The sequence below is a fragment of the Kogia breviceps genome, chromosome 11 (genome assembly GCF_026419965.1).
Source record: "Kogia breviceps isolate mKogBre1 chromosome 11, mKogBre1 haplotype 1, whole genome shotgun sequence".
In the NCBI taxonomy this organism is placed as follows: domain Eukaryota; kingdom Metazoa; phylum Chordata; class Mammalia; order Artiodactyla; family Physeteridae; genus Kogia; species Kogia breviceps.
In genome coordinates this window covers 13033317-13177495 of record NC_081320.1, presented here as the reverse complement: position 1 = coordinate 13177495, position 144179 = coordinate 13033317, and the positions used below count along the sequence as shown (strand labels likewise).

Here is a 144179-nt window from a genome sequence, read left to right as displayed (position 1 = left end):
TGTGTTTGGCAGTAGGGAGGAGAATGGATGGTTTGAGGAAAACCCTGAAGGTAGATTTCTAGGCAGAAGACTACGGCAATAGCACAGGTGAGAAATGAGCTGGGCCTGAACTAACACAGGAGCAACAAAACTTAGTGTGTGTTGATATTTGAGGGATGAGGAATTAGGAAGATCTAACTGCTGGGTAACTAGGGTGGCAGTAGATGCATTGACTAAGACAAGGAACGCAGATGGGGAGCAGGAGGAGATAGCACCATAGGAAAGATAATGAGTTTATTTTGTATTTGTTGAATTTGAGATATTTGTGGAATGTCCAGGTGGAGAGGACTATTTGTCAATTGGATGCGTAGGTCTAGAAGTCTGGAAGCGGTCCTGCTAGAGGCGGAGATTTGGGAGATCACCAGCACATAGGTAGAAGAAGAGATAAGGTAGATAAGGTTAGCTAGAATAGTCATTGAGGCGGAGGGCGTGGGCAATGAGAAGCCAAAGAAGAAGCCTGAAGAAGAGAGGACCAATATAAATGGGAAAGCTGTGGCTCTTACAGTCCAAGGGTTAAACATTTCAGAAAGAGAGTGTCTCAGAGAGTGTCTCATTTCTCTCCCCTTTTTCTTTGAGGTAACCACTGTCCTGAAGTGGCAATATGTCATTCCCAAACAGCTATTGTATTTTCATTAAGTATGTTGTATCCATAACTAAAATACAACATAGTTTGGTATGTTTTAAGGCTTTTAATAAATTGTTATCATACTGTACTTATCATTCTTCAACTTGCTTCTTTTACTCATTATTAGATTTTTCAAATTTATCCATATTGATCCATATGAATGAAATTAGATGATTATTTAGCTGCTGTATGATTTTTCTTTGTATAAAATGCTACTATTTATGAATTCTCTAGTTTTGTTTCAAGTGTTTCATTATTACAAAAAATGAACATGTGCAAGATTTTCTTGATGATTTCCACATGAAAAAAGTGTGTATCCTATGTTTTATTAGGTAATGTTTTACTAATGTCACTTAGATCAAGTCACTTAATAGTATTGTTGAACTCTTGCATCTTTACTGACTTTTTGCCTGCTTGTTCTATCAACTACTGAGAGAAAGATATTAAACTCTTCAAACATGATTGTGGATTTGTCTATGTCTTCATTTAGTTCTGCAGTTTTTGCTCAGTGTATTTTGAAACTTTTTTATTAGGTGCATACATATTATAATGTTCATGTCTTATTGATGAATTGACCCTTTTATCATGAAAATGTCCCTTTTAATTTCTATTCATACTCTTTGTTTTGTGTCTATTTTGTCTGATATTAACATTGCCAATTCAGATTTATTATGATTAATGTTTGCATGGTATATTTTATCCATCCTTTTACTTTCAACCTATGTGTGTATTTAAATGTGAAGTACATATGTTGTAAACAGCATTTAATTAGATCTTGACTTTTAAATCCAATCTGATAGCCTCTGCCTTTTAATTGGAATACTTAATCTATTTATATTTAAAATAATTTATATAAGTTTTAGAGACAGACTGTTGGGGTTCAAATCTCAGCTAGTCCACTTAATGTCAGTATGACCTTGATGATGTTACCTAACCATTTTTCCCTTTTTCTTTTTCCCTTCCTTCCCTCCCTCCTTTTTCTTTCTTGCTTTCTTCCTTCCTTCCTTCCTTTTTTCTTTCTTTCTTTCTTTTCTTTCTCTCTCTCTCTCTCTCTCTCTCTCTCTCTCTCTTTCTTTTTTCTTCATCTGTAAAATAGGATGATAGGATGAATAGTGGTATCTACCTGTTGGATTTTTATTGGAATACTATACATCATTAATACATATAAAGTGCTCAGAGCTGTGTCTGGTACACAGTAACAATAAATGTTAGCTAAAATCTGGATTTGACATTTTGTGTAGGGATTTAAAGTTTTGTTTTAATATCTAAAATAGCTGTAAAAGACACCTCACAAAAATAATCAATTCCAAGTGATTTATATTTCAATCTCATCCAACGATTATGCAAAAATCTATGTTGAAATTTGGCTAGTCAATTTTCATCTTCCCTAATGACAATCAATTGTTCCTGCAAGCTAATCAGAATATGCTATATTTACAGTTTAAATAAATGTGTTCAAAACCCACTAGAGTGCTTTAGAAACTTTTAAATAAGTTAGAAAATCCTGTTTAAAAGTTTTAACCTTTTTAAAATTAACTATGGAGATAGAGTTTTAAAAAAATAATTGATAGACTTTAGTTTTAGAACAGTTTTAGGTTTAGAGAAACATATATCTTCTTTATCCAACCCCCTCCTCCCCAGTTTCCTTTATTACTAACATCTTGCATTAGTGTGATGCATTTGTTAACAATTGATACATGAATATCGATACATTATTATTAAATAAGGCCATAGTTTACATTAGGGTTCATTCTTTGTGTTGTATCATTCTATGTGTTTTGAAAAATGTATAATGTAATGTATTCATTACAGTATCATACAGAGTAGTTTCACTGTCCTGACGATTCTCTGTGCTCCTCCTGTTCATCCTTCCCTCTTTTCCTGAGAATCCTGACTTTTTACTGTCTCTATTTTTCCTTTTCTAGAATGCTGTATAGTTGGGATCATACAGTATGCAGGCTTTTCAGACTGGCTTCTTCCACTTAGAAATATGCATTTAAGGTTACTCCATGTCTTTTCATGGCTTCATAGCTCATTACTTTTTATGATGAAAAATACTCTATTGTATAAATATACCACATTTTGTTTATATATATACCTATTGAAGGACATCTTGGTTGCTTCCAAGTGTTTGCAGGTATGAATAAGGTTGCTATAAACATGTGTACAAGTTTTTTTTTTTTTTTTTTTTTTTTTTTTTTGCGGTACACGGGCCTCTCACTGCTGTGGCCTCTCCCGTTGCGGAGCACAGGCTCCGGACACGCAGGCTCAGCGGCCATGGCTCACGGGCCCAGCCGCTCCGCGGCATGTGGGATCTTCCCGGACCGGGGCACGAACCCATGTCCCCTGCATCGGCAGGCGGACTCTCAAGGAGTGCGCCACCAGGGAAGCCCCATACATCTATTGTCAACTGATTTTCAACACAGGTGCCAAGACCATTCAGTGGGGAAGGAAGAGTCTCTTCAACAAATGATGCTGGGAAAACTGGACATCCACATGTAAAACAATGAAATTGAACCCGTAACTCACACAATATACAAAAATTAACTCAAAATACAGTGAAGATCTAAATATAAGAGATAAAGCTGTAAAGCTCTTAAGAGGAAAACATAGGGGTAAATTTTCATGACCTCAATTTGGCTGTGGAGTCTTAGATATGACACCAATATCACAAGCAACAAAAGAAAAAATACAGGGCTTCCCTGGTGGCGCAGTGGTTGAGAGTCCGCCTGCCGATGCAGGGGACGCGGGTTCGTGCCCCGGTCCGGGCAGATCCCACGTGCCGCGGAGCGGCTGGGCCCGTGAGCCATGGCCGCTGAGCCTGCGTGTCCGGAGCCTGCGCGCCGCAACGGGAGAGGCCTTGGCGGTGAGAGGCCCACGTACCGCAAAACAAACAAACAAACAAAAAAACATATATCAGCCTTCAAATTTAAAAACTTTTGTACACCAAAGAGCACTATAAGGAGAGTGAAAAAACCCGAAGAAAGGGAGAAAAATATTTGTAAATTATATTGAAACTGTGCAGGACCCTGCAGGGCCCTCCTGGGTACAAAAGTCCCTCTGTGTCCCCTGTTTCTTGTTTGTAGAAAAAGGCTTTATTCTCCTAGGCCTTCCCTAAGTTTCAAAGAGCAGATTCAACAGTTACTAGTTGGGGAAGTGAGGGAATGCAGAAAGAAAGGAAAATCACTCAAGCAAAAAAAGTAATGATAGCTTAAACAATAGTTCAGTGATAAAACAGAGTCCCTCCTCAAAGGGACATACATAACAATCTGATGCAGATCTTTGAGTTGTTCTGAAGAAGCCAAGAACCGCACCCCCCCCAGGTGGAAGATGGTGACTACATGTTGACCACAAGCACGTAGACCCCAGTCTGGCTGGAACCAGAAGGTTGATGATTAAGATTCCCGAAACATCACCATTACCTCACCACCAACCAATCAGAAGAAAGTCCACGAGCTGTAACCATCACCTCAAATATTGCCATTAAAACCCTTTCCTGGGGGCTTCCGGGGGCTTCCCTGGTGGCGCAGTGGTTGAGAGTCCACCCGCCGATGCAGGGGACACGGGTTCGTGGCCCGGTCCGGGAGGATCCCACGTGCCACGGAGCGGCTGGGCCCGTGAGCCATGGCTGCTGAGCCTGCGCGTCCGGAGCACAACGAGAGAGGCTACAACAGTGAGAGGCCCGCGTACTGCAAAAAAAAAAAAACCCTTTCCTGAAAGCCATGGGGGAGTTCGGGTCTTTTGAGCATTAGCTGACTATTCTCCTCACTTGGCACCCTGCAACAAGCACTGTACTTTCCTTCACTATAACCTGGTGTCAGTAGATTGGCTTTGCTGTGCAGCAGATGAGTAGACCCAAGTTCAGTTCAGTAACAATATTATCTGAGAAAGGCCTGGTATCTGGAATGTATAAAGTCTTGAAATTCAACAACAAAAAAACAAATGATCCAATTTTTTAAATGGATAAAGGACTTAAATAGGGGTGGTATAATGAGAAATATATTTGCTGATTGTCTCTGGGTTCCTGGCAAAAAGTGTCTAAAATCCTTGGAATTTCCTGAGTAACAGAAGTACCTTTTGTTATTCATTAAGAAGCCCCCTTTAGAGCACAGGGAGTTTATTATGCCGATTAGGTGACTTAGAGTGAGCCCCTAGATAGCCTCAGAATGGAGCTGGTCACCACAAATATCAAGGGATTAGAAGGTTGGAACTTTCAGTCCCATCTATCAACCTCTGGAATGTGGCAGAGGGAGAGGGAGAATCTACAAATTAAGCTCTATAAAAACTGTTGAACACGTGATTTGATGAACTTTTGGGCAGGTAAAATCATCCATATACTGGAGGATGGCATATACCACTTCCATAGGGACAGAAGCGTCTGTGCATGGGACCCTTTCAGACTTCATTCTGTGTACCTCTTCATCTTGCTGTTTATCTGGATCCTTTATAATATCTTTTATAATAAACTGGTAAACGTAAGTAAACATTTCCCTGAATTCTGTGAGCTATTCTAACCAAATGATCAAACTGGAGGTAGGGGCTGTGGAATGTCTAGCCTTTTGATTGGTGTCTGATGTGAGCGCAGTCTTATGGGACTGGGCCCTTAACCTGTGGGATCTGATGCTACCTCCAGGTAGATAGTGTCAGAACTGAGTTAAATGTGTAAGACACCCTGTGAGTGTCTGCTGAGAGTTGCTTGATGGTGATAGAAAAAAAACACTTCAGAATAGGCATTTGTCCGGAGAAGATACACACATCACCAACAAGCACATGAAAAGATGTTCAATGTCATTAGTCATTAGGGAAATGCAAATCAAACCACAATGTGATACCACTTCACCTCTGGTAGAATGGCTTTAATAATAATAAAAAACAAAACAGAAAATAACAAATGTTGGCCAAGGGTGTGGGTAAAGTAGAATTCTCACGCATTGCTGGTAGGGTGAAAAATGTTGCAGCTACTATGGAAAACGGTTTAGTAGTTCCTCAATAAGTTAAAAATAGAATTACTATATGACCCAGCAATTCCACTCCTGGCTATATACCCATTGAAAATAGATGTTCACTTGCACATAAATGTTCATGGCACCACTATTCCTGATAGTCAAAAGGCAGAAACAACCAAAGTATTCACTGACTAATGAATGAATAAGCAAAATGTGATATATCTATACAATGAAATATTCAGTCATCAAAAGGAATGAAGTACTAATACATGTTACAATATGGATGAACTTTGAAAACATGCTGAGTAAAAGAAGCCATTCACTAAAGGACATATGTCATATGATTACATTCATATGAAATAAAATTCATAAAGATAGAAAGCCTATTCATGGTTGCCAGGGTCTTGGGGAAGAGGAATAGGAGTGCTGAACTTCTCTTTTTGCTGAATGTTACTTCTCTCCCTCCTTACAGGTATTGCTCCCAAGCACACTCTCCCAAGCACAGATCTCTGTCTCAGAGCCTGTTTCCCAGAGAACCAAAGTGCAACATTATAAGTTTACACTATTGCTAGCAGAATATAAGAGCTCCTGTGTCTTACATCCTTGCCAGCACGTGGCATTATCAGACTTACTAACTTACGCAAACTCAAAGATGTGGAATGCTCTCACATTGTTTTATTTTGTGCTTCTCTGATTACTAGTAAGGGTGAACATCTCTTTAATCCTTTCTTGGCCACTCCAACTTTTCCTTCTGTGAATCAACTGGATAAATGTTTTTCTTTCTTTCCTTCTTACTTCCTTTAAGTTTTCTAAATCTTGTTGCATAAATTTTTTTTCCAAATACCTTTTTTATTACAAAGTATCATACATTCTTTGCAGAAAATGTAAAACACACACAGACACACTCACACACACAACTGAGAAAGAGATAAATATGTTATATGTAACCCCAGCTCCCAATGATAACTAGGAAGTAATACAGTAGTCCCCCCCTTATCCAATGGGGATACATTCCAAGAACCCCAGTGGATGCCTGAAATCTCGGTTAGTACCAAACCCTATCTATGTATACTACGTTCTTTCCTATCCATACATATGATAAAGTTTAACTTATAAATTGGGCAACCTCAGAGATTAACAACAATACTACTAATATAATAGAACAATTATAACAATATACTGTCATAAAAGTTATGTGAATATGGTCTCTCTCTCTCAAAATATCTTATTGTATTGTAGGTATTTTCAAACTGTGGTTGATTGCTGGTCACTGAAATCTGGGGAAAGCAAAACAGAAGATAAGGGGAGACTACTGCATTTTGGCTTACATCATTTCCCTATACGTGTATTTATTTGTTGCAATACCTTCTTTCTCATTTTGGGCATTCTTAATTTATGTACTTTCTGTGCTCTAAAAAAATTAGTTGGGTTGATAGTTTACCTGTATTTTATTCTTCAAAGAGCTAATTTTAAGTTTTATTTATCCTTCATACTAAGTTATCATTTTCCAATACTATATTTCTACTTTTAAATTTATTACTATACCTTTCCTAGTTTCCTTTTCTATTTTTCTAAAATATAATTTGACTAATTGGGTTTCTCTTTTCTCTCTTTTTGTCAGAGTAAGCATTTGAAGCAAACATTGTTTTTGGCTCTATTCCAGTGATTTTAAAATGTTTTATCTAGGATTTCCATTGTTTAAAAATATGCCATTATTATTTCTGGACTTTCTGAAGAGAATATTTACTTATAACATAATTTTTGTCATTTACTCATATAATTTGATATATGTATAAAATTATATATATATATATATATATATACACATACACACACACATAATTCTCTGTAGAATTTAAGCTTATTTAAGATTATTGTATAGTTCTTATAAAAGACTAATGGACTTGAGCTTTTGGCCAACATGGAGTAATGGGAAATGGATTTACCCTCCCATCTGAAGCAACAACTGCAGAACCAGACAAAATGTTTGAAACAATAATTTTCAATATTGCACACTGGCAATGAAAGAAGGTGATTCCTGAAACAAATGAGGTAGGCCCTATAATTGTCCTGGCTTTTTACCTTTAGAGAGCTTCCAGTCTAGAGCATAGAAAGGGGATTCACTGGACTCCCTGAATGGAGGAAATGCAACTGAGGGTCTGGAGAGACCAAGATGGCTATACATCACAGGACAGAGTACCAGAGAGATACAAAAAGAGAACCCTGAAGATCTTCAGAATGTCCCTCTTGAGTATTGAACAGAGTGCTAATCAGTGCATATGTATAAGGAAATTATTCAAGGCTTGGGAATTAACCATCCAAAAGGATTAGAGAAACTCACAGAGGGCCAGGAACAGGGCCTGTTCCCATTAGCCAAACTGAACAGTCTTATAATTTATGGCACGTTGGGTAGAGTACTCAAAAAGATCTTACATCAATAGTAAAAAATAACTAAACTTTGACTAAACATGGCCCTGGTCTCACCTATCAATTGTAAAAGAAAGACCTGAAAGGATCAAAGTGTTTCCAATTTTCTTAAATGCATTCCAGAACAAAGTTCAAGAATATTCATAGGAATAAAAATAGCCACCTCCCAACAAGGCAAAATTCACAATGTTTGGCATCCAGTCAAGGATTACTAGACATACAAAGAAGCAGGAAAATATGACCCTTGATGAGGATTGAATCAATAAAACAAAACTAAACTAGAACTTACACAGCTGTTAGATTAGCTGTCAATGACATGAGAAGAGTCATTATAGGAGATATGGGGATATATGTATATGTATAGCTGATTCACTTTGTTATAAAGCAGAAACGAACATACCATTGTAAAGCAATTATACTCCAATAAAGATGTTAAAAAAAGAGTTATAACTGTGTTCCATATGTTCAAAAACTTAAGTAGAAACATAAAATATATTTTAAAAATATATAATTGAATATGTAGAGATGAGTACTATAGTATCTAAGGTGAAAAATATACTGGATGTCATTAATAGCAGATTATAAATTGACATAAAGAAGATTAGTGAACATCAAGGCATAGCAATAGAAACTATCCAAACTGAAGCGTAGATTTAAAATATAATTCAAGAAAAAAGGAACAGAAAATCAGTGATCTTTGGGGCAACTTCAAGTAGCCTAATATAAATGTAATTGGAGTCCTCAATGGAGACAAGGTGGGGATCTGCAAAATATTTGAAGAAGCAATGGTCAAACTTTTTTTTTCATATTTGATGAAAATTATAAATTCAAAGATTCAAGTAGCTTGACAAATCTCAAACACAAGAAATATAACAAAAACTACACCAAGGTACATCATTATCAGTTTACAAAAAAAAGTAATAAAAGCAACCAAAGAAAAGATACAAGTTATGTAGAAAGACACAAAGAAGCATCAGATTTCTCTTTGGAAACAATGCAAGTTAGATGGCAGAGAGCAGCATGCTTAATATACTAAAAGAAAAAAAAAGTCCATCAGCCTAGGGACTTCCCTGGTGGTCCAGTGGTTAAGACTTCACCTTCCAGTGTAGGGGGTGACGGTTCGATCCCTGGTTAGGGAACTAAGATCCTACATGCCACACAGCCAAAAAAAAAAAAAAAACCCCAGAAAACAAAAAACCCAGGCAATATAAAGACTTTTTGAAATATATAGAAAATAGAAAATGAAAGGATTAATCAGCAGCAGACCTAGACTGAAATAAATGTTAAAGGAAGTCCTTCAGACAGAAGGAAAAATGTATCAGATGGAAATATAAATCTATGTAAAGGAATGAAAAACACTGGAAATGGTAACTATATGGGTAACTATTTGCCTTTTCTTATTTAAATGTCTTTAAAACATAACTGTTTAAGAAAACATAAGAACAATGTATTGTGGGGTTTCTAACACACGTATTAACTCTAATACATGACAACAATAGCATAAAAGCCAGGAGCTAAGAAGTATACTATTTTAAGGTTTGTATACTACATGAAGTGGCATAATATCACTTCAAGGTAGACTGTGATGCATCAAGGAAAATATACTATAAACATTAAATCAACCATTGAACAATAGAAAAAGTAATAGCCAAAACCCAACTCAAGATATAAAAAGGAATCAAAAAATCCTCAATCCAAAGAAAATGAAGAAAAGGAGAACAAGGTACATATGGGGCAGTTAGAAAAGACATATCAGAATGATAGACTTAAACTTAACTGTATCAATAATTACAAAAGCATGAGGGAATTTCCTCAACCTGATAAAGGGCATCTAAAAAAAATCTACAGCTGCTGTCATACTGAGTGGTGAAAGCCTGAATACTTTCTCCCTAAGATCAGGAACAGACAAGGATGTGCATTCTCACCATTGCTATTCAACTTGGTATTGGAAAGTACAGCCAATGAAATCAGGCAAGAAAAAGAAATAAAATGAATCCAGATTGAAAAGAAAAGAGTAAAACTATTGTTATTTGCAGACATGAGCATTTAGGAAATCCAATGGAGTTTGCAAAAGAGGTATTAGAAGTGATCATTGATTAGAAGTGAGTTTAGCAAGGTTGTAGGATATAAAGTCAATATACAAAGTTCAATTCTATTTCCAAACATGGTCAAAGAACAATTGGAAACTGAAAATACTTTTAAAAGACCACTAATATTTGCATAAACAATATGAAATACTTAGTGATTAACCTGAAAAAGAGATGTATTAACAGCTGTATTCTGAAAACTACAAAATATTGCTGAGAAAAATTTTAAAAGATCTAAATAAAGGAAGACACATCTTGTTCATCGGTTGGAAGACTCAATATTGTTAAAATGCCAACAGTCCCCAAATTGATTTATATATTAAATGCAATCTCAACCAAAATCCCAATAGGCTTTTTCTGTAAACATTGACAAGTTGATTATAAAATTCATACGGAAAAACAAAGTACCTAGAAAGCCAAACAACTCTGTAAAAGGAGAACGAAGTTGAAGAACTTCCACTACTTGAATTCAAGACATTGTAAAACTACAGTAATCTAGACAATATGGAATTGGTATCAAGATAGACAAATAGGGGCTTCCTTGGTGGCACAGTGGTGAAGAATCCGCCTGCCAATGCAGGGGACACGGGTTTGAGCCCTGGTCCAGGAAGATCCCACATGCCGCTGAGCAACTAAGCCCATGCACCACAACTACTGAGCCTGCACTCTAGAGCCCATGAGCCACAACTACTGAAGCCCGTGTACCACGCCTACTGAAGCTCATGCGCCTAGAGCCTGTGCTCTGCAACAAGAGAAGCCACTGCAATGAGAAGCCCATGCACCGCAAAGAAGAGTAGCCCCCACTCACTGCAACTAGAGAAAGCCCACGCGCAGCAACGAAGACCCAATGCAGCCAAAAATAAATAAATAAAATAAATTTTAAAAAATACTTAAAAAGAAAAGATAGACAAACAGATGAATGGAAAGAACATAGAGGCCAAAAGTAGACCCACACATATATAGACAACTGATTTTTCACAAACATCCAAAGAAATTACATTTCTTTTCAACAAATTCTGCTGGAACAATTGGATAACCATATGCCAAAAAAGAAAGAAAGAAAGAAAGAAAGGAAGGAAGGAAGGAAGGAAGGAAGGAAGAAAGAAAGAAAGAAAGAAAGAAAGAAAGAAAGAAAGAAAGAAAGAAAGAAAGAAAGAAAGAAAGAAAGAAAGAAAGAAAGAAAAGAACTTTGATCCATACCTCACACTACACAGAAAAATTAATTGATGCTAGTTCATAGAACTAAATGCAGAACCTAAAACTATAAATCTTCTAGAAGAATATATGGAAGAAAATCTTGTGATTTGGGGTTAGGCAAAGATTTCATAGAAACAACACCAAAAACACAATCCATAAAAGAAAAAAAATTGATTTTACCAAAATCAAGAACTTCTGCACTTTGAAAAACAGTGGTAAGAGAGTGAAAAGACAAGGCACAGTCTTGGAGAAGTATTTGTAAGTTACATATCTGATAAATAACTCGTGTTCAGGATATATAAATACTCTCAAGATTACTAAAATGTTTTTAAAAACCTGACAACTGATAAAAAAAGGCAAAAGAAGATACTTCACTAAAGAAGATACACAGATGGCAAATAAGCATATGAAAAGATGGTTAAAAATCATTAGCATTAGGGAAATGCAAATTTAAAATCACGAGATATTGCTATGCCTCAATTAGAATGTCTAATTTAAAAGACTGTCCATACCAAGTGTTGGCAAGGATGTGGAGGAGCTATAACTCCTAAATTCTGCTGGTAGGAATGAAAAATGGTACTAGCACTTTGAAAAACAGTTTGTCAGTTTCTTAAAACTTAAGCATACACTTACTATATAACCTAGTCATTCAATTCCTAGGCATTTACCTAAGAGAAATTCAAGTGGATGTCCATACAATGACTGGTGCACAAATATTCATACCAGCTTTATTTGTAATAGCCTCAAACTGGAAACAACCCAATGTCCATCAAAGGTGAATGGATAAACAAATCGTGGTATATCCATACAATAGAAAACTACTGAGCAATAAAAATGAATGAACTGATCATACAAGTTATAACATGGATGAATCTCAAAATAATTATGCTGAGTAAGAGGCCAGGCAAAAAGAGTACATACTCTACAATTCCATCTATATAAAACTCTAGAAAATTTGAAGTAATTTATAGTGACAGAAAGTAGATCATGTGGATGGGCAGGAGGCAGGGCAGTACAGGAGAGATTACGGAGGGGCACAAGGAATATTTTGGGGGTGATGGGTGTGCTCATTATGTGGATTGTGGTGATGTTTTCATGGGTGTATACATATGTCAAAACTTGTCAAATTGTACACTTTAAATACATGCAGTTTATTGTATGTTAACTATACCTCAATACAGCTAATTTAAAATTCCATTATTATAGTCTGTATTTCTTCTTTTTTATGAGTTAAAAAAAATTGTTTGTTTTATTTATTTATTTTTGGCTGCATTGGATCTTCGTTGCTACGTGCGGGCTTTCTCTAGTTGCGGCGAGCGGGGGCTACTCTGTTGCAGCGCACGGGTTTCTTGTTGCGGGGGCTTGTCTTGTTGCAGAGCACGGGTTCTAGGCATGCGGGCTCAGCAGCTGTGGCTTGCAAGCTCTAGAGCGCAGGCTTGGTAGTTGTGGCACATGGGCTTAGCTGCTCCACGGCAGGATTTTCCCGGACCAGGGATAGAACCCGTGTCCCCTACAGTGGCAGGCAGATTCTTAACCACTGCGCCACCAGGGAAGCCCCGGGAAGCCCCGGGAAGCTCCTGTATTTCTTCTTTGAAGGGAACTTTTGTAAAAATGTTTTACTATTTTCCCTTATGGTTAGGTAGAAACTGTATAAAGTCATTTATAGAATTGACATTCTTTATGCTTATCGTGTAGTTCTTATAAAAGATTCATTTGAATCTTTTCATCTGAAAGGAAGTACATTTATAGATTTTTTTCAATCAGTTACATTTTATTCATTGTATTGTTCAAATCTACTGTATCTGTTAAATTTCTTTATTATAATCTTTTGAAAATGCAGAGTTCATGTCTTTTATTATAATTAGACTTTCATTTATTGCTTCATTTATGATCGATTATTCTTTCAAATATGCTTGACTGGGGGTGGGAGAATGGTGGGAATGAGTTTTTCTTTGATCATTATTCTTTGGAGGCAGCTTGAACTTTCTTGACCTTTAAGTTGTTTGTTTGTTTGACTCAGAAATTTTTTCTTGTTATTTCCTTAAAGTGTGTATTTTGTTTGTCTTTTCTTTATTGTCTTGTATACTTTAATGCCTTGCCAATTAGAGCTTAGACACACAGAACTACGTAATTTTAAGAAGAGATTTCTGGTACCATGATCTTCTAATCTCCTCAATTTATATAGTTCAGGAAACAAAGTTACAGAGAAGTAAGTGTCCTACCTAAGGCCAAACAACTGGAAGAACTGGGCTGGAATGCCAAACTTTTGACTCCATGTTCCATGCCCTTTGTACTTCATCGATCTTCCTCTTTCTACTATGGACTGTCAATTTCACGTTAATGTCTCTCTGCTTAATCTGCCCCCATCATTTGACACTGATGCTTTCATTAGTCTTTTTTCCTGTTTATTAATTATTGCTATGTCGATGCATTTCTCTGGGAGGAGCAAACCTGTCTGAAAAAGTTTTTATAGCCTTTCTTCTCACCAAGAAACCAGCAGTTGAAAAGAAGCCTGCTAAAAAGAAGCCCACAGAAGAGAAACCCACCACAGAGGAAAAGAAGGTTGCTGTCTAAACTTAAATTCGTTTATTTGGTAAAGGTCAAATCATTTTGGACAGCTAATTTTGAATAAAGACCTGATCAAAGAGGCAAAAAAAAAAATCAGAAGTTAATTGAAATGATAATGAAACACATGATACATTCTGATGTATGTTCATCTGATGTATGTACATCTGATGTATGTTCATCTGATGTAATGTTCATGTAAAATAAAATGTGCTCACTTTTTTGCAATTTTATATATAAAATTATATAAATTTATAAAAATAGATGACTCATTTATATATAAATATACATATACATATATATACATATGTATATATAAATGAGTCATCTATTTTTAAGACCCTAAGCTAGAACCACCCAGCTAAGCCACTCCTGGATTCCTGAACCTCAAAAATTAAGTGAGGCAATTAATGTCTGTTGTTTTAAGCTCTTAAGTTTGGGGATAATTTGTTATGTAGCAAGAGATAACTAATAGAGCAACTCTATCATGACATTTCCCCTCAACTCCTTCTGGGTCCAGAGGCTGGGTAACAGGAGAAGAAGACCAGCCCAAGAAATTGTTCCAGAATTTTCATTCTTGGGAGTTGTTGGATCAAGGCTTTATCACTTCTTTTCCAACGGTATTGAATCTTGAATCTTAGATGCTCCCTTAATTCTAAAGAGAGAACCAGGACTCTGATTGCAGCAAGAACATGGAGTCTCTTATGGAGCGCACTTTTCACTTTTTTTGTGTGTATAAGGGCAACATGTTGAAAAATTAAGCAGCTTCACTGTCTTAAACTCTCATCAACAAATATTAAATGTAATTTGTTAAATTGCTAATTATTTATTAGTCTTAAAACTTAAAATTTCATTTCCAACAAATGAAATTTATAATATTGTGGTAATATTAATGGTAGGGGAGGAGGTCTAGAACTTTTTGTAGCAGTTAGTACGCTGACATATTTTAATTTTTGAATTTTAAACAGAATTTTAATTTAGGACTACGTACTATACTACTTAAACACTTGCACTAAGTTGGGAGAAGTGCAGGAAAGAGAAAATTTTTAAAAAACCTATAGGGACTTCCCTGGTGAAACAGTGGTTAAGAATCCGCCTGCCAATGCAGGGGAAACGGGTTCGAGCCCTGGTCCGGGAAGATCCCACATGCTGCGAAGCAACTAAGCCTGTGAGCCACAACTACTGAGCCTGTGCTCTAGAGCCCGTGTGCCACAACTACTGAGCCCATGTGCCACAACTACTGAAGCCCAAACACCTAGAGCCCGAGCTCCACAACAAGAGAAGCCACAGCAATGAGAAGCCCCTGCACTACAACAAAGAGTAGCCCCCGCTCACAACTAGAGGAAAGCCCGTGCACAGCAACAAAGACCCAATTCAGCCAAAAATATAGTAAATAAATAAATTTATTTTAAAAAACCCTATAATTTAGTTATGGAGTATGATGAAACCAGCTATTTTTCTGTCTCCCAAAAGGGATACTGTCACTTTAAATGTAATATGAAGAAACCACTGAAATCACACACACACACACACACACACACACACACACACACACTATAATTTGCCAAGGTAAAAAGTTGTTAAATTAGTAACTTAGGTTAGTAAATAAAAAATGCCTAAAGGACTCCCTGCCTGAGATGGCCATGAGAGATGGTAAAATTAAGATGAATTTTCCTAAGTGGCTGAGTATTATCTTCTGTTTGGTGGAAAATATATAAGAATTTTTGGCTGCTGACTATAAAACAGTGTCCTGTGTATTTTGTACTGAGAAATGACTGGAGAGCAAGTGAGAAACAGGTTGGAAAACTGACAAGCTACCCAAGAGAAGGATGAATAAAACCTGTCACCATTATTACAATTTAGTTCAGAAGTTTGTAGATGTTTTACTTTTGAGCCCAGCAGTAGTCACAATAAAACTCTTGCCAAAAAAGGTAGTAAACTTAATGAACTGCCCACAAAAGGACTTAGTTTAAGTAAAAATTCAGGAACATTTGAAAATTACACTTTCAGGATTAATTAAGAAACGAGGAAAGGAATCCACATGTATCATAGAATACAGACATACAAATGCGTGCACATGCAGATACACCATATAATATTTTTAGTAAGATACTCTAAAGAAATACCAGCTTTACGTGTTTAATTTGAAGTTGTTTTAGTTTATTTCTGCACTGTGCTTTGGAAGTCTAATTTTAATATTTCAGGCAGAAACCCACCATTTAATTCAGGAAAGACACATTCTTCTGTTTCTGCACCCTTCAATCTCAAGAATATGCAGCACTGTTCACCACCACCCGGTAGTGTTGTACAGCATCTGCAGGACAAACTCCCACTTTACAACCTATTAATCTCCACAGGTCTTTTTTTTTTTTTAGTATTTATTTATTTATTTAGGCTTTGCTGGGTCTTAGTTGTGGTATGCAGGATCTTTAGTTGTAGCAATGTGGGATCTTTAGTTGCAGCATGTGGACTCTTAGTTGCGGCATGCATGTGGGATCTAGTTCTCCGACCAGGGATCGAACCCCGGCCCGCTGCATTGGGAGTGTGGAGTCTTACCCACTGGACCACCAGGGAAGTCCCTCCACAGGTCTTTGAAAATTGAAAACAAATACCATGACATGACAGCTTTGTGATGGACACTCACTCATGAAAAGGTTATATGATAACTAAAAAAAGAATATTTGGTTAAGAGCCAAAATAAGCAGTGACAAATTTTATCTGCAAGAGTAATCCACAGGAGGCAGAGATCCAGGAGGGCTCCCATGGTGTGGGGAGGCTTCAAGGAAAAACTGTAATATAAGCTGGGCTCTGAGGCATAGGATCAGACTTCAGAAGCTTGAGAAAAGGGCATTAGATTAGCAGAGGGGTGTGGACAGAAGCAAGGACAGTGTGAGCAGAGAAAATGAGGAGACTGATTTAGATCAGAACTGAAGGTTCATGCCAGGAAGAAGTTGCGAAAACAAATGGGTCAGTAGCAAGCAGGACAGGAAGGTTACTGGATTTAGTAAGTAGGCATTGCTCAGAGATTCCTAGAAATGCTATTTCAGGAGACTGGCTGTCCACAGACAGAACTATTTACTATTTATAATACACCATTTGATTTTTTATGAATTATATCCTTCGTAGCTTCTCAGGAAAAATACAACTACTTATCCTGAAGATCCCTACAGGTTTTTAGCCCTGATAGATGAAGTAGCTTGAAAATCTCCCTTTATATTGATAATTTAAATCTAAAACCTTAAGTTTGTCTTAAAATCCCAAAGTTTTAAAACAGAAAAGAAAGTTTTCTGGACTGGGAACAAGAAAAATAGATTTTAATTATTGTGCCATCAATACATACCCCTTGAGGAGACCTGTCGTCTTCAAAGTTCCACTCCTCTGGTTTGTCTCACAGCACTGAACTCAGCTCTTCATAAGGAGAAATCCCTCCCCTCTGCCCTTTCTCCAAACACCCTCTCCAACAGCTACTATAATCCACCAGAGGCTCCATGGCATAGCAGATGGCTTTTGCTTATGCCTCGGGAAAATATGTCTCATGGACAGAAAGCAAGGTACGTCATATACCTACTCTGCGTTTCTTTCATATCACAGGTGAAATGAATGCACCTATAGCTAGAGATTGGAGAGATGCCCTGGAGATGGCTAGATGAGAAGAGTTCCATTTGAATACAATGCTGTGTTTTAGTTGGTTGTACCTTCTTGGACAACCATGATCAGGAGTTGTTTTGGAAAAAGGAGTTTAAATTATCCATATTCTTTGGCATTATGAATCCAACTATAAATAGACAAGATAAATATTACATGGATGAGCTTACTGAAATTTAAGAGGTAAAATTAAGTTTTACCTCCTGATCTCTTGGAATATCTTCACACGCAAAGCAAACATGGAAATGAAATCAAATGATGAATGTTTAAAATTTGTGTAGTTATTAAATTCTCCAAAAGATTTCAGGGCATTCAAAATAAGTGCTAAGAGTAAATCAAATATACTCAAATAAAAATTAAAAAAAAAACAGCTAAAAACAATCTTGTTCTTTAATACATGTTTATTTATAGAATTTTGTTCACATAGCTTAAGTTTTCGTGACAAGAGATTCTATATTTTTCCTTCAAAACAAAGAAGAATATTTCTGTTTGCCCGTTGTTCAAATCCATAAGAAAAGGTAGTTGGGGCTTCCCTGGTGGCGCAGTGGTTGAGAATCTGCCTGCTAATGCAGGGGACACGGTTTCGAGCCCTGGTCTGGGAGGACCCCACATGCCGCGGAGCAACTGGGCCCGTGAGCCACAACTACTGAGCCTGCGCGTCTGGAGCCTGTGCTCCGCAACGGGAGAGGCCGCGACAGCGAGACGCCCGCGCACCGTGATGAAGAGTGGGCCCCTCTTGCCACAACTAAGAGAAAGCCCTCGCACAGAAACGAAGACCCAACACAGCCATAAATAAATAAATAAATTTTTAAAAGAGTTATTTTAAAAAAAGGTAGCTTTAGTTATAGTCCCTGCCTATAATGAGATGAGACTTTGGGGGACTTCGGGAGGCAATGAGTGTAATTTCCCCGTGGGAGGAGGAAGGCAGCCCCTAAGATGGGTTCTGGGGAGCCCTGCCTCCTCTTATTCTTGCTCTTGTGTAATTCCCTCACCTTGAATGTGGGCTGGACCTGGTAACGTGCTTCTCACAAATAGAATGCAGTAAAGGTGAGGGATGTCACTTCTGAGATTAGGGTATAAAATTAGGGTGACATCTCTTGCTCACCCTCTCTTGTTTGTTCAATGGAAGCCAGCTGCCACATTGTGAGCTGCCCAGTTGAAAGGAACTGAGGGTGGCCAACAGGTAGTGAGGAACTGAGAACTCGTTCCAACAATCCATGAGGAATTTAATCCTGCCAAAAACCACATGATCCTCCCCTAGTTGAGCCTTCAGATAACTGCCAACTTAGCCAACACCTTGAATGCAGCCCTGTGAGAAACCCTGCACCAGAGGACCCACCTAAGTGTTCCCAGATTTCTGACCCACAAAACCATGAGATAATGTTTGTCGTTTTAATCGTTAAGTTTTAGTAATTTGAATATAGCGATAACTTACACTGCCCTCAAGTAGCTTATAGCCTGATTAAGTGAAATAAATATAAACATAAAGATAATAGCTAACACTTAATATAGTGCTTATTACATGCCAGGTACTTTTCTAAGGATTTTATATATATTGATTAATTTCATCTTATAATAACTCTATGAGGTAAATATTATTACTATCAGCATTTTATAGATGAGGAAATTGAGGCAACAAGAGGTTAAATAACTTGGTCATGATCATACAGATAGTGGAACTGAGATTCACACTCAGTTTGGTGCTGGAGTTCAAGTTCTTAATCACTGTATTGCACTGCTTGTTTCCATTTTATATGTCACAATATAAGTATGTATTCTTTGTAGGAGTAGTACAGCATATGGAATTATTATATCTGTAGGATAAAGAAAGGGGTCAGAAGGATTCAGACACTTAAGCAGGATTTGAAAGACGGAAGGAAGGCATTCCAGGCAGATGGAATAGCATATGCTGAGGTACAGGGGCACAAAATGATGCCGTACTTGCCCAGGACATGTTACTATTCCTTTCAAATGTTTTTAATCAGTTATGTGGTCTTCCTTATATCCTGACCTTTATTTCTACTGGTAAACATTACCCTCTTGGAATTCTAGTAAGCTGTTACTCTTTTCCAAAAAGAGTAATGCCTGATTCTCAACCAAGGGTAAAGGCAGGAGCTCAGAATGAGTTGAGCAGAAAAAAATCCCCTCACTTGTTTCAACACACAAGACGGTTTAGAGGATTAGTAATGGAGGCATTTCTTTGGAAGCCACAGAAGCTCACTGTTTACATACTTCTCACGTGCTGTCCACTAGAGAGCATAATGCTCTCCTTATTGCTCTTGGGACAGTAAGGAAAATCAGTCAAAAGTTGGAGAACTATGATCATAGTTTCTATATTTAAATATAACTTTAAATAATCTTGCATCAGGCCCAAAAAACCTATTGATTATTTGACAGGAAAAATGGAGAAGATAGAAGGGGGATTAAACATAACTCAGAATTAATCACTGGAAAAAAGGAACCAGGTAAACCTAAAAACAAAGAGAAGAGGATGTAGATATAATAAATAGGGACATAAAGAGTGGTTGCCTTTCCCCTTCATTAGCATAATTATTCTCAGAAGGCCAGGTAAAAAAAATTTTTTGAGTTAATTGTAGATTCCTACGCAGTTAGAATAATGCAGAGAGATCCTACATAGGCCTATATCACAACCAGGATACTAACACTGGTACAACCCATCAAATTTATTTATTTTACATGCACACGTGTGTGTGTGTGTGTGTGTGTGTGTGTGTGTGTGCTGAAGCTTACTTCTATGCAATTTTATCACATAGGTAGCGTGTGGACATCAGAATCAAGATGCAGAATAGCTCCATCACAAAGATCCCTCGTTACTCTTATGTAGCCACAGCCACCCCTGCCCCTCCTACTATCCCCAATCCCTGACAAACTCCAATATGTTCTCTGTTGCTATAATTTTGTCATTCAAGAATGCTATATAAAAATACCTTCTGAGATCGGCTTTTTTTCACTCAGCATAATTCCCTGAGACTTATCCACACTGTCATGTGTATCAACACTTCACTCCTCTTCAAAAAAAAAAAAAAAAAAAAAAAAAAAAAAAACCCAAAAAACAAAAAAACCCCGGGCTTCCCTGGTGGCGCAGTGGTTGAGAATCCGCCTGCCAATGCAGGAGACACGGGTTCGTGCCCGGGTCTGGGAAGATCCCACATGCCGCGGAGCGGCTGGGCCCATGAGCCATGGCCGCTGAGCCTGCGCGTTGGGAGCCTGTGCTGCACAACGGGAGAGGCCACAACAGTGAGAGGCCCGCGTACCACACACACACACACACACACACAAAAAAAAAAAAAACACTTCACTCCTCTTAACTGCTGAGTAATGGTCCACGGTATGGATGTACCACAGTTTGTTTAACCAGTCACTTGTTGAAGGGCATTTGGGTTGTTTCCTGCTTGGAGCTACCACAAATAACACTTTTGTAAACAACTGCTGGGTTACATGGTAAGTGCAAGTTTAGTTTTGTAAGCAACTGCCATACTCTTCTCCAGAATGGCTGTATCTTTTTACATTCCCATCTGCAATGTGTGAGTGATCTAGTTTCTCTGCATCCTCACCCTCATTTGGCATATTGCTACATTTTATTTTAGCCATCCTGATATGTATATAGTGATATCTCATTGTGGTTTAAATTTGTATTTTGCTAATTGCTAAGTTTTTTCCTTTTTCTTGTTTTTAAAAAAATTTTATTTTATGTTGGAGTATAGTTGATTACTAACCATGTTGTGTTAGTTCCAGGTGTACAGCAAAGTGCTCAATACTCTGTAATAACCTAATTGGGAAAATAATTTGAAAAAGAATAGATACATGTATATGTATAATTGTTATTTATTTTTGAACAGCCTTTTATGTGCTTATGTGCCATCTGTAAATCCTCTTCAGTGCTACGTATGTTCACGTCCCTCCCCATTTTCTTTCCTGTGTTTTTTAAAAATAATTTATTTATTTTTGGCTGCATTGGGTCTTTGTTGCTGTGCATGGGCTTTCTCTAGTTGAGGTGAGCGGGGGCTGCTCTTTGTTGCGGTGTGCGGGCTTCTTATTGAGATGGCTTCTCTTGTTGCGGAGCATGGGCTCTAGGTGGGCAGGCTTTGGTAGTTGTGGCATGTGGACTCAGTAGTTGTGGCGCACAGGCTTAGTTGCTCCTCGGCATGTGGGATCTTCCTGGACCAGGGCTCGAACCCATGTCCCCTCCACTGGCTGGGGGATTAACCACCGCACCACCAAGGAAGTCCCCTTTGCCCGTTTTCTAATTGGACTGTTTGGTTTTTTTTTAACTGTTCGGTTTTTAGAGTTCTTTATGTATTCTAGAAATAAGTTCTTTGTCAGATATGTGGTTTGCAATTATACTCTCTGTCTATAGTTTGTCTTTTTTCATCCTCTTCACAGGATCTTTCACAGAGCAAAAGGTTTTAATTCTGATGAGGTTCATGAACAATTTTTTCATTTTATAGATACTGTTTTTGGTGTCATATATAAAAATTCTTTGTTTATCCCTATGTACCAAAGATTTTTGGCCAATTTTTTTTTTAAGTTTTACATGACCTGTTTTACATTTAAGTCCATAATCCATTTTGAGATTTTTATAAAAAGTGTTTGACTTAGGTTGAGGTTCACTTCTGTTTGGCCTATGAATGCCCGATAACTCCAGCCCTATTTGCTGAAAAGGCTATCCTTCCTCTATTGAATTTCTCCTGAACCTTTGCTAAAAATCACGTGGCCATATTTGTGTGGGCCTATTTCTGTGTTCTCTATCCTATTCCACTGATCTATCAGTCTATCCCTGTGCCAATACCATACAGTATTGGTTACTGTAGCTATATTTTAAGACTTAACATTGGATATAGTGATTCCTCCTATTTCATTCTTTTTTTTTTCAAAATTATTATAACTATTCTAGGTCCTGCACCTTTACCTATAAATTTTACAGCAAGCTTGTCTATGTTATAAAATACCTTGCTGAGATTTTGACCAGAATTGCATTAAATCTATAGCAATCAATTTGGGGAGAATTCATATCTTTACTATACTGAGAAATGTATGAACACAGTGTGTTTATCCATTTGTTTAGGTCTTCTCTTATTTCTTTCATCAGCATTTTGTAATTTTTCAGAATACAGATGTTGTATATGTTTTATTAGATTTATATGTAAGTATTTTTCTTTGGAGCAATTGTAAATGGCATTGTGTTTTTAATTTCAGTTTCCACATGTTGTTAATGTCAATATATAGAAATGCAATTGGGTTTTGTGCATCGACCTTGTATCTTGAGATCTTGCTGAACTCACTAAATAGTTCTGGGATTGTGTGTGTGTGTGTGTGTGTGTGTGTGTGTGTAAATTCTTTGGAATTTTCTACGTAGACACTAATATCATTGGCAATAGGGACAGTATTATTTCCTCCTTTCTAATATGTATGTCATGTCTTTTATTTCTTTTTCTTGCTTTATTGAACTGGCTAGAACTTCTAGCCACTTCACTATAGTGGTGACAGTGGACATCCAAGGACATCTTAGGGGAAAAGCATTCAGCCTTACGCTAGTAACTGCGTTAGCTGTAGGTTTTTGTAGATGTTCTTTAACAAGTTGAGAAGGTTCCCCTTTATTCCTAGCTTACTGAGGCCTTTTCTTTTTTTTTTGGCCACACCACTTGGCTTGCAGGATCTAAGTTCCCTGATCAAGGATTGAACCCATCCTGGCAGTGAAAGCACCAAGTCCTAACCACTGGATTGCCAGGGAATTCCCATTACTGAGTCTTTTTATCACAAACAGATGTTGGATGTTGTCAAAGGCCTTTTCTGCATCAATTGATATGATTATATGCTTTTTCTTCTTCAGCCTGTTGATTTTGTGGATTTATGAGTTGATACTTTAACACTGAACCAGCCTTGTATTCCTTGTATTATGGTATATAAATCTTGTTACACATTGCTGGAATGAATTTACTATTTCATGGGTATTATCGCAACTAAGTTCATGAGATATATTGGTTTCCAGTTTTCTTTTGGCTTACTGTCTTTATCTGGTTTTGGTACCAGGGTAATACTAGCTTCATAGAATGAATTAGGTATTCTCTGTAGAGATTGTATAGAATTGGTGTTAATTCTTCTTTAAAGTTTTGGCAGAATTCTCCAGAGACACCATGTAACCCTAGAGATTTGTTTTTTGAGAGTTAAAAAATTATGCACTCAGTTTCCTTAATAGTTGTAGGGCTATTCAAATGATCTGTTTCAGGGGATTCTCTGGTGGTTCAGTGGTTAGGACTCCACATTTTCACTGCTGAGCCCAGGTTCAATTCCTGATTGGGGAACTAAGATCCCACAAGCTGCACGTGACCAAAAAAACCAAACCAAAACAAAAAACAAATAAAAAACCAACAAAAAGGGCTTCCCTGGTGGCGCAGTGGTTGGGAGTCCGCCTGCCGATGCGGGGGACACGGGTTCGTGCCCCGGTCCGGGAAGATCCCACATGCCGCGGAGCGGCTGGGCCCGTGAGCCATGGCCGCTGAGCCTGCGCGTCTGGAGCCTGTGCTTCGCAGCGGGAGAGGCCACAACAGTGAGAGGCCCGCATATCACAAAAAAAAAAAAAAAAAAAAAAAAAAAACCAACAAAAAAATACAAATGATCTGTTTCATATTGAGCAAGTTGTGAAAGTCTGTGTTTTTGAGTAACTGGCTCATTTCATCTAAGTTGTTAAATTTATATGTATAGAGTTGTAGTATTTCCTTATCTTTTTGATGTCTGTAGAGTCTGTAGTGACATCCAGTTTAATTCCTGATATTGATAATTAGTGTCTTCTTTTATTCACTGTCAGTCTTGCTGGAAGTTTGTTAATTTTCTTTCACTGATTTTCTCTATTGTTTTCCTATTTTTGATTTTATTCATATCTCTCTTTATATTTATTATTTTCTTCCTTCTCCTTGCTTTCAGTTTATCTTGCACTTCTTTTCCTAGTTTCTTGAGGTGAGACTTTTCTTTGACCCATGTATTATTCAGAAGTGTGTTGTTTAGTTTCCAAGTGTTTGGAGATTTTCCTGTTATCATTCTCTTATTCATTATTAGTTTGATTCCATTGTGTTTGGATAACATATGCAGTATGATTTCAAATTCTTTTAAATTTACTGAGAATTGTTTTATGGCCCAGGATATGATCTATCTTGATATATATTCCATGGACACCTCATAAGAATGCATATTTTGGAACTTCCCTGGTGGTCCAGTGGGTAAGACTCTGAGCTCACAATGCAGAGGGCTCAGGTTCAATCCCTGGTCAGGGAACTAGATCCTGCATGCATGCCACAACTAAGAGTTCACATGCTGGAACTAAGAAGCCCGCATGCCGCAACTAAGAAGTCTGCGTGCAGCAACTAAAAAAGATCCCGCATGCCGCAACAAAGACCCTGTGTGCTGCACCCCACTGCAGCCTAAATAAATAAATAAATAATAAATTAAAAAAAGGAAAGAATGCATATTTTGCTGTTATTGGGTTGGTATCTATAAATGTTGATCAGATCCTACTGGTTGTTGGTGGTGTTAAGTTTTTTTATATCTTTATTTACTGTCTAGCTGTTCTATCAACTATTGAAAGAAGGGTGTTGAAGTCTCCAAATATTATTGTGAATTTGCCTATTTCTTCTAGCTCTGTCAGTTTTTGTTCCACATAATTTGCAGCTCTGTTGTCTGGTGCATACATATTTTTAATTGGTATGTCTTCTTGGTGGATTGACCCTTTCATTATGATATAATGGCCACCTCTATCTCTGGTAGTTTTCTTTGCTCTGAAGTTGTCATTATGTGATATTAACATAGCTACTCCTACTTTCTTGATTAATTTTTGTATGATATCTTTTAAAATTCTTTTACATTCAGTGTACTTATATGATTATATTTGACATGAGCTTACTGTAGACATAATATAGTTAGGTCACTTTTTTAATCCACTCTGCCAATCTTTTCCTCTAATTGGTGTATTTAGATCATTTACATTTAATGTAATCAATGATATGTTAGAGCTTAAGTCTGCCATTCTATTTTTTGTTTTCTGTGTCTTCTCTGTTTTCTATTTCTCTGGTTTCTTTTTCCCAGACATATTGTGGATTACTTGAACTTAAAAAAAAATACATTTATTTATTTATTTATGGCTGCATTGGGTCTTCATTGCTGTGTGCGGGCTTTTCTCTAGTTGTGGTAAGCAAGGGCTACTCTTCGTTGCAGTGCACGGGCTTCTCATTGCAGTGGCTTCTCTTGTTGCGGAGCATGGGCTCTAGGTGGGTGGGCTTCAGCAGTTGTGGAATGTGGGCTCAGTAGCTGTGGCTCATGGGCTCTAGAGCACAGGCTCAGTAGTTGTGGCGCATGGGCTTAGTTGCTCTGCGGCATGTGGGATCTTCCCTGACCAGGGCTCAAACCTGTGTCCCCTGCACTGGCAGGCAGATTGTTAACCACTGTGCCACCAGGGAAGTTCCTACTTGAACATTATTGAAGAATTACATTTTGATTTATCTATAGTGTATTTCCCCAACTTTACAGAGATATAATTGATATATAACATTCTGTAAGTTTAAGATGTACAACATGTTGATTTGATATACTTATATATTGCAAAATGATTAGCACTGTTATGTTTTTTTAATTAACTATTTTAATTACCTATGCTTAAATTTTTGGCAAAATATACATAACATAAAATTTACCATATTTAATCATTTAAAATATGCAACTCAGTATATTCACCATGTTGTACAGCCATCACCACTATTCATTTTGGTACCTTTTTCATCATCCCAAACAGACTCTGTACCCCTTAAACAGTAACTCCCCATTTTCCCCTTATCTATAGTATTTTTGGGGTTTTTTTGTTTGTGTTTTGTTTTTTGCAGTACGCGGGCCTCTCACCACCATGGCCCCTCCTGCTGCAGAGCACAGGCTCCGGACGCACAGGCCCAGCGGCCATGGCCCACTGGCAGGTGGACTCCCAACCACTGTGCCACCAGGGAATACCATCTATAGTATTTTTAATTTTACTCTTTGTAAATTTTTTTCTTAGTGATTGCTCTAGGTATAACATTATACATACTTATCACAGTCTACTAGTGTCCTTTTACCAATTCAAGTTACGTATAGAAACCTTATCTCCCTTTATGTGTTGCCCTCCCTCTTAATACAATTGTCTTAAACACTTACTCTACATACATTTAGAACCACATCAAACAGTTATAATTTTTGCTTGCACTGTAAATTTAGAAATTTAGAAAACCCAAGAGGAGAAGGAAAGTCTATAGTACATACCAATATTTTTGCTTATTATGTTCTTTCTTTCTTTCTGATGTTTCAATTTTCTTTTTTGTTTTCTTTGTTTGGAAAATATTCTTTTTGGTATGTCTGCGGGTGACAAATTCTCGTTTTCCATCAACAAGAATGCCAAGATTTCCCTTTCATTACTGAAAAATATTTTCACTAGACATAGAATTCTGGGTTGACAATCCTTTCCTTTTAGTACTTGAAAAATGTTGTGCTGAGATTGGTTCAAGATGGCAGAATAGAAGGACGTGCGCTCAGTCCCTCTTGTGAGAGCACCAGAATCACAACTGACTGCTGAACAGTCATCGGCAGGAAGACACTGGAACTCACTAGAAAAGATACCCCACATCCAAAGACAAAGGAGAAGCCACAATGAGATGGCAGGAGGGGTGCAATCACAATAAAATCAAATCCCATAACTGCTGGGTGAGTGACTCACAAACTGGAGAACACTTATACCACAGAAGTCCACCCACTGGAGTGAGGGTTCTGAGCCCCATGTTGGGCTTCCCAACCTGGAGGTCAGGCAATGGGAGGTGGAATTCCTACAGAATATGACTTTGAAGGCTAGTGGGATTTGATTGCAGGACTCCAATAGGACTGGGGGAAACAGAGACTCCACTCTTGGGGGGCACACACAAAGTAGTGTGCGCATTGGGACGCAGGGAAAGGAGCAGTGACCCCATAGGAGACTGATCCAGACCTACCTGCTAGTGTTGGAGGGTCTTCTTCAGAGGCACGGTGAGGCAGTGGCTCAATGTGAGGACAAGGACACTGGCAGCAGAAGTTCTGGGAAATACTCCTTGGCGGGAGCTCTCCCAGAGTCCACCATTAGCTCTACCACAGAGCCGGGTAGGCTCCAGTGTTGGGTCACCTCAGGCCAAACAACCAACAGGGAGGGAACCCAGCGCCACTCATCAGCAAACAAGTGGATTAAAGTTTTACTGAGCTCTGCCCACCAGAGGAACACCCAACTCTACTCACCACCAGTCCCTCACATCTGAAAACTTGCACAAGTCTCTTAGATAGCCTCATCCACCAGAGGGCAGACAGCAAAAGCAAGCAGAACTACAATCCTGCCTGTGGAACAAAAAAATTCATCCACAGAAAAACAGACTAGATGAAAAGGCAGACGGCTATGTATGAAGGATGAAGGAACAAGATAAAACCCCAGAAAAACAACTAAATGAAGTAGAGATAGGAAATCTTCCAGAAAAAGAATTCAGAATAATTATAGTGAAGATGATCCAGGACCGCAGAAAAAGAAAAGAGGCAAAGATCGAGAAGATACAAGAAATGTTTAACAAAGTCCTAGAAGAATTAAAGAACAAGCACCTAGAAGAATTAAAGAACAAACAAACAGAGATGAACAATACAATAACTGAAATGAATAATACACTAGAAGGAATCAATAACAGAATAATTGAGGCAGAAGAATGGATAAGTGACCTGGAAGACAGAATGGTGGAATTCACTGCTGCAGAAAAGAATAAAGAAAAAAGAATGAAAAGAAATGAAGACAGCCTAAGAGACCTCTGGGACAACATTAAACACAACAACATTCACATTATAGGGGTCCCAGAAGGAGAAGAGAGAGAGAAAGGACCCAAGAAAATATTTGAAGAGATTATAGTTGAAAACTTCCCTAACACGGGAAAGGAAACAGCCACCCAAGTCCAGGAAGCACAGAGAGTCCCAGGCAGGATAAACCCAAGGAGAAACACACTGAGATACATAGTAATCAAACTGACAAAAATTAAAGACAAAGAAAAATTATTGAAAGCAACAAGGGAAAAATGACAAATAATATACAAGGGAACTCCCATAAAGTTAACAGCTGATTTTTAGCAGAAACTTTGCAAGCCAGAGGGGAGTGGCATGATATATTTAAAGTGATCAAAGGGAAGAACCGACAACCAAGATTACTCTACCTGGCAAAGCTATCATTCAGATTCAATGGAGAAATCAAAAACTTTGAAGACAAGCAAAAGCTAAGAGAATTCAGTGCCACCAAACCAGCTCTACAACAAATGCTAAAGGAACTTCATTAAGTGGGAAACACAAGAGAAGAAAAGGACCTACAAAAACAAACCCATAATAATTAAGAAAATGGTAATAGGAACATACATATTGATAAATATCTTAAACGTGAATGGATTAAATGCTCCAACCAAAAGACAAAGGCTTGCTGAATGGATACAAAAACAAGACCCATATATATGCTGTCTACAAGAGACCCACTTCAGACCTAGGGACACATACAGACTGAAAGTGAGGAGATGGAAAAAGATATTTCATGTAAATAGAAATCAAAAGAAAGCTGGAGTAGCAATACTCATCAGATAAAATAGACTTTAAAATAAAGAATTTTACAAGAGACAAGGAAGGACACTACATAATCATCAAGGCATCAATCCAAGAAGAAGATATAACAATTATAAATATATATGCAACCAACACTGGAGCACCTCAATACATAAGGCAACTGCTAACCGCTATAAAAGAGAAAATCAACAGAAACACAATAATAGTAGGGGACCTTAACACCTCACTTACACCAATGGACAGATCATCCAAACAGAAAATTAATAAGGAAACACAAGCTTTAAATGACACAATAGACCAGATAGATTTAATTGATATTTATACGACATTCCATTCAAAAAGAGCAGATTACACTTTCTTCTCAAATGCATACAGAACATATCCAGGATAGATCAATTCTTGGGTCACAAATCAAACCTCGGTAAATTTAAGAAAACTGAAATCATATCAAGCATCTTTTCTGACCACAACACTATGAGATTAGAAATCAATTACAGGGGAAAAATATTAAAAACACAAATCCATGAAGGCTAAACAATACATTACTAAATAACCAAGAGATCACTGAAAAAAATCAAAGAGGAAATCAAAAAATACCTTGAGACAAATGACAACGAAAACACGACGATCCAAAACCTATGGGATGCAGCAAAAGCAGTTCTAACAGGGAAGTTTATAGCTATACAAGCCTACCTCAAGAAACAAGAAAAATCTCAAGTAAACAGTGTAACATTACAACTAAAGCAACTAGAGAAAGAAGACCAAACAAAACCCAAAGTTAGCAGAAGGAAAGAATCATAAAGATCAGAGCAGAAATAAATGAAACAGAAACAAAGAAAACAATAGCAAAGATCCATAAAACTAAAAGCTGGTTCTTTCAGAAGATAAACAAAATGGATAAACCATTAGCCAGGTTCATCAAGAAAAAGAGGGAGAGGACTGAAATCAATAAAATTAGAAATGAAAACAGAGAAGTTAGAACAAACACCACAGATATACAAAGCACCCTAAGAGACTACTACAATCAACTCTATGACAATAAAATGGACTACCTGGAAGAAATGGACACATTCTTAGAAAGGTATAACCTTCTGAGACTGAACCAGGAAGAAATAGAAAATATGAACAGACCAATCACAAGTAATGAAATTGAAGCTGAGATTAAAAATCTTCCAACAAAAAAAGTCCAGCAGCAGATGGCTTCACAGGTGAATTCTATCAAACATTTAGAGAAGAGCTAACACCCATCCTTCTCAAACTCTTCCAAACAATTGCAGATGAAGGAACACTCCCAAACTCATTCTATGAGGCCACCATCACCCTGATGCCAAAACCAGACAGACACTACAAAAAAAGAAAATGACAGAACAGTATCACTGATGAATATAGGTGCAAAAATCCTCAACAAAATACTAGCAAACAGAATCCAACACACATTAAAAGGATCATACACCATGATCAAGTGGGATTTATCCCAGGGATGCAAGACTTCTTCAATATATGCAAATCAATCAATGTGATACACCATATTAACAAAGTAAAGAATAAAACCCATATGATCATCTCAACAGATGCAGAAAAAGCTTTTGACAAAATTCAACACCCATTTATGATAAAAACTCTCCAGAAAGTGGGCATAGAGGGAACCTACCTCAACATAATAAAGGCCATATATGACAAAACCACAGCAAACATTATCCTTAATGGTGAAAAACTGAAAGCATTTCCTCTAAGATCAGGAACAAGATAAGGGTGTCCACTCTTGCCAGTATTATTCAACATTGTTTTTGAAGTCCTAGCCATGGCAACCAGAGAAGACAAAGAAATAAAAGGAATCCAATTTGGAAAAGAAGAAGTAAAACTGTCACTGTTTGCAGATGACATGATACTATACATAGAGAATCCTAAAGATGCCACTAGAGAACTACTAGAGCTAATCAATGAATTTGGTAAAGTTGCAGGATACAAAATTAATGCACAGAAATCTCTTGCATTCCTGTACACTAATGATGAAAAATAGGAAAGAGAAATTAAGGAAACACTCCCATTTACCACTGCAACAAACAGAATAAAAGACCTAGGAATAAACCTACCTAGGGAGACAAAAGACCTGTATGCAGAAAACTATAAGACACTGATGAAAGAAATCAAAGATGACACAAACAGATGGAGAGATATACCATGTTCTTGGATTGAAAGAATCAATATTGTATAAATGACTATACTACCCAAAGCAATCTACAGATTCAATGCAATCCCTATCAAATTACCAGTGGCATTCTTTACAGAACTAGAACAAAAAATCTTAAAATGTGTATGGAGACACAAAAGACCCTGAACAGCCAAAGCAGTCTTGAGGGAAAAAAATGGAGCTGGAGGAATCAGACTCCTTGACTTCAGACTATACTACAAAGCTACACTAAGCAAGACAATATGGTACTGGCACAAAAACAGAACTATAGATCAATGGAACAGGGTAGAAAGCCCAGAGATAAACCCACACACATATGGTCAACTAATCTATGAAAAAGGAGGCAAGGATATAAAATGGAGAAAAGACAGTCTCTTCCATAAGTGGTGCTGTGAAAACTGGACAGCTACATGTAAAAGCATGAAATTATAACACTCCCTAACACTATACACAAAAATGAACTCAAAATGGATTAAAGACCTAAGTGTAAGACCAGACAGTGTAAAACTCTTAGAGGAAAACATAGGAAGAACACTCTTTGTCATAAACCACAGCAAGATCCTTTTTGACCCACCTCCCAGAGTAATGGAAATAAAAACAAAAATAAACAAATGGGACCTAATGAAACTTAAAAGCTTTTGCACAGCAAAGGAAACCATAAACAAGACAAAAAGACAGCCCTCAGAATGGAAGAAAATATTTGCAAACTAATCAATGGACAAAGGACTAATTTCCAAAATATATAAACAGCTCATGCAGCTCAATATTAAAAAACAAACAACCCAATCAAAAAATGGGCAGAAGATCTAAATAGACTTTTCTCCAAAGAAGACATACAGATGGCCAAGAAGCACATGAAAAACTGCTCAACATCACTAATTATTAGAGAAATGCAAATCAAAACTACAATGAGGTATCACCTCACACCAGTTAGAATGGGCATCATCAGAAAATCTACAAACAACAAATGCTGGAGAGGGTGTGGAGAAAAGGGAACCCTCTTGCACTGTTGGTGGGAATGTAAATTGATACAGCCACTATGGAGAACAGTATGGAGGTTCCTTAAAAAAGTAAAAATAGAATTACCATGTGACACAGCAATCCCACTACTGGGCATATACTCAAGGAAAACCATAATTCAAAAAGACACATGTAATCCAATGTTCATTGCAGCACTATTTACAATAGCCAGGTCATGGAAGCAACCTAAATGCCCATCGACAGACGAATGGATAAAGAAGATGTGGTACATATATACAATGGAATATTACTCAGCCATGAAAAGAAACAAAATCGGGTCATTTGTAGAGATGTGGATGGATCTATATCATACAGAGTGAAGTAAGTCAGAAAAACAAATATCATATTAATGCATATATGTAGAACCTAGAAAAATGGTACAGATGAACCGGTTTGCAGGGCAGAAACAGAGACACAGATGTAGGGAACAAACGTATGGACACCAAGGGGGGAAAGTGGCAGGGGGAATGGTGGTGGTGGTGTGATGAATTGGGAGAGTGGGATTGACATATATACACTAATATGTATAAAATGGATAACTAATAAGAACCTGCTGTATAAAAAAAAATTCTAAAATTCAAAATAAAAAGGAAAAATATTGTGCCACTTCCTTCTGGCCTCTGTGGTTCAGGTGAGTAATTTGCTGCAATTTGTTTTGGTTTTCCCCTATACAAAATGGTGTCATTTCTTTCTGGCTATTTTCAAGATATTTTCTTTTTCTTTATTTTTCAGAAGTTTAATTGTCATATGCCTTGGAGTAGAATTTTTTGGGTTTGTCTAACAGTATTTGGTATTTGTTCAACTTGAATTCGTAGGTTTATATCTTTTGCCAAGTTAGGGAAGTTTTCAGCTATTATTTCTTTGAATACTTTTTAAGTCTTCCTCTCATTCTGCTCTCCTTCTGTGACTACAGTGATATGATTGTTACTTTAAAAAACAAAACACCCCACAGTCACTGAGACTCTGTCCATTTTATTCCAGACTATTTTCTCTCTGTTGTTCAGAGTGGGTAAGTTCTACTGGTCTGTTCCTCAAGTTCACTGATCCTATCCTCTGCTATCTTCACTCTATTATTGAGCCCAAACAGCAAATTTTTAATTTTACTTACGTATTTTTCAGTTCTATCATTTCCATTTCATTCTTTTAATAATTTCTATATCTTTGCTGAATTATTTGTCTTTAATTTGTTTCAAGAAAGTTTGTAAACGATTGAACTATTTTCTTGATAGCTTTAACATAATTATCAGATAATTCCAGCATTTGATTCATCTCATTGTTAGCATCTATTGACTGTCTTTTCTCATTCATGTTGTGATTTTCCTGGTTGTTGGATGAGTAATTTTAAAAAATTTGTATAGTGGACATTCTTGATAGCATATTAACAAAGCTCTAGATCACATTTCATCTTCGTCTTCTTTTTCCTTTTTCTTTAGCAGGCAGTCCCCTGTTGATATTTAGCATATGGGCGGCTGGGTATGTATGTTTAGTTTCTCTCTAAGCCCTGCTAACACCACCTTGGCAAAAGTGGAGCACTGACTCACACTGCCTTGTTGCAGATAGGTGGGGTGGAAGTTCAGCACTCCCCTTGCTCCACTGACAACTTCCCAGTGAAATCGGGCCACCAACTCCCACTGTTTTGTTGCCTCTTAATGGGGCTGTAAGCTCAGCTCCCTGCTCAACGTGTTTGATATGACTTGCTGGGGGAATTGGAGCACTACCTGCTTTTGCCAGGCAGGAGATGGAAGATCAGCTTCCTGACTCAGCCCTGCCAAAACCATCCTGCAGAGGAATTGGAGTGCTGCCTCCATGTCCATGGATTAAAGGGGATTGAGTGGAAAATTAAGTCCCTGCTCAGCTCTGCTGATACCATGCTAGGGGGAGAGGATGCAGTTTTTTGTGTTTGGCTGGAGTAGGATGGATATTGTCAACAAAGTTTTCATCGTTAGGCCATTCTTTTTTCCATTTGTTGGTTAGGGCTTTTCTTGGAGCTTTTGTCTGTGCCTGTTTGTGGTGCTGGGTTGAAGGCTTCTACAGTGCCCCATCTGAGATATGAGGGGAAACCAGTGAATTTACCACTATGGCATTTCTCAAGTCCCAAGACCCCTATGCAGCCCAACTTCTTCCTACCTTTCAAGATATTCCTATATTTGTTTTCTGTGCTATGTCCAGAGTTTTTTAGCAACAGCCTGGAGGAATGGGATTACTTCATGTTTGTGGAACTGGAAGTCTCAAAAGGCCATTTTTAAGCACTTGCTTAGTTTACTATCTGGAGTCTCCCCCAGGTTGTCAAAAGTCATGAATCTTGTACTTCAACAATTTACAACCTAGACTCTGCCCTGAAGAGATGCATAGTAAGATATATAAACAGATGAATCAAATGAATACATAAGAGGAAATAATGGCACCCCAAATTTTGATAGGGCTTCATGGTTTACAGAGTACTTTCTATATATCTACATATACATATATATTCTTATACATTTACTAATTACATGTATACATTTACTATTGAAAACATATTATATTACTTTATAAATATATATAACTCAGTGATGTTGCAAGGTGGGTGAATTAGATATTGTTACTTTTTTTAAAAAAAGGCTGTTTGGTTAAGATTCTTACCAAAGAATCTTAAGTAGAAGTGCTACAATTTTTGTGAATTTTAGCCCTAGACTCCTATTACCTAACCACACTACTTAGGATAAATGATCTTTTGTTTTATTAGAAACCCCATGTTAACAAGTAATCATGGAGCATAATTTTGCTTTCTTGAGGTACACTGCTTATGGGTTTTGGAGTCAGACAGATTCAAATTCAAATTCCAGCTACACGGTGTATTATCTGTGTAATCTTTGAGAAATTACTTAACCGCTCTCTGCCTCAGTTTCTTCATCTATAAAATATGGATAAAAATAATATTTACTTCAAAAGATTGCTTTGGATAATCACACATTTAAAGCAAAGTGCCTGGCATACTGTAAGTGCTCAATAAATGGCAGCTATTATTATTACTAGGATAAATAAACAAAGCCAAGGGGGGTAAAAAAACCCATTGCATTTCCATAATGAGGAAGTAATGATTCAGAATCAAAGCTTTCAAAAGCAGGGAGGGTGCATCTACCCATTCCTGTTTGGCTGTGTTGTACCTCACGTGTTGCTTAATAAACACTGACATCTCTGTAATTCTAGAACTGGAAGGGACTTAAAGGTCATCTATTTCAAGTGTCTCATTTTATATATAAGGAAACTGAGCCTGAGATGGGTTGAATGAATTATTTCAGGGTTACAGTGCTAGCACCCTTCTGGCTACACCTGACCTGGTAAACCACACAAAAAAGTGAGCAGGAAACAAAGTACAGAAAGACACCAGGACTCCACAAAGAAAAAGATTCAGACCAATAAAACTTGAGGGAGCAGGTCCAAAAGGTGTAAATACCTCCCCACGGACGTCATATACGAGGGCAATGCCTACATATCATCCTCGTAGAGATCTATAAGGGGGTATCTAAACTAGAAGGCAACCAGTGAGCGGCTTACAGAAGGGGTGAAGGCTACATTGGGGTGGGCTTTGCTGGTGAGAGAGGCTGTCTTCTACAAACATTAGTGACGCTGAAAGAAGGTGGTTATGGACACAGAAGGAAAGGCATTATTGTCAACACTGCCTGTCCAATCCCTCACAGTAGGTCATTATGGCAGACAAGTATCATCCTTGTCGGCAAACAGGCATGTAAGTGGCAATATGCCCCAAATCACAGAGGAGATAAAAAAGAAGTGAAAAACATTCAGATCAATATTTTTTGCTAGTAGTTATGCTTTCACCCATTTCTTTTTTTAAATTTTATTTTTGACTGCTTTGGGTTTTCGTTGCTGTTCGTGGGCTTTCTCCAGTTGAGGCGAGTTGGGGCTACTCTTCGTTGCCGTGTGTGGGCTTCTCATTGCCGTGGCTTCTCTTGTTGCAGTGCACGGGCTCTAAGCGCGCGGGCTTCAGTAGTTGTGGCTTGCGGGCTCTAGAGCACAGGCTCAGTAGTTGTGGCGCACGGGCTTAGTTGCTCTGGGGCATGTAGGATCTTTCCAAACCAGGGATCGAACCCACGTCCCTTGCATTGGCAGGCAGATTCTTAACCACTGCGCTATCAGGGAAGTCCACCCATTTCTTAAATTATTCTTAGTAGCAATTTCCAGAAATGTCCATGTGGAGATTATTTTTTTGGCTTAAAAATGATGAAAATTGATTTTTAAAGAAACGATGAAAAGGAATGTTATTTTTTGTAATCCAGCATTTCATAATAACGCATTTTGTCAATTTAACCTTACTTTCATATTGGCTGTCAGCTAGAACAGTCAGTAAATAAGCAAGGTCTCTTTCACAAGGTCTGTTTTTTACAAGTATAAACATAGTCTTTCTTACTCATATCTGAAAGTGCATTTTGCATAAAAGCATATTTTTAAAGGTTTTTTATAGATTCTCAAATCTGAAAGATGAAATTTTGACTTTTTCTGTCTTGCCTCTGTCTAGTTTCAAGCTAAGAATAAGTCAAAATGAAAAGAATACATATGAGAATAAGGGTGAATGCTCAGTTATAGTTAACTATTAAACATTTCAAAAAGATGGCACGAGCAGTTCTAAAAACTTCTTTTTGTTAGAGAAATGTTAAGTGGACAGTAAAAGCTGTTTACAAAATAGTTACATATAACGAGAGCTACCCTTCACATATGGGTCTATGTGCATATGCAGGAAAAACTCTGGAAATTCACCCCAGATGTTAAAACGGATTTTTTTTTCTGGGTCTTGGGATTTCATGGGTTGATTATTTCTGTTTACCTATTTGTATTTTCTGATTTCCTTACAATGAACATGTATTTTGGTCATAAGACAAAGGGTTTTTCTCCCTCTTCTTTCTTTCTTTGGATTGTTTTCTTAGATGTTACAGAGAAAGGAATCTGGAGTGGATGGGAGGACCAATGCAAAGACCAGAATAATTGCAAATGAAAGGTTCTCTAGATTAAACAAAATATGGGGCAGGAGTCCATTTGATACTGGACGGGATTTGTGTTTGTTGGCTGGTTGGTGTTCGTGTATGAGTGAATTATTTTTTGTTGTGTGTTAAAAATGCAATCATAGAAAAATAATTTGCAGTTGTTCCGAAAATGGAATTTTTCGGTTGTTGCTTCTAGAGACCTTCTCTGAGAAATCAAGGTTTAGGCTTAAAGCAATTGTGCACTGGGTAGGAAGGGCCAATACAAAGTAAGGAGAGAACATAAAGATCTCTGCCCTTAAAAGTACTATTTTTCTCTCCTCGGTTAAATTTGAGGCCTCTTCTCCTCTTGTTTATTTTCTTTCCTTTAACAAATACCTAGAGCACTTTTTCTGTGTTGATTAAATCATAGGAGAGGAAAGAAAAGTCAGCCCTGACCTAGGTGCTAACAATCTAGTTGGGAAAACAAGGTACACATTGGAAAATTTAACTAAAAATACAGGGGCAGTATGCATTTAAGCATTAAATGACTGAACAGTGAAGTCCTCCAGCAGTTAAAGGAGTGGCTGGTAACTTTACTATGGTCATGGTCTAGATCAGTACTGTTCAACTGAACTTTCTACAGCAATGCAAATGTTCATACTGTGCTGATTAACACAGTAGCTACTAGCCATGTGTGGTTACTGAGTAGTGGAAATGTGGTTAGTACAACTGAGAAAATGAATTTAAAAAAATTTTAATTAAAATTTTAAATAGCTACATATGGCTGATGACTGCCATACCGAGGAGTGGTAGACCAAGATATGGAAGGTTATCAATAGTGAAAAGTATCAATAGTGAAAGGTATCAATAGTGAAAGGTATTAATAGTAATAGGATTTGTCCTGTTACTTGAAGGGGAGGAGCTGAGTAGCTGAGAATAAAGAAAAGCATTCTAGAAGAAGAAAAAGCATGAAGAAGCTGTACTCAATTCACCTTGAAAGTGCCCAGTGTTTGTGATGTGTCACTATGCTCAGCAGACCATGCAGCTGAGAATTAGGATTTGAAGCTGTAAGTAATGGGGTGTCGTGATCACTTCTGATCAGTGGATAATAACAGCTCTTACCATATGCCAGGCATTATTATATTGAGTGCCTTACATGGACTGTCTGATTTAATTCTTTTGTTTTTTGGTCTGATTGAATTCTTATAACAAACTTTTGAAGGGAATGAAGATTCACCTGGTGGGACTGTAGAGGTAAGAGATAAAGGCAGGTAAGAGAAGCAATTATAACCTTGGAAACATGTCAAAAGTACTAAGGAAGGTGAAGGATGTAGAAACTAAAAAGCCTCATTTAAGATATTAGGAAGTTAGACTCAACAGAACATGTGGAGGGTGAATGGAAAAGGGAGTGAGACAATCTTTATCCTTAGGGATACTGATGAGGACAAAATCCTGGGAAGCACCAATAATTCTGGGGTGACTGAAAGCAGCTGACTTAGTAAACAGATATTGAGAAGGATGTAGTTGGCAATGGAAACAGGTTAGTGGAGTCAAGAAATCTGATGGGGAAAAGGTTTTCAAGAATCCTAGAGGTAAGTTAATGATGAGGATGGTGAAGTGGCAGAGGAACATGGGAGAGTTAAGGTAATGCTGACAAAAACTGAGGAGTCAAGAGGAGGAAAGCCTGTTATAGAAGGGAAATACAGATTCTGTTTCTGACGTGTTGACTGGAGGTAACGAGTCCTCTGGATGATGATGTCTTGCTAGTTGGGGGGAATGTGAAGCTGGTTTATGAGACAGATCAAGGCTGGAGAGGGGCAATTTTAATGTGTTCTCGCAGTACAGCAGGAAAAGGGAAAAGAGAAGGTTGAGGATAGAACCCGGGACGAATGCTCATCCACATAGGTGACTAAATGAGAAAGAAGAGCCAGCAAGGGAGAAGGGGTGACTGAACCATACCATTGGCAATGCCCTGAAGGTGAAGGAAGAATTTTAAAAGTGATGGTGAGTCACACTTTTCATGTGTTGCAGTGAGGTCAAGGAAAAAAAGAGTGAGAAAAGGGTGACTGAGCTTATCAAGGAAATCCTTGGAGAAATAGGAGGAACAAGTGTAGAGGATTTGTTTGGGCAGTTTGGCCATGAAAGGACTGAGAGGAAAAGGGAAACATCTTGAGGAGGGTTACATGAAGGTTTCCCCCATGTCCCCAGGTCAGCTGGCAGCTTAGGAAGGGAGAAGGGACTCTTCTTCCTTTAGGTATTTGACAACAGATAACAAAATGGATGGTATAGATAGACATACTTTGAAAAGCGTAGCAGAGGGTGCTGGAGTTGGATGTTTTTCACTTTCTCAGTGAAGCCGGAATCAGGGCCACCTGCCAAGAAAGGAGAACGGAAATCGGGTTAGGTGGGGAAGAGAAAAAAGATATGTAACAGCCACAGTTGGGGCTGCCCTTGAGAATTAACAAGAAATAAATTAAAGGATTGGGTGCTAGACCAACATGATTCCATGACTTTAAACTGCCATCTCAGATTTACTCCTGGGAACTGACAACAATACTAAAAACCACCATCACTATTTATCATGTGGTTATCATGTACTTCTGGGTGTTTACATAAATTATCTCACTTAATTTTCCTAACAATGACATGAAGTATTATTAATTCTGATTATTTCCAAATTATGTAAAAAAAAAAAAGGAAATTGAGGCTCAAAGAGGTTTTACCTTAATTTAAAAAAAAAAAAAGATTTCATATTCTGTTGCCAGGCACTGTTCCAGGAACAGAAAAGACAGGCAAGGGGGCTGCCTTCGTGGAACTTTATTGAAGAGGTGCAGACAGAAAAGTAAACGAATAATTTAATCCGATCATTTCAGATTTTATTAAGTAGAGCACGAAGAATAAAACTGGTAATATAATAGGTATTATAATAAATGATATAGCGATGGAGAAGGGAGTGCGGGAGGGTAGAAGACACATTAGTGTGGTCAGGGGAGGACCCTCTGTGGGACAAGTGAGTTAATGACAAGGTGGAAGAGCTTTCCAAGGCCAAAATAAAGCTAGGTACAGAGGCCCTGAAGCAAGAACCAGCTTGGCTCCTCATGCAGCTGCAGCTTAGTGAGCAAGCACGTATAGGCCAAGGTTGGAGGCGCCACTGCAAGTCAAGGAAAGGATTTACGCAAAGGGGGTAACTCCAGCCGATTCAAAAGGGTAAGGCGCCAAAGAGGCAGGGGCCAGGCCGTCAGGATCTCCGACGCGAGTTTGCATTCCACGAAGCTGCCCGCATTAGACGCGGGGTGAGGCTAACCCGTCAGGAGAGGCTCCAGGCCCAGGGGCCAAAGGGCCGAGGCCTGCGGGGGTGGAGGTGTGAGGCGTGTGACCTTCTGGTGTCGCAAGAGTCGAGCCAGCACTGCGGACCGCGCCCGGCCAGCAGGCAGTCCCCCTCTCCCGCCCCAGAATCACCCCCGCCTTTCATTCTCTTCAGCGACCCTCGCCTGCAGCACCACCCACCACGCCTGGCCAAGCTTGATTTTTCCTCCGGGGCAGAGAGTCCGTCTTCCAAAACTTCGGAACGACAGCACCCTCAGGAGTGATGGGGAGATGAAATAACTCAGGGCTAGAGCGAAGTCCTACGGGAAATTGACCTTTTTATTTCTGCCTTGTTTTCCCTCTTCGCTTTCTAGAAACGACTTGCTCCCCGGGATGCTCTCCAAGTCACCCCCTCCAACAGCGAGTATATTGGTTTGGCCCCTAGTCTCGGATTGGCTGAAGGGTTACGCCTCGGCCAGGGAATGGAGGACGTTTGTTCCTTACGTACTCCAGGCTCCCATTGGTTCGTTTTCCCCGTTTCTGGGCGGAGTGGTTCGGGACGGTTTCCGCCCTCTTGTTTACGGAGCGCGTAGTTGTAGCGCTCTCGGAACGCTGGGGCTGTCTCCAAAGTTCCCTATTTAGCTCTTCGGACCAATTGGGTCCTTGCTCCACCCTCTCCCGCTCCCTTGCACGCCTCCCGCGTGGTACGGCCCACAGCTTTAGAGCGGCGGCGCGAGCCGACGCCTGTCGCGTTCCTCCGCCCGCGCTCGCCGGGTTGTCCCCCCCCGTCGAGGGTGCGCTTGGTACGGCCCGCGCCGCCTCCTTCTCTAGCTGGGGTGGTTGCCTCCCCCTCGGTCGGCGGCGCTTGGTGCCGCCCGGGAGAACCAGGTCATCGGTCGGTTCCCGTGAAAACAAAAACAATCGGCGGCGCCTGGCCTGGCAGCCGAACGCGGGTAGCGGGTAGCGGGGCCGGGTGGGACCAGCGAGCGGGAGCAGCGGCGACGCGCCGGGGTCGGGGCGCCATGGGGCAGGCGGGCGCGGGCTTCGCCGGGGTCCCCCGGCGCCGGGGCTAGCGCGTCCGCCGCCTCGGCCGCCCGCGCCGCCCGCCTGGGGGACGAGGAGCAGGACGCGGCCTCGGCCGGGCCCGGGCCGAACGGCTGCGGACACCCGGGCGCCGGGGAGCCGAACGCCGCCGCCGCCGCCTCCGGGATGGATCAGTGCGTGACGGTGGAGCGCGAGCTGGAGAAGGTGCTGCACAAGTTCTCAGGCTACGGGCAGCTGTGCGAGCGCGGCCTGGAGGAGCTCATCGACTACACGGGCGGCCTCAAGCACGAGATCCTGCAGAGCCACGGTAAGGCGGCCCGGGTGGGCGCGTGGGGCCGGGTCCACCCGCCCGCGTCCCTCAGGCCCCGGCGGGCTAGGAGGGTGCCCTTAGGGGTGCCTGGTCCCGCCTTCCCCGGGGCGCGGAGACCCACCAGGCCCCTGTGACTTTTTCTCCTTCTCTCGCCGGATTTGTCTGGAACCTGCCCCGTCCTCGTTAATTACGAGTCAGCGCAAACCCACCCGGAAACCCATTCCGGAGCCACGGGCTCCAGCCCGGGTTAAACGGGGATGGGGGCCGGTCCTTCGCACCTGCAAACTGCTACCCTCCCGGGGTGGGTGCTTCTCGTCAATTGCCTTGGGCCCAAGGATCTGGGCCATGAGAGCGTCAGTGCAGCGAGCCCCCTCCTCCTCCCCTGCTCCGAACACTTAGCCCGGGGACTTACTTTCCTCGCCTTTCTTCTTCTCTTTTTTCTTTTTCTTTTTCTTAAATTAGAAACTCGAGTGTTATTCTTAGCTGTGGATTAACGGAACAGCCGCTCCTGCAAGTCCATAATTTGACTCTGTGTATAAGTAGGTTTTCTTCAACTCCGCAGCGGCACCGACCCGATTCCTAGGAAACTAGCTAAATCAAACTGTTAAGCTCTCCTAAGGTAGCCTGCGAAGAGACAGAGGCAACTCTCCGGAAACACATTGTGACATAAGTTGTTAGTTACTTGCGTTACCTGGTCAAGTTTTTACTTGATTTCCTTTCAGCAAACAGATTTTCTCTAGAAGGTGTTTCCCCTATATTATTATTGCTCTGGGTCCTGGGGGCAGATACGTTGCCAGAGTTAACTTGTGGAAGCTGGTTGGGAAGTGTTTTGGGTTTTGGTTTTGTTAACGAACATTAAAGGTCTGGTATCCTTAGATTAAAATATCCATACTGTTGATTCCTTCTGAGCAAGAAGTAAAGGACTTTATTTAATGGATTTATTGAAGAGGTTGGGGGGCCTTCTCAACTCAGAGGCTGAACAGAAGTTTCTGACGAGGGAGGTTTGGTAGCGGGGGTGATGTCGATACTGTGGCAGGTGCGATTGAGGACAGTGGCAACAGCCGAGCTTCTCTCCACCTCTCCTTCCTTCTTGTACACCTTCCTTTCCCAGACTTCTTTCAGTTGAGTTAGTGCTCATCCATGCTGAGGGAGTCTTAACAGCAACATCTCGTCCGGCAGTCACGTTTGAACTCCGGGGAAGAAGCAAACCAGAGACCATAGTGGGGGTAGGACTTGGAATATGAATATGGAAAAATGAGCAGACCTAGATGGCTGCCTGTGATGGGGAAGGAGAGATGGAGTGGGGTGGGACTCCTGGCAAGGCTCTGGTGAACTTGGTTTTGGACAAAGTTGGCCTTCAAAGGCCAATGAAGATAGCCCAGAGCGTAATGTCTACTGGTGGCTGAAGATGTATGGATGGAGTTTGGGAGGAAAGTAAGGTTTAAGATCGTTTCCTGGTGTCATTCCTACAGAGGAGAGTGAAGGAAATTACTTAGGCTGCAGGGAGGAAAGACTCCAGGATCTAACCACAGCCTTGAACTCCTCTTGAAGAGTGGAGGGCCAGGAGGTGCCCCCAGAAACAGAAAGGATGGGCTTAGATAAAGAGAGGTTGGTTGGTCAGCTGGTATTTGGCTATTGGGAGTCAGTGACCCTCTTTGATTGCAGTTTCGTAGAATTGTTAAAATTAACTAGGTGACTGGGAGTTAAGAAAAGTAATGCAGATTGAGGGGTGAGGGGCTGATTAAGTAATGGGGCTGAAGATGTGCCCCCTCTGCCTTCAACTGAAGAGGAGATCTTTGTCTAGTTAAAGACTGAAAGGGAAGGAGTGGGTGCAGGGTGCAGACTTGGAGCGGTGGAAGGAACATTTCATCTTTAGGGACCAGGTCAGAGACTGAGGGCTTAGATAGGCAGAGCTTGAGAGGCAGAAGATGGAAAGTAAAATCCCTTTCTTCCATGAGAAGACAGAGGGCATATTAATTGACGGGGAATGTGATTGGGAGCCTCATTTTAGGGGATTTGGGGCCCATCCCAGATGGATAAAGTAATTTCAAGAACTTGCTGAAGCAGGAATGTGTTTTAGGCCTCTGCTTGGGATCTTTTCAAGGAGCTTACGGTCAGTGGGGTATTAGCCACAGAGTTTGCTGTGCTATTCAAACAGTCTGATGTGGCGAATTATGTGTGTTCCCTCTTCAGCCTCCAATTTTTGTTACCTTCTTGTCTACCAAATTGCAGTCTTAAATTAATAATCTCTTTGATTTTTAAAAAATTCTTTAGTAATAGGATTAAGTGACTAAAGGCAGCTATAAAACATGAAAGAAAAATAAGTACCACAAGTGTCAGGTCTAGTTTTCAAAATAAAGTCTGCTTTCTTATGGTGTTCTTATGTATGAAAACAGCAAACATCATGCTTTGCTATCTGGGTTATGGTATTTTTCAAAGCAGATAATTTCTAAAGTTCTCTGCAGGGTATTACATTGAATCTTAGATATACCTTTCTCAAAGTTATATCGACTGAAATCTGAATTTGGAACTCCATTTTCAAGTTTAAAGGGAAGTTTTCAAGGCTCTGAATGTACCTGTCTGGGCAAGTGATATGGTGGCCTCTGGTGACCTGAGGGAGGGGCTCCAATTGGGACCCTCCATTAGGGCTTTGGATCTCATTCTCTGGGCTCATTTGTGGTGATATTCTTGTAAGAACGTGGTATGAATAAAGTAGAATCTTGGGGACTTCATAGATCCCCTACTTTGCATCATACCGTTGGTGAGTGACTGTCTGATTTAGAAGTGTCCATTAGCGAGGGTCAGGGGATCAGGTCAGTTTTGGAGGTTGAATTACACTTTCTTATGTTTAAATTTCTTTCTTCTAAAGTTGTGAGCAGACAGCTGTACCAAGTGAGGACAGTTAGGATGGTTTGTGGTAGAAACTGATCATACATGAGTGGAGTTTAATTTGTAAGCCCACTGACAACCCAGGTCCACTCTCACCACTCTGATTCCAGATCGTAAACACTGCCCAAAGGGTGCTTGCCTGGCCTGCCCTAAGATCTCTCATTTACTCTAAATTGCCCCATGTGGCATTTCCCCAATTCTGAGGGAAGAGGAGGGCACTGTTGTCATTTAGTTGTATCAGCCTTTCAATGAGAGTTTCCCTGTGAGTGTGAAGTTTGGTCTAATTTAAGATTCAGTATAGTTGATGTCGTTGATGCTGTTTGGCGATTGTTCACAGAGTGCCCTTGATCTAATTGGGATGATGTGCTGGTTCTTCTCAAACTTCCCTCACACATGTGCACTCTTATTTTCAAATGGATTCACAATGTCACTGAAGTAGATTTATCCTCATTTTAGGCAATGATATTTGTGAAATCCTAGATTTGGTGTGTTAGGTATAATCAACTACGTATTAAAAATAAATTTGTAGCTATTAAAATATTATTTCACATACAGCTAAAGTCACCATTCACATCAGTGGTATTGGAACCACACTTTGGACAGCCCTTGATTAACAGATAAATGGTACAGGTACATTTTTGGTGATTTGACTTGTGATTATTTATTATCTTTTTTTGGCAAGTATATTTATATTTTGTTTCTCATTAGTATTTCTATGGTGAAAGGGAGAACATAAAAGAACTATATATCATGTATTGCTGATATTCTAAATTCATATTTTGTGATAGAAAATTAGGCTGAAACAATTGGATAACAGTTTTATGACATGTGTGTGGTATACTTGAAAAAACTATAATCTTTGTAAGTGTAAAGGATGTACAGTATTTTTAAAAATTATTATTTTTAGGCTGTTATTAAAGGGAGTTCTAATATAGTTTCTGAAAGTGATTCTCAAGGAATTTTCTAAATTTAAAATTGTATTTATTTTGAGTAGATAATACATGTAAATGGTATAAATTCAAATGCTAGAAAAGGATACCCAGTAAAAAAATCTCCATCTCAGTCTTTCTTATTCTTGGACCACTTCACAGCCAGAGATGCTAGTTTCCAGAAAAAATTTTAAGAGGATTCAGGGAAGTGATAATTTATCACTGTTTATTTTTTCTTTGAGGTATTGGACATGTGGTTCTACTTACTGTGATTTAGGCTTAGTATTATTTCAATTTGCAAGTTGGTAAAGACAATTTCATTTGTGGGTGTGATAATACATATTATCATCTAAAACTCCTTGTGTTTGTGTGTGTGTGGCCTGATGCTTAGTAATAAAACTCTTTTAAAGTATGATCCTCTCTCTATTTTTATTTATCTCTTTGGTGAATCAAAGAGAATTTAGTTACTACCTGCAGAATTGCTTCCTTTTTTAAAAAATTTGAGGGTGACAAATGAGAAGTAGGCAATTAAACATGAAAGAAAAAACAAAATAGACGATCATGTTTTAAACTGATTTTTGTGGTATTGTGTCTGTAGACAAAAACCAGAGGTCCATGGTCGCGTGTTAGGCATAACTTTGCATGCTAGAATTTGGGTTGTATATTCTACATACATATTGAAAAGTATGTTTATTTATATATGTAAATTCTCTGCTTTTCAGAGCCTACCAGTGTTGGGTGTACTGTGTTGAATGAATTGTAAAAGGATCAGGGTTTGGCGGACTGATGCTTTGTCTGTTTATTCGCCCTTATTCTTCGGTGAACTTCAAGCAGACTACAGAGCTTGGTCTTCCATTTGTTAATCAAACTTTTTGCTAGACAAGACACTCTTGAGAGAATAATGCCTTTAAAGTTCTGAATTGAATAAAATTTGACATCTACGTTGAACATCTAGTCTGGAGGGTAGCAGATAAGTAGGTCAGAAAAGTTTGCGTGGATTAACAGTAGCCATTGTTCAAATACTCAAGGAAGGGAATAGACCAGTCACCAAGCTACTTGGGCCTATTTTATAGATGGTGAGAATAAAAATAATAGGTTAGTGTTGGTGTTTCCAGTTGGGTTTGGAAGCAGATTTAACTGTCAGCCATTCCTTTTCAGGCTCATTGCGGAGATAATCCTTTGTCCTTTGGCACCTTACTCATTCAGACTAGTATATTACTCAGAAGCCTATGGTTGCAGGTGGCAGAATAGTTTTAATTAAGACGGCATTTGTTGACTCGTAACTAAAAAGGCTGAGGTTAGGTCGGCGGCTCCAGGGGCACAGAGGGTGTCGTGAGGACTGGTTTTGTTCTCTTCCTCTCTCAGCTGCGCTTTCCGCCGTTGGCTTCATTCTCAGCAGCGCTTTCTCCACGTGGAAGTAAAGATGGCCAGTGGACTCATGCCATCCTTGTACTGCTTGTGATCCTAGATACAGGAACGTGCCTGTTTTCTGTATTTCCAGCAAAATTACCAGGGAATATCTTTATTGTCTTGGTTTAGGTCATAAGCTTTTCCTGAATCAGTAACTGGGCCCGGTGGGTGGAGTCCATTAGCCACCTTGGGCTGTGCTGTGCAAATGTCAGAGGTATGGCCGTGTGATCCACTGTTGCTCAGAGGAGAGAGTTCTAGAAAGGAAGGCTTGCACCCAGACAGAAGTGATAGATGTCTGTGATAGTTGAGCAGCTACAAGTTACATTTGGTAACAATGTTCTTTGAGATGGTTTCTTTATTTCTCAGCTTTTGCCTTAGCTCCTAACTGTAATGTTCCTATAATTCAAATACTGAGTTGCTGGTATGACTTAATCTGTAGACTAGAGAATACAACTCAATTCATGTTACCTTTGGGAACTTATTTGAAATTGCTTTAATGTTTGATATAATAAAATCATTTTCCTAGGGTTATCTTATCTCTTAAGTCGTTTCTAACCCTGGATAATAACATCGGTAAGGGAGAAACTTGCCAACACTTCTGTGATACTGTCATACTAGAGTTAGTAGAGACATTTCCATTGTTTTCATGTCTTAATCTTAGTAGTTAGAATAGTGAGAGTGGTGTTTTAGGCAAACTACTATTCACTTGGGATAGTAAAACTGTCTTGTTTTTATTTGGGGCCCTACTTCTTGATCTGTATAATCTTTGAAAATGACCCCAAAATGCAGTTGAGGGGAGAACTGTGGGGGTGGCCCTGGCCCTGAGCTGTGTACTTGGAGTCCTGTGGTACTCCATATAACTCCCAAAAGTTGATAGATGCCAGGGACGTGGTGCTCTCAACAGGGCATTTCATCTGGCCTTCCTCTTAGATTACGTGCAGTCTAACGCCTCAAAGAACAGAGACTAGAATCTCTGGCAGAACTTGAGGCTTTTAGAAATAAGCTTTCACCTTATTTGGGAACATTGTTCAGGGAGTCCATAAGGCTTATGTTGCCAAGTCTTTCTCCACTTATGAGGCCCGGAGCACAGTGTGTTATCTTTGATGCGTTTGTTGTATCTGTGGAATCCATATAGATTTAATATCTTATTATTGGTATATGAAGACATTTGAAAGGAAATAAACAGAGACTTCTTTAAAAAGAAACATTGTATACATGGCCTCAGTCCTCCAGGAAGGTGGAGCCTAGTTCGGGAGGTAAGAGGATGAGTCTGCGCTTGTGGAGAAGAACATAAAACTTTGTCTGTCCTTGAGCTCAGGAGATCCGGATTTGAGTCCTTGTTCTACCACTTCACTGGTTCTACAATCTTGCCTAGCCTCTTTGCTCTTCAGTAGACGGGTAAGTTGTATTACAGAGTTATGGGAATTAAATAGATGATATGAACTGGCTTTGAAATCTGTAAAACAAGGTTTACTTGTTATTTTTAAGGTCTGTACCTTTAAGCAGTGTTAAGCAGTGTTTTAATTGAGACACTCTGACTCTTTAGATATCTTTATTACTGGTGTTTGTTAACTACCATTCTGTGTCCAGTGGTCTGCTTAACCCTGTAAGGCAGGGGTCCCCAACCCCTGGGCCAGGACGTGGCCGGTTAGGAACCAGTCCACACAGCAGGAGGTAAGTGGTGGGCCAGCGATCGAAGCTTCATCTGTATTTACAGCCGCTCCCCGTCACTAACGTCACCGCCTCAGCTCCACGTCCAATCATCAGGCATTAGATTCTTGTAGGAGCTCAGACCCTACTGTGTACTGCACATGCGAGGGACCTAGGTTGTGTGCTCCTTGTGGGAATCTAATGCCTGGTGATCCGAGGTGGAGCTGAGGCGATGATGCTGGCGCTGGGGAGTGGCTGCAAATACAGACCATCATTAGCAGAGAGGTTTCACCGCACAGAGACCATAATCAACTTCTTGCAGACTCATATCAAAACCCTATCAGTGAGTGGCAAGTGACAATTAAGGTGCATCGTACGGAGTAGACTGGACATAAGCAACACACTTCAGGTGTCACTGTCTCCATCACCCCCAGATGGGACCATCTCATTGCAGGAAAACAAGCTCAGGGCTCCCACCGATTCTGCATTATGGTGAGTTGTATAATTATTTCATTATATATTACAATGTAATGATAACAGAAATAAAGCGCACAATAAATGCAGTGCACGACAAATGTAATGCTCTTGAATCATCCCGAAACCAACCCCACCCCCCGGTCCGTGGAAAAATTGTCTTCCACGAAACTGGTCCCTGGTGCCAAAAAGGTTGGGGACCGCTGCTATAAGGAATATTCAAAAGGTGTACAAAATAGAATCTTCAAGGAGCTTTATTTGGATAATGAGGCCAGACTTTTACATTTGAGAGGGGAAAAAACCATGGCCATAGCACAGTACACTATAATAAATAACAGTGTTTCTGCTTGGTATAAATACTAGCAGTTCAGAGAAATGGGAAGAGAGGACCCCTTAGAAGGAGCTGCTTGTGGGTGGGCTATTTCAGTTGAACTGTGGAGCACTTGATCAGTAGTTATTAATCACCAAGTATATGTGGAACGAGGCTAAATCTTGTGGCACTTACAGAGGACAAGCAATCGTCCTCATCATGCTGTAAGAACTTCCTGAGTAGTCGGGGAGATGAGCCCAGTATGTTTTTACAATGCAAGGCCATGTGTATAGGATAGGCCAAATGCTGATTGAATGGTACCAACAACGGGGTAGGGTTTGAGACAGGGACAGACTCTTCTGACCTGTGGGAAGTTTCAGTAACAGACTGAACGTGGAGAGTGGGCATATAGGGCGGGGTGCCAGGAGAGGAGGTTGGCGAGAACAAAGGTGTGGAGGAGTGAGAATACAAGAGGCGTCCTGGGAACAGTGCAGGACCAGAGTGGGGAGATAAGAGTAAAAAGAATGAAAATTAAATTGGAATCAGGTTTTATAGAGTCATGACTATCAGGGAAGGTGGTAGACTGGGAAGATACTGAATGACTTGGGCAGGGCAGGGGGGTGTGTTTTGAACAGGGAAGGGACAGGGGACATGATCTGAGACCCGTTAGCATTTAAGTTGATTGGAGTTGGGAGTGAGGTTTGACTAGAGGCAAGAAGCCTAGTTAAGGTTTATTGTCAACCTCGATCTGATGAAATAGGCACCTGTTTTGGGGTCGTGGTGGTAGAGATGGAGACCCATGCACGGGCTCTCCTGAGGGAAGGACTCACCTGGACCTGGTGCAGGGTAGGGGAGAAGGGCTGGAAAAATCAAAGGTTAATCTAGGGTCTGAGCATGAATGACAGGTAGACAATTATAGAACCAGGAGGAAAATGGGAGGCTTAGGAGAGGGGAAGGTAGAAATTTGGGTTTGATTTTTAAATGTGAAACACACATTCAAATGCTAAGAGAAGCCCTATCTGGTTCACCTATTCATTTCAGAGATAAATCGATGTCTAGAGATTAATTCTCTATATTTCTAATTTGAACGGAGCGAACAGGCTCTCTAAAAATATCTAGCAGACATTTAAAAACTTGTGCCTGCATCCTCCTCCTGTTCTTCTCTGGGTAGTTCTTGCCTCACAGGCTGCTGTAGAGCGTCACCTTGCAAACTCGTGCCCGTCACGTTGGTCTTGCTCTCTGCTCCAGGAGCGCTGTTAGTCTGTACCATGGCACTTAGCTCTTAAAGATAAATTTTTGTGTTTTTGTTTTCGCTCGTGGTTGGTTTTGCAGCCCACTAGGCTGTGATTTGGTGCAGTGGATCAGAACGCCTATCTGTGAATCTACCTTTCTGTTCAGAAAGGTCAGAGGTTGACCAATGAATACTATCCTTTACTTTGTACGCTTGCCAGGTATTAATATACCAAAAAGTTTGTTTTGTTTTCAGGATGTACTGCCTCTAGAAAAAAAAGAAACGAGTGTTTTCTCTTTGTGCCTTTTCCTTTTCCTCTGAGTAAATCTCTGGTGAGCAGCTGCTGTGTTCTAGGTGCTGAGGTAGCTCATAAGAAGCTCAGAATGTCACTAGGCCACAGTTTGGTTTGCTACTCACAGTATGAAGTAGCCCTTTTATTGTTATTTTTAATACCAGCCTTACCTTTTAGAGTTTCAAGTTTTTCTATTTTAGTATCTTGCAAGCACATCCATGTTCACCTTGTCAACAACTTCTTTAGAATCAGTCTTGGACTCTTATCCTTCATCTCCTTTTATTCCCATCCTAAATTTCTTTTTTTCTTTTTAAGTTTTTTTGTTTTTAGTCATGCTTACTGAGATAATATTTCATTTTATTTTAGTTTGGTTTGGTTTGGTTTGGGCTTTGGGGATCTTAGTTCCCTGACCAGGGATTGAACCCGGGCCCCGGCAGTGAAAAGTGCCAAGTCCTAACCACTGGACTGCCAGGGAATTCCTTCCCATCCTAAATTTCTTAATCTGTATAGAACACTTAATCCGTACCCTCAATGCTGCTGACAAGGCATTCAGCACTCAAATGTTCATTGACTCTTAATGTTGTGACTTCTCCCTCCCCTTTTTTTAAAAAAATAAATTTATTTTATTTATTTGTTTTTGGCTGTGTTGGATCTTCGTTGCTGTGCGCAGGCTTTCTTTACGGCAAGCAGGGGCTACTCTTCATTGTGGTGCACGTGCTTCTCATTGTGGTGGCTTCTCTTGTTGTGGAGCATGGGCCCTAGGTGTGCGGGCTTCAGTAGCTGTGGAACGCAGGCTCAGTAGTTGTGGCTTGCGGGTTCTAGAGTGCAGGCTCAGTAGTTGTGGCACATGGGCTTAATTGCTCCACGGCATGTGGGATCTTCCCAGACCAGGGCTCGAACTTGTGTCCCCTGCATTGGCAGGCGGATTCTTAACCACTGCACTGGCAGGGAAGCCCCTCTTTAATTTTTTTTTTTTTTTTTTTTTGTGTGTGTGTGTGTGTGGTACGCAGGCCTCTCACTGTTGTGGCCTCTCCCATTGCGGAGCACAGGCTCCAGACGCACAGGCTCAGCGGCCATGGCTCTCGGGCCCAGCCGCCCCGCGGCACGTGGGATCTTCCCGGACCGGGGCACGAACCTGTGTCCCCTGCATCGGCAGGCGGACTCTCAACCACCGCGCCACCAGGGAAGCCCTAATTATTTTTTAAGGGAACTAATCTAGAATGAATTCTGGAGTATAGTTCTGTGAGGTCTGAGTTTTCATTTAGGTACAGTAGGATTATGTTTAGTAAATGGATTTCTTTCTGTTTACCTGTATTAAAACTTAGGTGCCATTTTGCTTTCCCCTTAATTCCAAATTTAAAATCTCTGTCCCTTTTATGAAAGCAGAGTTAACTTTTAATAACTCAGAAGAGCTCAAATGCCATATATGTATTATTTATAAACTTGGATATTTAAATTTTTTCCTGCCTCCACAATATTCATGAAAACGTTAAGTCAAGTCTTAGTGATTTCTGGGGAGTCTTCTTTATTTCTACAAAAATGTCCTAATCCTAGGTGGTGAGGTTTTCAGCTTTTTGGGAAATGTTAATAATTATCATCATAGCAATACCTTTCTATGTTGTAGCTCACCATCTTTTATAGAGTGGGCTCAATTATCATGAGTCTCATCTCTCATGTGTTTGACTCTTAGGCAGCATGTACTTTGTGGTGTGGTTGATACCTCTAAACTGCCTTTTATGGACCAAATTAGAACTTTTCATTATCTACTGATGAGCAGACATATCAACTGATGGCATTTGTAGAGCTACCTACCGACCAGCTGTTCAGTTTTAACAACACTTTCTTAACTGTGTGGGTATAATTTTTTGAGGTTTTTTTCCCTGGGCTACCATAAAAATAAGTGGCAAACAAAATTGAAAATGCGAGCACTGAGTAGGGATGCAAACTTAGTTTTCAGTCTTAATGATATCATTGTCTTGCTTGTATTAGGTGGCCCAAAAGGATGAGTAGATCATGTCACAAAGCTGTTCACATGGCTGTTTTAAGCCATGTGATTAGTAATGAAGGAAGATAATGGAACAAATATATGAGCAAAATGATCAAACTGTATTAAAAGTTATCTGTAAAACCAAGTTAAATTAGGAATTTTATAAGTTTTTTTCTTTGTGGGAACCAAATACCCTTTTTAATGTGTAATTTGTTCTACCTTCGTACATACTGACTTGGGGTACACTTTTATAGGAGCACATTATGTACTAAAGTTGAGAAGTATTTCATTTCTTTGGCAAGCTTTGGGATAATTTTCTTTCACAAACAAGGAAACTGTGGCTCAAAACACAAGCCTGTGAGTTCTTATTCCAAGTCTTCACCTACATGTTTAAGGGGTTTTTTTTGGGGGGGGGATGTCGTTCTTTGGAAAAGAGAAGGAACTTATAACTGGGGGGACTCTACTTTGTGAATGTGTTTTATTTGAAAATTGGTGTGTGTATTGATTGGTGTATTTATTTGGTGTTTGGAAAATGTAGGGTGCAGTGCTCTTGGGAGTAGTACAGCTTAAGCATCCTGGGAGAGAGCAGAGGAACAGCAAGCAGCTAAACGTGGAAGGTTGGCGGCTGAGATCACGTTGGTTCACAGTTTTGGTAGTGCCAGAGTCTCCAGTGCTGGGCCTGAAATTGAGACTGTGTAATACACGATCTGTTATTTTTCTGTTCATTCAGTAAATAGTTATTGAATGCCTGATATGTGCTGGTTGCCATGCTAAATGCTGGAGGTTAAACACTCATATTTTCTACCTTCAAGTCATTTCGTGGGGGTGATAGACAAATAAATATTTACAATGTAGTGCGAAACCCTGGTAGAGAAGTACAGGAAGCTATGCAAACAAATATTTTTCTAATTTACAGTTTCCGTGAAACTAATGGACATAAATCCTGAAATGGCTAGGCAGTGAAGCTGAAGGGCCGAGCTTGAAGTCTTAGCTGGGCTCTATAAAAACAATTTAGGAGTTAACTCAGATATGTTTAATTTAGTTTGGCAGATGTCTGATTTTGGAGGAGACCATGCCTATTCCAATTTCTGAGAATATCATGCTTAAAATTTGTTTATAAAACGTACTATTCTATTGCACTAAAAGAAAAATTATCTTTAGCTTAGACCAACCATGTGTGTTGGTTCTTTGTTTGGATTTAAAATCTCTTACTGACATGATAATTATTTTGCCTGTTGAATCAAGTCTAATAGTAAAAGTGACCTTAAAAAAAAAAGTACTTTTCTGGTACAGCCACTCTGGAGGACAGTTTGGTGCTTTCTTACAAAGCTAAACATTACTCCTACCATAAGATGCGGCAGTCAGGGCTCCTTGGTATTTACCCAAAGGAGTTGAAACTTAGGTCCACACAAAAGCCTGCACATGGATGTTTATAGCAGCTTTATTCATAATTGCCAGAACTTGGAAACAACCAAGATGTCCTTCAGTAGATGTATGGATAAGGAAAGTGTGCTTATATCCAGACAGTGGACTAAATAAAAAGAAATGAGCCATTAAGCTGTACATGTATAGGGGCAACAATGTATAGGAAATCTCAGTGCCTCCTCTCAATTTTGTTGTAAACATAAAACTGCTCTCAAAAAATAAAGTATTAGAAAAAAAAAAAAAAAGTACTCGTGGTGACTAAGTGGTGAGCACTGTCTCAGAACGATTTCTTTCATGTTTGTGTGTGGGTTCTGAGTACAGGGAGGTTTATCACATCGCCAGACACAGTTGGCACGGGACTCCATCCTGGGTTAAAAAGTGACCGACCACTCCAGTGGCAAACCTGGTATCCAGCGTTCATGGTCATGTCTGGTTTAGTTATGGTAAAGATGGCTGTCACAGTAATTGCCCAGCTTTCCTCCTAGGAACTGAATCCAGTTAGATTTCTTTCACAGAATGGTTCTCCTTGAAGCAGGTTTTGTTTTCAGACAAATAAATCGAAAGAACATTAGGACACTCCCTTTAGGACTTAGAAGTTTGGTCTCAGTCCGTTTGTTATTATAGTGATTTTCAAACCTGTTTTTACCTTTGGCTGCTTTCCACTGAACCCATTTGAAAACGCATTAGTGGAATCCTTCTCTCTGAACAGGGCTTTCCCAGGGTTCTCTTTCAGATTATTCCATTATCCTTTGCTTGTGCTTCCAAATAGTTTGTAGAAATTATTTTTCCTTGGGGCATACTGAAAACTCTCTCACTGTTAATTAATTGACCTTATATTACTAGTGTCTGTCATTTACAAACTTAGCAAACTAAGTTGCTAAGATTCGAAAACATCTATGAATTTCAAGAGCGGGGCATAGAAGTTCAGCTGGTAATTCCAAATGCCCTCTCTCCAGCTTGGGCTCTGCTTTTCTGTTCCTTAACCCTTTGCTTACTTTGTTGTCTACTGACTGTAGAAACAAGCGTGTCTGGATGGATAGGAGTTATGGTTTGCATTTTTTAGGTTTTTTTTTAAAAATTGAGTTGAAGTTCTCATACCATAAAAATCACCCTTTTAAAGTGTGTATTTCACTAGCTTTTAGTACATTCAGAGTTGTGCAGCCATAACCATTATCTAATTCCAGAACATTTTCATCACTCCCAGAAGAAACCTCATATCACTAACAGTCACCCTCTATTCCACCCTTCCCCCACCCCCTGGCAACCATGAATCTCCTTATCTATTCTGGACATTTCATCGAGGTGGAATTGAACAATTTGTGGCCTTTTGTGTCTGGCTTATTTCACTTAATGTTTTCAAGGTTCCTCCATGTTGTGGCATATTCCTTTTTATAGCTGAGTAATACTCTGTCATATGGATTTGCCACATTTTCTTTATCCATTCAGCATTTGGGCATTTGGATTGCTTCCATTTGGGGGCTGTTAAATGCTGCTATGAACATGTATAAGTTCGTGTATGGACATACGTTTTCATTTCTCTTGGGTGGATATCTAGGAGTGGAATTCTTGGGTCATGTGATAACTTTGTTTAACTTTCTGAGGAATGTTTTCTACCGCTTTTGAACCATTTTACATTCCACCAGCAATGGATGTGGGTCTGAGTCTCTCTATTTTTGCCAACACTTGTTGTTGTCCATCTTTTTTGTTATAGCTATCCCAGTGGGTGTGAAGTAGTTTCTCACTGTAGTTTTGGGTTTTTTTTTAAATAAATGTTTATTTATTTATCTTTGGCTGCATTGGGTCTTTGTTGCTGCGCGCAGGCTTCATTCAGTATTTGTGGCACTTGGGCTCGGTTATGGCTCACAGGCTTAGTTGCTTTGCAGCATGTGGGATCTTCCCAGAGCAGGGATCGAACCTGCGTCCCCTGCATTGGCAGGCGGATTCTTTTTTTTTTTTTTTTTTTTTGCGGTATGCGGGCCTCTCACTGCTGTGGCCTCTCCCGTTGCAGAGCACAGGCTCCGGACGCGCAGGCTCAGCGGCCATGGCTCACGGGCCCAGCTGCTCCGCGGCATGGTATGTGGGATCTTCCCGGACCGGGGCACGAACCCGTGTCCCCTGCATTGGCAGGCGGACTCTCAACCACTGCGCCACCAGGGAAGCCCCTCTCACTGTAGTTTTGGTTTGCATTTCCCTGTTGATTAAAGATGTTGAGCACCTTTTCCTGTGCTTATTGATTATTTGTAAATATATATATATATATATATATACATATATATATATTTTTTGACTGCACTACACAGCTTGTGGGATGTTAGTTCCCTGACCAGGGATTGAAGCCAGGCCACGGCTGTGAAAGCGCCGAGTTCTAGCCGCTGGACCAGCGGGGAATTCCCAGTATATCTTATTTGGAAAAAATGTCTATTCAAATTCTTTGCCCATTTTTTAAGTGGGTTATTCATCTCGATATTGATAAGTTGTAAGAGTTCTTTGTGTATTCTAGATACTAGACCCTTTCTGATATATGATTTGCAGGTATTTTCTCCCATTCTGTGGGTTCTCTTTTCATTTTCTTGGTAGCATTTGAAGCACAAAAATTTAGTTCTGATGAAGTCCAATTTAATTATTTTTTCTTTGGTTGCTTTTGCTTTTGGTGTCATTTCTCAGAAACCATTGCCCAATCCAGGGTCAAGAATACACCCACTTTCTTCCAAGAATTCGATAGTTTCAGCTCTTACATTTCAGTCTTCATTCCATTTTGATTTCATTTTTCTCTATGGTATGATTCTTTTGCATATGGATAGCTCGTTATCCCAGCACCATTTGTTCAATATGACTTTCTTTTTAACTTTTTTCCCCCTTTACTTACCATCAATCCAAATACTTATATTAATAGTGCCTGCAGATATGCAAGGCATATGATAAGACTGTGGAGTATACAGTTTACAATAAGAACTTGTGTTCCCTTTGGGTCTTACATCTAGTTGAGATTGATGGTGGCATGTATACATGAAATCGTTAAATAGTGTATGATTCCGTGTCAGAGGAGTGGTGGAGAGAACAGAATTCACTAGGAACTGAGAAGATGAGTAAGTCTGTGGGCAGAGAAATTCATAGAGAAGGTAAAGCCATTGACCTTAGATCAGGTTTAGATACAGAAAGACCAGAAATGGTCAGAGCAGAGCTTACTGAAGTAATTAGATTCTTTTGGCCCCAAGTATGTATGGGACACCTTTTAGACAGATTTAAAAATTTTCCTGGATTACCAAGTATTCTCTTAGCCTAAACTGTGTTATTAGAAATTGGAAGCACCTGATATATACTTTGTGCAGTTGTATTTAGAAGTAAAGGTAGTTTCTATTTTGGCCACCCCACATTGGACTGGGTACCTTACGGGCACTATCTCCAGTTTACTTATCTTTTTACTTCTCTCAGTGGTTGTCATTTAGTCAGACGTGTTATATTCCCTCTTTACAGTCCCTACAGTCTTCGAGATTTCTTTTCTTAAAACTCTGGAAAAACTATTCTTGTCATGGTCACTGATTACTTCTGTATTGTAGGTCAGTGGTCAGCTCTCAGTCCACATCTTACTTGATACATAGCAGCACGTTTAAAGCAGTTGGTTACTCCCTCCTCCTTGGCACATTTTCTTCACTTGGCTTTCTGAACACCATATTTCCTTGATTTTCCTCCCACACCAGAGTTAGTGTTTCAGTAGTCTTTGTTAGTCCCCTTTTCCAGTTCTACTTTCTTGGTCTCATAAACTTGGAGCCCCCAGGACTCCCTCCTTTTATCACTTCTGTGTGGCTGCCCTGACTCTCTCTTGTTGATTTCATTTAGTATCATATGTATGCCAGTAACTCACAAATTTGTATCCACCCTTGACTTTACTCTTGAACTCCAGGTTTATATAACCAACTCACTCTTACACATATGCACTGGGGTGACTACTCAACAGCCCCGCTTTCACAAGCCCCAAACTGAACCCTTTATGTCTCCCTCCCCCTCATAACTGCTCAGCCTTTAATCGTTTTCATCTGAATTGAAGACAGCTCTGTCTTTCTGGTTGACTTGGGGTGAAAACCTTGGAGTCATCTGTGAGTCCTTTTCTTCCCTCATACCCAGTCAAAATCCTGTTGGCTTTGCCCTCAGAATATGTCCGGAATCCCAACGACGTCTCACCACCTCCACACCTAACACCCTGGGCTGAGCCACTGTTCTCATCTGGATTGCTGCCACAGCCTCCTGACTCTTCGCCCTGCTTCTGTCTTGTACTCCTATCATCAGCCAGAATGACTGTATTAAAATGTTACGTCAGTATATGTAGCTGTTCTGCTCAAAACTTTGCAATGGGCATTCCTACCACTCAAAGAAAGTAAAAGGCAAAGACTTTACAGTACCAGAAAGGCCCTACAAGATCAGGACCCTCCCTGGTCTCCTGGGCTTCCTCTCCTACTGATTTCCTTTGCCAGAAGTCTACTTTAGCCACACTGGCCTCTTTGCTATTTCTTGAATAATCAAGGCATATTTCTGCAATAGGGCTTTGTCCCCCTCAGTCTGGAATGCTTTCCTCTGTAGGGGAGGAAAAATAATTTTCTTTCTACCCTTGCAAGCTCTTGGCTGAGAATTACTATATTAAAAGACAGATTAACCAGTGAAAACAGACAGTTTGTTAACAGGTATACCTCATGTGTATGTGGGAGATTCTCAGGGAAAAATGAGTAACTCAAAGAGGTGGCTTAGAATTCAGGCTTAAATACCATCTTCAGCTAAAGACAAAAGAAAGGTTGGTATGGGGAGGCCAGTAATGGAGAGGTTACCAGGAAAAGCACAATAAACAAGAATAAGGTTTGTTATACAGATCTAAGTCTGAGCTGTCATCATGATAAAAAAATTTCTTTAGAGGTTTAGAGTCATTCTTCTCTGCCTGGTACAGAGAGGGAGATACCCTTACAAATGGAGGTTTATTTTATGAATTTAAATTTCCTTTACCAAAGGGCAACTTCTAAGCTGTTTTCAGAGCTTCTGTGTCTGCTGTTTCTCAGAATAATCAGCTCAAAATCATTCTTACGCCAAAGAAGCTATTTTGGCGTGGCATATTCTGCTACCCTTCACCCCCCGAGGTAGCCACATGGCTAATTCCCTCGCTTCTTTCAAGTCTTTGCCCAAATGTCACTTTCTCAGTGAGGCCTACGATGTCCACCTGTTTAAGATTACAATTGCTCAAGCCACATACACTCCCCATTTGTTTTACTCTGCTTCCCCCCACTCCTGCCAGTGGCACGTATCCTTTTTTGTCTTACTGTATAATTGACTTACTTTGTGTTTATCTTCCTCACCAGAAGGTAAGCTTTAGGGCAGAGATTTTTGCCTGGACACTTCCTATACCTGTCACATAATTGAGTGCTCAATAAATAGCTGTTGAATGAATAAACATCCTAAGGCTACTGTACTTTCGGGCTTTTTTTTTTTTTTTTTTTTTTTTTAATTTGTCTGCGCTGGGTGTTAGCGCAGCCAAATTTCTGATATAAATTAAAGTTTAAGTACCACCACTATGAGCAGGATTTCAGGAGCCAGGTCTGTTGCTTATGTAGATCTATGAGGTAATTGACAAGTATAACTGAATTTGTTCTCTCTTAGTTCTTCTCTTTCTCTTCCTCCTCCCTATTTCCTGAGGAAGTAACACAGGGAAAGAGGATATAAACTGTAGTAAATTCAGTTGATTAATTTTGTGTGTCAGGGTTCCCAAGACTACCTTTAGGTTCTAGTGATTACCAGGAGGGTGTACTGGACTCAGCAGGTAGTCATACCCATACTTATGGCTAACATTTATTACAGCAAAAAGATACAAGGCAAAAATCAGCCAAGGGAAAAGTCACATGGGGCATAGTCCAGAGGAAACCAGGAGAAAGCTTTCAAGAGTCCTCTCCCAGTGGAGTCACACAGGGCACGCTTAGTTCCTCTAACATCAAATCCTAACAAGTGTGAAGTGTTACCTACCAGGGAAGCTCACTTAGAGACACAGTATTCAGGTGTTTACTGGGTACTTGTCATATAGGCACCCTCTGTCTAGCAGATACCGAAATTCCAGGGATGCCAAGAAGAAAAGTAGTTCAGCACAAACCACATTATACAGTTGAGGCACAGGAACCCTCCGGTTCCAGGCCTGCTTGCAAGGTTGACCCTTGGCTGGCATCTGGGAACTTGGATTTCAGGAGGGTTCCTACCCTCTAACTGGTTAAGAATGGCTCACTGTTGCTTACAGGTGGGGATATGTTAACTCTTTTCTGCCGTGTTTCTCTTTTCACTGTTTTCATCACGGTATCCAAAGAAGTTTGTTTTTTCTTCTTTATGTAGAACATAAAGCATTTAGATTTATCTCTCTTTAGGAAATTTAGCAATAATTAAAATGTGAGAATGACTTGGACTGTTGAAGTGGATTGAATAAGTGAGTTTATTCATGGAGGCATATTTTCTGAAAAATGCCTTCACAGTATTATTGTCTCCTGATCTTCGTAATTACAAACGTGATTTATTTCATAGTAAAATTTTACAGTTTATTCCAAACAATAAAAAATTAAAATAGCTTTCTTAGTATTCACTTGAAAAATATTATCTATGAATGTGACCATCTATCTATCTGTTCAAAGCAGACACTGATTTTTCTTCACTTTACTTCCATCTTTCATGTTCCAAAGGGCCAATTTGTAACTTGCCATCTTTGGATTTGCTTTTGTGAATAACCAATCTTCTTCCTTTCTTTCTTTTTTATAGGTCAAGATGCTGAATTATCAGGGACTCTTTCGCTTGTTTTGACACAGTGCTGTAAGAGAATAAAGGATACTGTTCAAAAATTGGCCTCAGACCACAAAGACATCCACAGCAGTGTTTCTCGGGTTGGAAAAGCCATTGATAAGGTATGGTGTTGAAGGGAGTGTCTGGTGTGCTGTAGCGTCATCCTTCATCTCCTGTCACTGCTTCAATAACATTAGCTTTCTCAGATTATTTTATGTTGTTTCTTTTATCCTTGCTTTTAATAAACTTTTGCAGATCTGGTTTTACTATGTTATTCTTAAAGTCCCCTGTTGCTGTTATTTAAAAAACAAAAAGAAAACAAACCAAAAACCTTCTCTTTTTACAGCCTTGTCTTTTACCCATTTGCTAAAATGATTACTGCTCCTAGTGTCATGATGAGTAAATTTCCAAGAAATTTTAACTCACTGTGAGGGAGTTTGTTTATAGAAGTAACTTTTCCTACTTCCTGAGTAATTCCCAGGCCACGACTCTGCCTCTGTTAGGGGATGATTAGGAAAACACGCTTGCATCTGTCTCCCCTGCATCTTTCTAACTCTTGTTGTCTTCCTGTGGGCATGCTAGCCACTTTTCTCCGGTGTTGCTTTCTGTGTGAGTGGGTTGGTTGCTAGCTAGCAAGGCCTGTTGCTTGTATTGGGTGGTTTTTCTTTTTTAATTTTTATCGGAATATAGTTGCTCTTGTGACATCTCTTAAATCTTTAACTTGGTGGTTTACTTTTAAGCAGTTCTCACCTTTAGCACTGGGCCAGTTTTGCCCTTGGAGTTCATAGTCCTAGTGGCGACTAAGAGAAGTGGCCTAAGGTTACTGTGGGATACCTCTGACTATTTCAGAGGAGTTTGAAATAGTCAAACATTGGGGAGTTTGTGACTGGTTATGGACATTTTTGTTCACACACTGTAAACTTCCGGGAGGGTAGGAAGAACTTTTGGGGAGAGCTGTTTGTAGTAAAGCCAGTCTCATGAGCTGCTCCATATGTATGCATGAGAACAGTAGCTGTAACGTAGAAACTCGTGGAATCCAGAGAGTGGCTCTAACTCGTGGGTAAGTCTATTAGAAATAATCATGCAGAGCAGTAGTATTGAAAAGCTAGGCTCGAGGCAGCCTCAGTGAGCACTAGATGCCCCTAAGGAGATGTGGTCAACTGGTCGGTACGGCGTGACAGGGCTGTGAGTGGTGGGGCTCCGGGGACTGTTTGGGTAGCTGTGCCTTCAGAAGTGTTAGTGAGCTTTCGGAGAGCTCTCACCACCCCGACAGTGCCGTGGGCTTCGCCTCAGCCAAAGAGGCAGAGGAGTGGTGGTGGCGGCGGCAGCCTCATTTTGCGGTCAGCGATGGCCGTTGCCAGCAGAGGCTGGGAAGGCCACAAGTGTTCTCTGAAATAGCTTTGAGCTTGTGATGCCTGTTTGTTAATTGCAGGGGATCGAACACAGCTTTGGAAGTGGCTTCAGCCTCAGGCTTCTGGGGGCTGTGGCGCTGGACGCGGTCAGCTGGTACGTGAAGTGGTTGTTGGCGTGTACTGCTTAAAGACCTCCTGGAATGGTGATGGGGGCCCTTTAGAGGTGGTCTTAAATCACTGTGGGTGAGGAACTCTCTGTTTCTTTAGGGTGAGGTAACTACTGGTGGTGTTTAGGAAGCTTCGGATTTTGGTGGCTGACAGTGACCAAGGCGTTCTAATGACGGTTCAGACCCCAGGAGGTTCCTGGAGGCATTGACCACCAGGCTGCCTGCAGTTATGCCAGTGTCGGGGGGCAGCGGGACCAGAACATGCCGTGACAGTGAGACTAGCTGGAGCTTCCAAAGCAGCCGATCAGAGAAAGCGTCTGAGAAAAGATCCCAGATTCTGGGTAGGGGCGGCCTCAGCAGTCCTACCTCAAGTGTGTGGACTACTGGCCACCAGGATTTGGAACGTTTGGGCAAATAATTAAGGAGCTTTGCATTCTGCCAGTGGTAGGGTGACCATATGTCCTTGTTTCCTAGCTTATGTCTTGCCCTGTCATAATTATCATCAGATCTCTCTTTTACTCTTGTCCCCCAGCTACTGGTGACTTGCTAAATATGTCTTCCTCCTGATCTGGCAAGTCTTTATAGATATTCATAAGGGTTATCATATTTTGGCTGATCTTTGAGACAAAGCATTTAAATGTATTTGGTGCTAGAAATGGAAGTATCTTTTTGAGATTGGATAACAAGGGAACACATAGTGAGTAATCTATATTCTGACTTTTTTAGGGGGGATGTGTTTGAGGTGAATGTTGCTAATTAAATATTTTAATTTACTCATTTCTCTTTTGAAGACATTTTTCATCATGGTACTTGGAAGTTATAAGGGCTTTTTCAAGTAATTTCTTTTTGGGGCGTAGGTTTTATGTTCCTGTGAAAGTAGTTTAGGTTCTAGGTGACCCGGCTTCTAGATTCTTCTGATCTATCATATGAAGTAAGATCATTAAGTTGATACTGGTGATATTTGTTGAATTATAGTCCTGGGGCACAGCAGAAAGCTTGGATCTCTTAGCCCAGTTTGCTAACATTTTCCAGTACATTCTCTCCCCTTTTTTGGGGTGGGGGGGCATCTACTTTGCCTCAGCTGTAAACGAAGCTGCTACCCTGCTAGAACTACCTAGACCTTGTACATGAGCTTCCCATGCATATGAGGAACTCTGTGTTGGCTGTTGTTGTCTAAGACTCCATTGCCTTGTAAAGCCTTCCTGCTCTTCTCGTTTGCACCTGGTAAATTTGTGCAAGCTTCTGGGGCCGCCGGCTATAAAGGCTGGGTGCACTTGTCTGGACTGGTAAACAAACAGGATAAAGCTAAAGCCGTTGTGGCTCAAGCCTTTAAAGGCTCAAGCCTTTACACAACCAACAGCCTTGAGTAATAAACTGGAATGTCATCCAGCGGCCTGGGAGTACCATGTTATGGACACATGTTCCCACCCTGCTGAGAGGGGGCCAGTAAAGAAGCCAGTGACTCCTTTATGAGCAGGTTGGTTGTTGAGTGAGGAACTTCAGTAAATTTTTGACATGCTTATTTAAATGATTTATTTTTTCCTTTAACGTTTCAGTTCTCCTTTTAAAGTTCTTTAGTCATCATTTCGCTGAAAATGTACACAGAAAAGAAGTTTATGATGTTAGCCAAGACATTTTCTGGCTTTTAATTATTGCCAACATAAAAAGTTATTGAAGATGTCTGCTTTAACGTGTTGACCATTTCCAAATGCTTGTAGTATAATCATAGTTTATAATATATAATAACCATTGGGTTTTGTGGTAAAATTTTTTTAAATGTGTTTTTAAGATTTATTTTATACTTTTTAAATTCCTTCTCTATTTTAAGAAAATCTAAAATTCTCTCCTGTTTAGTGTATTTTATTTAGTGTTTTACTTAGTCTTTTGACTTTTTTAAAGTTTAATTCCTAAGAAAAGTCAATAAAAACAATTATTGCTTTAGACTCGTGTGTGTGTGTGTGTGTGTGTGTGTGTGTGTGTGTGTGTGTGTGTGTGAGAGAGAGAGAGAGAGAGAGAGAGAGAGAGAGAGAGAGAGATAGCGCTAAGATTTTAAAGTGTCTAAAATTTGCCATGGGACAGCGGAAAGTGAAACATACAGTTCTTTAGAAGATTGTGGTCTAGTTTGTTCATGTAAGGGTGCTTTTTTTGCTTTTTTTTTTCAGTGGTACGCGGGCCTCTCACTGTTGTGGCCTCTCCCGTTGCGGAGCACAGGCTCCGGACGCGCAGGCCCAGCGACCATGGCTCACAGGCCCAGCCGCTCTGCGGCATGTGGGATCTTCCCGGACCGGGGCACGAACCCGTGTCCTCTGCATCGGCAGGCAGACTCTCAACCACTCAAGCCCCAAGCCCCTTTTTATACACATAAAAGAACTAGAAAGATTCCGAGGCAACATAAAGTAAGTTTGCGGGCTTCCCTGGTGGCGCAGTGGTTGAGAGTCTGCCTGCCGATGCAGAGGACACGGGTTCGTGCCCCGGTCCGGGAAGATCCCACATGCCGCAGAGCGGCTGGGCCTGTGAGCCATGGTCGCTGGGCCTGCGCGTCCGGAGCCTGTGCTCCGCAACGGGAGAGGCCACAACAGTGAGAGGCCCGCGTACCACTGAAAAAAAAAAAAAGTAAGTTTGCATAGGATGGACTCTGCTTACTATAAAAAGAAAGGGAAGATCATTATGCTCTTGATTAATCAAAGGTTTCTGGAGTTGATATTTTAAATTTGATTTGGAAGAATGGGTAAGATTTAGAGCAGAGGAGCAGTGAGGTGTGGTTCTTCTGTGGCACCCAGAAAGGAGCTGAACAGCTGAGAAAATGCTTGACTCCTGTAAAGACTCTCAGGGACTGACTGGATTGGAGTGGCTGCCCTTGTCAGGACTAGGACAAAATCAGGCTGGGGACAGGCCAGTGATGGAAAACCTCAGGATTTGTTCCAAGGAGATTAGGGGGAAAGGGAGGAAACGATGAAAGCATTTGAGGATTTGCTTGCCTTCATTAGATAGGATGAAATTAGACTAAGGAGAAGTCAGGAGTAGGAAAATACAGCTCTCACTTAATGGAGTGTTGACCATGTTCCAGATACTGAGCTGAGAGCTTTACATACATTTATAGCCCATGATGCAGGTACATTATTCCCATTTCACATATGAGGAAGCTAAGATTCAGAAATATTAAGTAACATACCGCAGGTATACAGCTTGGAAGTGGTGAATTGATGTTTGGGAAAAGGTATCACTCAAGAGTTTGTTCTTAAACACTGTGCTGTGCTAGGAAATCAGTTAGGCCATTGCAGGGCTGGTAATGTTTTAAGGGGGAAAATCTTCTGCCACTAGATGGAGCATCTACACTGGTGAGGCAACATGATTGTTAAAAAATGGAGTAAGGCTATAAAAAGTGAAATAGAGAATATTTTAAGATAGTTCTGGGTGAGCCGTTTGGAACTGCCTTTTATGCAGGCATGACAGGGGTATGAGAGGAGAAAAAGATACTGGCAGGAGAAAATTTGGGGGTTTTAGCCTTAAAAAGTCATTTGGTTTGAGTGGGTGAGGTCAGATAAGTACTGGCTCTAAAGTTCTTACTATGTAATGGATAAATCCTTGTAGTAGAGAGACGTTAACGAAGGAAGGAGATTAAGGAAGGAAATGAAGGAAATTGAAAAGGCTAGAAAATTTAGTCTAAGATGAAAAAGCTAAGTTTTGAGTTCTGAAATATAGGCAGATAATTTGATTTATGTTTTGGGTGGAATTTTTAGAATTATTGAAAAGGAATGGTGAACAAAGTTATAAAAAGACAACAGTGATTAGAAGCTAGGAACAAATTCCCTAAAAATAAAACATGTCAAACTAACCGCCTTCACCATCCCCCCCCCCGCCACCAATTACTAGCAAGGCATTTAATAAAAATCTCATATTTTTGTGGTCAGGATGGAAGATGTTCCTTTTTAAATTATGTGGTTTGAATAGGAGCAGCCGTGTTCTTGATACCATGTCCACTTCGGTCACAGTGCTGCATGGTGTGAGGATGGGCCTGAGCCATCCAGGCTTGGCCACCTTTGGTTGCTCCAGGATGGGTACCTCAACGTCCTTCCCTAGGATCTTTCTCATTAGAGCCCTTATGGAAAGAAGGGCTGAAAATACGTGAGCCCTGGAGTGATTAGTAGCCCTTGAAAGAATCTGGTCTCTTGTGGGAAGCAAAACCTACATGTTGCGAGAATAAGGGAGGGGAAATCTTTTGAGACCCATTTATCTTCCTGTCTACCCCTGGTTACTTGTGCCTCTTTTAAAATCCAACTTACTTGGGCAAAAGAGATTTCTGTTTGTAGGAAGCAAGAGTCCTGACTTAAGCAGCTAGTTGCTCTCTGGGTCTCTTCACTTGTACTGGGCTTCAGTTTCTGTGAAACAGTATTGGTTTTGCCCTTTTCAGTCTGAAGATCATTCTCAGAAGAGGAGTTGAGTTCCGCTTTCTCTGCCACGTGTCCCATTACGTTATTAGTTTTAGGCTCTGAGCAGAATGAAACTACATTATTCAGTTGGTAATGATAATTATTTGTTGAATTATAGTCTAGTCCACAGAGGAAAGCCTGGACCTTTGCAGTCAAGTCTCAGATTAGGATACAGGATCAGAGAGCACCACTGGATCTGGAGTGGGGAACAAACCTACTTTTGCCTGAGTCTAGATGAAACAGCTTGCTTGGTCTAGCATCCAAGTTAGGTTGGGTTGAGAGGGGAAACAGACCCTATACCTATTTTTTTTTTTTTTTTTTTTTTTTTTTTTTGGTGGTATATGCAGGCCTCTCACTGTTGTGGCTTCTCCCTTTGCGGAGCACAGGCTCCAGACTCACAGGCTCAGCGGCCATGGCTCACGGGCCCAGCCGCTCTGCGGGACGTGGGATCTTCCCGGACCGGGGCACGAACCCATGTCCCCTGCATCCGCAGGCGGATTCTCAACCACTGCGCCACCAGGGAAGCCCCCTATACCTGTTAAGCTGTGCCAACTAATCCAGTCCTTAACTGTATTCAAGTGATTTTACATTAATGAATTTATTGTTAATGCCTCTGTTAAAGTGCTTTTGTGTTTTTATTTTTATTTATGTTTTCTAAAATGAAGCTCTTTTAAATGTAGAATCAGAAGATTTGGTGGCAAGGCCTGGCCCTCAGATTCAGCATCTGTGTTATTGAAGGCTTACCAGGGGATAGGTACTGATAGTAGATATCTTCATGTACATTATTTAATTTAGTCTTTAGCAACACCTTGTGAGGTAGAGATTGTGGTCGGCATACACAGATGTGAAAACTAAGACTTTGGTTAAGTAACCTGCCTGAGATCACAGAACTAGAAAGCAAATGGAAGAGCTGGGATAAACGCCCAGATTTTAAGACTTTGAAGAGCCTTTCCCAGCTGGAGTTCTTTGAAAGAATTAATTCCTAGTACCCTGAGGGCACCCACTATATGTATGAATTTCTGTCCTTTGCTTCTAGAGTGGTAAGAGGTATGTGCCTTCTTTGGGAGAATTAGTAAAATAGTCGCTCAGATTTCTGTAGTTGGTTCAGATAAGGAGGAAGTTGGGGAAGCAGATTGACCAGAGCAGAAAGGTATGTGAAATAACATGTAAAATAATTGTGAAGGACGGGGATGTAAATGTGACAGGTTGTTGGATTGTGGGGCATTTTAAGGATCTTAAAAGCCTAGCAGAGTAGTTTGGCACATGTCTGGCCACGCCACATGACTCCCCTTTGTTTATAAAGAAATAACTTAGCGGTGTGCACCCCCTAACCGCCCCCACCTTCCTTGATCTGGCTAATCTACCTACCTCTTAACTTTGAAAACTAAAGGAGAGGTATGAATATCATGCAGAGGAGAGACTGGAATGTCTAAAAGGAGCAACAGTTATAAATGCTCATTATGAGACACTACTAAATTTATTTTCCAACCCATAGTTGGCAAAGCACTGCTGTCTGGTATATACCTGCATACGGATTATTTTATTATGGGGCGTATACCTCATCATCACCTTTACTAAGTTTACTAGAGAAAATTTAACAATTTTTCCCTGAAGGGTTTGTAACAATTTATAGTCCCACTGAACATATATAACAGTTTCTGTTTCCTCAATTCCTACTTACACTTGGTATTATCAGACTTTTAAAAAATTTAAATCAATCAGATGCATGTGAAATAGTATCCATTTGTATTAATTTGCATTTCCTTCATCATCTTTGAAGTTGAGCATCTTTTCATGTTTGACCATGTGGATTTTCTCCTTTGTGAATTTCTTGGTTATTTGTCCACTGTTTTCTACTGGGTTATTTGTCTTTTTTATTGATTGGTAGGAATTTTTTTTAAAAAAAACCTCTTTTGGATACTCATCTTTTTGGGGTTGTAGTGAAGTAGGTATCTTTTCCCAGCCTGCATGGAACCAGAATCCGGGTCTTTTTGTTCTCTGTTAAATATTCTTTGCAGTTTACCTCTCACTGCTAAATCAGATTAACTGGGTGCTTAGAAGGGAAGTTGATTCCTGGTGGGTGCAACAGCACATAGTTAGGTTCACAGGCCAATTTTTCTTCAAAAGTAGATGGAGAAGTTTTAAAAAAATTCACAGTATTAAAGAATTAGCACTGAGGAATTAAAACGAATGCTGAGTTTTATCATGTATGGTTATCACTACCTGCTCAATAATTATAATTTAATAAAATGTATTTCAGAAATGGATTTGTTTTGGGTGGTGAGCAGGGAAAGCCAGTCCTTAAGTCTAACCAATTTGTAAGCATGTTCATGATACGGCAGAGAGGTAGGATGGTTTTCGATTTCATGGTTTCATAGTGGTGGTCTGTTAAAGTTATTTACTCCTCCTCTGCCTAGCTTCCAGATTTTAAAACTTTTAATCCATCAAAAATGTGAATGATACTAAAAGTACATGAGGTGGTGTACGAATTTATGTGTCCTGATTTCTCTTTTTAAGCCATAATATCTTTTCTAGGCGGACATACCCTTGAATGTGTGCTTTTTTGCTTTTGATTCTTTTTTGAATCCTGCCTTCACATTTAAGAACATCTTTCCACTTTTTTTTCCTTTTCCTTTAAAAATATAAAAGGAAAAAGTATAGTAAAACAGAAGTGGTAATAGACAGATGTTTCTCTTCACTAGCTACTTCTTGGCTGGTTTGTGGTGCTGCTGATTTCCTGGGCAGCCATGCAAATGAGTTTGGTCACCTAGCAACAGGGGCTAGAACTGATCCTTGCTCTGATGCAACAGTAAGAACGTGCAGTTAAAACAAAAGGAGTTCTGATACTATATTGCATTTCCTCAATATAATTTTAGCTTTAATTTTTACTGCATGTGAGCAGAAAATAAGCTATGAAAAAAATTTACTAATCGACCTCAGTAGTTTAAACTGGAAAATCAGAACGGTAGAAGGGAGCTCAGAAATTTTCATCAAATGCATTGCTTATTCATGCTTAGTTGTATTTTCCAAGACTAGCAAATAAGTTCTAGAACTTGAATGTAGTAGAGGTATCCTGAGTGCAAGGGTATTCGATTTTTCTTACCACCTGTGTAGTAGTGACCATGGTACACATTATAGGAATAAAGTTACATGAAGAGCATTGTAAAACCATCTAAATTTGTTTAAATGTTAGACTTTCTCATTTTAAAGTCATCAAGTTTTCTAGGTGAACATGTACCTTTGGTGTGTATATTAAGGAAAGATTTAAAGGAATTATTTTGTTTGATTGGAGCAGTACTGTCTGGTGGTAGCTATTAAAATCCTGACTAAGTATATACTACCAAAAAAATTGTCTGGTTTTTTTTTTTTTTTTTTTTTTTTTTTTTTTGTGGTACGCCGGCCTTTCACTGTTGTGGCCTCTCCCGTTGCGGAGCGCAGGCTCAGTGACCATGGCTCACGGGCCCAGCCGCTCCATGGCATGTGGGATCTTCCCGGACCGGGGCACGAACCCATGTCCCCTGCATCGGCAGGCAGATTCTCAACCACTGCACCACCAGGGAAACCAAATTGTCTGTTTTAATGTGGTCTGTGCTTTGAGCTGACCATTGTGTCTTCCAAAGTTTTTTTTCTTTCTTTCCTGCAGAATAATAGACACCTGATAAATTTGTTGGGGGTTGATGCGGTTGGGGAGTAATCATTAAATGAATAAGTAGAAATCTGAAGGTTGTATTTGGATTGAATGAGGTTGATAGATCAGTGAGGAATCTTAATTAGTCTCAATGATTCTTGCTTATAGGGTGCATTCAGACAGTTATACAGTTATAGGCAGATTTCTGAGTTCATAATAAATTCTGTCATCTTCTGATACCCATTCCTTTAGTCACTTGAATGGCCATTTGTCAGGGGAAATAAAATATGGGAGAGTGTACATCAGTTACCCTTTTAGGCCTGTACCTTAGTCCAGAAGAGGAACAAGATAGCACCATCTTCACTTCTAGTGTTCTAGTTGTCATAGACAGCATAAATATATAATAATTTGCTTAAAAGCATTGATGAACTGTTATGAAATCATCTCTCAACAGGCAGAATCTGATAAGCAGATGGGAAATTAGAGAACCTTATCCAAACAATTCTGGCTTTTCTTTAGTGCTAGATAGTCTATTCAGTATGGGCATGGAGACTATTGCTGTAGCATCTAGATACCCTGTATTATTTCCATTCTTTAGATTAAGTGCCAGGCCAAGAAAGAGGTCTATAAAAAGAAAATGAATAAAAATGAAGACTCAAAGTAATTTTGCTTTTTGTTTTTGTGTGAGTAATTCCAAATGTTAATGTGCATATTTAGTCTTAGGCTACTGACTTGACATCTAAGACTAGATAGCTCTTTAAAGAAAAATGGGCTTACTTTTGGAGAGGAGAGCTCTCCTGCATTGTAGTGATTGTAAATGGTAGGTGGTTTGCAGTTCTATTACTACCTGTTCGTGTATGTACTGTAAAATAATCCTGTGTCGTGTGGACTGTATTTAAGCAATGATTGACTAAGATTGTAATTTCAGTAAATCTAAATGATCTCGTCAAATTAAAGTCATGTGCTTCAAAAAAAAGAAAGAAAGAAAGAAATGCAAGAGGTTTACCAGGGGGTAATGCCTATGAAAGATAAGACGGTGGAAGTAAAATTGGGCAGGGAAAGCTTTCAGAGGTAGCTTTGTTTTTCCTTCACTCTTGATGTTCCGAGTTGTCTTCCACTAGTATAATTTCCCTTCTATCAGGAGAACTTTTAGCGATTCTTTTAGAGCAGGCCTTCTGTCAACAAATTCAGCTTTCCTTCATGTGAGAATGTCTTTATTTCACCTTCATTCCTGAAGGATGTTTTCACTTGGTACAAAATTGGGGGATGACAGTTCTTTTCTTTTAGTACTTGAAAAGTGTGCCACTTTCTTCTGGTCTCCATGGTTTCTATTGAGAAATCTGTAGTCATTTGAATTATAGTTCCCCTATAAGTAGTGCATCACTTTTCTCAATAACTATTTCAAGATTTTTTTCTTTGTCTTAAGTTTTTAACAGTTTGATTACGAAGTGTCTAAGTGTGGATTTCTTTGAATTTATCCTTTTAGGAGTCTGCTGAGCTTCTTGAATCTCTAGATTTATGTCTTTTGCCAGGTTTGGAGAATATTAAAAACATTTTTTTCTACACTGTACTCTTCTGTTGTTCTAGCACTCCATTGACATGACTGTTAGATCTTTTGTTATTGTCATGCAGGGCCCTGAGGCTCTGTTCAGTTTTTTTCAATCTTTGGCTATTCAGATTAGATAATTTCTATTTATCTTCACTAACTTTTGCGCTGTCACCTCTGTTCTGCTGTTGAGTCCATGGAACAAGTTTTTAATTTTGATTACTGTATCTTGTTTCGTGCTGAGGCTTTCTGTCTTTTGTTTCAAAGTGTTTGCCCTTCCTTCTTGAAGCAATTTTATAATTGTTCTAACGTCTTTGATGATACCAACATCTGTCATCTTTGCATTGTTGTCTGTTGAACACCTTATGTGAATTTAGATTTTCCTAGGTCTTCGTATGACAAATAATTTTGGATTGTATTTTGGACATTTTTAATATTATGTTTTGAGCCTCTGGGTCTTATTTAAGTTCTGTGGAGAATATTGATGTTTTTGTTTTAGCGGACTTGACCTGGTTGGGTTCAGGCTACTCAGTCTTCTCTGAGTTTTAAAATAGTTTCAATGTCAGCTTCATTTCCAGAGCCGTTACAGAGCTATTCAGATATGTTCTGTTTGTGTGCCAACCAGTGGCCATTGTGGGACCTGGAAACTAGGACTGTCTCTTAGTTCAGTTTTCAAAGTCTGTGGTATGCTGCTGAGGGTCAGACCCATGCCTGTATAACTTGAGGGTGAGCCCAGGAGTTCATAAACAACTTGGTGGGGGGATCACTTACCTGCATTCCTTTCTCTCTGTGTGATCTCCCTGCTACTTTATGGCTCTCTGGGGCTGCCTTTTTAGTCATCCAGCGAGAAATCTGGGGCTTTACTTACCCTGCTCTCCTGTATATTTACCATAACTCTGCCTATATCTGGGGCTACAGGGTGGAAGGACAGAGAGAAAAGATGCAAGAGGGGTTTTTGCCCCTTGCTCTTGGGACCATAGCTTCTCTGACTGGAGAGGAAGGATCCCTTTCTAAAGGTGCCCCAGAGTTTTAGGTTGCCTGCTGTGGTAGACAGAATTCTAAAGGTCTCCCAAGATTCTTGTCCCATGGTTATTCAGTCAAACATAATCTAGGTACTGCTGTGAAGGGTAGAAATAGAAACTGATTTAACTACAGACTGCCTTGAGCTACAGTACAAGAAGAGGGAGGGGAAAAAGCCTGCGATTTCCCCCACTCTCTATGTGGTAGGAGAATACACTCCTGTTCCCCATGCCGGAACCGAAGGGCTTCTCCTGGAGTGTTCTGTCCACATCCTGGGTGCCCAGTTGTGGGTTTTGGCTGCATTGCATCCAGGCTAAGAGACATTGGAGGGAGAAAAGTAGTAAACTCACTGCCAGTTCTTTGCCTTCCTCCCCAGTCCGCTTACTACTTTTTACTTTTTTGTTTCCTCAAGTAGCTACTCCATTCACTCCTGATTTTGTAACTACATTCAGTGGAAGAGACAGGTTGGGTTTTTAAGGATTCTTTTTTTTTTTAACAAATGGAGTCATAATTTTGTAGTTTTGTAGAAGTTGCTTTTTTTCACTTAAGGTGTTATGGACATTTTTCCATGTTAGTAGATACAGAGCAATGAACCTCACTTTTTAATTATGAATAGTAATACTAGCATAATAGCAACTACCATTTCATTGAATCAATAAGGAAGTATATTAATTTATGAGGGCTGCTATAATAAAGTACCACAGACTGGGTGGCTTACACAGACATTTATTTTCCCACAGTTCTGGAGACTGCAAGTTCCGTATCAAGGTGTGGCAGGGTTGGTTTCTTCTGAGGCCTTTCTCCCTGACTTGTAGATAGCCATCTTCTGCCTGTGTCATCATGTGGTGTCATTGTCTGCTTGGGCTGCCATAACAAAATTCCATAGACTGGGTGGTTTAAACAACAGAAATGTGTTTTCCCATAGTTCTAGAGACTGAGAAGTTCAAGATCAAGGTGCTGGCCAATTCATTGCCTGTTGAAGGTAGACACCCTCCTTCCTGGCTTGCAGATGACCACCTTCTCACTGTGTCCTCATGTGGTGGAGAGTGAGTGAGCAAGCGAGCGGGTCCTGGTGTTTGTTCCTTGTCTTTACAAGACCACCAGGCCTACCGGATTAGGGCCCCACCCTTAGAACTTCATTTAACCTTTACCACTTTCTCCCAGACTCTGTCTCCAGATACAGTCACACTGGGGTGTTGCTGGGGCTTCCATGTAGGAATTTGGGAGGGACACAGACGTTCGGTCTGTAACACATGGTCTTCCCTCTATACCTGTCTGTGTCCTGATTTCCTCTTTTTATAAGGATACCAGTCCTGTTGGATTAGGGCTCTCCTTAATGACCTCATTTTAACTTCATAAAGTATTGGGAGTTAGGACTTCAACACAGGAATTGTGCAAGGATGCAGTTGAACCCATAAGAGTATTTTTCTCTGCTTAAGATAAGGAAACTGAGGCTCACAGACCTTGAGTAATTTTGGCCAAGATCACACAGCTAGTAAGATAGAACCAGGATTCAAACCCAGGTAGATTGGCCCCAGAGCCTGTTCTTTGAACTATCTGGCCATTCTCCTATCCCCAGTCTCCACCTTGGCATGGCAGTTGTTGGCAGGTGCCATGGATTATTGAATATAATCCTATGCTGGACATAATGGGTTTTCTTTTTTCTTTTTTTTCTGTTAGACAGTGCTGCATTGAACATGCTTTTTTTTTTTTAATATATAAATTTATTTATTTATTTATTTGGCTGTGTTGGGTCTTCATCTCTGTGCAAGGGCTTTCTCTAGTTGGCGGCGAGCGGGGGCCACTCTTCATCGCGGTGCGCAGGCCTCTCACTGTCGTGGCCCCTCTTGTTGCGGAGCACAGGCTCCAGACGCACAGGCTCAGTAGCTGTGGCTCATGGGCCCAGTTGCTCCGTGGCATGTGGGATCCTCCCAGACCAGGGCTCAAACCCACGTCCCCTGCATTGGCAGGTGGATTCTCAACCACTGCGCCACCAGGGAAGCCCAGACATGCTTTTACAGGTATCACTGCACACCTCTGAAAATATTGCTATTGTATAATGCCTAGAAATCAATTTATATTCACAGAAGTCATCATTAAATTTATGTATTTCCCCAAAATACCGTCAAAAAATGTGCTTGTTTACCCTCCCAGCGATAATGAGTGAGAGTGGCAAGTTTTAGAAAAGAGCAATGGAAAAGCTAATTCCTTTCATAAGCTACAGATTAATTGGAATTGGGTACTTATTTGAGGTGTCTCAGAATGAAACAAAGGCCATTGTTTCTGTTAAGTTAGGTGGGGTGAAAACATGTCAAGTGATGTATCCTGGTCAATTCATGATTTGCTTTCTTGTTTTTCAGAATTTTGATTCTGACATTAGCAGTGTGGGAATAGATGGCTGCTGGCAGGCAGACAGCCAAAGGCTTCTCAATGAGGTCATGGTGGAGCACTTCTTTCGACAAGGAATGCTGGATGTAGCTGAGGAGCTCTGCCAGGTAACAGTGTGCCACCTGCGAGAGGATGGAACAGAAACAAGGGGAGTCCTTGCAGTTTTTAAGTCTTCTAAGCCATAGACAGATTTTTACATTTTAATCATCTGGGCTGACTTCAGTTTACTAGGAAGTTTTTTTTTTTTTTTAAGTTGGTGAAAATTATAGTCCTAGAACTTGTTATTCAAATTATTTCCTTATTCCTGCCCCAGAATGTTAGTCCCGGGTCATCAATCAAGGGTCAGAAGTGATGCTACTTTTTCAAACATCTCCTCTTTGGTTTTTTTGAGTTTTTTTGTTTGTTTTTTTTAAATAAGCCAGGGCATTTTATTTATTTTTTTAATTAATTTTTTTATTGGAGCATAGTTGATTTACAATGTCGTGATAGTTTCTGCTGCACCGCAAAGTGAATCAGCCATACATACACATATACACACTTTCTTCTAGACTCCATTCCCATATAGGTCCTTACAGAGCACTGAATAGAGTTCCCTGTGCTATACAGTAGGTTCTTATTAGTTATCTTCTATATACAGTAGTATGTATAAAACATCTCTTTTAAGAGGGAAGGTTAGTATAGCAGAGAAGAAAAGGACAAAGAGGTTTATATTTGCTTTTCTCATCTAGCCCAGCTTAAAGAACTTTGTTTATCAAATGAATTTCAAGCTAAAATTTACTTCAAGTGAGCAGCATTTGTCTTTTAATCCAATTACACATGAAGTTAGGGGTCTCAGAACACTTTACCAATACCGCATAGTCATAATATTAGCAGCTGCCCTGTATTGAGTATTTACCACCCACCAAGCCCTGCCTTTATTCCTCACTGCAACCCTGTGAGGAAGAAATGACTGCTCCCATTCTACAGATATAGAATCTGAGGTCTAGAGAAGTAACCAGCCCAAGGCCATACAGGTTCTTAGTGGAGGAACTTGGATTCAGTTCCAATTTGTGTGTTTTCAGACTCTGTTCTGTGGCTTACATTCTGTGCTGTTGTATTTTCCATTTAGAAAAATGACTGACCGTAAGGATTAAATAATTTAAAGCCAGTCTGTAAACCAGACCTCTAATGTAAGCCTTTTCTGTTAAACAATTCAGATAAGCAATAACTCAAGTCTTCCTCTGTATGTTACAGGATTTTGTGTGTGTGTCCATATAAATTTCCTAAAATAAATTGTGTCATTTAGGATTAAGTTTTGTTTACAAGTAACAGAGACCTAAAATACTGATGCCTTAAACAAGAATCAAATTTATTTCTCTTACACAGAAATCGGAGGTAGTAAGCCATCCACTGTATATATGGTAGCCATGTGCCGTGAAGCTGTTAGGGACCTTGGCTGCTTGTAGCTCTGCTGTTTCTAAGGTGTCCCTTGTCCACATGGCCCAGGATAGCCCGAACCCCAGCTAGACATTTTGTATTACAGGAAGGGGCAAAGAGTATATACTTATGTTTCATTGGCCAGAACTTACATTTTTGGAAAGCCATGCCCAGCTTTATTCCATAGGGTTATGTGCCCAGCTAAAATTTGGGGTTTTACTATTATAGAAAAGGAGGAAGAACGATACTGGGGCTCAGTCATCAGTCTCTGCCAGAGAAATGCATGGTAAAAAGAAATTATCTTTAGTGATTTGCCTTACATTTTATAATGTAGAATATGCTTTTACCATATCTCTTTATTCTGATTACTGCTAATGAAAGTTCTTTCAATTTTTTTCAGGAATCTGGTCTTTCTGTAGACCCAAGCCAGAAAGAACCATTTGTGGAGTTAAACCGAATATTAGAAGCATTAAAAGTCCGAGTTCTGAGACCTGCTCTGGAGTGAGTTACTGAGTTTGTTTTCTTTTGGGTACTTTGAGAGAACTCTATAAGAAAATGGAATCAGAAAACACATTAGAGATTTTCAGATTATATATATATCTCACCTGGGGTAGACTTCAGAGGCATCAAGGGAGAATTATTTTATTTCTTTTAGCAAAGTGAGTTTGGGGGATATGCAATATGAGAAAATGGTTAGGGCTTATTTCACTTATCAGTTGGTCTGAATTCCCATGAGAGAAGAGGGTTTCCTCTAGCTAGGCACACCTCTGCTTTAGACTAGCTGTATAACTGAAGGACTGTTGTTCAGATGGTCTGAGTTTGATATTTGAACTTCCATAATGTTCTGGGTTTGGTGCTAGCATTCTAAAAAAAAAAAAAAAAAAAAGCAATTTAATTGTTTATTGGAACCAAGTGGTATACGTAAAGAGAACAAATATTGTTATGGAGTTTTACTCTAATTGCCATCATAAAATAATTCACTGTGAACTGGTCATTGATGTGAATTATATGAAATTACTGGGTTAACTCTAATAAATATTATCCTAGTACAGAATCAGCAGAGTTTTTCATAATGGGCCAGGTACTAAATATTTTAGGCTTTGCAGGCCACATAAGGTCTCCGTTGCATATTTTTCTTTATTTTATTTTACAATCCTTTAACAATGTAAAAAAAACCGTCTTGACCATCTGGCATACAAAACAGGCAGCAAGTCCTGTTTGGCCCGTGGCCATAGTTTGCTGACCCCTGTCCTAGAATTTTTTAATGTGAGAATTATCAGGTTATTTGTTTTAAAAAGAAAGAAAGGAAGAAAGGGAAGGAGGAAGGAAGGAAAGTTATAAAATAAAAGGAAGAAACTGGGTGATAGAAGCAGTGATTATTTTGAGGTCATAGCCTTAGAATCTGGGATTTTAAAACTGCAAGTATTTGATATCGTTGTTATCAGGAAAAAAATAGTTGGGAAGATCCTTCATGAGTTTTAAAAAATGCACTTTCTTTTCCTTCTACTAACCCATTTAATTCTTCATAGGTCAGTTTTCTGTTTCTCATCATTTCTCAGTTCTTAGAAAATTTTGCAGAGTTCTAAAACCAGCCTAGGTGAACAGGCAGAGATAGAGTCCTGTGTAAATTTATAAGTATAAAATTACTGTATAAATTTTAAATATGAGGTAACTCATTTATTTCATTTTCGTTGCTGCATGCGGACTTTCTCTATTTGCGGCGAGCAGGGGCTACTCTTCGTTGTGGTGCAGTGGCTTCTCGTTGGCGGAACGTGGGCTTCAGTAGCTGCAGCACGTGGGTTCAGTAGTTGCGGCCCTAGAGTGCGGGCCCTAGAGCGCATGGGCTTTAGTAGCTGTGGCACGCGGGCTCTAGGGCACACAGGCTTCACTAGTTATGGCATGCGGGCTCAGAAGTTGTGGCTCACAGGCTCTAGAGCGCAGGCTCAGTAGTTGTGGCGCATGGGCTTAGTTGCTATGCGGCATGTGGGATCTTCCCAGACCAGGGATCAAACCCCTGTCCTCTGCATTAGCAGGTGGATTCTTAACCACTGCGCCACCAGGGAAGTCCCTCATTTATTTTAATTCTTTAAAGATGTAAACGTCACTTAAGCAGCACCACTGTGTACTAGGCATATTACCTTTATAGTTTGATCTTTTTTTAGCAGATTTTATTGTGACATCCCTGTGAGATTAAATTTAATCAAGTTCCTCTAATAGCACCTCTTAAACAAAATACAGCAGCCATTCTTCTGTCTACTTTTATATTCCACCTAAATGATTAAACAATTATAAAGGAGAGTGAGGGAGCCTAAATATAAAAACGTAATGGGTTTCCCAGTTGTCTTATAGTGATTTAGAAATAATACAGGAGATGTTATTTCAGGTAATAGTCATTTTTCCATTAATTTCTCAGGTTTGTCATCAAACTTTTATTGAGTGCTTATTATGTACCGGAGACTGTGCTGAGTATTTGGACTGCTTTAGCCCTCAAAATTCTCAAGCCTTGTTCCTTTTGGAATGAAGAAAATTCATAAGACCCTTTTAACTTTGGGCTTTTTCTGTAAGATCTAAGTTTCTGACTGGTAACTGTGGCATATATATCACTGATTTCTGTAAATGTTTTCTGTTATTTGTAGCCTCAAGCAGTGCCTCTCAGGCAAAGGGAGGACTCATTCCATCCACTTGGCACTAACAGTGGAAACTACTGTACAGTAGTCCCTTGGTATCCATGGGGGATTGGTTCTAGGGACCCCTGTGGATACCAAAATTCATGGATGCTCAAGTCCCTTACGTAAAACGGCCTGGTATCCTTGGCCCTCCATATCCATGGCTGCGGAACCTGCAGAGGCCTTCCATATCCACAGGTTCCGCAACTGTGGATTCGGAGGGCCAACTAACTGTACAGTAGAAATTTTCTCCTTTCGCTTTTCTGGGAATATTGCCATGTTAAATATCTGCATATGGGGATGTAGTCATAATTATAGTTGTCTCTTTTGGAGTGCTTATTATATGCCTAGCACTGTTCTACGCATTTTATTTGTATTAGCTTATTCAATCCTCATAATAACCCCATGAAGTAAGTACTGGGTTTACAGAGGAGGAATTGTGCCTGGAAGTTGCTCCATGAAAAAAAGGATATGGAGTCAAAAGGTCAGTCGAGGAACACTTCACATGATATTCCCTAATATTCTCCTCTAAGAGAGTCACTTCAGAAGTAAGGGAGAAAGAGAAGAAAAATATCGTATTAATATCGCTTACATGTGGAATCTAGAAAAATGATACAGATGAACTTAGTTGCAAAGCAGAAAAGCAGAAATAGAGACACAGATGTAGAGAACGAACGTATGGACACCAAGGGGGCGGGGGGTGTGGGGTGAACTGGGAGATTGGGATGGACATACGTACACTATTGATACTATGTGTAAAATAGAGAACTAATGAGAACCTACTGTACAGCACAGGGAACTCTCCTCAGTGCTCTGTGGTGACCTAAATGGGAAGGAAATCCAAAAAAGAGGGGATACATTTATACATATAGCTGATTCACTTTGCTGTACAGTAGATACTAACACAACATTGTAAAGTAACTATACTCCAATAAAAGTTAATTAAAAGAAATGAGAGATTCACTTTAGCATATTAGAGGGGCCCTCAACAGTCCTACGGTAAAGAAACTCATTTAACTTTGTATAACCCAGTGTTTCCCATGCGTATTTAACCAAAGACTCCCTGTCTCCTAATGCCTATTAAAACTCACAAAATTGGTGATCTGTAGAACGTAAGTTTGGAAAATGTTAGTTTAACAGAAATCTCCGTTACAGAAACTCAGACTTCTCCGATTCTTGCCTATTGGTGGATGCAAAGCAAATACTTTTTCAACATATTTTATGGGCCAGGTATGGAAAATTCACTGTACTCAACTTGTACCAAAAATTTTTAAATGAGGGACATGAGTTGCAGGGATTTGGGTTCAGATACACAGTGGAAAACCTTTCATATTTCATGTGTGGCATCTTCTCTTTGTATCTGCTGGGAGGTACAGGAACCACCGTGGAACCACCCGAGAGAGAAAGAAAAAGGTGAAAGCCTGCAGCAGTTCTCGAGGCAGCCTAGGCAGTTAAGGCAGAGGCCAACCAAAAAGATTAATATGGATAGAGGTCATGGAAGGACTAGATGAGAAGGAAGTCTGGTGAGCATTACCTATTAATCGCAACTAATAAAAGACAGTGGAAAAGAAGTCAGTAAGGAATGGTGACATGGCAGAAAGAAGTGCAGAAGAGCAGCTAATTATATATACAGATCTAGTCAGGACCCTGCCTACCCTTTTGTTCCTGCCCCTATATTTCTGAGTTTGGGTACAGATTTTTCTCCTCTTCCAGATCACTTTATCTGTTTTTTGAGTTCCTCTTGGCACCTAGCATAGTGCTTATTTCATAGCAGGCACTCAATAAAAGATGGAATAATTTGAAGGAGAACTTTGAACAAACATGACCTCCTCCTTCATGTGGCAGATAGAAGCAAAGCCAGAAATAACTAGTGTCAGCAGAAGAATAACAGTAACTTAATTTGAGGAGATGGAGAAAATTAGAAAAATAGAAACTGTCTGTAACTCTGTGCCAGTTACTGACATTTTGAAAGTGCTGTCTCCAGGGGAAGCTGGTTGGTTGCCTTCCTAAAGGTGTTTCAAAGAGTAATCCTGCCTTGGTGGATTAGCCGCAGTCTTGAATCTGACTCTCAACCTTGCAGACTTGGAAACCTGTTTTTTTTTCAATACCCAGAGCAGGTCCAGGGCCCTCATAGCACTTGTTTAGAGGAATTTGCAGTTCTGTTTGCAAAGTCTCAGTAGAATGCCATTAAGAGAACAGAAACTAAATGAATGATTATAAGAAAGAGATGTTATAGAATTTTTCACAGAAGAAGAGAGGAAAAACTCTTTCATTAGTCTAGATCACTGCAGAGTTTTTGATTAGACAGGCCATGAACAGTATCAGGCAAGCTGTTGAAGTATGAGAGGATTCCATCTCTAAGCCTAGCGATTAGGTGAGGCTAGAGATAAAAAACCACAGAGCAATGTGAGGTGAGCTTGCCATTGTGGTTTCTTGGTGGTGTGTGTGAACGGTGGGTCTGAGGAGAAGAAAATGGTTGCTGGACTCAGAGAAATTGTGGTATCAGTGCATAAAACACAATTTATAAGCAGAGAAGGGTTTTAGAAAGTGAAAATGAAGGAAGCAAGCCAAGGTGCCTGGCCATAGAGCCTTGGCTGCCACTGGCAAAGAGGGTGACCTGGATTACGCTGTTTCTGGTGTCTGTTTTCTCGTTGTTAGTTTTGTCTTCCTGTAGGCAGGCAGTCTTGCTGATTCAGGCATTTCTAATAGCTACATAGAACCACAGAATAAAGACTCTGACAGATGTACTTTTGGAGAAGAGGAATCAAGGTTTGAACAAGTTGGGTTTCCCTGCCCCCCGTCTGAGGGAGGTTCTGTTTTGTTTTGTTTCTTTTTTTGTTTTGTTGTGTCCCAGGGGTTATTAATGCTGAAAGGGCAGAAGAGCTGAGTTGAGGGATACTATTTTAATTCCCGGGTCCGATGCACTAAGTCTGGTGGAGAGAGAGCAACTCTATTAAAAAGAAGCTAATTGAAAATGGAAAGAGGTGCCCAGTGGGAGGAACACAGAAGAGAGAAAAGCACAATGAAATACAAAGGCCAAAGGGGAAAAAATATCTGGGGTGAGGACATCATTTTCTGTTGTCTGTTCTATGTTTGCTGCTGGCAAAAGTCTGTATGAGGTTCCAAGACAGTAGGCACTCCTCAGGAAGAAGAAGAGACATGGCCATCTCTTATCTGGATCCATCCTCACCAAGGACTTGAGCATTACTGGAAATGAGTGGGCAAGCTATGACTACAGAGAGATTAAGAATCTTCTTTTACAGAAAGGGAAAATTGAAGGAAACTTTCACTGAGATTAAGTGTTTAAAAGAATAAGGAGTTGAACTAGGCCGGTGTCGGGGGAGGGGGGGGACACTAAAGGGGACTCTGGAATTTGTTCTTATAAAATGCTGAACTGTTAATAATTTAAGCTTATCGAACACTTGGTTTTGTGGTGGGAAACTAGCAGTAAATAAGGCAAAGTCATATTTAAGTACTTGATTAAAAAAATCACTGATCTATAGAACTGTGCTGTCCAATGTGGGGCCACTTGTCAGAGGTAGCTATTGGGTATGCCCGCCGAGCCCTGTGTTACTAAGAACCCCATGTAAAGTTGAAGTATGATTCAAATGTGAAACACGGTAGTTTGTGTGGTTTCTTAAATAGCATGGAAGAAGGACAGAGATTCACACCAACTCTGAGATGAGTAAAATGTTAGTAGTTCCAGCGATGGACTCAACTCATATCCGAGTTGCCATTTTGAAAATATCCCAGAAGTCAAACGCTAGCTATCCTAAAGCAAAGTGATAGGGTTCTTCACTTTTTTGGCTGAATTCCAGTTTCTGGATTCTTTAAAGCACTTGATTCGGTCACCAGTAACATTCAGCCGGTCCACACCTGTGGAGTAAACGCATGTCACTCATTTCCCTGAGCTTCAACTTTTACCCCCAGGAAGATATAGCCCCAAGATAGACTGGAAAAAGAAGGTATTTGTAAGCCTTTTAAAAACACTGTGAAAGGTTGTAGTGGAATGTGCTGTAGGAACTGGAGAGAGGCATTTTTATTCAGTATTATCAGAAACAGATCCCAGCCCAGGCTGGCGGAATGGTGAGAGGAGAGAGAAACAGACCAGTGCTGTCAGTTAGGTTTCTGGGAAAGAACAGCTAGCTCTGAAGGTAGAATCTTGTTTTAATTATTTTTGGATTAATACGAAAATTCTAAACATGGAGCTAACAACGGGCCAAGTCTTTACGGAGGCTTGACGATGAAGATAATTAACGCTTCATGTTTCTGTGGGATAATTGCGTCGATGTGGGTTGCTTCTGACTTAGTCACCTAAGTAAGTAGTATTGTTTTGGGGTCTTTTAATGGAAGAGGCCCAGAAGGTCTCTCTACTAGTCACTGCAGTGGCAGTGAACAGAGAATTGTGACACAGGTGACCTTACTGGGTGTCATTATTTGGGCCTACAGTGTTTCTCTAAACAAGGAATGGTTCCAAAGCTGGCAGTGCTCTTGTGGCACACGTTGGAGATGTGGGAGCAGAGTTTATTTTAGAAACCACAGTAAAGCTAATAATTTACCTGAATGTTTACATTTAGCTTGCTGGTTGTAGTAGAGTGATCGTCAGTTTTTTAAAAATTAAAAACCAAAAGTTTTCTGCTAGAAATGCCATGGGCCAGAATACAGCACCCCGTTCACTTATTAACTGTTTCTGTTTTTTTTCTTTCTGTCAGATGTCTTCTAGTGCTTTGTAGACAAGTGGATCAAGTTTTTGGTGCCGATTGTAGTTTTGTGCTTTTGCAGTCTCGTGTGCTTTGTTGGTTTTGGATTTGCTGCTGTCAGGTTAATTAAGGCTGTTCTACCCCCTTATTCCTGCTCAGTGAATCAAACAGTCCAATATTCAGTGAACCTCTAGCAAAGACAACTTCAAAACATTTTGAAGGGGATTAACTGGTACATGCTGATTCCCACTGAGTTGGTTCTATAAAAATCAAAGCAGCACTGAGTATTACATAGAAATGCCCAAGTAACTCTTTTAAATGTAATTTTCTTACTGATGACTTTGGAGAACGTTAGGCCTATCCCCTCAGTAAACACATGTTAAGTAGCTTATTATTGTCTGTCTGTGCCAGTCTCCGGGCTCAGTGCTTCTGCAAGCCCCCTCACCGAATGCCCATAACCCTCTGAGTTGCCCCCGCTTTACAGTAAGGAAACAGACTTGAGAGCATTAAGTAACAGACTGCCCCGATTCACACCACAGAGCCAGGATTTAAAGGTCCATGCATGTTTGGCTCTATTAACCTGTGCCCTCTCTATCGCTGTACCCCATGCAGAGTAGAAGGGGTACCGAGCTGAGCAAGGCAGAGCCCCTGCCTTAAGAGACCAGAAACTGTCCTACCAAGTAGATTGTGTGTAAAGAGCTGAGAGAGGTTCAAATAAAGAACCTCTTGAGTTCTGTGGATGGAGAGATGAGTAGGGAACTTGTAGATAATATGGTCATTGAGCCTGGGCCTTGAATTTTTCAGTTCTGTTCTCAGCTACTCAATTTGTTTGTACTTTTGTAAAAATGTAACTAGCACCTACACTGGGCGATAGGACCATGGCTTCTAATTTCATAGAAGGAACAAGTCCTCTATCTGGACCAGCTGTCATTCACCTGGACACATCACTGTTGATGGTGGTGCATATTGCTGCATCAGGTTGTCTGAATCTGTTTGCATGTTTCTCTTGGCCTGCACCTCTCTCTGCCTCCATTCTGTTCTCAGGAGGCCTCTTATTTTCCTCCTTTAAGTCTTTATACCACAGGACAGATGCCTCTAGTTTACCCTGTTGGCCAGCCACCAGCCACCAGCCGCCAGCCACCAGCCATCAAGGTGAAGAAGGTGTTCTTCACCTTCCCTGTGCTGCCTCTCGGCATCAGCCTCTCGGTTTTCCAGCCTTCCCTCTTAGAAAGAAGCGTGGAGGGGCAGAGATCTTGGTGATGATAGGCCCAGTTCCCAAACTTCTTCCTCCATTGTATCACTCTGGGCTGTCTTTGCCTTTATAAAGTAACCTCCTGCCCCTGAGATCCTTATGTTTTTTCCTCTCCCATTTCTTTTCTCTGTTGAACCGATGGGCAGTTCTCCCTGCACAATTCCAGTATATGCCCAAATTTCATTTTACCACAGTTCAGTTACATAACACCAATTCCCCAACAACACAGTTCAGATTTCAGTCACCATGAAGTGTTGCGAGTAATTGCATAAAATAAACACTTCTCTGCCAGCTCTTCAGCCCACAGGTCACTACATAGTGACACGTGTGTGTCCTGATGATCATGACTGGCCACCTCACCGCTTTCTCGGTTTGTTGGTGATCGGCCACAGTGCACTTCATTTCACCGTCAGACAGCAAGTGCGCGGTTGTATTGCCTCCTTGCGTCTGCTGATAGGCCCACGTGACACGCTACAGAAATGGTTCATTGAAAGAGGGACTTGGTCAACAAAGGTGAATTGCTAGAAGTGAAACTGGATGCACTGAGGAAGATTTGAAAATGATGGCAGCAAAGTGAAGCTAGGACAAGACCTAGGCCTACGTGAAGCTATGGTACACTGCATATTGAAAAGTCCTATGAATGTGAAAACCAAGGTTAAAGTCTCTTCAACACCTTTTAATTTAAATCGCACTGGGAACAGGAAGCTGCTTGTGGTTTAAACGATGGAGCATTTACTTCTACTTTGTTTGTAAAAACAAACCAAACAAACCAAACCATCTCCCATCAATTTGGCTAACATTCAGGCCAAAGTGCTTAAGGTACTAGTTGCCTCATTGAAAGAAAACAGTTATAAAAGGAGATTGAGGAAGGACTTTACTGCCCGTAAGGGATGGTTTCATCATTTCAGAAATCATCATGAATAGACTAACGTTAAACTGTCTAGGGAGGCTGCCAGCGTGGATAAGAAAGCTGGTGTGAAATTCATACCCAGATTCCAAAGATTAGGTAAGGCAGGTGTTATGATGATTGTCGAGAGACACAACCCCATCAAGAACTTACACAGCTAGAGATGTAGGACCATGAAGTGATCATGAAGGATATCACAATAGATGAACTCGTATATTAGGAGGCAGCAAAGAGTGTTAAACCGATACTTGCCTGGCTGGTTAACTGTGGCCCAGGAATTAGGGTCAAGAAAATACAAACATGGGGGCCCGGGTACAATCCTGGGGGTGAGGGAGAGGCCCCATCAGCAAGGGTTTCACCCTAATGCTTAAATGTGCTTACATGTTTGCGGGGCTAAAAATGGGTTGTATATCATCCTTAGCTTAGAAAATGACATTTTGCCAGAGAGGGAGAAACTTATTCTAATCCCTTGCCTTGTGAGATTTAAGCTTAATATAATGTTCAGGAGTTAAATGAAGATAATACAGTGTTTCAGAATCGAATGACAAGAAATATGACTCTTAAGAAACACGTGAAAACTTGTATTCTATGAATTTAGGTTTTGCACTCTCTCTACACTCTCTCTGCAGCTCCTTTTTATAATCGGTATCTACTTTTCTAAGAACCTTGTAGGGGGACAGCAGTCAGCAATGCTGGGTTTTCCTGATTATTTTGTAGCCCTGTCTATAGCAAAATTTGAAAGTGTGTCAAAATAAATTCAAGTAGTAAATTAGGAGTTACATTGTCTAAGTGCCTCTCCAAGTTTAAAAACGAGGTACATATATTTATAGCTTGAAAAGCTTGAATTTCTAATTCATAGCCTGAATTACTTTTAACGAAAGTAATTTGCAATGACCGTTAGCTCTTTGATGAAAAAAGAAAGGTAAGAAATTGCGTTTAGTTTTGCATTAGCTAAAAAAGTTAAGTATAAAAATAAGTAATGTATGTTCGTTATAGAAAATTTGGAAAACTATCTTATCTTAAAAATCACTGTCATCTGGACTGCTGTTAGCTGCTGTTCGTTGGTGTGCCCTCCTGGGTGTTTTTAGCCCCCTGGTGCTGCTCTAATAGTCGGTGCCCTATTCCAACGAGTCATCGTCCACACTGTAGCAATTGATGCATGAATCCAACTTTCCTAGAGTCACTCCTGTTAACAATTTTGGCGAGTAGAATTAATTTTTTTTCCAATATATCACAACTTTTCCTCCCCTTTAACATTGGATCATGAACATTTGCCTATAAAAATGGAGTTTTTCCTCCTTTGTGAGGCTCCCACTTAAGGACTTTGCCCTTTTCGGTTGGTCTTCATTGTTCACTAAAATTTGTAGTTACTCTCTGTTAGTTCCCTTCTTTGACTCTTGCAAACGCTTGGATATATACCTCATCTCAGAAACTGAAAAAAGAAAAGGCTCACTGCCTCTCTTTACTTGGTAGTAGGAAAACATACTCATGCTTTTTTGAGTTAGAAGGGAATAGGAAAAACTTTGGTAAGTGATCTGATTTAAATACGATTGCTTGGACCTGGAAGTCAGGAAGGTACCTGACAGACTGGAGACGGGCAAATGCACGGTACTTTTGGTACTGACAGCTGGTGTTGGGCATTCATAAAAGAGCTGCTGGAGGTACCTGGCTGGTGTCACCAAGTCACCAGACTAGGTGTTGCAAGCAGACTGCATTCATCTCAGTGCCACGTAAGGATCCAAGGCTTACTTAAATAAATTTAAGCAAATATTTCCAAGGTCCAAGTGATTCATATTTTAAAAAATCACATTGATTTTGAGGTCAGAGAAGCGTCATGATTTGACTCTGAGAGGTGGATGTATGAACAAGTTGATTAGAAGATTCACGTGCACGTGCAGACCTTTTTGGGAAGGACAGGATCCAGTGAAAGTGCTGTTCCATGAAATCGAATCCCAGTCAACTGATTCATTATGAATGACTTGAAGCATTTTACCCTTGTAGTTTGTAGAGTAACTCAGTGTTTACGTTCATACCCAGTAGTTCAGATTCTGAGGGTCCTTAGTGAATTGGGTTAGGTGGAGAATATTTGTCCCACTAAAGATCAGATTAAAGAAGAATGATACTGACCTCTTCTACATGTTAATATGTTTAAAGAAATGAAGCGGTGCTTCTTACCACTTGCTGGCAAATCTGATTTTCACAGCTGGCTGAGAATGCCTTTCTGCTTTAGTGCCCACCTTTAACTGCTAGTCCTAGCTCAAGACTGGTTATTCCAACTGTTTGTACTCGAGAGGCCTGCGTCACTGTACTTGGGATCATTCAAACCTGCATGTTGTTCTCTGCGTGTTGTTCTTTCCCTCATCAGCACTGTTTGTACAGACCTTTTTGGCGCTGTGTGTTGACGCTATATGTTATTTACACAGCGTTATCTGCCTGATTAGACTGAAAGCATCTTGAGGGTAAATATTTATGATTACTGTTTTTAATCTCAGAGCACGTATAGCACCGAATCTTGCACCGGTGAAAGTTTAAACATAGATGTTCTCCTTCAGCATCTTGTGTTTCATTTATAAACATGCCAGTTGTTTAACAAAAAGAGTAGTGGGTCTAGGCAGTCAGTAGTCAATCTCATGGCTGACAACCTGCTTCAGAGTGTGGCCTTGTACAGTTCCAGATATGTCAGAGACAGTCTTGTCTTGGTGCTAAACCTTATTAAATATGTAACTGTCATCTCACTTAATATTTTTTCTTTCTTTCACTGGCTGCAGAGCATCTTTAGGTGTAGTTTGTTTACTTTATGAAAGTCTCTGGGCCTAGGGATTGATGTTACCACTGACTTCCACAAGATGGCAGACTAAACCCGTTTTTCGGTGTTAGGTTTCAAACCATTTTTGACAACGCACATGCCCGTGCTCTTAATTACTGTTAAAAATCTTTTTTGCTTTTTCTTTAGATGGGCGGTATCAAACCGAGAAATGCTCATAGCCCAGAACAGCTCCTTGGAATTTAAGCTACACAGACTCTATTTTATTAGCTTGTTAATGGGTGGAACTACAAACCAACGAGAGGCATTACAATATGCGAAAAATTTTCAGCCATTTGCCCTGAATCATCAAAAAGGTGAGTCTAGAGTCAGCTGTTTTTAATGGTTGGAACAGGACCATGGCCGCCACTGGAATTTAAGTTTATCTTAACTAGATCTAATATACATTTGCTAATAAACTGAAACAATTGTAGATGATAAATCACTTACTAAAAAAAGCTTCTTGGCTGGCTCCAGAACAAAAGTAAAGCATTAAAGCCTCTTAATTGAAAAGTCAGAGAGGACATTGCATTTTGGGGGATTCTGCATTAACCTAAGAGGAGACAGAGAAAACGTAAAGTATGCACTTGCCGCCGGCATCCCCCCACCGTACTGCTGTTATGGCCACGACAGAGTGTCTGAAGGTGCAGCAGGGTAGCAGCAGTTACTCCCAGGTGTCAGTGTAGAGGGATTGACTAGTTTTACAGCCAAAGATATGTGATGACCCCATTTATGACATTACTTCTCTAGATAATGGTAATTATACTATGCTGTGTCTAAATTATAAGTTCAGTATTTAGTGCTTCCCTTTTCTTCTTCCTTTTCTCTGTGCTGTTTCTTTAATAGAAACCAAGCTTAAGTACCAGAATTTTAAAAGACATTGTCAGGAAGTTATTTTATGCCATGTCAGCTGGGGGAGTTCTTGCCTTTTTCAATGTATTACTTGCAAGCTCCGTTTCAGATGTGATCATTCACACCTCCAAATGCTGCTGCTTTTGTTCAGACATTCAGGTTTTGATGGGAAGCCTCGTGTACCTGAGACAAGGGATTGAGAACTCACCATATGTTCACCTGCTCGACGCGAACCAGTGGGCTGACATCTGTGACATCTTCACACGGGATGCCTGTGCCCTCCTGGGGCTCTCCGTGGAGTCCCCGCTCAGCGTCAGGTATGGAAATTGTCCTGTTATTGAAACGTGCGTTGCATTGGTTAGTTCTGCTTAATCTGTTGTCTAGTTCTTGACGTTTAAAGCTGAGAGAACATGTGTCTTTCTGAAGAAGAGTACGGTTGGTATTTCAGGAGGTCATCACAGTTGGCAGTGACCTAGTTCTGAGTGTGGTCTGTGATGCTTTGGGGGGTCTCTGAGAGCCTCTTCCACTGTGTTCACGCTGTGGGTTAAACTGCTCCAGCCTAGCACAGATCGGGGCAGTGGTCCCAGACCCCACAAGGACTTGCTGTATTCCTCATCCACCACACACTTGCAGATAGTTTAGTTTTCCTTAAGAATGTTCTTGACAAAACGTTAAAAATCACTCACTTTGTTAAATTTCGACCTTTGAGTATACATCTTTTTAATATTCTGTGTGCCCAAATAGGAAGCTCAGATAAAGCACTTCGGCTCATGCCACATCATGAGACAGTATGATGATTGTCTCAAGAAAAAGCATCTGTGTGATGTTTGAGTTACGAGCTAAGAACTAGTTGCTTTTTTCCTGGAGCACAGTTTTTAACTTTTACTGTCTCACTCAGGTTTTTGGCAGGTGTTTATTCAGATGAATGAAGTAATAAGCTTGTCGCGTCAGGGAAAGCAGCTGGTAGCGTCTTTTGCTACGGTGGCAAAATTCAAGATTGTAAGCTAAAATAGAAAGTTAGGAAAACTTGAACCGACCGCTGTAAGCTTGACAGTTCTCCAGTGCTTAAAGACATTTCTGATGAGATTGGTGGTAATAATAATGGATTTGAATTTTTTGATATTACATAATGAAATGTGCTAACACTTGGAAGAACTTGGAAGATCAGTAAGATCTCACAAAATCATGCATGGGTAAAAGATTCAGAGTACAAGACCATTGGATTTTAGTGGAGCAGGGTACAAAAAGTACAATGGCAAGGATTCAGATTCCACTTTCCAACTACCCTTTAAAAAAACTAGTACTTGTTGGGACTTCCCTGGTGGTCCAGCGGTTAAGACTCCATGCTCCCAATGCAGCGGGGTGGGGGGATGAGGGTGGGGGGGTCCTGGGTGGGGGCTGGGTTCGATCCCTGGTCAGGGAACTAGATCCCGCATGCCACAACTAAAGATTCCACGTGCTACAGCTGAAGATCCCACGCGCAGCAACCAAAGACCCGGGGCAGCTAAATTAAAAACAAAACAAAACTACTGTTTGTTGAGTTTTGGTGTGGCATTAAAGAAGAATATCCACAGTTATCTGAAAAAGTGGTTTAAGTACTACATATCTGTGTGGGGCTAGATTTTTTTCACTTACTTCAACCAGAAGAATACATTGCAACAGATTGAATGCAGAGGAAGTTGTAAGAATCCAGCTGTCTTCTGTTAAGCCAGACATTAGAAAGATTTGTAAAAACGTAAAACAGTGCTGCTCTTCTCACAGGTTTATTTTGGGTTTGGAAAATATAGTTATTTTTTGTGAGACTGTTATTTATAACATGTTTTTTAAGTGAATTAATATCTTAATTCTCCGTTTTAATTTCTAATACAATAAATAATGATAGATATAACCCACAAAACTAAATGCTCTTTGAGATCCTTAATGTTTAAGCCGGTAAAGGGGTCCTGAGATCCAAAAGGTTTAAGAACCAGTTTTAAGAAATAACTTTTTGGGGCCTTCCCTGGCGGTCCAGTGGTTAGGACTCTGCTTCCACTGCAGGGGGTGCGGGTTCGATCCCTGGTCGGGGAGCTCAGATCCTACATACGCCTTGCGACACAGCCAAAAAAAAAAAAAAAGAACCGTTTTAGCTCTTCTATGCATTTGGCTCCTCCAGTGTTTTGAATCCTTGCTACGTGCCAGGCACTGTGTGGGACACAGAGATGAATAAGGCGCAGCCTGCATTCCACAGGGGCTCCACCCGAACGTAGGAGACGGACTCGTGCAGTTAACTGTAAGGTGTGGTGGGGCTGCAGGTCTGGTTCTCTGGGACAGACTCTGAAATGAGCGGAGACTCACGTGCAGGAAGGTTACTGGGATCAGCCCCTGTGGGGAATGAAAGCAGCAGGATCAGGCAGAGGGAGAAGCTGGGCTGTGATAACAGTCTCACCAGAGGCCTCAGTCCACCCCTGCGGAGCTCTGGAGCTGCAGTGGCCTGTGGAGTTGTCCCAGGTTGGTGCAACTTTTGTATCCTCAGGTGGAGCAGTCATCGAACGTGGCCCTGGTCAGGTCGCTTTCTCCAAATGAGGACAGTCCTGAAGGGGGACTCAGTGGAGAGCTGACCGCCAGCACTTCTAGATGAGAAAGGGGCTTCTGCCCTGTACAGGGGTGATCTGGGTCTGGAAGGAACTGTGCAAGAAAATGTTTCCGAGTGTCATTAATGTTAAGAATGCCATTAACGGACTCCCCTGGTGGCGCAGTAGTTGAGAATCCGCCTGCCAATGCAGGGGACACGGGTTCGAGCTCTGGTCCAGGAAGATGCCACATGCCGCGGAGCAACTAAGCCTGTGCGCCACAACTACTGAGCCCGTGCTCTAGAGCTTGCGAGCCACAACTACTGAGCCCACGTGCCACAACTACTGAAGCCTGCGTGCCTACAGCCCGTGCTCCGCAACAAGAGAAGCCACTGCAGTGAGAAGCCCGGCCACTGCAATGAAGAGTAGCCCCCGCTCGCTCCAACTAGAGCAAGCCCACGCACAGCAGCAAAGACCCAATGCAGCCAAAACTAAAATAAAATAATTTTTTAAAAAGAGAATGCCATTAATGACCGGTAGGCAGAGCTTATTAAATCTGTTGGTTTTGTAAGCTATAAGACTGTGTGTGTGTGCACGCACGCAAAATAGAGGGCTTTGTAATGCTTTGAATCCAATGGCCGGGGTCCTGTGCACACAGCACGGAGTCTGGAGGAGTTGGCGTTTCCTAGGACCAAGCTTTCTGACACCTGGCCTGGCATTAACATTTCCTCTTCTGCCTTCCCAGTTTCTCAGCAGGTTGTGTGGCGCTGCCAGCTTTAATTAATATCAAAGCTGTGATCGAACAGAGGCAGTGCACTGGAGTTTGGAACCAGAAAGATGAATTACCTGTGAGTGCCATTTTCTGTTAGTTATTACCTCTTCCGTCATTAGAAGAATGTGGATGTTAAGGATTTTAAATGCCTGTCTTGCCTTTTAATCAGGGAACATTATTTGTAGCCTTTTGACAGGGGTTCTTTTATGTGTATGTAGACATGATTAAACAGTAGAAGTGGGGAGCTAGTACATTTTGGAGGCGCTGGAGTAGCTTTCTTACCATTTTGACTTAGAGTGGCAGTGACAGCTAATGAAGGAAAGCATCAGAAGTGGGGAGGGTGGATATACTGTAGCACGTGGTGTGTTTTAAATGCAGTTGCTAAACCACTCATACTGTGAACTTCTTAAAACATGAAAGCAGTGAGTGAGTCAACTTGATTTAGTTTTGTCTGAAACATTGATATTTATGAGATCATGGGCTTGTGCTGGTTACATTTTTCTAATACCAATTAAAATAAGTGTATAGCTGTTAAAGGTCGTCGCGGTGACATCTGCGGTCATCAGTGGCCCTCCCGCGCTGTGTGTCCACTGTTGTCATGGACTGGGCCATGGTTTTAAACATCTGCTCCAGTCACTTGCCAACTCTCTAACTTCTCAAAGCAGCAGTTTGTCCATCTCCGAAATGGGGACCATCCGTCTCTTTATGGGGCTGTTAAAGGCTGGAGGTAGCAGAGGGATGCTTGGGATGAAATAGGACACATAGTAGGTAGTCAGGTTTTGTTGCCATGGTACTTATGACATGGAGCAATAACACAGGGCATCGTGTGTGTTTCCACCAGGCCTCTGACAGTAGGCACTGAAACTTTGACGGGAAATATCATTCCTGTCATGACTTGGTCACAGATCCTAAAGGGCTGAACTATGCATTTGGCTTTTTTGCTTTTTTTCTGCCACCCCCGTGCGCAGGTTTGTCTGCAGTTAACCCTGTTCTTCCAGCTGGTAACTGTCGGTTGGTTGCCCCAGCTTCTCAGAGATCTGTCCTGATTAAAGGCGCAGGTGCACTGCCAGTCCTGCGTGTGGTCGGGACACGAGAAGTCCCCTGCATGGCTGTTGCTCATTTGAGCAAGTGAAAAGAACTTGAGGCTTCACTCGCTTTGCTGAGGCAGGTGCCTGCAAGAACGTGGCAGTTTCCCAGGTGCACTGTCAGTCAGTATCTTTGACACTTGCGCACTAGAGCAAAACACACTGAAATCTGAATTCACCCAAAGCCTGTGTGTCAGGGTAATAAAACAGTTGCGGGGGAATGATCTGGTCATTTTTTCTCAGGATTATTGTTACACTTTGCCACCTTTCTTGAAAGAATCTGAGCAGTAGACTTTTCTGTTGATTATAGCCATTTTAGATTTAAAAGGAAAGAAAACAAAGAACTGATGTTTGTGGAGCCTCTGTCCTGTGCTAACCTCTGTGCTAAGGTGATTTCATAGCTTTTGTTTTGTTCACTGCAGAGAGATAGCTGATACAAGTGCTATGAGCTCAGATGGATGGGTTGTGAATTCTCCTGCTGAACTTTAGTTTAAAGCCCTTGTTTCAGGTAGTTTCTCTGGACAGATACACATAAAACATGGAAGAGATCTGGATCCGAAGCCCACACAGCAGTAAACAATGTTTAGTCTGCCTTTAAAGGAATTATCACACTGAATTGCATCACCTAGCTAAAAGGTGCTGTAAAAACAGGATTTCTGGTGGGTTTACTCTTCGCTATATCCTGATGAATTTTCAAGAGTATTTGACTTCTAGAGTGTTGCCTTGCCTTTGACTCGTGCTCTCAGGCATCAGAATTTGGGTTGATACATAGTGTTAAAAATAATTTAGAATTATGAGGTAATACTTTGAATCCCAAAGACTGTCCATCTTTGCTTAGTTTAGAAGAGTGCTGTAAAAAGTTACCTTCAGGTGAGTAGGTTTGATAAGTGTTCTTTGCTGCAGAGTACGTATTGACATGTGGATGGTTTTCTGTAATATAACTTGAGCCTTTTACCATTTTTGAAAAACAGATTGAAGTGGACCTTGGTAAAAAGTGCTGGTATCACTCAATATTTGCCTGTCCTATTCTTCGTCAGCAAACAACAGATAACAATCCACCCATGAAATTGGTCTGTGGTCATATTATATCAAGAGATGCCCTGAATAAAATGTTTAATGGTAGCAAGTAAGTGTCTGACGTTTTCAATGGCGTAAAAAAGAAGAAACAAATGCTCTTTTGGAACTTAGTGGGGAGATAAGTAACAAGGATAAATAAATGTCGCTAGAATTTAGAAATAAATAGATTTCTTAACTACTTATTTAGTTTAGTGGGTGGTGTCTTTTCTCAGTCTTTAGTCTTTGTTCGTGAATTTATTGATTAGATTTATAAGCATGATCTTTAACTCTTAAGTCTTGGGGTGGGTGGTATGTTGTTATCCCAGCCCTCCGCCTGCCTTTTACATAGACGGTAGCATACGATACACTGTTCTGAACTTTGCTTTTTTTCACTTAGTGATACGTATTGGAGATTTTTTTATGGTGTAGAAAGAGCCCTCATTCATTTTTAAAGCTGTAGATGATTCTGTCATGTGGAAATGTGATAGTTTATTTAACCAGCTCCCTAATGATGAGCATTTAACTTTTGTTACTATAAAGTGAGTTACCGTATCTATATGTGATTTGTAAATTTGTAGAATTGTAATTCAACAGGTATATACATTTGTAATTTGTAGACGTAATGAACCCAAATTTAAAAATACAGTCTCAAAACCCTATTTCTAGCTAAGGCAGCTAGAAAGTTTCTCTTTGGAGTTCATTTCAGACCCATTATTGTGCAGTCTTTCTTTTAAGACAAAGCCCTGAAGCAGTTCATGTCCTTCCCAGAAACCCTGAGGGTGCAGGTAGGTGGTGACTTGAAGCCAGAGCTTGATCTTGGTTCAGACCATGCTGGTTTCATGTGCCACGACAGGGCATGTAGGCTGCTCTGGGTAAGCTGCATGCCTTGTAGGCTTAGCAGCTGGCATCACATTTGCTGTATGTGAGTGGATTGTGACACCAGTACCTCTGAAAGTCCTTTTGAGATAGGTATAAGCTAAACCTTGGAGAGGAAAAATTGGATTTACTTCTGAAACCCCAAGAGCAATTTTCAGAACAGTTGTCTTTGTTTTCAAAATAGTTTTCACTGATTTCCACTGAAGAAAGAGCCTTGAAGTTTAGCATCTGGCCTGGATGGTGTTTATTTGTGACCCTTCAAAGCTTGGTTGTTACATTAAGGAAAGCACAGTTAATCCTCAAAGCAAAAATCAGACGTGTGTATGTGTGTGTAATTGTTAAAACTAGATAAAAATTGAATGCTCCGTACTGATCCTGTTTCTTGATTTAATGTTTTCTTTCTTGTCTTTAGATTAAAATGTCCATATTGTCCAATGGAACAAAGTCCAGGGGATGCCAAACAGATATTTTTCTGAAGAAATAACTTTAGTTTGCAATTTGTAAGTGAAACTGAATCGAGAGAACGTTCCATTTAATGCAGCTAACCAAGGACTCCCATGTTTATATAAGCTAATGCTCCGGAAACTTTGCCAACATTTTAGTGTATACACACTGAGGGGAGTGTGCTCCAGATGAATATTATCATAGGGCTTTATTATATTCTTGGTCTTCATTTCTGATCAAGTAAATACACCAGCAGTTGTCATTCAATGCAGGTTTTTGTACTTAATTATATGGTGATTTTTTTACTTTTTAAGAGCAGAAACAGAAATTTACCTTCCTGCCATGTGTTTAATATTTCTCCTGCTTTTACTTTTGTCATTCTCCTGATAACTGTAAGCCTTGAGAATGTTTGTGCAAAAGCTTTATTTCCTGTTATGTATACATAATTAAATGCAAATTCTTCAGAAAAAGTTTGAAAAACTGAATTGTGGTTATGAAACTAATTTGCAGGGGTGTTTTTGCTTAAGGAAGAGAGCTGTGATAGATTCCAAATTTGCTTTCTGATGTTTTCCTCTGTTCCAGCTCTCACCAAGAAGTCAGCAGACCTGCATCTGAGGTCTGCTTTTGTAGCCCCAGCTGGCTGCCTGTTGTAAAATTCCATCACCAATTTATTAGCAGGTTGGTGTGAGCAGTCTTCCACTAGAACAGAGTGGAAGCAGTACTATTGTTTCTTTGCTTTTATTGCCAAGAGGTGCTTGTTTTAAAAGAGTGTTCAATAAAACAAAATTGTGAAGTTAGAAGTGTTCTTAAGTTGATATTTGCTCTCTTGGTCTTAGTAGCCCTATTCTCTAAAATCTGCTTTCAGGACTTGGCTGTTTATATTGCATTTGTATATCATTGCAGGCACAGTGTTGCGTGTATGTATATATATATATATATATATATATATGTGTGTGTGTATATATATATGTGCACCAGCATCAAACATTGTGTGTCTGGAGGGGAAGAAGCATGTTCCAGTCCTAAAATGCAGTTACCAGACTCATCACTTTCAACCCTTAAACTTAGAAGCTAACGCATTTTCTGTAGTGCAGAATATGTTTATTGCTGTTTTTGTATTTGAATAGTATACTGTTCAATGCCTCTCTTCTGCAAAGCATATCATCTCATTGACTGTGAATCTGTATATTATTCTAACGGATACAGATTATGATCTTTTCTCTTGTGAGGTATCTTCATTTAATGCACTGTCCAGAAATAGCCATGTGTAAGAGTCTTTCTCTGTATGCTGAACTACATGGAAAAGACTTCTGTGGACATAATTCTGACCTAAACACATGAAGTTACTTCATCTTGAGAAGAATGTCATATGGAAATCACCAAATACTTTGCAACTCTGTGTCGTCTGACACGGAACTGAATATCAATAGAGGAAAACTTTCATAAGAAAATGAAGAAAGAAGAATACACAGAAGCAAAGAGAAATGTGACGCTTCACATTTTAAACTGCAGATTGACTTCATTTGCTGGGGAGGGAGATACCAGATTTGGTGCTAAGTTAATTGGAAACGGGCAGCATTTGCTGTAGTATATCCTAGCCTGGATGGTTTATCCTGAAATGTTCACCTGAGGGAACGGAGATTTGTTTGTAAAGGAAAGGGGTGCTGCTTGATTGCTGTGTGTGATCAGGCTGATGGCAGGAGTTACTGTGTGCTGGGGGGCTTAGCCAGGGATCGCCGGGCCTGCTGAGCCGCTCGCTGGGCCCAGCTTCCGGCTCAGCCTCATGGCTTTCCTGTTGGCACCCTCTGTCCACTAACGCAGTGAAGGAAGGGAGAAGCTCCTTGGACTCCAGCAGAAGGTAGAAAACTCCAGGCGACGCTCTGGCCGAGGATGTAAAATTGCTTTATTATGTATTTTTTCCTTTGAATGAAACCCAGAGTGTCTTTTTTTCTTTTTTTTTTTTTTTTTAACCTTTTTCTCACTAGGCCAGATGTAGTTTTAGTTTTAGTTACAACTTACTCTCACCTTTCCACCTCAAATACCTGCACAACATTTAGGCTTTACATAAGGTTGGAACAATACAGACATTGCTCCAGAGGCTGGTGGTAAATGTCTCTTGGCGGCCAGACACTTCACACAGCTGGCTCAGGCCAGTTTCAAGGAGAAAATCAGGAGAGAGCTCTGCTTTGTCCCTCTCCCCACGTTGGAAATCCTGTTGACCGTTTTCTGTGCAGCTCATGAGACTTTAGCAAGAATATGCTTTAATGGAAGCATTTGACTTCACAGCTTCCTGTGCAAGGAAGGTCCTTGTGGTCCCACTGGGCAGGGTTAGGGCCAAAAATTTGGAACTCTGTGGATCTGACAATTTAACGTGCAGATGATGTCTTGTAACCTTCTTTAATTAAATGCATGGACTTAAAATTCACTGGTGACTGAATGTGAAGGAGAGAGGTGGATTTGAAGAGGCCGGACCTTAACCAAAGATGCTGAAATAAAACGTGCTGTCCTTTCTGCTCTAGAAACACCTTCACCAACGGTGTCAGGACCATATGTCATTACTGAGGCTGTCGGTCAGCGCGGGAGGATGTGCTTTGTCGCTCTCTGCTTCCTCTTGCAAAAGGTCGGGAAAAAGAGCCAAGGTTTTTACAGTCAGACTGATTATGTCCACTGAAAACAGAATTTCAGAGTGGTTTCTTTAATTTCTTTAGGAAACCCATTTCCATTTACCAGTCATGGACAAAGGCCATGGGACTATATGCTAAACCAGTAAAACCTTATCAGATTTTTAGATTCTGATTTAGAGCATCTGTGCTTTCAAAGTACAGTCTGAACTGCAGTGGCTAAGGTTGTCTTTTGATCTTTTTTTCTCCTTTGTGCAATCATCACAAATGCCATGTCTGTTGTTTTAGTGGTGATTATACGATACTTCTAATACATAAATGAACGGGTATTGGTGCCTCTTGATTTTTTAAATTTCGAAGAAAAGAGCCACCTCATATTCATAGGGTGTGTGAGTACTTTGTGGGTGTATGAGCATTTGATTGAAACTAAGGAAATTATGAAGTAAATCTTTTGTTTTGATTTTTCTGTAGCAGCTGATGTATACAGAGACACGAAACCCCACGCCACATTTTGTGGGGGGAATGAGGATCCTCTTTTCTCTCCAGGTGGTCCCACAGGTTAATGCAGTTTAAGTTCAGTATGTTTTATGCTGTGAGTTATTTTCCACCTCGGTGGTTTCAGCCTTTGGGACAGTAGATACTGCAAAAACCAAGAACTCTTGGTTTATCTGCACAAGACAAGCTGCTGGTAGACATTAGCCCTCTGGTTTTCCAGCTCAACCTCTGATTAAGTGGATTGACAGGCTGGCCAGTCTGCTTAGTCAGCTGACTCAGGTTATTTTCAGGGAAGGCATGGAGGCATGTTTGGTTAATTTCATCACTAGGATGTGTAAGGTGAAGACACAAACCAAATACCTTTAATTACTTAACTCTTCGTACGTTATCTTTGGTAACACTAGAATGCTCTGGTCTTGGGGGAAATGTTAGCAAGGAACACAGCAGAAGGTTTGGTGCTTCATAAGCCCGTCCAGCCACGGCAGGTTTTATGTGGTACGGTGGTGTTTACCATAAGCAGGTACAAACTTCACGAACTGTTCTTAACTCAACGATAATTGAAGAGATACCAAAAATGGAACGACAAACGTATTTTAATAGCAGATGAGGCAATTAGTCTTAGGGCGAGTTTTTTTCCGCTGTTGATTTTACTTCAAGACGTAGGGAGAGAAAACAGTTTCGTTTTCAAGACATTTCCCTCTACAGTTTGAAATTGTAGTGAGCATATGCTTCATTTACTTCCAAAGAGGCAGAAGCAGCTGGAACCGGCTTATAGCACATGCTTTGTTTCATGTCATGGGGTGATGCCCTACACTCTTATTTTAATGTTCTCCAGCAAGGCAGATGTGGTGTTCACAAGGACTGAGTGCCTGATCTTTACTTTTGGGAAGGGGGTGGGAGTGAATGTATCGGGGATGGGAGGGAAGCTAGGAGAAGAAAACGGGAGCGTGAATGAGTGTGCATGTGTCTGAAATTCACCATTACCCCCACCTGTGTCTAGCAAGGAACAGGTATTTAATGTATTTTGCTCCTGACTGAAGTGTGCATGTATTTTTTTTTGCCCTCCTCCATGTTTTCTAGACTTATACTAAAAGGATTCATCAAATCATCTTGTTCAGATGGCTCAGGATTGTATTTCTTTTGCTTACCCTGTGCTCTTGGGTTCTATAGTATTTCTATAATTATGTAACAATAGTGTTGCACTGTAATCTATCATATAGAGCTATATGTATGGAAAATTTTGATCAGTTTTTTTAAGAAATGTATCCTGTTTGCAAAGGCACAATAAAGTTGCATCTTATAGACTATAGGCAATAAAGCTAACAATAAACCTTATTTAACACAAACCATATTCACATTCTCTGTTCATTTGATCTTGAGAAAAGTCTAGCATATCCAGTAGTTTCAGGGATATCATTTTAACTTAAAAGGTTCTGATATATTTAATTTATAAATCTCAGACTGATATAATAGAGTTTTGGAAAACTATAAGAAATGCTTTGTTAATGTGTGGATTCCTATGTAAAACACATGGCTTCTCCTGTGTATATTTTTAAAAATTAAAGAAATGCACATTTGAAAAGTGTTTTGTGGAACCAGTCTGTATAAACATGACAGGTGCCAGAGGTAGGAGGGAGGGAGTATGGAGGTAAGAGACCATCGCTGTCTGTACTTGCTGAGGGTCTGCATGTAAAGAATTTAAGAAAATATGTTTGTCACCATCTCATCCTGTTTCTGGGCCACCGCAGTGTGAGAAGAGGAGGTGGCTGGACACTGTCCCCAGTTTCTAAGGGGGGAAGTGGGTTAATGTTTACAGATCCCTGCCCTTTATACTCATTCTGTGGATGCCTGGGGCCCTCTGACCCAGTGAATAGTGTGTGGCCGGGAAGAGGGGCCCGGGAACAGCTCTGCCCAGGCTGCCGGTGGAGTGGGGTGTGAACACCCAGCTTTGCCAAGGAGGAACAGAGGACGAATTGTCTGGTCATACACCGTGACACACTAAGGTGGCAGAGACCAAGGGTCTCTTTGTGCTGCTTCTGTATATTTTCTAGGAGAGAAAGACTCATCCTCATCTGAAATTTTAGACTGTTTCTACCTAGGGGAATCAGGGTGGGTTCTACCCAGTCGCATTTGGAGATAGTGGTCCAGGGGGTATAGATGGCGGCCTGGCATCACCACCTATCCCTGCACTGGGGGCTCTCCAGACTCAAAGTGTGGTCGGTCTCTAGCAGCACTGGCATCACCTGAGAGCTTGTGAGAAATGCAGAATCCCAGGCCTCGGCCCAGACCTGATGAATCCACATCTGCACGCTCGTGAGAAAACTGGCCTCCCTCACAAGGAGCTTCTTGGATGCTCCCTTATTTTATGAAGTATCCTTCCTCTTAAATGTGGCAGCTAAGGATCACATGTACTGAACAAAATTTACTCTGATGACTAAGTCCAGAGTCACCAAGCAAAATTGAGTGTGCTTTGAACTCTGTTTTAGTATGGTTATTTTAGAAATCCGTGTATTTCTGTAGGCATCCAGGTAATTGAGGGAGTGTTTGTTGTATTCACAGGTGGCAAAACGCGTTTTCCACCCCTCTCCAGATGCGGAAGGTTGAGCACCAAAGATGTAAAATAATAGATTTCTGTCATGGCAGAATAAAGACTGAAAAGGTACCTTCAGATGAGCAGCTCGTTGCTTCTCACCCTCAACTCCCAGTAGAGAAGCTTGATGATAGACAATATCCCAGCAAACACAAATGTCACTTCCCAGAGGACACTCCTTCCTAACTTTTTTTCTGGTACCCAGTAAGAAATTAATATAACCCTGTATACACGTAAAAGTTTGTAACTCCGAAACAAGTTTTGCAGAACTATATATTTAAATGCTTATGTGTGGTGCGCTCTGATATTTTTTAATATTTGGTTAACGCTCATCAAGACAATTGATTTCGTGACTCTCTAATGGGTCGGGATCCACTGTTTAAAAAAGCCTTGCATTGGGAATTCCCTGGCGGTCCAGTGGTTAGGATTCTGCGCTTTCAATGCTGAGGGCCAAGAAGCCGCGAGGCCCGGCACGAATGGATGCGTGCGTGCACGGATGGACGGATGGATGGACGGACGGGTGGTTAGGCAAGCCAGCCAGCCTTGCATTAAGGGACGATAGTGTAATGATCCGTTCACGAAGCTTCATTGGAATCTGTCAATATGTATGATAGAAAGTATTTTTTCTTTTTCCAAAAACGCTTTCCCTTGCAGCGGGGTGTTACACTCCCGTGAGCCTTCCATGCTAGCAGATGTAATATTTCTGAACGTTAGAAGCACTGCCGAAGCAAGGGCTCATGTGTGTCAGGGAATTTTGTATCTCCTTAGCAATGCTTCCTTCCAGCTTAGAAAACTGCAAAGTGCTTCAAGCTAAATACTGGCTTGTGCAATAGAATCCATTAGTTAGTAACTTAAGCAGTTGTGTTCCTGTTAAATGCGGAAAGTATTTAGCATATCATGGAATGACACCTTCAGTCATTCAACACGGAATTTTTTTTTTTTTAAGCGCCAGGCACTGGGAGGAAGCAAGTTCCTGGGCCCCAGGAGCTTATGGACTGCTGGTAGGTGTAGAAAAGTACGAATACCCTGTAGTGAGGTTAATTCCCACCAGTGACATAACTACTGGAGGATGATGGGAGAGGAGAGAAAGGAGAGATGTAATGATTTGTATGTGTGTGGGTGGGGGTGGGTTGGTTTTTTTTGGCTGCACCCCCGCAGCTTGCGGGAATCTTAGTTTCCCAACCAGGGATCGAACCTGCGCCCTCGGCAGTGAAAGCATGAAGTCCTAACCACTGGACCGCCAGGAAATTTCCTGATCTGTGTGTCTTTAAGGTCCACTCTGGCCACAGTGGTCTGAAAGGTGGTTGGGGAGAGGAGGAGGTTAGACCCTGAGAGGCCAGTACAGGAGGTAATGAAGCTGAGAGTGAGTTTTTCTTGAGCGCTCTAGGTTCCGGGAGGAGAGTGGTGAACAAGACAGACTTGGTCTCTACTCTCAGTGAGGGTAATCTGAGAGAAGTGCAATGAAAATGCAGCAAGGTGATGCTTTTGTCACACACAGTGCTCCGAAATCTTTTGTAATATATAGAGGCATTGAAGTGTTCTTGTCTCTCGAAGCGATGGGACTCCTTGCTCTGGTGTTCTAGAAGATACTCCCATTTCCTTCTATTGTCTCCAGTTTCTAGGTGAGTTTCTAACTTCTCCACACTCTGCTTACTTATACTGGTCCCCTACACTATGGGGGTTGTGTAATGATATGCCAATCTCCCGTTGGGACTGGTCTTTTTACTCCGTTTGAAGACTGCATTCAGCTACAGAGCAAGTGCTGCCCTTCGAATGAAGGTGTCCTTTCCCCTCTGAAGCAAAGATGTACCTTAAAAAGAAACACGTTATTTGTTAGCGTTCAAGACTGTTTCAGGAGCTTTCCCCCTCTGATCAGGTTAGAAATGCATTTTAGGTTTCCTTTCATTCTTAACACAAGACTGTTGCTTTTAGTTATTTTAGATTAGTGAGCTAACCAGCCCTACAGAGGAATTTCACAGGAAATTATTACATTGTCATGACACCTTTGAGAGGCGGTTCTGGAAATTTGGGCTGAGGGTCCGCGTCTGTGCTAGTGTGTATCAGTCAGCACCATGTGTGCTGCAGGCAGTCTGGGGTATGTGTGGTGGCTTCATGCTATCAGGAGACCCAGGCTCCTGTCATTCTGCTCCACAGCCTTGGCGTGTGGCCTCAGTTTCACCTCTGATCATATCTGTGTTCCAGGCAGGAAGGAGGAGGAGAGGAGTGGGGAAAGAACAAGCTTCCAGCTGAGTTAGCCCCTTTGAAGTCTTTCCTGGAAGCTCTACCCAGTGACTTACTAGCCACGTTTGGCTGCAAGGAGGTCTGGGAAATGTAGTCTTTGAGCCTGGCACATCGCCACCTGTAATAAAATGGAAGTTCTGTTGGGAAGGAAGAAGGGGAGAATGTTGTTAGGAAAGCAACCTGCAGTCTCTGCCACACTTAACCATGTATTTCAGCCAGGAAACAGGTGAAATTTGATTCACAGAATGGAATTAAGTCATCGGCACCAGTAGTCAATGCTTTCACCTGCCCTGAGACACTGGACAAATGAGGAGTTAGCTGTCAGTGCTTTTCACTGACAGTACGTCTCCTTGAGCTGCATTTCTTGGCCCCTGGTGGTATTCAGAAGCAGCAACCTCTCCCTAACTTCCGACAGAACCCCTGTTCTCCTCTTGTTCTGGAACATTCTTCCCATTTGTTGAATTTCAGAGCAGGTGGTGACCTTTGTTTTCTACCTTGGGCTGCCTAGGTAGAAAAAGTACATTTGGTTTTGAGATGCTTTTAGACTTTTAGAGAATTTTTAAATGCTCTACAGGCAGACCTTGTTTTATTGCAGTTCAATTTACTGTGCTTCACAGAGATTGTGGTTTTTACAAATTGAAGGTTTGTGACAACTCTGCGTTGAGCAAATCTATTGGTGCTATTTTTCCAACAACATTTGCTTACTTCGTGTCTCTGTCACATTTTGGTAACGCTAGCAATCTTTCAAACCTTTTCACTATTTTATGTGTTACGGTGGTCTGTGATCAGTAACCTTTGATGTTACTGCTACGACTTGCCGAAGGCTCAGATGATGGTTAATACTTTCTAGCAATAAAGTTTTTACAATTAAGGTATGTGCATTTTTTTAGACATAAAGCTATTTGACACTTAATAGACTACAGTATAGTATAAACGTAGCTTTTATATGCACTGGGAAACCAGAAAATTCGAGTGATTTGCTTTATTGTGATACTTGCTTTATTGCAGTGGTCTAGAACCGATTCCACAATATTTCTGAGGTTTGCCTGTATTTGCCTAATTTTAAAATTAAAAACAGACTGTAAAATATTCAATATAGCAGAGCAGTTAAGAGTTTGGGCTATGGGATTAGACCTGAGTTCAAATCCCGATCCCACCAGATTCTAGTTGTAGGATCTTGGGCAAGTGATAGAAACTTCCTATCTATGCCTAAGTTTACTCACCTGTAAAGTAGAATAAAAGTTCCTACCTCATGGTTTTGATGAGGCCTAAATGAGATACCTGGCCCGTGGTGAGGGCTGAGTAACTGGTAGCTATTATTTTGTTGTCAATGAAACATAAGACTGATGATATGTGCGGGTCACAGCCGGCTCAGAGAGAGCAGAAAGGGGAATTTGTAACTGGCACGCAAAGGTGAGATAGGCCAGCAGGGGTGGGGCCTTCAGGAGGTGCTGAGATGAGCAACGGTCGGGCACATCCTTTTCCCACTCTGCTGGCCTCAGGCAACTGTTCTAAGGAGGGTAAGTCTCCTGTGCAGTGGACAGGCACAGCCCCCACCAGCACAGGGAGGGTGGTGGCACTCAGGATGCCAGGCTGAAGGGAGCTTCACATCACACCGTGCAGAGGCCACGTCCATCTGGGACTGAGCTCTTGTGAGATTTGTATGAAGGGCTGTCTCCCGCACACAGGGGTGGAGATCCCTGGGTATAGTAGCCCGTGGATCCATCAGGAATGACCATCGTGTACCCCTTTTGGCAATAGAAATTGGAAGAATCAGACATGAGTGGCTGCATTCAGAGTGTAACTGGTGCAACAGGAGTTTTGAGAAATTCAGTACAGGTTCTTTTTTTTTTTTTTTTTTTTTTTTTGTGGTACGCGGGCCTCTCACTGTTGTGGCCTCTCCCGTTGCGGAGCACAGGCTCCGGACGCGCAGCCTCAGCGGCCACGGCTCACGGGCCCAGCCGCTCCGCGGCACGTGGGATCCTCCCAGACCGGGGCATGAACCCGTGTCCCTTGCATCGGCAGGCGGACTCTCAACCGCTGCGCCACCGGGGAAGCCCCGAGCTGAATTTTTAAGGAATACTTTATTAAAGTCTCCAAAAATCAGTATCACATTATCAGAAATGGAAGAGTAGCATCCAACTCACACATTCAACATTACAATGGACTGGATATTCTGAAAAACTCACTGCAAACACATAGAGAGTCTTGATAACATACAACCAGCACTATTTTTGTGTGTGTGTGTGCTATGCGGGCCTCTCACTGCAGTGGCCTCTCCCGTTGCGGAGCACAGGCTCCGGACGCGCAGGCTCAGCGGCCAGGGCTCACGGGCCCAGCCGCTCCGCGGCACGTGGGATCCTCCCGGACGGGGGCACGAACCCGTATCCCCTGCATCGGCAGGCGGACTCTCAACCACTGCGCCACCAGGGAAGCCCTACAGGTTCATTTTTTCAGTATACATTTGTTACTATGTTCCAGGAGCTGTTCTAGGCACTTGGAAAATACATATGAACGTGTGTATTCTTGCCAAGAACCTTTTGAGATAGGGATTATTGTTACCCTCATTTTACAAGTGGGGAAACTGAGGTATTGAGCCGTTGTCATTTGCTGGAGAACACACAGTTAATAAGTAGCAGAGCCAGGAAGCTGCTTTCAGAGCCTCTGCATGTAACCTAATCTCAGGTTATCATGGCCTCCTGCAGCTCCCTTTGGTGGAGAGGCACTGCTCAAACCTGCTTTTCGGAGCAGGTTAAGAGGTGCCTGTCCCTACCTGTTGTAAAATCGTGTGCAGGAAGGATGTGTATACAGGCCCAGGGCAGAAGGGAGGGGCAGCTTCTTGCTGGTTAAAAAAAAAAAAAAAAAAAAAAAAAGAGCCTTCTCCCTAGGCCACTTGTTGAAGAGTCAATGGGGCATTTCCAAGCATATGGTGGGCTCTCTTAAAAACAGTTTAAAAGCTGGAGAAAGAAACGACCAGTTTCTCTGTTTTTCTTCCACAGATAGGATACATGTTGTTAAGAGAATGCATGTTTGTTTAATGAACCACACTGAGGCTGGATTCTGGCCAACTGATAAGTGTACTGCCCTAGTACAGAAGTCATTTCTCTAGTTCCTGTTTTTCAGGGTCCAAAAATGTGCTGTGGGCATCTTTCACATCGGAGAATTTGCAAACCCAGAGCTTCAGGCTAGAGGTTGGCAAGTAAACGACGACGGTTGGACCTGAGGCCTTCGACTTTGAACTGTGGGTGCTTCTCCCGCAGGTGTAGAACAAGCAGGCTGCATGTCCGTGGTCTCCGGAGAGCCCTGAGCCTAGATTTGCAGCCCGCCGCTAGCATGCTTTAGGCCTCGTGGTCTGCAGTCTGGCATTCTGTTTTCTTCCTGGTCTCGAGGACCAACTCTAATGAATGCTTTTTCCTGTGTTGATGTTTTTAATCTCCAAATTGTTGTTTACCGTATTATTTGTGGTAAGTGAAACCCTTTTGGAGGGGGTATGAAAATAATCAGTAAGTATTATATATTTAACCTTCTCTGGCGCCTCCCTAGTATGGCTCCCCTGCTGCTTACACCTGAGCTGCAGGTTGGAGAGGAAATGCTCTCTTCCTGTCCCTTCGCCCTGGCTCCACGGCCATTCTCTCAAGTTAATCGCATGAGGACAGCCATCCTGGCAAGTTTCTCCCATGAGGAGAGGAGTGCCCTTTGTGGGATGCTTCTCTCCTCACCTCTTTCAGGGAACCCAGAGACAGCCCAGAGCCTGGCACCCGCTCTAAGCTGGGCCTCAGTCCCTGGGGTGGCCCCCCCCAAGCCTGGTCTGGTTAGCTTGATATGTTCAGGAGGAGGGGTCAAGAACCAGATTTTGTCTCAAAGGAACTTTCTCAGCTTTCATTTCTGCTTTCCCACACTCGGGATACTTTTTCCTCTAGGATTTTTGTTCTCTAAAAGTAGACTGTTTTTAAAAATTAAGGCTGTGGAAGGCAGTTTCTGGGGGGCAGGGAAAGTTCTATTTCTGCCCTGGTGCTGGCTATGCGAGCGTTCATTTAATAACGACTTGGAGCTGTATGCTTACGACTTGTGCACTTTTCAGTATGTATATTTTACTTGAACAACAGAAATGAAGATTTTGTGATTTATTATGAGAGGAGTATCAGCTCATCTGCTGCCAAGAAGGAACAAAAGGAAGGAAGATGATACGCGAAGAGATGAATCCATTTCAACTGATGTGAAAATGGCGGGGGGCAGCGTCCAAGGTGAAAGTGGGCAGTGACCCAATAATTTTAGGTATTCCTCCTAAAGATGTGTGCAACATTTTAGTAGTGTTTGTTATTATAGTAGTGGAAAATTGAAAACAAATGTCAAGTCATAGTTAAATGATGGCACAACCAAAAATGGAATGAGATTTTGCTATTATGAAGCATGCCATAGGACTTCCCTGGTGGTCCAGTGGTTAAGAATCTGCCTTCCAATGCAGGGGATGTGGGTTCGATCCCTGGTCGGGGAACTAACATCCCGCATGCCATGGGGCAGCTAAGCCTGTGCACCACAACTACTGAGCCCACGCGCTCTAGAGCCCGCGTGCTGCAACTAGAGAGAAGCCCGCAAGCCGCAACGAAAGATCCTGCACGCCGCAACGAAGATCTCACGTGCCGCAACTAAGACCCGATTCAGCCAAGTAATAAAAGAAGAGTTTGCCATACATGTTTGTTTATTAAAGCCACTTATAAAAGCATAGTGCAATCCCATTTTTTAAAAGTATATATTTTATATATATGCATAGAAAATAATCAGGAAGAATGTACACCATAATATTAACAATGGATTATTCCTGAGGTAAAGAATTATGGGTGAGTCTTATTACTGTATCTATTTAAGTTTTTTCTTCCAATGAGCATGCATTTCTTCTACAACACGGTAAGAGAGGAAATGCACGTGTAGGGCTGCAGTTTGGGCTCTTAGCTTCCTCACCAGAGTCTGTCTGCTACGTTCCCACATCTGCTGGTCCGGGGGAGGCCAGGGCCTGTACGAGCTGCTGTCACAATTCTGCCTTTACAAACTGTAAAAACTCACCAATGATCCCAGGAGCGTGTTCAAATACAAAATCTCAAGTTTAGAGAGAGCTGACTTCCATTCAGCTTTCCTGATGCTCATATCTTGTTTGCAAAGGGCAGCCTCTCCTCTTTCATGGGTCCGTCTGCAACGCAAGGGCTGGGAGAACCATCCTGCCTCCACTTTGGGATTTCACAGAGGTTTTCTTCAGACGTCTAGTTGTGCATTTTCCAGGATTCAGTACACCCCTTCCACTTTATTTGAGGAAGTCCTGTTATCTGTATTGTTTCACGTTTGATTATTAAAAAGTCTGATCCTGTTCAGCTACATCATAGAACTCTGTCAAGTTCTCTTGTCTTATTTCATTACCTCCTCGGGGCTCTGGGTGCAGTAATGGGCCTATCACAGGTGCTCAAAAAAATCACTTGTTCTCTTGAGGCTTGAGACACAGCTCCCCATGCTGAGACAGAGGCCTCCAGAAGAGAGACCTGAACTGTGTGGAGGTCGAGCCCTGAGCCCTGCTGGGACTCTGATACAGCCGCTCCCCATCTCTGGGCTTCAGCCTCCCCTCCTTTGTAAAATGGCTGGGGAAGAGGTTGGGGCTGAGTGGGTGCCGAGGCCCCCGACAGCCCTCACAGCCTGGTTCTGAGAACACAGCTTGCGGTAGCTCTGGCCTACCTCCCCTTTACCCCAATATGGGAGCACAACGGTATTATAACCCTTGCGGTGTACCGTAGACATGGTAGAGTCTCGTTTTGTGTCAATTAAAGTAAACACGTAAAGAAAAAGTTAACCCTTCCCACCCCACCCCCAGGAAAACAATAATAATGCGAATGAATACATATGGAAGGAAGGCAGGCTGGAGAAACCGAAAGGGAAGGACTCTTGCTCTCCCTGTCGGGAGAGTTCTCAGTTTGAAGTCTTGTAGTGGCTGTCACGCGGGGCCCATCTCCATGTTAGATGCATCTCTCTGAAGGGCTGGGCTTGCCTCCCTGTCTGACCACAGGCCTGGAAGAGAGGCAGGTGACCATCACTTCAGCAAGAGCCCCTGCAACGCGATGCAGCATCCACCCGTGTCTACCCGCCCCTCACCAACCTCCCAGCCTTCATGGGGGTCTGAGGACTTGTCCCTGTGGCACCAGCATGGCACTGGGTGAATGACCTCAGCAACGCTGCCAAGAGCTTTCCTCGTGCCATCTTGTTTAATCCTCACGGCAACCTGAGGGGTAGCCACCGGGGATGAGAAGTTAGAGGACGTGCCCAAGGTCACGTAACTAGGAGGTGGTGGAGTCGGGATCTGAAGCCAGTTAGCCGAGCTTCTTAGAGACTTTGTCAAGGTCCCCATGGAGGTGAGAGAAGCAGGCTGATAACCAAGCCATCATCTGACTTGATTCTCAGCCCTCAGGAGGATCACAGTGATCGGGGAGGATGTGAAAGAGCCACCATCGTCAACCAAGCAGAGCTACTTTACCTGAAAGTCCCTTTGACAACCCAAATTTGATGCTGCACTAAAAATGTGTTAATTCCGTACTGGGCTGGCACCTTCTAAATGGGCTGATTCATCGTGAGTGTCAAGTCTACACACACCATCCTCCAAAACCTCTGTGTTGCAGCTGAGCTGCCCTCGGTCATCACTGAGTTTATTAACTCATGTGTGAGTTCCTCATATTTTTAATCTGCAGAGCTTCATATTTCAGGGCAGAGTTTTATTCTCAGTTGCTCATTTCAAAATGAGAATTTTCAGAAAAGATAGAGATAAGGGACGATTCTCTTCCAAAAGCTCCCAACTGTACCCTGAATATTGAAGTTGCTAAAAATCCTTCTGTGCTTTTAAAGAGTCTTTATCCCCTTGGTACATCACCTCTAGTATATGCGTTGGAAATTCATTACATTTCCACTGTTTAAAAATAATGATGTATAAGACAGTGAACTTGGGTTCCTGCAGAGAAATATCAAGGAGTGTGAAATGCGAACCCCAGGTATAAAACTTGAAACATTTTCATCTACCAAAAGGAACTGGTGAATATAGTTGGTTATCGTTAACGCCCTCTGCCCCGGCCCCCAGCCACAGAGAGGAGCCTGGGCTTTGAATAGCAGTTGCAGCTCTGCTACTTGCTAGCAGTATGGCCTTGGACAAGTCACTAAACGTCCCAAGCCTCAATCTCCTCGTCTGTAAAATGGTGGTCACAGTAACTATTTTAAAGGTTGTTATGAAACTTGAAATTTTATATATATATAAAGTGTACCAGGGCCATATATCACTGGTACACTTTAGGCTTTCATCGAATGGTTGTTATTATTCAATATTACTGATAATTGGAGTGTAAGCATATCTCTGCCACCTTGGGTAGGTTTCCTGATCTCTGAGCCAGTGATCTGTGAGATGGCACCGCGGTGTTTCCCCCGTGGGGTTGCTGTGAGGATAAGGAAGACCCAGGGTATAACTCCCACCACAGAGCTGGGCTAGAGTGGGCGCTTGCTAGATGTTAGCACAGGGCTGCTTGGCCGAAGCTCGAAGGAGGAAGGAGACTGAGGCCTCTCTTCCAGACACTGTTTTTCGTTTTTGTTTTTTCCTGATCGCTTCAGAATGATCACAGGCTGGAACTGGATGGCTGCCTGCGGTTCACAGGCCCAGAGGTTATAAGAGACTCACCTGGGACATTTGCAGACGCGTCTTCGGTTCCCTGGATAAGGAAAAAGAAGGCATAAAGTGACTGCCCCATCATGACGAATAGTTCCCAAATATGGTTTCTCCTTCACTTTTCCTATTTATTTAGGATTATAACTTTTTTTTTTTTCTGGTGTGGCTATGACTATTTTATTTAAAACAAACAATAACTACATCGACATTATAAAAAAGACATAAACTTGTAAAATGACGTTAGTGCATAATGATGATTGACACTGTGAAGATTAATTTATATTATAAAGAAATAAGCTGTAAAGAAAGCATGATATAATATTTATATTTTATGGTTTTAATCGTTTTTATTAAAATTTTTTAAAATTGTAGTCGGTTTGCAATATTGTGTTAGTTTCGGCTGTACGGCAAAATGATTCAGTTACACAAATAATACGTATATATTTTTTCAGATTCTTTTCCATTTTAGGTTATTACAAAATATTGAACATAGTTCCCTGTGCTAAAGTAAGATTATAACTCTTGAGAGTCCAGGTGAGGGCTTCTTTCCTATCCCTCTTTGTATCAATTTAAAAAACATTACATATGTACACTACCAAATGTAAGATAGATAGCTAGTGGGAAGCAGCTGCATAGCCCAGGAAGATCAGCTCAGGGTGTTTTGTGACCACCTAGAGGGTTGGGATAGGGAGGGTGGGAGGGAGCTGCAAGAGGGAGGGGATATGGGGATATATGTATATGTATAGCTGACTCACTCTGTTATACAGCAGAAACTAACACACCATTGTAAAGTAATATACTCCGATAAAGATGTTAAATAAAAAAGATTGCAAATACAGATGTGGGTGAACGTGGGTTAGTACAATCACCTGCGTGGGATCCAAGACGGGGTGGGGGGCTCGCAAGGAGGGGGACCAAGGATAAACCACTGCCTGTCGTGGTTCTGGCCCAGCCCTCCCGGGCACAGGCCCCAGGGCCGCAGAGCCCCTCCCGCGCCCCCCGTCCCCTGTCCCAGGCGTTTGTCATAAGCCCAGCCCCGTGCGCTTGCTACGGGCGTTGCCCATGGAACATTCCACCCCTGCTGCTGCCGCCCCGGGGCACTGTCTTCCTCAAAACCTCCCGGAGAGTGGAAAGAGCGGCGCGAAGGGGTCTTCCCGCGTTCTCTCTCCAGGAAAGACAAAGGCTGAGCCTGGCCCTGCGGAGCAGCTCAGAATCCCAGGAATTGCCACTCCGACCCCCGGCAAGGGCTGCCCGGAGCGAAGCCGCGGGCTGACTCTCCCCGCCGCGATTCCCTAGGACTTACGACGGTGGCAGGTGACCGTGATGACCAATAACAGGAAAAGGATGGCGCAGGTCCCGGCCAGGGGCGCCCAGATGTAGATATGGCAGGAGAAATCCAGCTCCCTTGAGTCTACAGACGACACAGAAGACGCCGACGTTTAGGAGCGGGCCCGGGATCCCTCACCCCACCCAGCCGGCCGGGGCGCTTCCTTCTCCCGGCTCCGTCTCCCGTTTCCCCACCACTCGGGCTGCCCTTCGGCTCCACCTGCGGGATCAGGGCTGCCCCTGGCGAGGACTCTCCCCGCGCCCGCCTCACCTGCGCTGCCCGCCGAGGGCCGGCACACCTCTGGGCGCGGAGACGCAGTCTGCAACGCTTTGGTGGGCGCCCGCGTGGATGGTGGCGTCGCCGGCGTCGTGGTGGGCTTCGCTGCGGGAGCAACAGAGAGTGGTTAGGGGCCGGGCTGGAGCTGTGCGCGCGAACCCTCCCCAGCGCTCCGCGCGCCTTGGCCAAGTGGGCGCCTCCTCCCGATTTTCCGCTGGAGGAGCCGTAGACCGCCGCCCGCGCGGAGCTCTGCGCTCAGGGCGGGGGAGATGGGCTGGGACCTCCTGGTCCGCGAACCGCACCCGGCGCCTCGCACGTGAATGCAGGGCCCGCTCCCCTCCGCCCGGCCTCTCTCCAGGGCCCCACCAGAAACCTCGTGGCTTGGCGGTGATACCCTCGTTTTACTGACCAGCAAAGCGAGGCTCAGAGAATTTACGTACAACTTGCCCAGGATCACACAAGCCCGGAACTCGAGCCCAGATCAACCGGACCTAAAAAGCCATCTTCAGTTCGTATCCAGTCGCACTCGAGCCCCTAGCCTCAGTTGCCTCATCTGTGAGATGGGAACAGTATCTAAGTAGCCCCGAGGGGCGCTAAGAGGCTCGAAGCGTGTGAAATATGGACTCAGACTGGGCCCCAAACCCCACACCGAGGGGTGCCACGCCCCGGGCGCCCGGACCTGGCAAGAAGACAGGCACGAAATTGCTGAAGTACATAACCGAGTTGCTCATGAACGAGCAAAAATAGTAGCCTTGGTCCTCCTCGCGGAAGCGGTGCAGAGTGAGGTGGAAGTTGGCGCCCTCGGCCTTGGTGCCGGAGATGTAATTGGTGTCCAGTCCCTCGGCCGGCTTGGACCGCGTGCTGGACAGGTACACTAGGAAGATAGGTTTGGAGGCGGCCCCGGGCTTCTGGTAGAGCCAGGAGCAGCCCGACGTCGTGCTGGACTGCAGCACCTCGCAGTGCAGCTTCACCTTCTCGCCCAGGCGAGCCTGCACCTGCACCGGCGACATCCGGAACGAGAATGACTCGAGGACCGTGGCGGCATCTGCGGGGCACAGGCAGTGAGGCTGAGCCGGGGAGCCCCGCGCCCCCACCCCCCCGCCCCGCCAGCCCCGGCCCCGTCTTCCCCGGGGGTCGCCAACTCACGGAGCAGCAGGGCCAGCGGCAGGAGCAGGGCGGTCACCGGCGAGGCCATGGCGCGCTCCCCGGGGCGCCGCTCCGCTAGAGGCTCGAGGCGCCCGAGCCAGTGGGACGCCGACCCGGGAAGCTGCGCCCTTCGGCCGGCCGCGGAGCCGATTTCGCGTTCGGAGGATGTGATGTCACGTGAAGCCCCGCGGAGGAGAGAGTCGCCCTCCTTTTCGCGGTTGTCACCTTCCAGCCCAGAGAGGGGGCTGGGGTCCGTGAATGGGGGCCGTCGAGGCAGCCTTGACGGGAAGCTGGGAATGGTTGAGAACCACGTGTTTGAGGACAAGGAAAAGGGCTTGGAAGTGGCCCTTGGAATGGCTCTCCTGTGGGTGTGACAGCGGCAGAGGATAGAGATGAGAGATTTCAAGAAGGGAGGATGAGTGAGCAGGAAGGAGAGAGAAGCGTCCACTTACTTTGCCCTCTCTCAAAGTGGCCCTACCACCGGCATCTTGGGGCTTTGGGGCCATAAAATGGGCCCTGAGGGCTGAAGAGGAGTTCGTGACTGGCCCGCTCCTCCGGAACTCCAAGGGGCAGCAGCCACTCAAACCTTGTGTGACCTCTGCTGACCACACCCTTGAGGCTTTCCCCAGCAGCTGAACCTGGCCACACAGCCCCATTCCTTCCGGCGTCCACTCAGCAGCCTCCACATCAGCCCCTCTCCTGGCCAGTCCCCCAGACACCCTGCTGTGAACATTATTCTCCGAAAGGGGATCTGATGGTGTCACTCCCGCAACCTTCCATGACCTGCAGGACTGCGTGGCAGCTGACTGGTTTGGCTCCGAGCCTTTGGGTGCTGGCTCCTCCCAAGCCTCTGCCCTGGTCTTTCCCATCGACCTACCACTGCATTCCCACAGGGCTTGAGATTATCTAAACTGGGGGCTCCTCTTGCCTTCGCTGTTCCCTATGCCTCGAATGCTGTTCTGTTTGCGCCCCGGGCCCAGCTCCCGTGCTAGGGGACTTGGACCTCACTCCTCTGTACCTCTGGCTATGGGTGCTTGGTGGGGACAAGTGTGCAGCCTGGCTGAATGCTTGGGTGAAGACAGTTCTCCCTGTCTGAACCTGACACACACTTGGCCGCTTCCTTTTTGTCTGCTGCTTCAGGAAACCTTCCGCCCCATAGTGGGTGCCCACTCTCATTTCTTCCCACTTTGCATCCCATAGTGGGTGCCTTTCATGCTGCTGCTGCCTGATTCTAGAGACAAGCCACCTGGCATTATCTGTTCCCTGTGTCTGCCCCACCCGTGAGTTCTGCCCCGCGGCAGTGGCGGGAACTCTGTTCCAGACACACACCCCCGCCCGCCCCCCCCACACACCCCTGCGAGGTCGCATGTCACACCACAGCTTGGGCTGAGCTGTGTTTGCAGAACAACTGTACTCCCCTCGTGCGGTCTGAACTTAAGTGTTGGGTGGGCTTCTTTTTTTTTTTTTTTTAACTTTGATTTCAACCCCCTCCCCCTGCCCTCCGCCCAAAGCATCCAAGGTATTTACTCTAACATGGACCATTTATATTTAGACATGTTTTTTTTAAGTGTCTTTTAAATTACAGAAGCTATATATTCTTGAAAAACTTCAGACAGTACAAAAAAGAGTATGGGGAAATTTCTCTGTCTCAGCTCTCCTCACCATCATCCATTCTCCAGAGAAAACCACTGTTAACATTTAAGTGTGCTCCTCAGATATAATCTATGCATAAACAGCTGTTTATACATCATTTTTGACACATGGTTGTACTATGCACATATTTTTTTGCAACTTGCCTTTCTTGTCTAACAGCAGACGAAAGCTTTCCATGTCAGCACCTGTAGATCTACTCCATATTTCTAAAGAGGCGCATTTTATATGGGTGTTCCCTAACTTAGTTTTTCTATTAATAGATATTTAAGCAGTTTCTCAATTTTTGCAATTACTAGTAAGGCTGTAGTAGATACAATGTATCTGTATCATTGAGGAGTCACTCATGCACATGTAACATTTTCAGATGGAAGACAGGGAGGTTGGGGAAGGAAAACCCTTTGTAATTGTAAATATGACTGTGGCACACAGTAGTGGGTCCCCTGGCATATCGATATATGTGTGTGTGTGTGTTCCTGGCTGTGTAGACACAGTGCTGTGCCTTAACTTACATCAATGAGGGTGACAAGGAAACAGCCAAGTCCAGATAGGCCACTGACAAGGCAATCCTCTTTTTAGATAGTTTCCCATTTTGCTTCGTCTCTGTTCCCACTGCAGGAATGTTATACGGCCCTTCTGGCCAAAAGATGCAATCAGGAGTGTGATGAAGAGGATGGCCAGCCACAAAGGCATACCTTGCTGGTGGAGGAAGCATTGGAGGGGAGCCAGAGTCAACCTGCAGATATTTGGATCTTGGGAACCAGGTCCCTGAGTACGATGGTAGCCAAATTCTGGGGTACAAGTCTTGAAAATAGAATCGTCCTATCCCAGTCTCCTGGAAGTGAACTGCAGCTGGTTTGGAGGTCTTCCAGCCTTGCAGTTAAGAAAGTGTCAGCCGTGTGTGTGGCAGCCCCTTTTGTGCAGAGCATGACAGAGGATGGGGGGATGTCAGGGCAACATGTCAAACCCACCAAGGAGGCTTTGCGACCCCAATGATATTTTTCACAGAACTGGCAGATTCTCAATGAAACCACAATGACATCCGCCCTGCAGAAGACAGGAGAACAGATGCAGTTGTGCAAGTTCTGGGGATGCTTGCTTGCTGCAGGGCCAGGTGTGCAGAGGGCTGGGTGGGGCTTGCCAGGTAAGCTTCCACATCCCACATTGTGTGGCACTCACAAAGCGTGGATGAAGAAGGGGGAACAGCAGCAGGTATATGTCGAATAAACTCCTTATTTTTAAAGATATCCAGAGAGAGAGAGAGAGAGAGAGGGTAAGAGAATAACCAGTTTCTATGCTGAATTTAAACAGGTCTTTGTTTTTCCTCAAGGTGTATGTTCTTAAGCCATGGAAATACTTTTTTACATTAATTAAAGACTATTCAGAATGCATAACTGGTCAGGGCAGTGGTAGGAAATTAATCAACTCCCAAGACCCTGACTCAGGGCCAGCCTAGAATCACGGTGTTGGAAGTTGCCTGCTGTCTCCCCTTTGCCGGTTCCAAGAGATGTTACCATCCCCTTGGAAAGAGTTAGCTTGTTTGGGCCTAGAAAGGCCTTTGAACTCTAGAATTATCAGAGTCTTGCTTTATGGCAATCACAAATGCCTGCTTTTTTTTTTTTTTTTTTTTTTTTTTTTTTTTTTTGCGGTATGCGGGCCTCTCACTGCTGTGGCCTCTCCCGCTGCGGAGCACAGGCTCCGGACGCACAGGCTCAGCGGCCATGGCTCACGGGCTCAGTTGCTCCGCGGCATGTGGGATCTTCCCGGACCAGGGCACGAACCCGTGTCTCCTGCATCGGCAGGCAGATTCTCAACCACTGCGCCACCAGGGAAGCCCACAAATGCCTGTTAATTCTACCTCACTTCTGCCATTTCCACTTTTCCACCCCCCAGACTCCCAAGTTCAGCGAGGCTACTGTCATCTCTTCTCTAGACTTTTGCAGTGGTCTCCTAACTGGCCACCCCACTTCTACTCTGGTCTCTTCCAGTGCTTCTGGTCCCTTTCAGTGAAAATCTTGTCCTGCCAACCCTGTGCTCCATCCTGCAAGGGCTTCCCATGGTCCCTAGGAGAGCACTGGGGGGTCCCGGCTGTTGTCGGAGGCCCTGCACACTCAGCTCTGCAGCCCATCTTCATCCCCGTCCACTTGCCTCCTTCACACCTCCTAGGCTCGGTGCCTCTCTGTTTCTCAAAGGAGCCCTGCTCCTTTCCACCTCAGTGCCATTGCCTCCATGCTATTCTTTTATCCTGGCTTGTTCTCAGCTCTGCTCTCTGCTTAGTAAACTCCTCTTCCTTAAGACCCAGTTTGAGCATCTCCTCCTCATGGACTCAGCCCCTTGCCCCCTCCCTGTGCTCCCAGGCAGTATAGAATATATGCTTCTCAGTGCCACCTGGACCTTGGGGATCCCTGGACTGAAGCACTTATTCTGCACGGCAGTGGTTTGTTTGCTCATCCAGCTTGATGACCAGACCCTTGGTGTCTTGAGGAAGAGACATATTTGTTCATGGAAGAAGAGAGTATTGTTCATGTTTATATTGTGGTGCCTAATAGGCCATGGCAAACACTTGATCTTCAAGAAACCCTTGTTTTGTAAAAGCTAAATGCAGTGTAGAGCAGGTCAGAGGAGGTAGAGATTGCTCATTTCAGGTAAGAGTGCTCAGGAAAAGCTTTACAAAGTGGCTGGTTTGTAGGTAAGGTAAGAATTAGGAGAGAGGTTGCTTAGAATGAGGCACTTGACTTCTAATCAAGATGGTGCTGATACCATGTTTTAATGCGTAGTAATGGTATGGTTGAAGGTAAAAGAAGGAGACAGAGGAAGGGGAGAAGATAGATGCATTCGAAAGCAAGGTGAGGGTCATCCTGGATGTGTGGTTGGAACCAGGGCTGAAATCTGGGGCCAGCTTGTTGGGGTCTGTTCTTGAGTCTGTGTCTTGGGTCAGGATTTCTCTTGGTGAAAGTCTGGAGAAAGCTGTGCACTTCTCCATAGTCATGGCTCACATGGGGCTGCTCCCCTAGAGTGTCGGGAGGGCAGGCCAGAGACTGGAGCTGTGGCAGTGTCACCACTGGACAGGAGCCCAGAGCCATCAGAATAAGGCCTGGTTCTGACTGTGGGCCCTGAAAAAACCCAGGAGGTTGCAGTATATATAGAGAGAGATTTTTTAAAGTTCCCATTCAAGATGAGATTACGTAGACACTCAAAATTCAAAATATTTGTAAATATATTTAACTAAAATTGGGATGGGAGTTCACTCCAGAGGAGATGCAAATTATAGAACAATCTGAAAAGAGTTTGAAACAGAGAACAAGAAGGTGTAGAAAATGCAGAAATTAAACAAGAACAACTGAATAAATACTGATAAATACTGTGCATACTGGAAATGAAATCTATATATAGTTTAGATATAAACTAGGATACACTCTAGATTAGACATAGTTGAAGGGACAGTTAGTGAAATGGAAACTAGCATTGAGGAATTCACAGAGACTGCAATGCAGGGAGATAAAGACAGAAGCAGTTTGAAAAGCTATTGAGATGTGAATCAGCACTGTGAAATGTTTAATGGGATTTCAGAAAGAGGAGAATAAAGGGAGTGTGGAGAAGGAACAATGGAAGAGATCATTGCTTATGATTTTCCACAATTAAAGACACAAGTGATCAGATCAGAAGTGTTCCCAATATGCCAAATAGGATAAGTAAAACTATGTCCATCTCTGAACATATCATGATGAACCACAAGACTTCAAAAGCAAAGAGAGGAAGGCACTGCAGGAGGCCAGAAGAAGTTGAGATGATGTTTAAAATATGCTTGGGGGAGCCTTAGTCACAGTTTGGATGGGGTGAAGAGAGTAAGAAGCTGATCTGTGATGGGGGAAACCCACATATCGGTTGACAACTTGTATTCACGCTGTGTCATTCTCCTGTCTTGGTGCAGACACACATTTGCTGTCAAGTTGCGTCAACTTGCTACAGATCTTTAATGTCGAGAACATTCAAACAGAAGCATCCTGAATGCAACTGGAGAGCCAGGATTTGAATTCAAGAGAGGGGCCAGGGCTGGGGAGGCAGCCTCTGCAAGGGGGTAATAATTTAAGTTGTGAGAGTGGGTCTGATTGCAAAGACAGGTAGAGTGGAGGGGAGGGGCAGAAGAGGATATTGAACCTTTAGGGAAGGCGCATATTTAAGGAGAGAGAAGAAAACATTGGCATTAATTCAGGTGGTGTAGGAACTTCAGGATGGGGCTTGAGAAGGTGGCAAGACTTTATGGAGACGTGGCTGCTGCAGGTTTGGGCTATAAAGGAGATTTGGGAGGGCATTCAAGCTTGGGACAGCTTGAATACAGCCGTAGCAGGAAGAGATTGTAAGCCTGTGTTCAGTGCCTGGTCCCCTTAAGGACATGCTTATCAGAGGAAGACTCACAGTTAAGGAGGGAGGCCGGGGGTGGGGGTGGGGGGGGAGAGTAGGCTGGGGAGGGTAGGGAGTTGGAGTAATGTTGGATAAGGTGACATTGATGTCTGCACCTCATTTATTGTTCATTCACTTAAGTGTTTCTTCCATTCACTTTTTTTTTTAAGTTACGAAAGCATTTGGACACCGAAAAAATAGAGCAAATAATATAAAACACTCATATGCTCCTCGGAAAACACCCCTCAAAACTAATGTGTTAGCATTTTGTCATATTTGCTTCAGATAAACGTTACAGATACAATTGCAGCATCCTCAAATAACTTGCCTCCTCCCCAGAAGCAAGAATTGGGTTTTTGTCTATCAGTTGTGAAAGAAGGATGTTACATTTCCAACTATGATCCTGGATTTGTCTATTTCTCCCTTTAACTCTGTCCACTTTTTGCCTTGTCTGTTTTGAAGCTTTGTTGTTGGATACATACACATTTAAGACTGTTCTGTTTTCTTATCAGATTGACCCTTTTATCATTACAAATTGTCCCTCTTTATCTCTGGTGATACCTAGAAATTATTCTATTGAAGTATAGTTGATTTATAATGTGTTAATTTCTGCTGTACAGCAAAGTGATTCAGTTATACATATACATACATTCTTTTTCATATTCTTTTCCATTATGGTTTATCACAGGATATTGAATATTGTTCCATGTGCTATACAGTAGGACCTTGTTGTTTATCCATTCTGTATGTAAGAGTTTGCATCTGTTAATCCCAAACTCCCAATCCATCCCTCCCCCACACACATTCCCCTTGGCAATCACAAGTCTGTTTTCTATGTCTGTGAGTTTGTTTCTGTTTCATAGGTAAGTTCATTTGTGTCATATTTTAGATTCCACGTATAAGTGATATCATATGGTATTTGTCTTTCTCGTTCTGACTTACTTCACTTAGTATGATAATCTCAAGTTGCATCTATGTTGCTGCAAATGGCATTATTTCATTCCTTTTTATGACTGAGTAGTATTCCATTGTATATATGTATATATACCACATCTCCTGTATCGATTCATCTGTCGATGGACATTTAGGTTGTTTCCATATTTTGGCTATTGCGAATAGTGCTGTTATGAACATAGGGGTGCATGTATCTTTTTGAATTACAGTTTTGTCTGGCTATATGCCCAGGAGTGAGATTGCTGGATCATATGGTAATTCTATTTTTAGTTTTTTGAGGAACCTCCATACTGTTTCCCATGGTGGCTGCACCAATTTACATTCCCACCAAAAGAGGATACACATAACTGTAAGGGGTTTGTTTTCCAGGTCCCGAAGGCCTTTTTATCCTTTTTCCTGAGACAGATCTGCCCAAGAACAAAGGCCTTTGTCAAGTTTTCACACAGATTCTCCTCCCCCACCCCACATTTCACAATTGCTCTTTTCCTGCTTTAAAACAAAACGGCAGACTTCCCACCCTCCTGTACCTTACTGTGGTGCAATCAAAGAGAAACACCCCAATATTTTTCATTGAGTACCCATGTGCTTAGGAATTGCCAAAGAATGCATTTCTCCTGAGTAGAGTCCCCGGGATGCTGGAAAACAGGGCATCCGGGAGAATACTAGAGGCAGAACTCCTCAGGGTGGACTCCAGAGCCTCATCACTCTACCTGCCTCTCCACTGTAGAGCTGCAATTCAGAAGCGAGACAGTTATTATGGGATGCACATTAACATGTTCATTAGAATTGCGAAAGGAATCAGACTTCTTTCTGCGGTACGCGGGCCTCTCACTGTTGTGGCCTCTCCCGTTGCAGAGCACAAGCTCTGGACGCGCAGGCTCAGCGGCCATGGCTCACGGGCCCAGCCGCTCCGCGGCACGTGGGATCTTCCCGGACCGGGGCAAGAACCCGTGTCCCCTGCATCGGCAGGCAGACTCTCAACCACTGCGCCACCAGGGAAGCCCCAGACTTCATTTTTTTTAACAGAACCGAAGCCTGATTTGCTAGTTGGTTTGACATTGAAGCCTTTGCCAATGAGGTTAGTTGGCAGTTTTTTAAATTTTCCGTGAATCACATGAGGGAAACTTTTAGCTCCAAAGTTGTAGTGAAAATAAAGTGTAAAGCATTTGATAAGATAAAAATATTTTATCAAAATATTGTTTTGGTAAATTTGTATGGTAATTAAAAATATTTCTATTTCCCCGACCCTTTCTAAGTTCATCAGGGTAGGCAGCTGCTTTTGGTGAGAGAGGAGCAATGCAGTTGATAGCTACTTGATAGGCTGTAGTATAAAGCCTATTTCAGTGGATTCCAGAAACTGGGAAGTGAATAACTCTAAAGATATGACCAATCCACATGCAGGTCAGTGCTTCCTGAATCTTTCCTTCCAACATAATTGGAAGAAGACCTACTAGAGCTGGCAACTGTTCCAGATTGAAATGAGTCTCCCCACCCCCCCCAAAAAAAATTTACATATGCTTCAGCATGTGTCCTAATCCCCTGTGTCTCTGAATGTGACCTTGTTCGGAGATAAGGTTTTTACAGAGGTAAAAGAGTTAACATGCGTTCATCAGGGTGGGTCCTAATCCAATATAATTGGTGTCCTTTAAAAAGGGGAAATGTGGTTACAGACACATAGCCAGGGAGAACATCAAGTGAAAATGTTGCCAGATCTCAGCTTCTCTGTGCACCGATGCCGAACAGAAATATCTTGACAGAGATTTTGGAGGACCAGAGAGATGGCTTTATTTTCCTTTGCCAGGCAAAGGGAAGACACAGTAGGCTAGTGCCTCAAGAACTGTGCCCCACTTCCTTGGGGAATTGGAGAAGATTTTATACGTGGGGCTCACAGGCAGGGTATGTGATAAGGATCAAAATAGTGAAGGTCTTGCATTCTTTTTCCTTCGCATTATTTCAAAACAGTCACAGCTGGCGTCAGGCAGCCCGGTAATTGGGGTCCAGCGTTCTGGTCATTGGGACCGTTTGTCTCTGGTTTATCCGCCGGCGACTTTCTTTCTGAAATGCAGAAGCTACAGGGAGTGATTTGTTACCAGGGGGCATGAGGAATGTAAGCCCCTGGATGTGATGTTTAGGGAGTCATAGGCACAGGAGTAACTCACAAAGAAGTCAGAGGCCATAGGTACAGATTGTAATTTACATAGTCTCAGGGAGGGGGGTAGCTTTGTGAAGTACAAATCTAGTTGCAGACACTACAGATTAGTAACAGTTAAAATAAAACTAGGAGTGATTAACTCTTTCAGGCCAGGTTATGTTTCTTCTCTGGCCTGTTCACTGTTCCCTTTGTTTTCCTTGCTCTCAGAAGGAAAACCTCATTTCTATTTTTTGCTGCAACAAAAATAAAGACAGAGATAGGGGTGATGCTTCTACAATTCAAGGAACACCAAAGACAGCCAGCAACCCGCTAGAAGCTATGAGAGAGGCATGGAACAGATCTTCCTTTCAGCCCTCAGAAGGAACTAATGCAGTCAACACCTGGATCCCGAATTTCTAGCTTCCAGAACTGAGACAACACGTTCCTGTGGTTTAAGCTACTTCGTTTGCGGTACTTTGTTAGTTGCAAAATAACAAAGCAACTAATAGATCATTAAAATTACCTTCTGATGATGGGTCACTATTGTGGGGTTATTGGGGTTTTTTTTGGCTGAAAAAATTTTGGAAAAGGTTAAAAGATTTAGTGACTCTGCTGTAACAAAACCAATTGTTTGTGTATGGAAACAAGATTTTTCAGTGCTTACTGGTTATGAACAAAACAAAAACAAACAAACAAAAACAAGGAAAATAATTCATGCTGAACTCTGTCTCATTCTAACTATAGGTAATATTATCCTGTGGGTTCATTAACTAATTGGACTGTATTCATCTCATGAAGAGCTGAATTTCCCCTTGTCGACTTAAAAAAAAATGCACAACATGAGAGGAGCGAGTTAAGTTTTATTTGGGGCAAAATGAGGACTGCAGCCCGGGAAACAGCATCCCAGATAGCTCGGAGAAACTGCTCCATAAAGTCAGGGGGGAAGATCAGTATATATGTGATTTTGGTGAAGGGGGAATACATTCAGTCAAGCACATAGTTTTTACAGAAGGTTGCTGCTAGTCTCGTGCAGGTTACTGCTAGCCAAGAAGAGCAGACGTCAGTCACCATGAAGGATTTAGTGCTTTTCTCGATACGAGGAGATACAAGAATTGGGCTCATAAAATGGGCTCCTGAAAATATCTAACTCTCTGAAGACCTGTTCTGCCGGGTTTTCCCAGAGCACAGAGTGCCTCATTTCTGCTCTCTACCTGAACTCCTTTCAGGGGGTGTTGAAAGTCAGCAGCTGTGGCAGCTCATGATTTAATCCTTATAGAGGTCGATGGCAAGTGCCAATGGGAAATGCCAATTGGTAGTTGACACCCTCAAAGTTACTTTTTTATAAAACTTCTTATTTTGAGATGATTACAGATTGACACTGCAATTATAAGAAATAATATAGACAGATTCCAAGTATCCTTCATCTACTTTCCCCCAATGGTAACATTTTGCATAACTGTAGTACATTAGAACCAAGGGTTACTTTTTATGTTTAATAATTACTTTTTAATAATTTAAATTTTTATAATTGAAAATTAATTTTCTTTTAAATTTGTTATTTTTGAACAATTGTGTACTACTGATAGTTGCAATGATGGCATAATCTAAACTTTTAATACTTAGAAATTTATGATTGTAGGAAATTAAAACTTCAGTGTGTATGCTTTTTTTTTGGCAGAGAAGCATGATCAAGAAAAGATCGTCAAGCATACGAACGTATTATATTAGAATAAATGTCTATGGAGGAAGTGGGATGGAATTCATAAGTTTGAGGAAAAAAAGGAATGATGGAAAATTTCCAAGAGTTAAAGAACTTGTTCTTGTATTTTTAAAATGGGTGATGGTTTGCAGCAAAAAATAGAAATGAGACTTTTCTTTTCTGATAAACAAGGAAAATAAGGAAACAATGAACAGGCTGGGGAAACAGCCCATAAAGAGTTAAGCAATCTTGGTTATTCTTTAGCTGTTGCTACTAACAAACACTTGTAGCTGGACTTGTCCTTCACAAAGCTAATTACTCTCTGACTCCATATGAATTATCCTTTGCACCTGGCATTTCTTCTCCCCCTACACTCCCTTGTAGCACTCTTCATTTCAGAAAGAAGGTTATGGGCCCATAACTTCCGGGATACCAGATGAGGTCGCTTCTTGCTTCGCTGCCTGATGCCAGCTTTGGCCATGAATTTGCAGAAGAAAAAATATGCAAGACCTTATTTACTCTGAGTGTTACCACCTACCCCAGAGCACGAGCCCTGGGCTACAGAAACCTCTCCCTATTCCCCAGGGAGGGGGGCACAGTTCTTGAGGTGCTCGCCCACTGGGTTCCCTCTTTGCGTGGCAAATAATAAAGCTACTCTTTCTCGTTCCTCCAGAACTCTGTCTCCGTGTTTCTTTTTGGCATTGGTGCACAGAGAGCCAAGATTTTTGGCATCAATGGTTGAAATAAAATTGATACATCATCTGTTTATATTCTATTAGAAATAAAAAGAGTGATGTAAAGTTTTATTTTAAAATACCAATATTTACAACACATTGGAAATTATATACTTTACAAGTATACTATGATGAAAAGTGTTTGATGTCAAGTTAAAACTGAGTGAAGGGGGCTTCCCTGGTGGCGCAGTGGTTGAGCGTCCACCTGCTGATGCAGGGGATGCGGGTTCGTGCCCCGGTCCGGGAGGATCCCACATGCCGCGGAGCGGCTGGGCCTGTGAGCCATGGCCACTAAGTCTGCGCGTCCGGAGCCTGTGCTCTGCAACGGGAGAGGCCACAACAGTGAGAGGCCCGCGTACCACAAAAAAACAAAACAAAACAAACAAACAAAAAAATACTGAGTGAAGGGGTACACCGCATTCATAGCAGCATTATTCACAGTAGCTAGAACATGGAAGCAACCCAGATGTCCATTGATGGGTGGCTGGATAAGCAAAATGTGGCATATACATACAATAGAATATTATGCAACCTTACAAAGGAAGGAAATGTTGATATATACTGTAGTCATGGATGAACTTTGAGGACGTTATGCTAAGTGAAATAAGGCCGTCACAAAAAGACAAATACTGTATGCTTCACTTACACGAGGTACTTAGAGTAGTCAAAATCAGAGACAGAAAGTAGAATGGTGGTTGTCAGGGCCTGGGGGGGAGGGGGAATGGGGAGTTGTTTAACAGGTATAGAGTTTCAGTTTTGCAAAATGAAAAGTTCTGAAGATGGATGGTGGTGATAGTTGGACAACAATGTGACTATAATTCATACCACTGAACTGTGCTCTTAAAAATGGTTAGGATGGTAAATATTATGTGTATTTTACCACAATAAAAATTTTTTTAATGAGTGGAGCACATAGTCTTTCATATTTAGGGGGTGATACAAGAGAAGTAAGATTTGATGACAAATGCCACTGTTTACTTCTCTAGTCTTCTGTTGATGGACCTTTTGGCGGTTTCCAGTTTTTGCCATTATAAACAACGCTACGGTGAACATCCTTGTACATATACTTCCTAGAGTCCATGTACAAGATTTTCTCTAGGGTATCAACCGGGAAGAGGAATGACTTAAGGAGGACACTGACCTTGAGAGGAATGATGACTCGAAGCATCTTCTTCTCTTATCCCCATAGCTACTGGCAAAGTTCTCTCCAAAGTGATGGTACCCACTAGCACTCACACCAGCTATGGATGAATTTCCATTTACCCACATGCTTTCTAATTCTTGGTTTTGCCAGTGTTTTCAATTCGGCCAGTCTGATAGGTGTGAGTTGGTATCTTATTGTTGTTTAAACCTGCATCTCCCTAAACAAGGATGGGATTGAGCATTTTGTCAGATGTTGGCCATTCAGCCTCTTCTGAAAAGCACTTGTTTGCTTTCTTTGCCTTCTCTGAGTGTCAACAATGTTAGTAACTTCCACACACCAGGGGGTGTCCCTATCTTCCAGAACTCACATCACTTAAAATACAAATTTCACTGGTGCTTAAAGAACATGCGTTCTTTCCAGTCAGTTGTTCACTACTAATTTCAACAACCAAATGAAGCTTCAGCTCTTTTCTCTGTTCAGACTGTCCTGAGTCTTGCTGTATTCACAGTTCAGGCTCTGCCCCAAAACACTGTGAGGCAAAATAAACTATCAAAAGGCCAAGGCTCCTTTCTTTCCCCTCCCCTTCTTCTCCTCTTTTACCTCCTCCTCCTCCTTCTTTTTTGGTGAGACAGTTTGTCTTGAAACCGTTTACCCAAAACAGAAACTTTAAAAACTCAGTGGAAATTTTTCTTTTTCCACAAGAGGGTTGATATTTTTATTTGGCCGCTGGTGGAGCATCCATGAAGTAACCTCAACTCAGCCGTAAAGCTTTTCATGCTCACATTTTACAAACTATGACAAGCCCCTCATGCAACTTTCCGAGGGGACCTGAGTTGTCTCCGGTTACCTGCGGGGTGAGCTGTGGAAGCCGGAGGACGCAGCAATGGAAACATTGCAAGAGGGGAGAACGAGTTTCCACGGCTTAACCACCGGAGCCAGAGGGCGGGCCCTTTAAAAGCGCCCAGCAACTCCTGTAGGACGGTGACCCATGTATCAGAATCTTCTCTGGGAAGAGGAGGAGGGAGGTGTGGATCCTGGGAGAGGAAGAAGGGCAGAAAAGGCGGAGCTAGGGAAGGAAAGAATAGATGAGGGAGGCCAAAGGCTTTTCCCTCCCTTCTCGACTCGTCCTCAGGCTCCTCCCACCCACCGCCTTTGGCGGGGGCGGAAAGATGGGGGTTAGAGGATTTCTCAGGGTGGTTTGCACCTTCTCAGTATAGCAAAAAGGAGCGAAATGAGCTGTTTCTTTCACACCCCAGACACTGCGGTAAACTGCCCATTCGTTCCTGGCTGTGCTCAGAGGCAGAGCCATGAAATAGGATCTCCACGCAGAGACCCCCAAGCGATCGCGCAATGGAGAGAGGAGCTACAGGGAGCTGGGGTGCGGGGCTGTGTGTGTGTTGGGGGGGGGCGTGAGGTTGCCGTGGGTGTCTCTTGCCGTCCGGGGCACCGGCTAAGCAATGGGGACAGACAAGGGAACACGTGGTACCACGATGAGGGTGCCAGGATGTGGTGGGTGCCGCCGCGGACAGGCGCACGAGGAGCCCAGCCTTCCTCCGCCCTCAGTCGGTGGGGTGGGGACTGGGGAGGGCGATCAAAGCGACTAGAGCCAGCTGGGCCCGGATTCAGTCTTCCTGGAGGCGAAGAAGCAGGCATGATGGGAGTGGGGGGGGGGGGGGTCGCGTGGCGAGCCAGGCTGAAGGCAGGCGGTGCTGCAGAGGTACGGTGGCCCGAGGCGGGGCTGTGGAGGCAGAATTGATACCGGAGAGGAGCTGGGGGTCGGTTGACACTCCTTCCCTTCTCAGTTACTCGTTCTGCACAATTTTCTGGGCCAGACTTGGGCAGAGGTCTCAAATATCCACCCCGATTGATCCAAGGCCTGGATTCTCCTCCACCGTTTCTCACAGAAATTTTTTCTGGGGACAGCCTGGCCGGATCGGAGGGGGCAGCACATTTCCCACTCTTATACCCCAGGAAAACAGGGGCCCCCAACGAGGGGCAGATTCTGGTCTTCTGCAGCTGCACGCATAGGGCACAGAGCTCAGCCCGCAGCACTGGGGTAGAAACTGGGGTGCCATAGCGGGTGGGCAGGAGCTTGCGGGTGGCGGGGCGGGGCGGGGGGAGGCAGGTGAAGAAGCGCCTCCGGGCCCCTGGCTGGGGGCGGTGGGGGGGAGAAAGGAGATTTCTAGAATCCGGACCTGGAAGTGAGCTCAGAGAAGATCCGATCCAACATATTTATTTTATAGAGGAAGTAAATCGGAGGCCCAGGGAGGGTGAGCCATTTACTAGAGTAACTCAGGAGGCCAGAACTGAGCCGGGACCAAGTACCACGGGACGCTCCTTCCCGCTCCCGAGCGCTGCCTGCCTTGAATAAGATCTAATGCCCCGCTCAGTCCAGCAGGGGGCGATGTTGCTCTAGTTTGGGCCTGGTTCGGGGCGGGGCGGGGCGAGAGGAATTGTGAATTCAGTCCGCGCCTTCCCCCAAGCAAAACTGAAGCCGGTTTACGCTCCCTCCCAGCCCGCGGGTGCCCAGCCCTCTTCAAAGACCCCACCTAGCTGTTCCCCGGCTGTGGCTTTGGCCTCGCCCTTCTCAGGATGCCCACCCCGACTCCCAAGAGTCCTATTACAGGCCCCTAGAGTTCTACTCTTCTTCGGCGACCGAGGGTGCATTGGGGGATGGAGTGGCGTGGGGTGGAGGGCAGGAATTGCATTTGACTGGGGATCAAAAGACTGGTTGAAGACGGAATTTCTGGCCCAAGATAGGCCGGGGAGATATCGCGGGTAGACTCCTAACCTCCCCCAATCCCTCAGTATCTACCAATGAATCCTATACCATCTGTGCGATGCATCGTCCGTAGAAATAAAATGTCAACGCTTTAATGGTGGAGAGGAGTCCCCAATTTGAGAACCTCTCTTCTTTGTGCCAGGCTGTGAGTTCTCCCAACTCTCCTTCCCTCACTTGTCAAGAATGAAAAGGGACCGGACTGGAGATCCTGGGCCGTCGCAAGCTGTCTGCTGGTCTCTGGCACGAACGGCGGGACCCAGGCGCGGAGGGGAGGCGGACAGGTTCCTCCAGCTTGTTCATCAAGACCAGCAGCCCCGAGAGGGGGCCTTGGGCCCGGAGAGAGGGCAGGAGGGGTGCACCAGGCAGGAAGCGGACGGGGTCGGGGGGCTTGGGATGCCCTGGGGTCAGGTGGAGCGTCCGGCCCCTGGTTTCTGTCGCGCAGGGCGCGGTGGTCACTGTGCAGGGTAAGGTCCACGCGGCGGGTCGGGTCTCGCCCGCACTGGGCGCGAGCGGGTCTGGGGGAAGGGAAAGCCTCGGAGCGCTAGGTGGGAGGTTACAGGGGCCAGGGCCTCTCTGAGGTTCCTTGGCCTATTCACCGATTTTGTTCCGCTCTTGGTTTTAGTTTATGTGGAAGGCTCAGCCCCGCCCTGGCCCAGGAGGTGCTAGGAACCAGAGCCCCTTGGTCAAAAATTTTGAAAAATAGAAAAGAAAAAATAATCGCTCACAGCGCCAGTATGGAACTATAATCTCTCAACATTTTGGTGTATTTATTTTGTTTTTGTTTGTTTGTTCTTGTTTTTTGAGGGGGGTTAAGCCTTTTTTTGTTCGAATCCTATACTTATATATTAAACATTTTTTTCCAACAGTGTCATCATATCTCCTATTCAGGTTTCCAGGCTGCTTTTCACAATTCTTGTATCATACACAGCTCTCTTCTAACATATTCTTCATGAGTCTCACCTGATATCTGCGTAATATTGTTTATATTTTGACCAGTTAGTCCCCAGTTAGTTGGACATTTAGGGTGTGTACTTTTTCATTATGATACAGTGGTTTCTAAATAGTATGTAATTTCAATTTTTGTGCTTTAATTATCCTAAGCGTTCTTTAAAAATGTTACAATTTTTAAAGTGGATAGATTTTTTTCCCCATTTGTTTTTAACTTTATTGTCCTGTGGTCTGAGAATGTGGCTTGTATTTATGCATTTGGAATTTATTGAGCTTTTGATAGATGGTCAATTTTTAAAATAACTTTAGGCATAGTTTTGAATGAATGAATACAAAATTCTATATATTAGATCAAGCTTAGTAAATATATATTATCCATATTTGCTATGTTCTTTATTTTAGTCTACTTGATGGGTTAATTTTTGAAAGAACTGTAATTTTTCAAAATATGTTTGTGGATTTGCCATTTCCTTTTTATATTTCTAACAGATTCTGCTTTACATATTTATTTATTTAAAAAATTTTTGTTCAGGTTTTATTGAGATATGATTGACGAGTAACATTGTATAAGTTTAAGGTGCACAACATGATGGTTTGATATACATTTCAAAATTATCACAATAAAGTTAGTTAACACATTTATCACTTCATATAGTTACATTTTTTTCTGCATGTGTGAGTTGAGAACTTTTAAGATCTACTCTCTTAGCCACTTTCAAAAGTGCAATACAGTATTGTTAGCTATAGTCACCATGCTGTACATTAGTTCCCCAGAACTTACTCGTCTTACAGCTGGAAATTTGTACCCTTTGATGGTTTTATTTCTATATTTTAAAGTAACATTATAAGGTGTAAAAACCACGTGGCTGTTGAGATGATAAACAAATACACTCATTGGCATACATATCTTTTTATGCATTTTGAATTATTTTCTTGACCTGGATTTTCAGAAGAAAATGGCCTTGAAAGCCAAATTGGCCTCTTAAGGATCTGACAAATGCACATTGTTGGCTTCCACATGGTCAGCAAAAGGTATAAAAAGAACACAAACAAGACGGTAAGAAGTGGGGATACTTTATTTATTTTTTATTTATTTATTTTTTTTTTTTTGCGGTATGTGGGCCTCTCACTGTTGTGGCCTCTCCCGTTGCGGAGCACAGGCTCCGGACGCGCAGGCCTAGCGGCCATGGCTCACGGGCTTAGTTGCTCCGCGGCATGTGGGATCTTCCCGGACCAGGGCACGAACCCATGTCTCCTGCATCGGCAGGCGGATTCTCAACCACTGCGCCACCAGGGAAACCCAAAAGTGGGGATACTTTAAAAACTTTGCTTTGATTTTTGTTGAGGTTGACCTTTTTTTTTTTCTGTAGGTCTAATCAGTTGAATTTTCTTTTTTGTGTGTGTCAATAGTCTGTTCTCATCTTTTTGTGCTTCTGTTTTCTAACTTTTAATTTGTGCAGATCAATCTCTTCCAGCTCTTATATTCTAGGAATTATGTTTTTGTTTATTCTACCACAAAACACCTTATTGAAAAAGAAAAAATCCATCCCTTCAAACCAGATACCTTAAATTCACCCTGACTGCCTCTCTCCCTGCTATCTGAGCAGATCTTTCAATGTAGCACACAAAGCAGATAGGGGTCCTGTGGGACCTAAAGCTTATACAGTTGGGGGGAGGGGCTTCTTTAGCTCTTTTTTTAATAGTCGTGAGATTTTAGGGTAACTGGGCTGCAATATGGGGAAAAGTGACGTCTACATGATTTTCCCGGGATCCATAGGTTCCTGTTCCAGTGTCCCTCAGATAAAGGGGGTGTGGTGAGAGGGAGGGTAGGGTAAGGTGTGGGGAGCTGGAGTCCTTTGCTTTTTTTTTCAGGGCTAAGAAAGAGGAGGGATGGCCCAGCTTGTCATACACAAGTAGCTCCATCAATTTATAGTAATGTCCACACTATCAGTAGATATGACCCTACTTTCATTTCTCTGTTAGTAATTTGTGTTTGCTCTCTTTTTTTCTTGGTTGGCCTGGCTAGAGATTTATCAATTTTATTGATCTTTTCTTAGAACCAACTTTTAGTTTCATTGATTTTTCTCTATTGTTTCCATTTGCAATTTCACTGATTTCTGCTCTAATTTTTATTTCTTTTCTTCTACATGCTTTAGGCTTAAATTGTTCTTCGTTCTCTCATTTCCCAAGGCGAAAGCTTAGGTTATCCATTTTAGACCTTCCTTACTTTTTAATATGTGCATTTAATGTTATAAATTTATGTGCAGTGCCTCTAAGCACTGCCTTTGTTGCATCCCACAAATGTTGATAAGTTGTGTTTTCATTTTCATTTGGTTCAAAATATTCTTACATTTCTACTGAGACTTATTCTTTGGCCCATGTGTTATTTAGAAGTATGTTGTTTAATCTCCAAATATTTGGGGATTGTCCAGATATCTTTCTGTTATCTGATTGCTAGTTTAATTTCATTGTGTTCTGAGAACATACTTTGTATGGTTTTTATTTTTAAAATATTGTGAAGATGTGAGTTATGGCCCAGAATCTGGTCTATTTTGGTGAATGTCCCATGTGAGCTTGGGAAGGATGTATATTTTGCTGTAGTTTGACGGAGTGTTCTATAAATGTCAATTAAATCAAGTTATTTGATAGTGCTGTTCAGGTCAATTAACTCATTACTATTTTCTGCCTGCTGGCTCTATCAATTACTTATAGAAGGGCATTGAAATATCCAACTATAATAGTGGATTTGTCTATTTCTCCTTGTAGCCTCAGTTTTTGTCTCATATATTTTGATTCTCTGCTGTTAGGCACATCCACTTTAAGGATTGTGAAGTCTTGGAGAATTGATCCCTTTAACATTATGTAATGCTCCTTTTCAACCCTGATAATTTTCTTTGTTCTGAAGTATGTTCTATCTGATTATTCCAGCTTTCTTTTGATTAGTGTTAGCATGATATAGCTTTCTCCATCCCTTTACAACTTACCTGAGTCTTTACATTTAAAGTAGGTTTCTTATAGACAACATAGGGTTGGGTCTTGGATTTTTATACTCTGACAATCTCTGGGCAGTAGTGGAGGAAGGAATGAGGGTGAAAGTAAGTATGAACATTTATTTCTTGAAATAAAAAACTGAAGCAAACTGGAAAAATGTTAAATTTTCTAAATCTGACAGGGGTCCCTGGGCATTTATGATATGACTTTCAGGACTTTTATTTGACGTATTATGCAATGTAAGGCAAAAATTCAAAAACTCTGTCCTCTTTAGAAGTTTTTTTATAGAATAATTACATATAACAAGTACCTGCTGTGTCCCAGGCACTGTCTGAAGTACTGGAATTTGCAAGGTTAATGAAACATCTATTTCCCGGCCTTAAGTCGGGGTGGGATTTAGGCCGTTCAAAAATAGCCAGGGGGGCTTCCCCGGTGGCGCAGTGGTTGGGAGTCCGCCCGCCGATGCAGGGGACCGGGTTCGTGCCCCGGTCCGGGAAGATCCCACATGCCGCGGAGCGGCTGGGCCCGTGAGCCATGGCCGCTGAGCCTGCGCATCCAGAGCCTGTGCTCCGCAACGGGAGAGGCCACGGCAGTGAGAGGCCCGCGTACCGGGAAAAAAAAAAAAAAAAAAAAAAGCCAGGGAACAACTCAATAGAAAAATTGAACAATCCTATTAAAAACTAGGCAGCGGAACGGAACAGACACTTTTCCAAAGAAGACATACAAATGGCCAATTGGTACACGAAACGGTGCTCCACATTCCTGTTCATCACGGAAGTGCACATCAAAACCACACTGAGATATCACCTCACACCTGTTAGAATGGCTATTATCAAAAAGACAGGAGATAACAAATGTGGTGGAGGGTGTTTGGAGAAAAAGGAACTCTTGTGCACTGTTGGTGAGAACGGAAAGAATTAAAAATAGAATTAAAAATAGAGCTACCATATGATCTGGCAATTCCACTTCTGAGTATTGATCCAAAGGAAATGAAATCACTGTCTTGAAGAGATATCGGCATCCTCATGTTCATCGCAGCATTATCGACAATAGTCAAGATATGGAAACAAGTTAAATGTCCATAGATGAACGGATGGATAAAGAAAATGTGGTATATATAAACAATGGAATATTGTTCAGCCACAGAGAACAAGGAAATCCTGCCATTTGCAACAACATGGATGGACCTTGAGGGCATTAACTGAATGCCATGAGTCAGACGGAGAAAGATAAATGCTGTATGATCTCGCTTATATGCGGAATCTAAAAATACTGAACACAGAGAAACAGAGAATAGATGGGGGGCGGGGATGGGTGACGGGGGATCAAAAGGTATCAACGTCCAGTTATAAGATAAATGAGTTCCGGGCATGTAGTGTACAGCATGGTGACTCTAGTTAGCAACACTGTATTGCGTATTCGAAAGTTGTTAAGAAAGCAGGTCTTAAAAGTTCTTATAATGAGGAAAAAAAAAATGTAACTATGTGAAATGAGGGACATTAACTAGACAGTGTGGTAGTCATTTCACAATATGTATATATCAAATCATTATATTGTACACTGTAAACTAATACAGTATTTTGTCAATTATCTCTCCGTAAAACTGGGGGAAAAATAACCAGGATCACTTGCCCAGGGTCACACAGCTGCCCAAGTCTGCCGGACGCCAGCCTCTGCCCTAACCACTGAGACATTCTGTCTGCCCCAAGAGCTCCGGCCACCCCTCCTCCAGCCTCACCTCTTTTCCTGAACCACGCTGTGTAGCTGGACTTAGTTGATTTGAAAAGACCCACTTTATTCTCAAATAATCCAATAACCCAGACTTTTATCAGGTTACACAGGCTTCTCGCAAGTTTTTCTCCCAACTCACCTGCTTGCTGCACCTGAAAGTCTTAAGGAGCAGCTGGGCTATTTCTGGGATAAGTGGAGAGTGGGTAAGGCGTTGGAGCTAGGCCGATGGGTGTTGCATCGTAGAGCTCCAATTCGTTAAATGCTGTGTGATTTCGATCATGCTGGGGAACCTCTCTGAGCCTCAGTCTCCTCACCTGTTAAAGGGGTCACTAATATCTACTCTAAATAAGGCTGTTAGGAAAGTAAAGAAGAAAAGGAACGCCCAGATCCCAGCATAGTGCTGGCGCCTGGGAGGCACTCAGCAGATGGGAGCTTTATTACACTTCTTCATCTTGTGGTGAGGAAGCAGCTGGGGTCTAGTCCTTGCTCACTTAAGCTGAGACACACTGGGGGTCCTTCACACACCGGCCCACGCTGAGATGCAGGGTGAGTTGGGGGTCACTGCCTTAGGGCTTGGTAACCGAAAGCTGGAGGATTGTTTTTAAGCCAGTGTGGGTCCCCAAGTGGAACATCTTCCTTCCCAGGGCAAACCCCTTCAGAACCCTTGGAAAATCCCAGTTTCACTTTTAGCAAGACGCTGCCGCAGCGGGGGAAAGCCCCCACTGTAACCAACCTTCTCCAAAGGCAGAGTCCCCTTGTGTGTGGGGGGTGCACTTGTTCTATGCCCCTTGCTTCCTGCACCCTTCTCTTCCCCCTGCTAATGCCTTAGCTCCATCCCATCTTGCCTTCTTTATCCTTTTGCCTTTTCCAGCTCTGCTTCTCTCTCATTTTGGACAGCTACTGCACTGCTTTCAGGTTCTGGATTGCTGTTCATCTGCCCTCTGCCTGGATGAGGAGTCTCTGCCCAAGGACCTCAGTGAAGCCTCTCTTGCTGTCTCCTCAAGCAGCTCAGTGTAACCCTGCACTTAGGTTACCGCTTCCAAATAATCCTGCCCTCATTTGCCTCCAGGCACAGGGTGGAGTAAACCAGATACCCTCCTTAGGGCTTTGAGTTCCTGCGGTGTTTCTAGCATAAGCTCTATGCTTTAGGTCTATAAACACAGCAGGAAGGTCTGTGTACTTCAAGGAAAGCTGTTCCACTTGGGAAACACAGAGTTTTAAAATGCTGACTCTCACTCATTGCTGGTGGGAATGCAAAATGGTGCAGCTACTTTGGAAAACAGTTTGCCAGTTTCTTTCAAAACTAAACATACTCTTATCGTATGATCCAGCAGTCATACTCCTTGTATGTACCCAAAGGAGTTGAAAACTCACGTCCACACAAAAAAACAGCACAGAGATGTTTATAGTAGCTTTATTCATAATTGCCAAATTGGAAGCAACCAAGATGTCCTTCAGCAGGTGAATGGTGGTACATCCAGACAAGGGAATATATTGAGTGCTAAAAAGAAATGAGCTATCAAGCTATGGAAAGACATGGAGGAAACTTAAATGCATATTAATGGGCTTCCCTGGTGGCGCAGTGGTTGAGAATCTGCCTGCCAATGCAGAGGACACGGGTTCGAGCCCCGGTCTGGGAAGGTCCCACATGCCGCGGAGCAACTAAGTCCGTGAACCACAACTACTGATCCTGTGCTCTAGAGCCTGCGAGCCACGACCACTGAGCCCGCGTGCCACAACTACTGAGCCTGCGCATCTGCAGCCTGTGCTCCGCAGCAAGAGAGGCCGCGACAGTGAGAGGGCCGCGCACCGCGATGAAGAGTGGCCCCCGCTCGCCCCAACTAGAGAAAGCCCTTGCACAGAAACGAAGACCCAACACAGCCAAAAATAAATAAATCAATAAATAAAATTTTTAAAAAATAATAAACTTTTTTAAAAAAATGCATATTACTAAGTGAAAGAAGCCAATATGAGAAGATTCTATCTATATGATATCTGGAAAAGGCAGAACTATAGATACAGCAGAAAGACTAGTGGTTGGCAGGGGTTAGGGGAGGGAGAGATGAACAGGTGTAGCACAGAGGATGTTTAGGGCAGTGAAACTACTCTGCGTGGTATTATAATGATGGATACATGTCATTATACATTTGTCCAAACCTACAGAATGTACAACACCAAGAGTGAACCTTAATGTAAACTGTGGACTTTGGATGATAATGATGTGTTCATCAATTGTAACAAATGTACCACTCTGATGGGGGATGTGGATAAGGGGAGAGGTTATACATGTCTGGGGGTAGGGAGTATATGGGAAGTCCTTGTACCTTTTCAATTTTTCTGTGAACCTAAAATTGCTCTAAAAATACAAAGTCTTTGAAAAAATGTGGCAATCTTCTAATACAAAATCATACCAACACTGAAAAAGTATTTCCCACCTATAACCCAGTAGGGCGATCAAAAAGTGATACTTTTTTTATTGTGGGTGAAAGTGGTATAGAACTGGTACTTGCTGATGGCCCGGAAAGCAATTTGATACCAAGTATTAAAAGCTACAAAAATATTTATACCGGTATGCTCAGTAATTCCAATCTGGAAAATTTCTCCAGTGGATATAATCTTAGACTTGTCACAGTAGGGTATGAACAGAGATGTTAAAGGTTGAAAGCAATTGAAATGTTCAGAAATAAAGGATCATTTAAGTAAACTATGATAGTCCACTCAATACAATTTTAAACATTAAAATCATGAATTGATGGGATTTCCCTGGTGGCGCAGCGGGTAAGACTCCACGCTCCCAATGAAGGGGGCCCGGGTTCGACCCCTGGCCAGGGAACTGGATCCCACATGCATGCCGCAAATAAGAGGTCACATGCCGTGCAACTAAGGAGCCCGCCTGCCGCATACGAGCCGGTTCAACCAAATAAATAAATAAATCTTTTTAAAAAATTATGAATTATTGTAATTATGAAAACTATGTAAGAACAAGAAAAATGCTTATAGTATACTTAATAAAAATATACACTCAGCATGATCACAACTAAAAATGTTTTAAAAACATTAGGTGAAAATACATCAAGATGCTTTTTCCTCAATCGTTTTTCCAGTTTCTAAGTTTCTGCGATGTATATTACCACGATTATATTACTTTTACAAATGGAAGACTTAAAAATAACTCACTTCCCTCCCGGGGGAGCAGTGCTTAGTGCAGAGCCGCACTCTGCCCGGAAACAGCCTTCAGAACTGGGCTTCTTTCTTTCTGGGGCCGAATCTAGTGTGTGTGTGTGTTGCTTTCTGTTCCATATTGTCTGTGTTGTGTATGTCGTCTCATAATTTTCCAGTTTAGTACGCTTATGTCTTTCCCACAACTATTAAAATTTTCAAAAACTGTGGCAAAATGTATATAACATAAAAATTGCCGTTTGAATCATTCAGTGTACAGTTCAGCGGCATTAAGTACATTCACACTGCAATATCAGTGGCATCCGTCTCCAGAACTTTCTCACATTCCCATCAAAAACGAACTGCCCCCCCACCCCACAACGTTCTACGTTCTGTCTCCATACATGTGACAACTCTAGGAACCACAATATTTATCTTTTCCACCATCTTTTTTTTTTTTTTTTTTTTTTTTTTTTTTTTTTTTTTCGGTACGCGGGCCTCTCACCGTTGTGGCCTCTCCCGTTGCGGAGCACAGGCTCCGGACGCGCAGGCCCAGCGGCCATGGCTCACGGGCTTAGTTGCTCCGCAGCATGTGGGATCTTCCCGGACCAGGGCACGAACCCGTGTCTCCTGCATCGGCAGGCGGATTCTCAACCACTGCGCCACCAGGGAAGCCCTCCACCATCATTTTTAAAGCTCTCTAACGATAAGGACCAAGTCTCCTATTTATTTTCATTTTAAACGTAATGTTTATGTGCTCATTTATACTCATATTATGCTCATATACTCAGTTATGCTCATATTACAGTGCTAGGCAGAGGGTTCAGCAACGCTCAAGAAACGCCCGTGGTCAGTCTCGGGGCTGACAGTGCAGTGGCGCAGAGAGAACAAGCGAAAACAGAGAAAGAAGGACAGACTATGAGAAGTACGCTGAGTGTGGTGATGGAGAACCGCCGGGGGCTTTCTGGAAAACCTAAGTGTTGCCGGATGAGTGGAGGAGGGGCCCTGCAGGGAGGTGAGGAGGGGCCCTGGGGGGGTCCAGGCAGGGGGAGGGGAACACAGAGTATGAGGATGAAGGGGTCTTTGCGCAGGGTGAGTGCGTGTGTGTGTGTGTGTGTGTGTGTGTGTGTGTGTGAGTGCACGCGCGCAGGCAGGAGTCCTGGGGGAGGTGGCAGGCCCGGGGGCTGGGGGGGTGCAGGAGTGTATTTTAGGTATGGTGGTAGGTGTGGAAGACCTGTTTCTCTCACCTGGTTGAGAGGAAGAAGTGTCCCGGGCTTGGCCAAGGGCACAGCCAAGAGCAGGAACAAACGCCAGTATCTCGTGCGGGGTGTTGACTCTACCACACTCTGTACCCGCGTGACCTCCCGGGCCAGGTGCCAGGGAGCCCCGTTTCCCAGACACCAAGGCCGAGGCACAGGTCAGTGCAGCCTCTCACCCAGCACGGCCCAAGCCCGGAACCAACACTTTGCTCCGCATCTTGGTTTATGGCTGGGCGGCTGTGGGTACAGTGCCTGCGGTACGGCAGGCAGGCGATTTTGCTATCCCTAAATTTGTAGGAGTGAAAACAGACGGAGGGACCCACCCAAGGGTCGCCCGCCCAAGGGTCGCGGAACAAGTGAGTGAAGACTGAATAAGTGATTGCATGAAAGAGCGAATGAAAAGAGGAAAAAAAAAAGAGTCCTACGCCCCCGCATCCCCTCCCTTATTCCCTCCCAGGGTCCTGGGGGAGGGGGATTTCATCACTCCACTGGGCCTGGGGAAGACAGAGGGAGGCCTGCTGTGGGGGGGGGGGGGACGGAAGAGGAGAGGAAAGGGGGAGCAGGGCCCACCACAGAAGATGAAAAGAAGATTCTAGACTCTTCAGAGCACACTTGGGCGTGCTTTCTTCTGCATCTTTCCTAAAGCCTTGTCTAGACCTTACTTACTGCAAATGCACCGTTATGTCCTGTTTTTCCATTTGTTATTTGCATAAACATTGTCTGAGCCTCTTACAAAATCTTTGACAATTGTTGAGCGTTGAATAATTGTCTGCCTCGTAAGGGGACCACAATTTATGCAAATTTCCTCTTACTGTCATTTACATTGTTTCGATAATTTCTAGAGTCCTCAAACAATGCTGTTAAATAATTCGAATAGCACCAAGAGTAACCTTTCCTGAGACTGATCTCCAGACTGGGTTTCAAAGGTCGGAGCAGTTTCTCTGGGCCCTGTCGGTTTTGACCTTCCAAGGTACCTAAGGTGTCTGTGGGCCTTCCACAGAGGACAGAACCGAGACACTGCCTCTGTGCTTGTAAGTGAACTTGTTCCTCATCCCAAACAGCTGCTGGAGGGGGGCCGCCCTATATAACGTCCCCACATAAAAGGGGCAGGTGTGCAGGTGGGACCCAGGGTGGCAGCAGCTCTGCCTGACTCTCCTTGCTCATGGGGGTCAATTGCCCGCCTCAAGCGTCCCCCCAACCCCTCCTTGGGCCATTCCCTTTAACTTCCCTTGGGAAAGAGTCCAGAGTACGGGAATTCTTGCACGTTTTAATCTGACCTCATCTGAAGGGCAGCCTCAGAGTCCCTAACTGTTGCAGCAAACCCCAGACACGCAAAGACAGAGGCTTGTGGCTGGCTTGCGGTTGCTGTGATCAGCTGTGATCACGCTGAAGTCAGAACGTCAGCCCTGGCAGGCACCACTCGGCACTTCTAGGAGGGAAAGCTCTGTGCTGGTGGATGGCGTCCTGAGGCCCCGGGGGAGACCCTGCCCTGGGAGCCTGGGCTCCGGCCACCTCAGCCTCCTACTGGCTGATGTCCATCGGCCAGAAACCTCTGGCAAGAAACCAACAGAACAAACAAGGGAGAGGAAAACTGCTGAGGCTTGTTCTTGGTGCCACCCCCAAGTCTGAGCGCTCAGCAGACCATCACCAAAGGCGTGGGAGCTTTCCAGAAAGGACCACCTCCTTCCTGGTCGGCTTCCCTCCTGCCCATCCACCATCACCCTTTGCTGCCCTTACCTGACTGTATCAGGCCCAGTGACTCAGCAGGTGTCTGTCAGCCACCCCCAAAGATGCACCGAGGACAGCAGCCGTGACCCTGTCCTCAGGGAGGGGAGCGCGTACCTGAATGTGTGGACATCGCCGGCTGGAGCTCTTGGAGGAGAACATCCAAGACAGCTCCCCCAAACCCTGATAAATCTGTAGACCCAGCAGACTGAGGCACCCGTGCTTTTAGGTGGTCTTTTAGAAAGTCTCATTTTTCTTGTATTGATATGCCCTTGAAACCCTGGGAGGAAGTGCGGTCTTGTGGGGACACTTGCTGTCGGAGGAGTCCGTCTGGGCCACGGGAGTGAAGGTCACACTGTCCCCTGCTTAACCAGCGACACCACCTGGCCGTGTGGCAGGGTGAGGGAGGTATAAAGCCAGTGCGCTCCTCCCAATAAACAAAACAAACAGCAGCTCTCAAGTGGTGACTTTCTCGCAAACAATGGAGTATTCAGAGAATCTGTGACATGTGGGTTTGTAAATGAAGAGGAAACAGGAACCACTGCTCAATTCATAGTGATACCATTGAAAGTTGCAGTGGTCCTGGGCGAGGGGAACACCAACAGATGTGCTGGGAAAGCAGATGAACCCAGGAAGGGTGGTGGTACATCTGGGTGCATGGGCCGAGCCCTGTCACATGGAAGGAACCCCAACTCGCCCTCTTAACCTTCTCTGTATGGGCACCTTACTGTGTCACTGCTGGGTGGGAAGAGTGGCAATTAAAAATACCCACTTCCTGAAAAACAGGAGAGCAGGTTCAAGATTATTCCTGAAATATAGTGTCACTTGCATTGTAGCCGGCTTTCTTGAGTGGGCTAGAAAGGGGTGAAGTCACAGCTGGTACACTGCGCATCCGCCATTGGAGATGGTCACTCTCAGATATCACTGTGAATTTTGTGGCAGCAAAAAAGGTCAGCTTGGTGCATTCGTGATTCAGAACTGCCATCAAATATCAGTCACTGAGCAGACTTGCTTTTGAGCGGTTCTTGGAAGCTTGCAGGGACTTCCTTTGAGAAAAACCTTTTCGAGTGGAATTAGTTAACTGTGAACTGGGTTGCCCAGAGAATGTGAGTTCCACGTCACAGGAGGTATTTAAATGTGGGGATGAGGGTCGAGCTCTTGGCAAGGTTGTTGTAAAGGGTGCTGAAGTCTTAATTTGGAAG

The 144179-nt window shown here is 42.2% G+C and overlaps 2 protein-coding genes, 1 long non-coding RNA gene and 1 other non-coding gene across 4 annotated transcripts; 2 read left to right on the top strand and 2 right to left on the bottom strand.

Moving 5' to 3' along the window:
* The first annotated feature begins 24748 nt into the window (after nucleotides 1-24748).
* Nucleotides 24749-24821, top strand: TRNAV-CAC (transfer RNA valine (anticodon CAC)). Its single transcript has one exon. It is a non-coding gene; the product is annotated as a tRNA-Val (tRNA).
* Nucleotides 24822-36201: 11380 nt separating this feature from the next.
* LOC131765617 (uncharacterized) lies at nucleotides 36202-41012 on the bottom strand. The gene is made up of 3 exons (XR_009338226.2): nucleotides 40842-41012; nucleotides 39634-39706; nucleotides 36202-36587 (listed from the first exon to the last, which is right to left on the bottom strand). It is a non-coding gene; the product is annotated as an uncharacterized lncRNA (long non-coding RNA).
* Nucleotides 41013-41741: 729 nt separating this feature from the next.
* Nucleotides 41742-101990, top strand: RMND5A (required for meiotic nuclear division 5 homolog A). The gene is made up of 9 exons (XM_059079363.2): nucleotides 41742-41991; nucleotides 61363-61505; nucleotides 75887-76021; nucleotides 77731-77831; nucleotides 89809-89975; nucleotides 90662-90827; nucleotides 93805-93907; nucleotides 95888-96042; nucleotides 97261-101990. The coding sequence occupies exons 1-9, from the start codon at nucleotides 41850-41852 to the stop codon at nucleotides 97322-97324; spliced, it is 1176 nt and encodes a 391-aa protein (XP_058935346.1). The 5' UTR covers nucleotides 41742-41849; the 3' UTR covers nucleotides 97325-101990.
* A 7921-nt stretch (nucleotides 101991-109911) lies between these two features.
* CD8A (CD8 subunit alpha) lies at nucleotides 109912-116057 on the bottom strand. Its single transcript, XM_059079377.2, has 6 exons — nucleotides 115670-116057; nucleotides 115203-115568; nucleotides 114518-114628; nucleotides 114224-114331; nucleotides 112933-112963; nucleotides 109912-111287 (listed from the first exon to the last, which is right to left on the bottom strand). Exons 1-6 carry the CDS (start codon nucleotides 115716-115718, stop codon nucleotides 111236-111238), a joined length of 717 nt encoding a protein of 238 aa, XP_058935360.1. The 5' UTR covers nucleotides 115719-116057; the 3' UTR covers nucleotides 109912-111235.
* Nucleotides 116058-144179: the final 28122 nt, after the last annotated feature.

What these genes read in the sequence shown, in the direction of transcription:
- RMND5A (XM_059079363.2), top strand. Translation starts at nt 41,850, where the DNA reads ATGGATCAGTGCGTGACGGTGGAGCGCGAGCTGGAGAAGGTGCTGCAC. An exon ending in TTGGAAAAGCCATTGATAAG is followed by an intron (nt 61,506 to 75,886) that starts GTATGGTGTTGA and finishes CTTGTTTTTCAG; the next exon opens with AATTTTGATTCTGACATTAG. An exon ending in ACCAGAAAGATGAATTACCT is followed by an intron (nt 93,908 to 95,887) that starts GTGAGTGCCATT and finishes TTTGAAAAACAG; the next exon opens with ATTGAAGTGGACCTTGGTAA.
- CD8A (XM_059079377.2), bottom strand. Translation starts at nt 115,718, where the DNA reads ATGGCCTCGCCGGTGACCGCCCTGCTCCTGCCGCTGGCCCTGCTGCTC. An exon ending in GCCGCTGGCCCTGCTGCTCC is followed by an intron (nt 115,569 to 115,669) that starts GTGAGTTGGCGA and finishes TGTGCCCCGCAG; the next exon opens with ATGCCGCCACGGTCCTCGAG. An exon ending in GCCCTCGGCGGGCAGCGCAG is followed by an intron (nt 114,332 to 114,517) that starts GTGAGGCGGGCG and finishes TGTCGTCTGTAG; the next exon opens with ACTCAAGGGAGCTGGATTTC.